The sequence below is a fragment of the Myotis yumanensis genome, unplaced genomic scaffold (assembly GCF_028538775.1).
Source record: "Myotis yumanensis isolate MYYU_CA2020_CCGP unplaced genomic scaffold, mMyoYum1.0.hap1 SCAF_9, whole genome shotgun sequence".
Classification (NCBI taxonomy): Eukaryota; Metazoa; Chordata; class Mammalia; order Chiroptera; family Vespertilionidae; genus Myotis; species Myotis yumanensis.
In genome coordinates, this window is record NW_027223760.1 from 30,826,763 (window position 1) to 30,946,171 (window position 119,409).

The following is a 119,409-nucleotide window of genomic DNA, read 5'->3' on the forward strand; positions in this document are numbered from 1 at the left end:
GGAGACCAAGATGGCGGCGTAGGTAAACACCGGAGACCGCTGCCGAAAACAACCATTTCAAAAATACAACTAAAAGACTGAACGGACATCACCCAGAACCACAGGAAGGCTGGCTGAAGAGAGACTCTACAACTAGAAGGAAAGAGAACAGCAAATCGAGGCTCAGAGGCGGCGCAGTGTGGAAAATACAAAGGTACCAAGGTGCGCGCGCAAAGCGGGCTGGTGGCTGAGGGCGCGGTTGTCGTTTTCTGTCGGGAGTGAGTCTCAGACTCTGGGCTCCAGATCCGGGCGAGTCTCTAGGGACCCAGACTCAAACGGGAGAATCGGGATTATCCGGCATCAGTTGGAACCTGAGGGCAGCTTTCTCTCTGAGGTTTGCAGCGGCTGCCGGGGTTCTGAGAAGCAGAGCCTCTGGGAACGGGACTGAGCGTGGCCATAACTGCTCCCTCCGCCCGCCCTGTTGATCCCGCCCCGCCCAAACCCTGCGCACAGCCATTTGCCGATCGCCTCAGGCAAAGGCTGGATTAGCGCCTCCCCAGAAGGCAGACGTTTTCCATACAGCTGATTCCTATAGCCAGTCGGCCTGGTGGTCAAACCCCTCTAGTGTTAACTACAACAATTAAGGCTTGGCTAGAACAAGACTGCGCACAGAGACCACAAGGGGGTGCACCAAGAAAGCATAAAAGATGCGGAGACAAAAAAACATGACAGAAATGGAGGATATGGAGCTAAGAATCGCAATTTTGAGGGCTTGCCATAAATTTGTGCAGAGCCTCACGAAAACTAATGAGACCCTCGATGCTACGATAAAGAAATTAGAAAGTAAGCATACACGGACTGAAATAAAGAATATTATACCCAATAGCAGACCAGAGGAGCACAATAATCAAACCAAAGATTCGACAAAAAACACCCAATTGGAAAAGCAAAATGAAAAAAGAATCCGAAAGTGTGAAGATAGTGTAAGGAGCCTCTGGGACAGCTTTAAGCGGTCTAATATCAGAATTATTGGAGTGCCAGAAGATGAGAGACAGCAAGATATTGAAAACCTATTTCAAGAAATAATGGCAGAAAACTTCCCCCATCTGGAGAAAGAAATGGACTTACAGGTCCAAGAAGCGCAGAGAACCCCAAACAAAAGGAATCCAAAGAGGACCACACCAAGACACATCATCATTAAAATGCCAAGAGCAAAAGACAAAGAGAAAATCTTAAAAGCAGCAAGAGAAAGAGGCTCAATTACCTACAAGGGAATACCCATACGACTGTCAGCTGATTTCTCAACAGAAACTTTGCAGGCCAGAAGGGAATGGCAAGAAATATTCAAAGTGCTGAATACCAAGAACCTACAACCAAGATTACTTTATCCAGCAAAGCTATCATTCAGAATTGAAGGTCAGATAAAGAGCTTCACAGATAAGGAAAAGCTAAAGGAGTTCATCACCGCCAAACCAGTATTATATGAAATGCTGAAAGGTATCCTTTAAGAAGAGGAAGAAGAAGAAAAAGGTAAAGATACAAATTATGAACAACAAACATGCATCTATCAACAAATGAATCTAAGAATCAAGTGAATAAATAACCTGATGTACAGAATGAACTGGTGATTATAATAGAATCAGGGACATAGAAAGGGAATAGACTGACTATTCTTGGGGGGGAAAGGGGTGTGGGAGATGCGGGAAGTGACTGGACAAAAATCATGCACCTATGGATGAACACAGTGGGTGGGGAGTGAGGGTGGAGGGTGGGGTGGGAGCTGGAAGGAGGGGAGTTATGGGGGGAAAAAAGAGGAACAAATGTAATAATCTGAACAATAAAGATTTAATTTAAAAAAAAAAAAAAAAAAAAAAGAATGTCCAAATCTGCAGAAAGCTCTATAAGAATTTATTTGAGCTAAGATTTGAGGACATTCCCTAAAGCACTGATGGCGAACCTTTTGAGCTCGGTGTGTCAGCATTTTGAAAAACCCTAACTTAACTCTGGTGCCTTGTCACATATAGAAATTTTTTGATATTTGCAACCATAGTAAAACAAAGACTTATATTTTTTATATTTATTTTATATATTTAAATGCCATTTAACAAAGAAAAATCAACCAAAAAAATGAGTTCGCGTGTCACCTCCGACACGCGTGTCATAGGTTCGCCATCACTGCCCTAAAGCAAGATCTCAACAGACAGAAAATGCTGTAGAGGATGGCAGTTTTGCAGTTGATTTTATACATTTAGAATCAGGAGAAAACATAAGGAAGATTGTATGGAATCTGTTGTTGGTACATTAAAAAGGCAGGAGAAAGCAAACCGTGGAAATGCCCAGGATGGAGAAAAAGGAAAATGGAGAGAAACATGCATCCTTTTACATTGGTGGGTACAGGATAGTTAATAATTAACATTTACAGCACATAGGGGTGGTATGCCGGAACAAGATAACAATGAAGTATTATGTTGTCTCCAGAGTAGGTGGTTGTGCCTTGGAGGTGTCTGGAAAAAAAATCACTTGAACATTTCAAAGGTATGTTATCCTAGATGCATAAGAATAATGAACAGGGCTCCCTTAAGGTAAGTGATTGACTTTTGCTAAGGAAGCTGTAGTCCTGGGACGTGACTACCTGTCATAACCTGTCGAGTTAGGAATTTACGATCAGACCATCCTGTGTGGTTACTTTTGGTCACTGGGCTTGCCAGGCCTGCCAAATAGCCCCTAAGTTTGTGGGGTCTACTGTGCAGTCACTTTTTGTTCACAAAGTCCTCTGCCATGTATCAGAAGACTTGTGAGTGTGAATCCTTTGCCTGTTTTCTCTAATGCCTTTAATCCCAAGTGAGCCAGAAAATTCAGTCAGGCATCTTTCCATTGAAAAAGACTGAATCCCAGGTTTGATTGTTTTAGGGGAGAGGATAAAATATATGGATCAACCAGGTTAAGGACTTCTCACACTTGGAATGGCAATATACTGACCTGAGAAGTAGCACATCCCCAAGAAAATAAGTGTCCTTAAAAGGAGAGGAGGAATGACAATAAGACAGGAACAACAATTCAGTGGGCCACCAGATGCCACTTTGACAGTGATTCTGGTTCTCTAATCTGATTGTATTAGGCATTTACTAATGATGGTATATGTTAAAAAAGATCAACAAACAAAAAGTCCAAAATAAAGGTTTTGGCATTCATATTACAGGAGTTTTTGCCAGTATAGACGATGCTTTAAAGAGTTACAGAAATTCCCCTTGATATGTAATTTGATTCAGACAATTCGACCTCTATTGTATTACATAAAATATGCTTGTACAGAGGTTCACTTTTATTGTTTCCAGTACTTCAACGAGTATTGTCTTGGTTTTTTTCATAGGCCATAGAATCAATCCAAAAACATTTACAGGTAATATGAAATTTGTTGACTTTCATTTCTACTAATGACCAATAGTAGAAATATAAACAAAATGAACATTTATCAAGGATTTCTCAAATGTAGTGTTCAGTTTATTAGAGTTTTCTAGTCATTTAGTGTCTTCTAGGAATTCTGGTTGCTGCACAGTGCTGGATAACATCACAAAGTTCCTTAAGCCTGGATAACCTCACAACTACTGAGAGTTCCTGAATTTGGGAAGGTGTTTGAGCATCAGGTTTGTCATTGGTTGACTTTGGTTTTAATTTAAAATGGCTGCTGTCAGCTTTGGAATTTTTAGAAATTCCATTTACCATTTACCAGTTACCATTGATATACCAGAGAGGAAGGGAGAGGAAGAGAAAGATAGAAACATGAATGATGAGAGATAATCATTGATCGGCTGCCTCCTGCATGCCCCCTCCCCTACTGGGGATTGAGCCTGCAACCCGAGCATGTGCCCTTGACTGGAATCAAACTGGGACCTTTCGGTCCACAGGCCAGCCGCTCTATCCGCTGAGCCAAACCAGCTAGGGCGGCAATTTGTATTTCTTAATCCCTTTATCTTTTTTCACCAATCCCACCAATCCTCTTTCTATCTGACACCTATCAGTTTGTTCTCTGTATCTATGAGTTTGTTTTATTTTTTTTTTAGATTTTACATATAAGTGAAACATTTGTTGTTTTCTGTATGACTCATTTCACTTAGCATAATACCTTCTAGGTCCATCCATGTTGTCACAATTGGTAAGATTTTATTGTTTTCTTAATGGCTGAGTGACATTCAATTATACATATGGACCACATCTTCTTTATCCAATTGTCTATCAATAGACACTTAAGTTGCTAACATATCTTGACTATTGTAATAATGCTGCAATGAACATACCTTTTTTTTTAGTACAGTCTTTTTTTATTTATTGTTGCCAGTATTACATATGTCCCCTTTTCCCCCCGGATTAACCCCCTCCAGGCCCTCACCACCCCATATAAGCATGACCTCATCTGTGTCCATGGGTCATGCATGTATACATACAAGGTCCTTGGTTGATTATCTCCCACTCACCCACCCTCCCCTGCCTTCCCTCCAAGATTTCCACACACTTCCCTGCTTCCATTTCTCTGTATCCACTCCATTCATCAGTTTATTTTGTTACTTAGATCCCACAACTGACTTGAGATCATGTGATACTTTCTTTCTCTGACTGACTTATTTCACTTAGCATGATACCTTGTAGGTCCCCCCATGCTATCTCAAAGGGTAAGAGATCCATATATATATATATATATATATTGCTGCATAGTATTTCATGGGGTAAATGTACCACAGCTTTTCTTTTAAATATATTTTATTGATTTTTTTACAGAGAGGAAGGGAGAGAGTTAGAAACATTGATGAGAGGGAAACATCAATCAGCTGCCTCTTGCACAACCCCTACTGGGGATGTGCCCGCAACCAAGGTACATGCCCTTGACCGGAACCGAACCTGGGACCTTTCAGTCCGCAGGCTGATGCTCTATCCACTGAGCCAAACTGGTCAGGGCTGTACCACAGTTTTTTTATCCACTCATCTGATGGGCACTTGGACTGTTTCCAGATCTTAGCTATTGTAAATAGGGCTGCTATGTACATAGGGGTACATACTAGTACATTTTTTAAAATATATTTTATTGAATTTTTACAGAGAGGAAGGGAGAGGCATAGAGAGTTACAAACATTGATGAGAGAGAAGCATCAAACAGCTGCCTCCTGCACACTCCCTACTGGGGATGTGCCTGCAACCAAGGTACATGCCCTTGACCGGAATCGAACCTGGGACCCTTCAGTCCCGGGCCGACGCTCTATCCAGTGAGCCAAACCAGCTAGGGCCATATTTAATTTTTTGAGGAAATTTTTTTTAATACTTTCCATAATGGCTTTATTGGTCTGCATCCCCACCAGCAGAGTATGTACCAGGGTTCCCTTTTCTCCACATCCTCGCCAGCAGTTATTTGTTGATGGTAACCATTCTGACAGATGTGAGGTGATACCTCGTCGTTTTAATTTGCATCTCTCCTGATGATCAGTGACTTTGAGCATTTTTTCATAGGTCTCTGGGCCATCTGTATGTCCAGTTTGGAGAAGTGTCTATTTAGGTCCTTTGCCCATTTTTTATTTGGGTTGTCATTTTGTTGAGTTGTATGAGTTCCTTATATGTTTTGGATATTAACCCTTTATCAGATGTATCATTGCCAAATATGTTCTCCCAAACAGTGGGCTCCGTTTCATTTTGTTGGTTTCTTTTGCTATGCACCTTTTTATTTTTATGTAGTCCCATGTGTTTTTTTTTCCTTAGTTTACATTGCCCTAGGAAATGTACCTGTAAACATATTGCTACAAGAGATGTCTGAGATTTTGCTGCCTATGATTCTAGGATTTTTGTTTCATAGCTTACATTTAAATCTTTTATCCATTGAGTTTATTCTTGTGTATGATATAGGGTGGTCTAGTTTTTGTTTGTTTGTTTGTTTGTTTGTTTGCATGTATCTGTCCAATTTTATAACACCATTTATTGAAGGACTGTCTTGACTCCATTGTATGTTCCTGCCTCCTTTGTGAAATATTGAGTGTAATGGCTTGGGTCAATTTCTGGGGTCTCTGTTCTGTTCCATTGATCTATATGCCTGTTCTTGTTCCAGTATCAGACTGTTTTGAAAACAGTGACTTTGTAGTAAGCTTGGTATCCGGTATTATGATCCCTCCAACTTGTTCTTCTTTCTCAAGATTGTTGAGGCTTTATTTAACAAACTTTTAACAGTAAAGCAGGCAATCTACATTCCCAAGGATTCAGAGAACTGCAACATGGGGCAGAATGTAGAAAGCTTTTATAGAATAAAAAATAAGCAACAAAGAAGAAATTGGAGGCATAGAGTTGGCTTGGCAATTTGGAACTGGCTTGCTGGTTATAGTACATTTCTGGTCAAGTGAAGACTTTCCAGAGACACAACCTTGGGCCTAGAAATTTATTTCAACAGCCCCCACTCCCTTTTGGTCATCCTCTCGACCATTCAAAAGGTTTGTGTTTATTTTTAATGTACTAGTGTGGCTCTAAAACTTTTGAGAGAACACAGTAGCAACCATTATTAATACCCACAGTTTGGAGAGTGCTCCTGAGCCAAGATTCCCATATCCCAAACCAACTAGAATCAAGTCAAGAAATGATCCCAAAGAGGATACTTTTTTAAGGCAGTTGTCCTGTTTGTGTATTTCATGTAACTGTCTGCTTCCCCAGAATTATTCTGCAAGCTTGTTTTAGAGAAACTGAGGCATTAGAAATCAGAGAAGTATGTGTTGGAAGTTGGATTACCCTCCTTTGTAATGGCCTGATGTGTGTGAACAGTGGCATCTTCCTAGGTTAAGGGAAGTAAAAGGTTGACTGAAGAATTATAAATACCTTTATGGTGTAAAAGTTAGGGAATGGATGGTCAAAGAGGGAATGTCTTGATCCTCCTGGGAAGCAGCAGTCTACCTCAATGTTGGCTACTTCTCTTCCTAGTCAATTTGATTTTGAAGTGTATATATTGTTTACAAAGTACCAGAAGTTAGGTAGAGCCTTCTTCAGTTATGAAATATACACTAAGGTTTGACACTTTGAAATTTGGCAGTGATGTCAGTAGTCAAGAGTACGTAGGATCTTTTCCATGAATTTCACTTTAGCAAAAGGATCGGAGTAAAACAATAACTGTCTGTAAATGACAAAGACTATATAATTGACTTGACAAGGAAATGTGGTTATTTCTGTGATGTAACAAAATACCAGGATATACCTGGTTTTTAGGAATTTTATACAATTTCTGGAACCACTTAACTTATACCCATACAAATATAAACTAAGAAGGTTAAATAAACAACATTTCTTGTTTAACATTTCTAAGTTGACCCTTGAACAACATGGGTTTGAACTGTGTGAGTCTACTTATACGGTTTTTTTTCTTTTTTTTTTTATTGCTTAAAGTATTACAAAGAGTAGTACTTTTTTTTTCAATACTGTAAATGTATTTTCCTTACTTTCTTTTCTCTAGCTTACATTTTAAGAAAATACAGTACATAATTCATATACTTTTTATAACATACGAAATCTGTGTTAACTGTTGTTATTGGTAAGGCTTCTGGTCAATAGTAGATTACTAACTTTTGGGGGAGTCAAAAGTTATAAATGGATTTTCAACTGCACAGTGGAGGGGTCGAAAGGGATCAGCCTCCCCCCTAACCCTTTTTGGAACGTCTCCAGTTAGTTCGAGGTCAAAAAGGCTTTAGAATATGATTTGGGGGAGCTCTAAGTTAATTTTGGTAAGATAAAACCTTTGCTTCCCAGGTAGATTCCTTAAAAGCTAGAAAAAAAAACTTTATTTGCAGTTTCTTAGGATCAGACCAATAGACTAAGAAAAGTTTGTCCTTTTAACAGAAAAAATATTCTAATTTTGTACCAGTGTGCTTTGTTAAATTGTTTTTTTAATCCTCAGCTGAGGATATTTTTTCCATTGATTTTTTTTTTTTTTTTTTTCCAGTGGAAATGGGTGAAGGGGAGAGAGAAACATATATGAGAGAGACATTGCTCAGTTGCCTCCTGACCAGGGCCCGGGATCAAACCTGCAAACAAGGTATGTTCCTTTGAGAGGGAATCAGACTAACATTCCAACCACTGAACTACGGCTGGTCAGGGCTGTTTCTTTTTTTTTCTTTTTGCACCAGTGTACTTTTGATATTAAAACTAATTTTTTAACAGCTTAAATCCATTCTAGTCTTAGTCAGCTTGGTCACACAGAAAATTTCTTTTCCACATTCTATAACTTCTTTATATCCATTTGGGTTTTGTCTTATGTTTCCTCTCTTGACCAGGAGAGCTGACTTTGGTAAGAATTCTCACTCTTCACCAGATTCTGCTAATTTTCCCAGCATCCCATTTGCAGGCTCCTTAGTGAGTAGAGTTTAAAGTAGAGGGTATAGCTCTGATATCAACCAGAATTTGGCAAGGTTTTCCTTTTAGTTTCCCCTGGCTGTTTAAGGGAGTCACATCAGTTTGCGGGAGAGCCCATATGGGAGTCCTCCTTTGAGAGTTGATATGAGAGTGTTGATGTTGGTAGAGAAGGATTTGGCAACCTTCAAGGACACTTTCTTCCACTGTCCCAGCTGATTGCAAATGAGACACTGATTTTAGGGCCAGTATCTTGATGGCTTTGGGGGTGTTGCAGGGCCACTAATTTGGTAGACGTTTGTTTATGACCTTGTGGTCCTCTCCAGAGTGAAGAGATGATTCGGTTAGGGTAATAGTGGAATGTGAGGATAGAGGGGAATAGGAGTCACATCAGTCTTGTGTTAGGTACGTCTTGTGTCTTCTTTTTAAATTTTTTAAAAAATGATTACTGGTTTTAGAGAGGGAGGGAGAGGGAACCACCAACCAACCGCCTCCAGCATGCCCCCCCACTGGGGACCGAGCCTGCAACCTGGGAATGTGTCCTTGACCAGAATCGAACCCAAGACTGTTCAGTCCAAAGGTTGACGCTCCATCCACTGAGCCAAACCAGCCAGGGCACGTCTTGTGTCTTTAATTTTTCATTTAGCCTTTTGGAATTTTGAATCCTTTGCGGGGGGTGGGTTCTGCATACCAACTAAAATAGGCATTCCATTCTGGTTGATCTGGAAACCCTTACTTTCATGTGCACTTCGTAAGGAAATGATCTTATCTAATTAGAACATTCGCCATAATGGTCATTGTAATGTTAGGTTGTTGCAGTAAGAGTTGCCAATTTTGTATGGTCCTCAAATGATGTTATAAATATCCATATGTCCCTTAGCAGAAAAATGGCTCCCCGCCTCGAAGCCAAATGAATATCTAAGAGGGAAATGCCACTGGGTTGGGGATTGTGTGGTGTTTTACAGTGTACCTCACTGGAATTTTTCTGCAGTTTAGCAGGTGAACTAATTTCAATCGAATGTATTCCACAACCAACTTATCCTAGCACAGAAGGCTTAGATTTAGTGGTGAGTACTCTAACGTCTTACAAATGTTTGACCTGTGTCCACCATTTTTCAGCTTTGGCTTCCGAGATTCCTATTAGCAATAGATTTATTATTCCTTTCCTGAGAAGCTTTCTTTATAGTGTCAGACGCCCTAATGGCTTTTACTTATCTGGTATATGCCTACTGAGATTTTGTTGTGCCATTGGTTAAAACAATCTTAATTTAGTCCCCCGAGTCTCCCAGTAGTTTAGTTTATGCTGTAGGCTTTGAGTTTCCTAACAGCTACCACTAACCGCAGACTTCCACTATAACTGTCCTGGAACCTTTCCGGGAACAATATTTTTTTTAAATAAAGTGTTTAGATTGGATAGCTACACACAAGGGAGTGGAGCTCAAATCCAAGAGTGACTTACCAACGGCCCTCAGCTTTGACGAGAGGAACAGTGAACTCAAAAGGTTCAGTGGGCTTCTCGCCTGTGTGTCTTGTCCTGCAGGCCATTAGCAGTCAACTTCCATCCTTGTCACCAAAAACTGTTTAAAATGATTAAAGAAGACAATTTAGGTGATTCAAACAAACTTTATTTAACACTTGCTGAAGCAGGCAGTCTACAGTCCCGGGGTCCTAAGCCCTGGGCAGAAGGCAGGAATCTTTTAAAGGATAAAGAATAAGGAACAAGAAAGTAAGTATAGAGCCCAGAGTTGGCTTGGTGTTTGGCTGGCTAGTTACAATATATTTCTGGTCAAGCAGAGCATTTATAGGGACACAAAACTTATTCAAAGTTTGGTTTGCTGATGTGGTACCCCAGGCAGTAGTCTTCATTTGGGCCTAGAAATTTATTTCAACAAAATTCAATCTATGGCCTGTTTTTACACAGCCTCAGAGCCAACAGTGTTTTTCACATTTTTAAAGGCTTATGGAGGAGAAAAAAAGCAACAGATCATATGTAGTTCACCAAGCCTAAAATATTTACTGTCTGCCCCTTTACAGAAAAGCCTTCCTTGCTTAAAGCCATCTGTGCCTGTGATTAAATAGGAATGACTTGCACCCCCACTCCCACTGAAGCAGGGGTATAAACCCTCTCATATATGCAGTTTGCTAGGGCAGGGACACTAATGTGGTTGCAGCAAGTCTTTTTTTAGCGCAGATTGGGGGTGAGTAGGTGAGCCAAGCCTTGGGAGCCCAATTTCTGAGGACTTCACAGTAAATCTGAACAATAATAAAAGACGAAATATAAGTGTGAAAACTTTAGGTGCTTCCTTTCCACAGCATATCTAGCCTAGTAGAGTGTGGCATATATGAGATCAGGCAGCGACTGTTCAACAAAGGGCAGACAGTTGCATGGTGTGGGTAAGCTTGCTGCACTCTTCATTTGTTTTATCACATGGGAATGAGATTCCCCAATAAATTAATTAAATGAAAATTGAAAATGGTGAAAATTGTTCTCAACTTTTTGGTGATTATATACAAGACTCATGCTAACTTAAGCATATTGTTTATGAATAAGCAATTTTCATTAATAAATGAGGCCACAATTTTAATAAATATGCTATTATAAATTTGAGTATTTTGAAAGCTTTAATGATACCATACCAAGTTCTTATTTTAGTATATATGTTTTTTGTCTGAGAAAAATTCACCTAAAAGTTGGAACTTTATGTCAAGGAAGGAAAGCCACCTTCCCCCTACCTATCTCCCACAGACATAGCTTTTAATTTAAGTGTACTTCATACAAGTTCTAGGTGTTTTGGCTCTATCTTATTCTTATGTGCCTTATTTTTAAAAAATAGTTTCTTAATTACCAAGTAGCATACAGAAGTAACACCAGGTTGTTAAAAATGTACCACAACTCTTTGTGAAGATAAAATGCAATTTTCTTCTTTGGTAGACACAGGTTTTCGGATCTTCATTTAATTTGCTAGAAAAAATAAGTTATTTAATAGATCAATACATTTAAAGTCTTCTCCCATTCATACTCAGCTGTCTGGCACTAGAAACTAGTAATAGAAGGCTCTTTTATTAAAATTAAGAGGAACTTACCTTTGTGTACCTGAAAATGGAATGGTTGCTATACCATTCAGAAAAAAAAGTCACATTATAAATATCCTCTTTCAAGGGCTTTTTCCAGCTTACCAGGCTGTTCAAAATGAATAAGTCTAAAGTAGAATTACTATTAACCAGGAGGATTCATCCAGTCAAACTGTTGGAAGTTAAATTTTGTTAACATTAGAAATGTTTAAACATGCTAAATGCTCACAAGACTGAGATACACACACTGTTGAAAATTTTTACAAACTGGAGAACCAAGATGGAGTTGTAGTTAAACTTGGAATTAACTGCCTCCCATAACCACATCAAAATTACAAGTAAAATACAGAATAACTATCATCACCTAAAATCTGGCTGAATGAAAGTCCTACAACTAGAGAAGTAAAAAAAGAAAGCACATCGAGACTGATAGGTGGGGGCATGGGACAGGCTGGCCTTGCACCCACATGTGGCATTTTTTTAATTGGGAGGGATATCTTGGCTGCAAAGGCCTCCCGTGAAGAGAAGTCCCTGGTTTTGGGTGTTATAAAAACCAGCAGGGATTGTGGCTGAGTGATGTGGAGGCTGCTGGAGACCAGGCACTTCCTCTTAAAGGGCTTGCAAATGGTTTTACTTGGATTCACTCCCTCTGAGCTCCAGTGCTGGAGCAGTGGCTTGTGGGGGATCCAGGATCATATGAGGAGAAACTGGACTGACATCGGAGCAATAATTCAGGGGCAACTTTCTCCCAGGCAAGGTTGCTCGCAGGGGTCATTATTCATATGCTGAGATCTCACCCATCACTGAGCCCACTGGCAGATGCCATATCTGAGTCTCCATCATGGCTCACACTGTTCGGACCACCCTGGTGATTCCCTGAAACCCTGCCTAACCCAAGCTATTTGCAGCTGCTTTTCCATATGAATGGCCTGTCCTAGCTCAGGCTTCAGACTCTCCTAAAATCAAATAAGTAGCAGCTGGACTCAGTGTACCCCATACCTCTCAACAAGTGGCCACAGGCCTGGCACTAGCAGCAGCCTGCCTTGGTTCACAATTTGGCCTCCTGGGCACCTTCAAGCCCAATACAAGTAGCAGCCATTGCAGATCACTCTGTAGCTTGTGCCAGGTGGCCCGAGGCAGAGCATAGGCAGTGGCTGACTTTGCATCTCCCAGGAGGCCCCAGAGCCAGTGGACAGCTTCAAACCACACCAGATTACAACTCTACCACATCCACAAGTGACACACTCAAGGGGCAGAGTCAGTGAGCACCAAAGCCCACTAAAGCAAGTCCTGATCCACAGGGGTGTCTCCTGCACAGCAGCTCTTCCACTGTAGTCACAGGTGATCCTCACAGCCAATCAGTCTAGGGATCAATTCCTCCCAGTGATGCCAACAGCAATCAAGGCTCAACTACAAGACAGTGCACCTAGAATGCCCAGATCGGGTAACGGGAGGCTGGGCCCTACAGGACACCTACTGCGAAAGGCAACTTTACCAATTCCAGGAGACATAGCAGCTCTACCTAATATGTACAAACAAACAGAAGCAGCCAAAATGTGGAGACAAACACGTCACAAATGAAAGAATAGAAATCTCCAGAAAAAGAACTAAGTGAAAAGCAAGCAAACTACTAGATCCAGAGTTCAAAACAATAGTTATAAGGATGCTTAAGGATCTTAATGAGAGCTTCAAGGGACTTAGAACATCAAAGACGTGAAAAAGGACCAGTCAGAAATTAAGCATACACTAACTGAAATGAATAATTTACAGGGAATCAATATTAGAGGATACCAAAAATCAAATCAGTGATTTGGAATATCAGGAAGCAAAAATCACCCAATCACAAGAGTAAAAAGAAAATAATCAAAAAAATATGAAGAGAGTGTAAGGAGCCTCTGGGATAACTTCAAGGGTACCAACATTTGCATTATGGGGGTGCCAGAAAGAGAAGAGAAAGAGCAAGGTATTGAAAACCTATTTGAAGAAATGACAGAAAGAAATACACTTACAATTCCAGGAAACACAGAGTCCCAAACAAGACGAACTCAAAGAGGCCCACACCAATACATCATAATTAAAATGCCAAGGGTTAAAGACAGAGAATCCGAAAAGCATTTACCTACAAGGAAGCACCCATACCACTGTCAGCTGATTTCTCAACAGAAACTTTGCAGGCCAGAAGGGAGTGGCAAGAAATATTCTAACTGATGAATAGCAAGGACCTATAACCAAGATTACTTAGCAAAGCTATCATTGAGAATTCAAAGTCACATCAAGAGCTTCACAGACAAGGAAAAGCTAAACAAGTTCATCACCAAATCAGTATTACATGAAATGTTGAAGAACAATAAAAAATATGAACAAAATGGCAATAAATACATATCTACAACAATAGAATCTAAAAATCAAAATAAACAAGGAATCTAATGAACAAAATAAACTGATGAATAAAATAGAATCAGAGGCATAGAACAGACTGATGAATTTTGGGGGGGAATGGGGAGGCAGGAAGAGATTAACATAAGAACTTATATGCACACATGCATTACCTATAGACAGAACTGGGTGGAGTAGGAAAAGGGGGACATCTGTAAAATTCTCAACAAATTTTTTCCCCCAAAGACAAATAGCCACTCAATGGCTTTATGTGCCCACACAATCGTAGTTATTGAACATACATGTTACAGCTGTAAGGAAGTTATATTAAAAAGTCTTCTAAACAGACATGTAAAATGATTCCACCACAATGGTAAAATCATGTCCCAGTCCACAGAAGAGGGAATAATCTTTTTTTCTTTTTTAATCCTTACCCAAGGATATTTTTTCCAATGTGAGAGAGACACATCGGTCAGTTGCCTTCTGCACACAGACCAGGGCCTGGACCTGGGAAGAGCCTGCAACCAAGGTACATGCCCTTGACCAGAATCAAACTTAGGACCCTTTGGTCCACAGGCTGATGCTCTGTCCTCTGAGCCAAACCTGCTAGGGCCTGGTTTCCTTTTATATGTAGTGTTACTACTTAATAATAATGAGTATGGAAAACTAGATTAAAATTTAGCATCACTTGCTCTGGCCTGTGTGCCCAGCTGGAGTGCCGAAAGGTTGCAGGTTCAATTCCCAGTCCCTATCATTACAATCTGTTTTAAATTCCAGTCCTACTAAATACTGGCGTGTTCTTTTATACAAGTTACTCAACTTACCTTTGCCTTAGTTTCCTCATTTGTGTGAAGGATATGATAATCCCTTCATATAAGATTAAAAGGAATCATATGGATCATCGAATGGATTACCTTTCCTAGTATAGAACCTAAACACAGTCTTAAATTTGTAATTATATGACAGGTTATCTAATCTGTGATTAAAATGTATATTACCTTACAGATAATCTAAGGTATTTAAAAATGGAGTAGCATGTCTTGGACCTAGGGGAAAAAATCAAGAGTGGTGTGTGTTTTCTTCCTTTACTCAAAAGTGCCTTCCTTATATCTACTCACAGACAACAAAACACATCAGTACCAATATTAAGGTGTCTGTCGTGTACTATGAATAGGACACAGGAGAGAGCAAATCACATTCAGCCAGAGAAGCATCATGACTGAACAGCCTCATTTAGGGACAGCAGCTCAAGATCAACCCCAACTGCCTTCCCCTCCCCCCCCTCCCCCACCAATGCACATAGGCACACGCACACCCTTGCGTCCAGCAATAAGCTTCATGTTTACAGCAGGAAAACATCAGTGCCACCACCTATCCTATCTAATAATAGACAAACAGGGTAATTGACTGTACCTTCGCTACGCTTCCCATGGGCTAATCAGCAAAATATGCAAATTAACCGCCAACAAAGATGGCAGTTAATTTGCATATGTAGGCGAGAAGCGGTGGAATGAAGACTGAAGGCCCCTCCGGCCGGAGCAGGGAAGGCTTTGAATGTGGCTCCAGCCAGAGCAGCGATCAAAGCACGTCCAGCCAGAGTAGCGAAGGCTTTGAAGGTGGCTCCGGCTGGAGCAGCTATCAAAGCGGGTCCGGCCGGAGCAGCAAAGGCTTTGAAGGCAGCTCCGGCGGAACAGCGAAGGCTTTGAAGGCCTGGGTCCCCGGTGCTGAAGGAAAACCAGTGCCGGCAGCCAGAGGAAGGGAAGGCCTATTGCATGAATCTTTTCGTGCAACAGGCCTCTAGTACTTTTATAAGGGCACAGGGACAGGAGAGACCCTGTCCTCTACAACTTGGCCCATGGAACATACCTTACACTTCGGTACATATTGTTTTATGTACTTTGTGAAATACAGTAGGCAGGCAGTGTCTACTGACTGTGAAGTGCAACTGGCGCAGTTGAAGCTTTTGACTCTTACCACAGTGGCCGAAAGTACTAGGGGAAAGGTAGCTGGACTAGTATGTCAACTCCGTCACTCAAAGGGCAACACAAACCGCTATTTCTGCTCCTTGGGCCGCCTTCAGTTCTGCAGCGGCACTTACGTCCAGGTGGAAAAGTAGGAAGGGTAGAATGCTGAGGCCTCAACAACTATCATTCACCATGGTCCCTGGATCAAGCTATAACTTTTACCAAAAGCAGGTTTGAGGTGGATATAGTTAAACTTTAGTGCTGCTCAATGTTACACGTGGGGAAAATGGATACCCAGTTTTTCTACTAGACACACTAAACAAATATCAGTGTTAGCCCATGAATAATCATGTCTGCTTAAAAGGATTTTCCTACTCCAAGTTCATTTTCTTTGTTCTAAAAGTGGGGATTGAGGGTTTTAGGTCCCTGCATCACTTACCTGTAGGGCCCGACCTTTGGTCTCAATGGGGAGAGTAAATGCTGAAATGGCACACACAACACAGACGGATGAGAAAAGACACAGGGCCCCCAGCAACGATGCGCTCATCAGAACCTGCAACTCACAAAGAATGACTTAATTTATTGTGCCCCAGTCATTTCTAAACTGATCCTTACGGCAAAGGGGATTCACCAAACATATAAATGAAGATCCTTAATAGCCGTTCTCTGTGTTGTGCTTTTGTGGGATTCCTCCATGAACTGGGACGGGTAATATGCATTGGCCAGCTTAGACTTGCCTCTGCACCCACCCTCAGGCAGAGACAAGTCTAAGTTTGCTCAGGCATTTCCAGAGCAAACCAGGATCCCACCCCCTCTCGCATACCAATGCAGCTTGCTTAGCTTCTAACCCTCTGATCCATTCCGTGGACCCCCTCTGCCAAACATCCATTTTCCCTCTCCAATTCTGACAGGATGAACCAGGAGAAAGTTTTTTTGTTTGTTTTAGAAGAAAGATAAGATAATCTCAGGGTCTCTCTGAAAACATAACGTGTCTTGTCCATTATGCTTCACTGCATGTATGACAAAACCATATGGTGACCATTTTCCCACAGAAAGAATGGATTTTTGTCACTCTACATACATCCTTTGGCCTGGATCCTCACCCTAGTAATGGCAAGCAGGTTCATACACTCCATCTCACATGTCAGTTTCTGCAGGACTGTGCCCCCACGTTAGCAAACAGCCAGGCACCTGGCAGTTGTCAACTACTCTCACAAAAATGACCTGAAGCCACGGGAGCAGCAAGGCTCTGGTGTCACAGAAAATTGCAATTTGGAGAGGCCTAGAAACTATCTTTTCTAGTCCAACCTCATTGCATTACAGATGAGCCTAGAGTCAGAGCTAAGTGATCACTTGTCCAAAGTCACATACAGACTCCTGACACATAGCATAATGCTCTTATCACCACTTACGTCCTCCCAAGATACGCAGTTTGAGAGCCTGTCCTTTGCATAGGCCTGTGGTCTTCCAGAACAGTAAATAATTGCATTTGGCATGTGATAGAACCCATGATATTAGCCTCATTATTTTGTAGTTGGCCTAGGTATCATTGCTGATTTTTATTTCCCAAAATAAAGTACATACAATTTTCCCGAAATAGGAGTTGTATAAGTGTGTGTGTGGGTGTGTGTTCCCATCTAAAAGGCAGGGAAACTGGGCTCAGAAAAAGGAAAAGATGCAGAAACCAAGAGACTGGGCAGCCTGAATCATGACCAAACCATATGATAGTTAGGCATGTGTCTAAATTCTACAATTGCTGTCCCTTTTATTATTGGACATCAAAATTCTTACACCCACAAAATGAACTTTAAACTCTCCCACCTCATATCCTTTGCACCAGATTCAGAGTCCTAGGTGGTGTGACACCTGATGGGTCCGTCGAGTTTAGCTCATAAACTGCTCAACCAGCTGGGATCAGGGACAACAACTGCTTTGTCTTCTTGGTTTCCCTTGAGGGCCACAGGGCTCTGCTTCTGGCAGGACTCGAGCAGTCCAGTGGATGCTACTGGATAGTCTCCCAATGAGTTCCTTGCTAAGTTAACCAGAGTCAATTTCTATTGTCTGCAAGTAAGAATTCTGAGTAATACCTGCTTTAAAAAAATCATCTGGGAAGTTTGTTATAATGCAGGTTTCGGCCCGCACTCCAGATTCACTGGATCAAAAAGACCTGCTAATCTCTACTTCTAAAAGTCAGCCCAGACCAGTGACAAAGAGGACATCTACACTAATAAAGGACAAAGATGCTAATTGACCGTACATTCGCTATGCCCTAAGCCACGCCCACCAGCCAATCAGAGCAACTATATGCAAATTAAACCAACCAAGATGGCAGCCAGCAGCCACGGAGCTGGAGCTTGGTTGTCCAGGCAATGGAGGAAGCCAAGCTTCCTGCCTGCCCTGAGCCGGCTGTGGCCTCCACTCATGGCAACAAAGTTTCAATTATAGAAGACAAATCCCAGATACCTGTTTCCGGCCAGCCTGCAAATAGCCATCAGCCCCTCACCCAGACTGGCCAGGCACCCCAGCAGGACCCCCCACCCTGAAGGGGCTGTGGCCAGCCTGCAAACGGCCCTCAGCCACTCACCTAGGATGGCCAGGCACTCCAGTGGGGACCCGCACACTGAAGGGGCTGTGGCCAGCCTGCAAACAGCCATCAGCCCCTCACCCAGGCTGACCAGGTACCCCCACCCTGAAGGGGCTGTGGCCAGCCTTCAAGCAGCCATCAGCCCCTCACCCAGGCTTGCCAGGCACCGCAGGGGGACCCCGCACCCTGAAGGGGTTGTGACCAGCCTGCAAACAGCCATCAACCCCTCACCCAGGCTGGCCAGGCGCTCCTATATAATAAAAGAGTGATATGCAAATTGACCCTAACAGCAGAATGTCTGGGAATGACTGGTCACTATGACACACACTGACCACCAGGGGGCAGATGCTCAATGCAGGAGCTGCCCCCTGGTGGTCAGTGCGCTCCCACAGGGGGAGCTCTGCTCAGCCACTAGCCAGGCTGACGGCTGCCAGCACAGCGGTGGTGGTGGGAGCCTCTCCCGTTTCCTCATCAGCGCTAAGGATGTCCGACTGCAGCTTAGGCCTGCTCCCCACTGGCAAGTGGACATCCCCTGAGGGCTCCCAGGCTGCCAGAGGGGATGTCTGACTGCCAGCTTAGGCCCGTTCCCCCAGGGAGCGGGCCTAAGCCAGCAGGTGGTCATCCCCCAAGGGGTCCCAGACTGCGAGAGGGCACAGGCCGGGCTGAGGGATCCCCACGAGTGCACAAATTTTTGTGCACCAGGTCTCTAGTTACCTAATAAAAGTTTCAGTCCAACAAGACAACAATCCTAAAGATTTATACACCAAACAGCCTCAAAATGCATCCAGTAGCCCAGTAGCCCTAGCTGGTTTGGCTCAGTGGATAGAGCATCGGCCTGTGGACTGACGGGTCTCAGGTTTGATTCTGGTCAAGAGCACATGCCCAATCCTAGCTGCTTTGACTCAGTGGATAGAACAATGGACTCTGGACTGGAAGGTCCTGGGTTCAATTCTGATCAAGGGCACACGCTCGGGTTGTGGTCTCAATCCCTAGTGGGGGGCATGCAGGACGCAGCTGATCCATGATACTCTCTCATCATTGATGTTTCTATCTCTCCCTCTCCCTTCCTCTCTGAAATCAATAAAAAATATATATATTTTTTAAATGCATCTAGTAAAAACTGAAAGGAGAAAAAGATAAATCCACATGCAGTTGGAGACTTCAGTGCCTTTCTCTCAGCATTTGATAGAACTAATACAAAATAAGCAGGGATATAAAAAACAAAAACACAAGATGACGCGTCAGCTACCAGAATTTGATTGGAATAGAACACACAGCAACAGCAGAAGATACATTCTTTTCTAGCCCGTGGAGCACGCACCAAGACAGACCATATGCTGGGCCATAAAATAAACCTCAAGAGATTTTAAAGAATTAAAATTATAGAATGGGTTCTCTGACTAAAATGGTATTAAGCTACAAATAAAGATAACAGCAAAACTTCCAAAAACGTTTAAACTGTGGGCCAAGGAAGTCTCAAAAATAAAAATAAAAAATACACTGAATGTGATGAAAATACAACAATATTAAGTTTGTGGGACACAGCTAAAGGGAACAAAAAATACTTAGGAATAAATTTAAGAAATAGGCCTAACTGGTTAGGCTCAGTGGATAGAGCATCGGCCTGTGGACTGAAAGGTCCCAGGTTCGATTCTGATCAAGGGCATGTACCTTGGTTGCGGGCACATCCCCAGTAAGAGGTGTGCAGGAGGCAGCTGATCGATGTTTCTCTCTCATCGATGTTTCTAACTCTCTCTCTCCCTTCCTCTCTGTAAAAAATCAATAAAATATATTTTTAAAAAAGAAATGTATGACATGAAAATTATAACTATTAAGGGCATGAACATTTGAATAAATCTAATTCTTGGAAAAACAGTATTTTTTTATTTTATAACATAATTCTCACCAAAAGTAATCTAACACTGCCCAGCTGGTATAGCTCAGCAGTTGAGCATCAAGCCAGGAACCAAGAGGCCACTGGTTCAATTCCCAGTCAGGGCACATGCCCAGGTTGCGGGCTTGATCCCCTGTGGAGGGTGTGCAGGAGGCAGCCAATCAATGATGTTCCTCTCTTATCATGGATGTTTCTATCTCTCTATCACTCTCTCTTCCACTGTCTCTAAAAATAAATAAATAAATAAAATATTTTAAAAAAACAAAGTAATTAACGCTAATGGATTTTCAATCAAAATCCCACTAGGATTTTTTAAAAATCAATTTTGGGGGAAAATTGTTTCTGTAATTAATTTGAAAGAAAAAAAATCTGAAAACGTCTGGGATATAGGAGAGTCTGAGGGAGGTTTTTAGCCTAAGAGGCAATAAGCAAGGTTTCAGACATTAGCAGTGCGATTGATGCCAGAATAGATCCAAGAACCTATGGAAATTTGGTTTATTATAATAGGGGCATAGTAAGTCAATTGAGATAAGCCAAAACACAAGGACGATTAATGGCCTGGGAACAACCAGCTAGGCACTGTTTTGTTGCTTTTTAAAGCTGGATCCTAATTTCAGGCCTTAAGCATAAATTGACTTTCAGTGTTTTAGAAATATGGATAAGCAAGTGATGAAGGCCATTAAGCATGACACAAAACATTAACTCAAATGAAAATAGTTGGTAAAAAAAATATTTTAAATTTTGCATGCCAAAAAAATACAAAGATCAAAAAGTAAACTGCAAACAATAAATATCTGTATTATATTAATAAATGGCTAATAGCCTGTGGAAAAATTGCAAATCATATTAAACAATTTACCAAAAAAATATAAATGGATAATAAACAGTGCTCAGCCTTACTAAAAATGAACAAATTATAGATTAAGATGATACAATGTATTTTGTACCATATTAATAAGGCTTAAAAGGAAAGGTTACTATCCCTTTTGGTGATGATGGATGAAACAGGGATGCTTGTTTAAGAATGGTTAAATGAAATACATAAATTTTTAAAAAATGAAATTTGACAAGATCATCGCAATTTAAAATATGTACACCCTTTGACCTAAAAATTACCCAGTAGAGCTTTTCTAAAAATTCTGCTTTTCCTTCAGACATATTCCAGTCATTCTCATGTCTGTGTCCTATTGTAGAGGCCCTCCCCACCACCCTGTATTAGCAGACCACCCTCAACACTGTCTCCTTTCCCTGTATATGTTTGCATAGCACGTAGCATTACTCATATTTGACATATTAATAAGCTATCCCATGTCCATTCACCACTATAGTGTAATTTCAAAGAATCTGGAACCTTCACTTGTACAGTATCTAGAGCATAAAGGAGCTCAATGGCTATGTGTTGAGTGACTAATACAGTTGCACATGTGCAAAAGTGTAGGGTGCATGATGTTCGATGTCCCATTGTAAAACCATAAATACACAGAAGCAACTTACTCATAAACAAGGTAATAACTGACTATGAGACATCCACACAGTGGAGATCTATGCACCTAGTTAAAAGAATGAGGTTGATCTACATGTACTAACATGGAACAATGAGGAAAGGCAGTTGCAATACATCATATATATAGTGAGAGAGTAGATAGATAGATAGAGAGGTAAGAGTTATACACGGGCCTGTCTACATACACACTCACATACATGTAGAAACACAGCATAAAGATGTAAACACATCTATTTGATGGCTACTGACAGCCTTTAAGCTTCACCCTCCTCACTTTCCCTTGTTCTCCAACTTCTGGACAAACTTACAAAAAGCCTGAGTGCTCCTTCCTATGGCACTGGCAGGAGATTTGAATTACACAAGCCCCTGCCCTAGCATGAGAACTCTCCATCTAACCAAAATAGAAACCCCAGGCAACCTGCTCTCCTTGCCCTCAGGCCATTTCAGATCTGTGAGAGGCCTGTCCTGCTCCCTCGGAGACCTGAAACATGTATGTAACTAAGTAAAAAGTATGTTTACACTTATACATACATCTGTGTGTATATAATACATACACCGCAAATATAAAAAATACATATGCACATTTACATGTATACAAATACTACTACTGGTGCACAGGCACACCAAAAGAGAGAAAAATATATGCCTAGAAAAGCATTTGGAAGAATATACCCCAAACTATTAAGAGAGACAGTTATCTTTGGTGATCAAATTACAAGGAATTTTTCCTTTCTTGGTTCTACATTTCTGTATTTGAAGTTTTACAACAAACATTTTTAGATTTAGAAAAAATTCCCAAATGATTGTAAACCTTGTTAATATAAATAAACACTGAACTGTACTTTTGACCCAAGAAGTAAAATAAAAAGCTAATAAACCTATGCAATTGGTGTAAAAGAATTCATAAAAACAAAAGCCTAAATGAATAAATTAAAAACAGAAACAGGCAGACTTGATAAATTAATCCAAGAGCTATTTTAGAAAAAAATAAAGCTAATTATGAAAGTAAAAAATCATAGCCCACCGATGTGGCTCAAGGGTTGAGCAGCAACCTACCCCTGGTATATTGAACCATGAGGTCACAGTTCAATTCCCAGGCAGGACACAGGTCTGGGTTGTGGGCTAGCATCCCCAGTAGGGGGCATGCAGGAGGCAGCTAATCAATGATTCTTTCTCATCATTGATATTTCTATCTCCCTCCCTCTTTGAAATAAAAGCATATTTTTTTAAAAATAACAATTTTTAAAGTGAAAAAATCCTATAAGCATGGAATTAAGAATGTGAAAGAAATAATCACTAATACAGAGGATGAAGAGAGCCATAAAAATACTACCCCCAGTTCTTTGCTTATAAATTTGAATAATTAGATATTCAATAAAAATGTTTCCTGACATTTACTCCCAGATATAAAACCAACAGAAACAACCCCAAAAAAGTGACTAACAAGTACAGCCTCAAAAGTGCCAAATTTCTAAGGAACAGAGTCCAGGGAAAGAAGAAACGTTTATTTCTTTTTAATGAAACCTGGATGACAATGAGAACCTAGGAAAGATAAAACACACACACACACACACACACACACACACACACACACACACAAACCAGCCACCATGTCATCTATGTGCATTGATTCAACATTTATAAATAAAATACGGGCACATAAAACTCAGTGCTTCTCTGAAAGAGGAAAACACTGGCTAAATGAGGTCCTCTGCTGTCATACCTGCAGCATGACCTGTAGGCTCTCCTTGCCCACTCCTGCTCCTTCCCATTCCCCCTTCCAGGTACTTCCCAGTAAATCTCTTGCATATGTAAGTCCATGGTGGCATCTGCTTCTCTGAGGACCCAAACTGATCCCTGATATTTCAATAAAATAGTTGGATACAAAATTAATAGGAAAAATAAATTCATTTTCTTTATACAAAGTGGCCAGTTAGAAACATCACTCACAAAACGTTCGGAGTACCCACTATATATGCCAGGTCCTGGAGAATGAGCTAGGAGTAAAGAAATTAGCAAAATATGCACACATCCCTGTCCCCATTGGGGCCTAAAGTCTATTGGGAGAGAGAGATTTTAGTCTGATAAATAGGCAACTACAATCTGATAAGCAACATGAAGGAAAATCTCAAAGTGCTAAAAGAGCTCTTAACAGGGAGACCAAACTTAGTTTAGGGCAAGAGGGAGGGCTTTCTTAAGCAGGGAATGAATCATAGCTAACTGGGGGGTGGAGATGGAGTAGGAAGGGATAAGGGTTTCCAGTACCAGCAACTGAGAAAACCCCAGGGAGGGGAAGAATTTGTGGTGGTTTTAACACTTGGATTGCGGGAAACGAGTTAAGTCGGCTCGCGTGAATTGCGCGTACTCCGCGGGAGCCGTCTTAACTCGGTTCATATAGATTTGCGGTGGAGTGCGGGAAACGTGTAAACTCGGGCCGATTGTAACTGCGTATTACCAAATATTTGTTTGTTTGCCGTTCACAAAGATACCTACCTGCGTATGCGAACCGTTTCATACCCATTGGGGTAATAGGTATCATAAAAATCCCTTGTAAGTAGAGAACACTTTATGGCGCTGGTCGAGTACAATACCGTTAGGGTACCAATGTATTGTTTTCTCATTTTATAACCGATATCCCTGGATATCTCACCATGCAAAGAGAATAGTTATTGAGAAATACTTCTTGTGTCCGGACGTCTTTAGTTTTGAGTTTTGTGAATATTATTACGTGTTTAAATATTTAAATATATTGTGATAAAGACATTCATATAGAATTTTTTAACCAAATAAAATAAAATCGTTCCGCAAAGTGTTCGCATAATAATTATTTTTTTATATCAGATATCTATCGGAGTACCGCTATTTTCAGTTAGTATTATTTTTATTTGCTTTAACCTAGAATGTCGCAGCATTCAGACTATAGTGATGATGAGTTTTGTGCAGACAAGTTGTCCAATTATTCTTGTGATAGCGATCTTGAAAATGCGAGTACAAGTGATGAAGATTCTAGTGATGATGAAGTAATGGTGCGTCCCAGGACATTGAGGCGACGAAGAATTTCGAGCTCCAGCTCTGACTCAGAGTCAGATATAGAAGGCGGGAGAGAAGAATGGTCGCATGTTGATAATCCACCGGTCTTAGAAGATTTTTTAGGGCATCAAGGATTAAACACAGATGCTGTTATAAATAATATAGAAGATGCCGTGAAATTATTTATCGGAGATGATTTTTTTGAATTTCTTGTAGAGGAGTCAAACAGGTATTATAATCAAAATAGGAATAATTTCAAACTTTCAAAAGAAAGCCTAAAGTGGAAAGATATAACCCCTCAAGAGATGAAGAAGTTTTTAGGGTTAATTGTTCTCATGGGACAGGTGCGCAAAGATAGAAGAGATGACTATTGGACCACGGAGCCATGGACGGAGACGCCATATTTTGGTAAAACGATGACGAGAGACAGGTTCCGACAGATATGGAAAGCTTGGCACTTCAATAATAATGCGGATATCGTAAATGAATCAGATAGACTTTGCAAAGTGAGACCAGTACTAGATTATTTTGTGCCTAAATTTATAAATATTTACAAACCTCATCAGCAATTATCACTAGATGAAGGGATCGTACCTTGGAGGGGAAGATTATTCTTTAGGGTATATAATGCTGGCAAGATCGTTAAATATGGAATATTGGTTCGTTTGTTGTGCAAAAGTGATACAGGATATATCTGTAACATGGAAATTTATTGCGGCGAAGGAAAGCGATTATTGGAAACGATACAAACAGTAGTGTCTCCGTACACTGATTCGTGGTACCATATATATATGGACAATTATTATAATAGCGTCGCAAATTGTGAAGCACTTATGAAAAACAAATTCAGAATATGTGGAACAATCCGGAAAAATCGAGGTATACCTAAAGATTTTCAAACAATTTCTTTGAAAAAAGGTGAAACAAAATTTATAAGGAAAAATGATATATTGTTACAAGTGTGGCAATCAAAAAAGCCTGTATACCTGATTTCTTCGATTCATTCTGCAGAGATGGAAGAAAGTCAGAATATTGACAGAACATCAAAAAAGAAAATTGTCAAACCGAATGCACTCATTGACTACAATAAACATATGAAAGGTGTTGACCGGGCCGACCAATACCTTTCATATTATTCGATATTGCGGAGGACGGTCAAATGGACAAAAAGGTTGGCAATGTATATGATAAATTGCGCATTATTTAATTCTTATGCAGTTTACAAATCAGTGAGGCAAAGAAAAATGGGTTTTAAAATGTTTTTGAAACAAACAGCTATCCACTGGTTGACGGATGATATTCCAGAGGACATGGACATTGTTCCAGACCTTCAACCAGTACCGTCTACTTCTGGAATGCGGGCTAAACCACCTACATCTGATCCACCATGCAGGCTATCGATGGACATGAGAAAGCATACGTTACAGGCAATTGTCGGAAGTGGAAAAAAGAAAAACATTTTGAGAAGGTGTCGCGTATGTTCCGTTCATAAATTGCGCAGTGAGACACGCTACATGTGCAAATTTTGCAATATACCTCTACATAAAGGGGCGTGTTTTGAAAAATATCATACGCTAAAAAACTATTAATTTCTATTTGTTTTGATTTATTATGAAAATTTTATTTTAAACTTTAAAAATATGTGTATATTTTTAGGTAATAAGTATTTTTTGGGTTTTTCGTATTTAGTTTATATATATCGAATTATTTATGTACTGAATAGATAAAAAAATGTCTGTGATTGAATAAATTTTCATTTTTTACACAAGAAACCGAAAATTTCATTTCAATCGAACCCATACTTCAAAAGATATAGGCATTTTAAACTAACTCTGATTTTGCGCGGGAAACCTAAATAATTGCCCGCGCCATCTTATATTTTGGCGGGAAATTCACCCGACACCATAGTGTTAATAAACTACAAGAACCAGATTGTTTATAGCTAAGTAAACAGCAGGGAAGAGTACCAGATGGGGGCCTCAATAGCCTCTCAATGGTAGAGCCCTGTAAATCATGTTGAGGATTTTGGCCTTTGTCTATGAGGAAGAGAAGGAGCAATACGATAAAGGGTTATAAGCACAAGAATAACAGAAGATCTACATGGATGCAGTAAAGAAAATGAGTTGAATGAGAGGAAGAGCACACAGAAGGAGACCAGTCAGGACTCTATTAGCAGTCCAATGACAGGTGATGGTAGTTTCAACCAGAGTGATGCTGGTAGTAGAAAAGTAGATAAGGTGATGATCCAGCATCTATTGGGATGTTAAGCCACATGGTTTGAGGATTGAATATGATGATAAAAGAGAAGGGAATAGAGGACAACTCCAGGTTGGAAACTGGAAGAAGTGTGGGTTTGGGGAGAAATGTCATGATTGAATTTTGGACATGCCGAATTTAAGATGATTTTGAGACATTCAAATGGAAATGTTGAAGAGGTGACTGGATGTATGAAACTGCAGTTCAGAAGAAGGGCCTAGTCTAGAGAGATAAATTTGGGCGTCATGAGCACATAGTTGATAATTAAAATAAAAACAGGTGAAATCATCTAAGTGGAGAGTAAAATATGGAAAGATGAGGGTCTAATGTTGAGTAATAAGAATCCTCAAAAATTAGAATAGAGGATAATATACTACAAAGAGATAGAGAAGGAATAGCCAAAGATGTAGGAAGAAAACCACCAGAGGGCAAGGCGATGGTTGGCAGGGGAAGGGGATAGAGAACAAAGGCATGGCCATCAGTCCCTAAAGTGAGGGAGAGGTCACATGAGATGGGGGATTAAAACAATGTTTGGATTTAGAGATGTGGAGGTCTCTCAGAGACCTTGCCAAGATTCACTGTGGTAGAGTAGGGATGGCTGCAGCCAGGCTGCAGAGGTGGCAGTGCGAGTGGGGAGAAGGAAATGAGAACAGTGAAGAGAAGGAACCCTCTTAAGTAATTTGGCTGGAAAGAGATAGTTAACAGGGTTGAGTTTACATTTTGTAAGCTATGAAACCTGAAGCACATCAAAATGCCAAGTAGAAGGATTCGATATGGAGAAATAAAATCACAGGATACAATTATAAATCTGAAAAACTCAACTCAAATGAAAAACCATCCAGAATGAGCTGGCTTTTTAAAAATCAATAGACAAAAAAAACTCAATAGCCTCTCCAAATACAAATTACTTGTTAGAATGTTAGACTAGAAATTATAATGAAAAAAATCTATTCACAATAACAATGAAAAACCATAAAATGCCTAAGAATAAACAAGACATGCAGGATCTATTTTAAGAAAACAATAAAATCTCAGCAAGGGTTGTAGAAGGAACACCAAACAAATGGAAACACAAACCATAATCTTAGAAAGACAACACTAAAAAGAAGTCCATTTTTACTACATTAACTGATACATTTAACAAGTTAACAATTAAAATCTTAATAGGGCCCAGCTGGTGTGGCTCAGTGGTTGAGCGTCAACCTATGAACCAGGAGATCGCAATCCAAATCCCAGTCAGTGCACATGCCTAGGTTGTGGGTTCGATCCCCAGTGTGGGGTGTGCAGGAGGCAGCCGACCAATGATTCTCTTTCATCATTGATGTTTCTAACTCTCCCTCTCCCTTCCCCTCTGAAATCAATAAAAATATATTTAAAAATATATATACATAAATAAAATCTTAATAGGTTTTGGGCAGACAAGGGAGGCAGAATGTAACAATGATTCTAAGTATATCTGAGAAGAGCAATGAGGTGGTGCTTTTGTAGCCAGTTTTGATATTGTAATATAAATTTCATTCAACAATATCATTTGACAGTGACAATACCAGACAGATCAATGGACTAAAATAGTGAGACTAAATACAGACCAAGGAATGTGGGAATATGAGCAAACAGACATTTCTATTGAAGAGTAAAAACTAGGTTATTCAATAAATAGTGTAGGGACAACTGGCCTGCCATGTGGGAAATCAGAGAGCTGTTTCCTGAACGAGACTTCACCCTTTGATGAATAAATACTTCAATGGCCTAGAAGAAGGCATGTCAAGGATTTCTGAGATTCACTCACTTTGTGAAAATTGATTAAGTTGTTGCTTATGATTATGAAGCATTTTACATGGACATTATGCTTCAATAAGTTTAACCTTAAGTTTAGTCCTCTCCCCACAGTGGTTCTCAACCTTCTGGCCCTTTAAATACAGTTCCTCGTGTTGTGACCCAACCATAAAATTATTTTCGTTGCTACTTCATAACTGTAATGTTGCTACTGTTATGAATTGTAATGTAAATATCTGATATGCAGGGTGGTCTGAGGCAACCCCTGTGAAAGGGTCGTTCGACCGCCAAAGGGGTCGCGACCCACAGATTGAGAACCACTGGACTAGAAGAGACAGATGTGGATTTTCATAATCCTTATCATAGAACCCAGAAATTGTGGAGAAAAATATTGATCAGTCTAAATGTATAAAAACCTAAAGAAAGGAGAACATAGACAAGAATGAAAGAAATTGGAAAGTTGGGAGGGGTTAATATTTGCAACATGACAGAAAAACAGTTAAAATCCTTTATGTATATGAAGGACTCTTACAGGTTAGTGTTTCAAAAACTGAATTGAAAAACAGGCAAGGACCTGAATGGGCAAGCTAAAAAAACGTGAAACACCCAATTAAAATATGAAAAGAACAATTCAGGTTCATTCCTTATCAAAGAAATACTAATTATAATAACAAAGAGATACCATTTATGGACAGTGAGATTGGCAAAGATGAAAAGACTAACAAAACCAGTTGGCAAATATGTGAAATAGTGGGGCTCTTAGGCATTGGTACAGCCTTCCTAAAGGGAATTCTAGCACAATATACCAAAATGGAAAATGAACGGACTCTTTGACCTACCAATCCAATTTCTAGGAATTTATCCAAAGGAGATAACTGCATAGCTAGATAAAAATGTAAGGCCCAAGGCCCAGCCTATGTAGCTCAGTGTTTGAGTGTCAACACATGAACCAGGAGGTCACCAGTTCAATTCCTGGTCAGGACACATGCCTGGATTTCGGGCTTGATTCCCAGGAGAGGATGTTTCTATCTCTCTCTCTTCATCTCTGAAACATAAAAAATGTAAGCACAAGGATGCTCACTACTGTTGTTTATAATAAAAAAAGTATCTGAAATAGTCTAGATATTCAAAATGGAACAGATAAAGGAATTGAAAGGTAACTTTTGAAAGGCATTTTTTAATATTTATTGACATGAAAAAAATGTCTACAATGTATTTTTCAGTGCAAAAAGCAAACTATAGAAAGTATATGAAAGTTCAGAACTCTCCTCCTCCCCTGACACACTGAACCTACAGTCACACATGCAACAGTTTCCTCTGGAAAAAAACCCAAAGCTAGCTGAATACCTCTTATACATCAGGCACAAGAGAAAAAACCACATCAAATTGCATAGGAGAGAAATAGAAACAGACTCAAATACAGAGAACAAACTGAGGGTTACAAGAGGTGCTGGAGGCGGGGAGTTTGGGGAAGGCGGCAAAGTGGGTAAAGGGGGGTGTGAAAAGATACAAACTTCCAGTTATAAAATAAACAAATCCTGGGGATATAACATACAGTATGATGAGTATAGTTAACAATATAGTATTCTATACTTGAAAGTTGCTAAGATAATCTTAAAATTCTCATCACAAGAAAAGAAAAATGAGTGGTGATGGATGTTAACTAGACTTACTGAGGTGATTATTCTGTTAATACATATATATCAAATCATTATGTTGTATACCTGAAACTAATATAATGTCATATAATGTCAATTATATCTCAATTTTAAAAGTATATGAACTAATGAACTATGATCAAATTTGGGTAAATACATATGCAAATATATACATATCTATATATATAAAAGGCTAAGCGACAGTCTGACCAGTAGTTATGATGCACAATGACCATCAGGGGGCAGACACTCTGACCGGTAGCTATGACTCACACTGACCACCAGGGGGCAGATGCTCAACGCAGGAGCTGCTGAGCTGCGGTGACTTGGCAGCAACGGTTCTCGGGTGACGCACCCCAGAACCAGAGAGGAGGGAGCCTGATTCTGGGGTGTGTCACCCGAGAACCTCCCTCTTGCAATCCAAGACCCCTCAGGGGATGTCGGAGAGCCGGTTTCAGCCTGATCCCTGCAGGCCAGGCTGAGGGACCCCACTGGCCAGAGGGACCCCGCTCACACTGCAGACACCCTTCGAGCCCCAGCACTGCTTCAGGAAGGACTGTGGGAGATTGGCTCCAGGGCGTGTCCAGCCTGTCTCACCCAGTCCTGCCCCACTGGCCACCTTCTTATTAATTTCCTTTCAATGTGCACAAATCCGTGCACCGGGGCACTAGTACTTAAATATATTGAAAGAGCTTCATTAAAATATTTGTATTTGTTATCTCTAGTAAAATATTAGGTAGTGAAATTTTCATTTTAGTTTTAATTATTTGTTTTCAGCATGGTAGAAAAAAATTGCCTTTGTAAATCTCTTAAGTCACGGAAAATACAATAAACACAAACATATTTATGAACCACACTTGACATTGACAAAGACTCCTAGCTGTTAGGTTTGATCGAGCAATTGAATCGATACCCCTCCCCCCAGGAACTGACTTTCCAGGGCATTTCACTATGGACATTCCCTTTTGCTGAGACTACACTTTACTTGCTGAGACCACACTTTACTCGCTGAGACCACATTCCATTATCTCTCCCCTTCAGACCTGCACAGAGAATTCCCCGCCCAGAAAAAGCCCTCCAAAAGTCCTTTAAACACTGCTGACTCCCATCACTGGGTGCTGGAGCCATCCAGGCTCAGCCACCTGGCGTGCGTATTATCGAATAAATTCGTGATCCCTCACCATTCTGGCCTCATGCATTCCCCCTTCGGCGACCTAACACTAGCCAGGCTCCTCTGAGCCTCTTCTCACCTATGCCTCAACCCTGGTCTATAAAGACTTGAATAAACACTAACATAGTTCCTAATAGTTCAAGGCCACATCCCTAGGATAACTCTAGCCCCCCTTAAAGTGCCTACTGGAGATGACTCGGGCTGCCACAAGAATTTGCTGTCTGTTCCAGGGACACCTGAACGTACGGCTCCTGTCTGGGTCTCGCATGGACCAAGCTCCCTTCCTGCTTTCTGCAATTTCTCACCTCCCTGACTCAGCATGGGATCAGCGTGATCTCCACACCCCCTGATCCCACCATCCCACCATCAGATCCTGCCATCCTAGTTCCCCATCCTCTCTTTAAAACACCAGTCACCTCTGGACACATCAAAGTTGAATTCAGTTCACACTGGACTCTTTTCCCTATGACAGCAGCACATTTACTGATCAAAAGTTGTCCTAACCACTTTACCTAGTTCCCAAGTTTATCACTGTACAGTTCCTCAATAAGTTTATGTCTATTTATGGAAATAGAAACTGAATGTTATCATTCCTTCCCGTTAACTTGTGAAGCTCTGTGAACCATCTTCTGCATTGACGGACTGGGTTTTCATGCTTTTGGAGAAAAGGTATTTGATAAGAAAATCATAGCTCGTCTGTGACGATTCAGTTAGAGTTTTTTTTGAGACCCTTGAAAGATCAAGGTTTGTCTTTCATCCTTATCTATAAATTTTTTTCTGTGCAGAAATTTAAAATGTTTATATAGTCTTTTCCTATATCTTTACCCTATAAGAGAAAGGGTTTTTCTAGAATTCTGAAACCTCCCTTTTCATGTGAATAGTACATGGCGATGTGAAATTAAGAATCTTATTATAAACTTGTTCCACCCTTGTCTGTTTGCTGCCCATCCCCCAAATCACTATCTATATAAGCAACCAGAGCATTCTTTTAAAATGCAAAACTGATTGTGTCCCTCACCCACTTAAAACCCTTAAATTATTTCCCATTACTCCTGAGGGAAAATATCCAAAGTCCTCAACACATCTGTAAGGGACATTCTCCCCTGCACGTCCCTCCACTTTGCTCACCAAAGCCAGTTCCTATTCCTGGAACAACCAATATCTGTCCCATCTCTGGGTCTTTGTATCAGCTGTCATCCCACTTGAAAGGCTTTTTCCCTTTATAAGTTGTCAGCTCTTCGTACGTCGGTCTCAACTACCACCATGCTAATTTCAAGCTGCAATGTGACAGCAACCAGATTTATTTGTGATACTAACAAATAAATAGAACTAGAATGATGCCAGGCATAGGATAAGTGTGCAGGAAGTGCTGATTGAATGTGGAACTGAGATAAAAGAAATTCAATTCTATTCTATAATTGAGTCCTTTGTGGTGGTCTAACTGGCAAACTGTATGAGGGCATCTAGAAGTTGTAGAGGATTCCTCCAAAAACAGCTTGTCGAATGAGTCACCACAATAGGTTCTGAAGTGAAGAAACCCTGACTCCTAACAAAGAGACTCTGTATCCAGCTTTCTTTGAATCCCGAGAGGCTATATGATTTCAGTGAGGAGCAGCAGAGAGCTGCTCAAGAGACAGCCGAGAGCTCTGGAAGGCTGTAGGAGGGGCCAGAGAAGAGCTATTTCAGGCGGCGGCGTTTGGTAGAGTTTGAACTTTGAGGGGTGATGAAATTGAGGAGATGAGACTGGAGATGGTGCAACTGCCACACCATTGGTGACAACAGGAGTGAGGCAGGCAAAGAGGATTTTGAAAGGTTTTGCTGGGAGTTACGAATGCACTTCCCCATGAACACCCCTTAAGGGGCTTTTGTAAAGATTTAAAATGTTTTCAGTGCTTTGATAGGATGCTGGACTGAGTTTCTTTTGATGTGGCACCATGTTAAGCCTGGCCACGAAAAACAGTCTTACTTGTGTTACCCAGACCCTATAATCCCCACAGCTACATGGCCATGCCTAGAGGGGCCTAGAACGCAAAACTTGGGGTGAGTCCAAGGATACATACATGCAGGAAGGGCCTTAACCATCTATAGCAGGACCCGCAGGCCTGACTCCGCTGAACCTAGGCATGCCCGGCAAGGCACCTGACTTCTTGCCATTTCCCAGAATAAGTGGGAAGGCGGTGCCTGATCTACTGGTAAGGGGCCTGTACTGGTCCCATCTACATTTGTTGAGGCTTTAATCCTTGTAACCAAATCTCCCTTTTTCTATTTTCTTGGACTATATAACCCATAACTCCTATTATTCTATACCATTAAAGTTTTATCTTTTTTTTTTTAAATATATTTTATTGATATTTTTACAGAGAGGAAGGGAGAGGGATAGAGAGTTAGAAACATCGATGAGAGAGAAACATCGACCAGCTGCCTCCTGCACATCTCCTACTGGGGATGTGCCCGCAACCCAGATACATGCCCTTGACCAGAATCGAACCTGGGACCTTTCAGTCCGCAGGCCAACGCTCTATCCACTGAGCCAAACCGGTTTTGGCATCCATTAAAGTTTTAACTACTAAACATCTTGAAACATTCATTTTAAAGAGATTTAAAAATTTATAAATATAGTCACTAAGTATGTAAACATTTTACTAATTAAGATGTAAACACTCTACTTGGTTTAATAGTCTGTTTCAGGGCAAAAGGAGGAGGAGGAAGAAGAGGAGGGAAAAGATAGAGGAGGAGAAAGGAAAGGCGAAGAGGAGAGGGAGGGAAAGGATGAAGAGAAGGAGGCAAAGAATTAAGTGAAATTAGAAGCTAGTCTCCCAGTTGGTATCTTCCCTAATGATGGTGGTGCCTCGTGCCTCTCAAAGGGTGGGCCACAGACCCATTGTCTCAGATTCACTCAGGATACCTGTTAAAAACACAAAATTCTGTACATGGTGCCATATACAGAATGAATCTGTGGGTGGGGTCATGGATGTTCATGTGACCAAGTTGGTTACCCTGGTGATTCTGACACACAGAAGCTGGAGGGAAGTCCAAGGGAAGGCTGACCCATTAGTTCAGGAGCGACACCACGCCCTGCTGTCTGAGGAGCTCCCCCCACCCCAAACCCAGACAACACCTTTTGTCTGAAAACTGCACCCCTATTTTGGGTTCTGCACCCCATTACCATGTGCAGCGGGGGTTTTCTTCCACACCACCAAGCAACTCAGTTCTGACACTATCTCCCTGGAGGGGGCATCAGGTCCCCCAGCGGAGAGCTCCGTCCCACAAGGCTGCCCCCACTTCAGATGCCAGTCACGGTCCTGGTTCTTACCTGCACTTCTGAACAACTGGCTGTGAGTCGGAGGTTCCCATGACCCCTCTTTGGGCTCGATTAATGTGCTAGAGCAAGTCACATGGCTCAGGAAACCTGTCTACTTACTAGATTGTCAGTTTATAGCAAAGGATGTTATTAGAGAGTATAAAGCAAAAGCCAGATGAAGAGAGACAGAGGGCGAGGTCTCAAACAAAGGCACTTCTGTCCTCGTGGAGTGTGGGGACAGCATTCCGGCTCCCCACCTGGAAGCTGCCCACACCCTCCCTTTGGGGTTTTTATGGCGGCTTCAGCACACAGGAGTGACGGACTAAATCCCTGGCCACTGGTCACAGACTCAACCTCCAGCCCCTCTTCCCTCCCCGGAGGTCAGGGTGGTGGGACTGAAACTCCCAACCCTCTAATCACACAGTTGGTTCTCCTGACAACCAGTCCCCACCCTTAGGTACAGTTCAAAGGTCACCTCGTTAACATAGCAAGGCGTCCTTGTGGCTCTCGTCACTTAGGAAATCGCATGGGTCTTAGGAGCTCTGTGGCAGAAATCAGGATGAAGACCAAATACATCTTTCCTGTTATAGAATCACGGTATCACAAACCACCTTCCGTGGCCTTTGTCCATAGCCCAGACTCTTGGCCATAACTGATTTAGCTTAAGGGTGAACAGTTAACCAGACCTGGCCAATGAGAGGCCCTTTCTAGGGATGCAGAGAGGCATCACTGTCTTCTGGAGGCTTTGGATTTGTGGGGCCACACACACAGGCAGCTCAGCACACTGGTCTCCAGGGAGACAGTGTAAAGCCTGAGGAGCCACCACGGGCCCCAGACAGGCCTGAGGAGGCAGGGCCTGGGTTCCTGTTGGCCCCCTGCCTGCAGCAGGCCCTCCAGGGCCCAGCCTCACGCCTGCTTTTTCTGTTGCAGCAGCTCAGGTGGATTCCCATGTCTTGTGGCCAAAAGAGCATGAGCAGAGGGGGCCCAGCCATCTAGCCCTCTGAGGCACCAGGCCCACGCAGGTCACCAGATCTGCCTGTTTTCCTCCCGAAACAATGCCCCATCCACGGGTCCAAGTCAGCCCTGGATTTGCCCCAGCCTGTGTCTGATTTGCCTGCGCACTGGACCTCCCGTGCCCAAGGCCACCTCCCAGCACCTCGGCTCTGTTGTTCAATTACACCCCAGGTAGAGCTCATTGTCATCCATCTGCACAAGCCCCTAGTGTCACCCATTTCTTCGGCATCCTCCCCAACAGCACCAACAAAACCCAAACCCTGCTCGCTATGCAACACCTGCCATGGGACTGATGGGAGCTTGGGCAGTATTTAGCTTCCTTCCCTATCCAAATTCACCAAACAGTGAACAACGGCATCTCAAGAAAAATCCTCGAGTAAACAGAAATCCTGGTTACACCCTTACCCCAAAGGGACCCGGTCCCTCTTTACCCACCTCCCTTAAGCCCACCCTCCTGCAGAGACTCCTGGGCGTACCTGGGATATAAATGGTGCCACCATTGCTCCAATGCGACACAGAGAGCCGCTGGTCCCCATCCCCAAAGCGCGCATGGTGGTGGGGTAGACCTGGAGGGAGGGCACAGAGCACCAGTTAGTCCAGGCCTCTTCCTTCTCGCCTGCCCTTCCCTCCCGGGGTCAGGCTTTGGTGTCTACAGGGGTGGGCAAAAGCAGGGAAATCACCAGCCCTCATTACCTCAAAGATAAATCATAAGTAAGGATACTACTACTACTAATAATAATACAATAATTAGTAACTAATAATACAAGAATAAACTGAGTTTAGCATACGCACAACTGAAAACCTACTTTTGTCTGCACCTGTACATTAAATACCAAATATTCTATATAAGATATAGAAGGCATTCATTTTCTCAGGTACACTACTTTGAATTTTTAAACTTTATAACTATCACAAAAAGAATAAGCACTTAGAAATTATCCTTTAAGTGAGCAAATTCCTAACTCTGTATTTTTTTATGTCTTTTTATTGATTTCGGAGAGGAAGGGAGAGGGAGAAAGAGATAGAAACATCAATGATAAGAGAGAATCATTGATTGGCTGCCTCCTGCACACCCCATACTGGGATCGAGACCGCAACCCAGGCATGTGCCCTTGATCAGAATCAAACCTGGAACCCTTCAGTCTGCAGGCCGACGCTCTATCTACTGAGCCAAACCAGCTAGGGCCAAACTATATGTTTAATTGAATATTCAAAATATAATTTTAAAAAAGCAAGCTCTGGAATCAGACAGATTTCCACTTTAGAGCTAAAATGCATAAGGGTGGTTCTACTGAAGGAAAATATTTCCCAAGTGGTGATTCAATGAAACCTTAAATAAAGAAACAGTGCCATCTGAAAGGTCACTGGTTCGATTCCCAGTCAGGGCACATGCCCAGGTTGTGGGTTCGATCCCCGGTTGGGGTACATGCAGGAGGAGGTCTATCAATGTTTCTCATCATTGTTCTCTCTCTCTCTCTCTCTCTCTCTCTCTCTCTCTCTCTCTCCCCCTCCCTCCCTCTCCTTCCTCTCTCTAAAATCAATAAAAACATATTTAAGAAAGAGACAGTGCTAGATACATGCTACACCCTATGTTCTCACTGCAAAATCTTATGACGTAATCTACTTTCTTTCTGCAACTTTCTTACATTTATAGTAAAGCCTCATTAAACTGTACTTAATTAATTCAGAATTCTTATAGGAAGGGGAAAAGTTGAATAAGAAAGCAAATGTTATGTAACAAATGAGATTATAGGGAGAATATTTAAAAGGGTGGTTTTTAAAAACTGGAGAATTTTCTCTCAATACTATACAACACTCAAAAAACAGTTTTTTTCATTTCATTAAAACAAAGCACGCAGTCCTTTTACTAGGCCATGTCTTGTTAGCCACCACCTGTCAAGTGCAAAAGCGAAATGCGAAATGTGTTCCTGCCTCAGCGGCCACTGCTATGTTTATGGGGGGGGGGGGGGGGGGGGGGGCGCCCGGTCCCAGGGGAGCTTGCTTGCTTTTTCTAGAAAATGAGGCTGCCGACTGGACCTGAAAATAACGGATTTGGATACATGGTGATTTTTTTCTCTATATAATATTAATAAAGTCTTTTGTTCAGATTTTGACAATTCTTGGAGATAGAATAATAGATGATTTTAAAAATAAGTATCAGAAAAAAAAAAATACTTAGAAAGGACCTTTAAATGCAAACATTCCAAAATGTTAAACTGAACATTGCAAATATAGCTTTAGAAGCAGAGCATATTACACACGGATTCTAAATTCACAAAATCATTTTAGAAGAAGTTGTTAATGGAATTAATGAAGTGTCTGTATATGCCAAATATCTCATCATTTCCTATTTTTATCTGGGCGGGGAGAGTATTTCTCTGTGGCTCTCATGTCTTTGACACATCACGTCTGTAATCTGAACAGCCTTCACATTTCCAGTAACGGCGACAAAGGCAGTTTACCAGTCCCGACAGCACTTTTCTCCAGCTCACTGAAGGACAAAACCAGTAAAGTACTAAGTTTCCTCCCCAGAAACTGCTCCTTTCTAGGGATATTAGCTCTTTAAAGTGAGGGTTAATGAGAGGAGCCTCTAGCTCCCTCAGGCAGGGCCTTGCATATACTAGGTGTATCAATTCAGTAAATTCAGAAAGACTATATTACTATTGAATTTCAATGTAAGCTACATGCAGCAAATGACAGATGAAGGGGGTGTGACCTTTCAAAGGAATAAAGGTGAAAAATACATCCCAATTTCAAAAAGAGAGGGAAATCGGGAGTTCTACATTTTAACAGCAACATGCAGCCAGGGCCCTATTCTCTGAAAGCACTGTGCTAGGCCAGGGGGTTGTGTCTTATATGAATGCTGTCTGGGGAGAAGGGAGGAGGTCCTATCTTTCTTCTCAGACACTGGCTTGCACTAGACTCAGGGAGCAGGGGAAACTCCCTATCAAATCAACCTTCTGGCATTGTAATGGGATTTTTAAGAAAATCATCAAAAGTCAACAGAAGCCAGGGATGCGTTATCTATGGATGGACATCCTCTCTCAGTAGCTCAGCTTACACCCCCTGAAGGAACCAGCCCTTCCCCAAACGAACCTCAGCGGTGTAAATGTAGATGGTGTTGAAGTTGGCAGCCACCAAAGCCCTCAGCATAAAGAGGAAGCCGACGAGGCCGGCACTAGGGAACAGGAAGCAAGAGAAAGGTTACCAAAGGCAACGTGCAGTGTCTTCCATGGCCCCGGCCAAGTGTGTTACAGATGCCCTCACCCACCCACAGATGACCAGCTGCCCGGTGAGGGGTCCTAAAGCAGATGCCCAACTTGAACCTTCAATCCTGCTCCCTGACCTCTCCACTCCCTGAAGTGTGCCATTCTAACCTGGCCCCCACTCCCCCAAAATGCTGAAGACAGTTCACAGAGTAAGTGGTTTATATTATAACTAAGGCCACTCTGGGGCAGGCAATTAAAAGTTAAATGAATTTTCACACCACAGGTATGTGTTGTTTTATGTTATGTTATATATGACTAAACTATCTTGACTTATAGTCAGGATAATTTGTTAACAACGAGAGTCCCATTTCTCCAGGAAGCTTGGTATAAAGATCCTAAATATGTTGGTGAGTGAAGTGAGTACAGTGGGGCCTTGACTTATGAGTTTACTTCGTTCCGAGACCGAGCTCGTTAAGGCGCTCGTTAAAGAGCTCATTAACTCAAATTACTCTATCAACTGGATGCAAAAAATCAGCCGAGAGATAGCTGGTATCTCCAAAAACTCGTTAGTTGGGACACTCGTAAGTCAAGGCCCCACTGTAGTCCCATAGTGGCACCCATATCCTGTGATAGCTGAAGAGGGGCGGGGTCAGTGGGAAGAGGGAGGTGCCAGCATAGATGCCAGGTAAGATCATTCAATCTAGACCAGGGGTGGGCAAACTTTTTGACTCGAGGGCCGGAACAAAAGCATGGATGGAGTGTTTGTGTGAACTAATATAAATTCAAAGTAAACATCATTACATAAAAGGGTACTGTCTTTTTTTTTTTTTAGTTTTATTCATTTCAAACGGGCCGTAGTTTGCCCACGGCTGATAGACAAACAAGCAGCCATTCTCTACCCTCCTGGTGAAAGAGACTTGACCCTGACCTCCCAATGAACACTATGGGTTCGACAAACTGCGGCTCGCGAGCCACATGCGGCTCTTTGGCCCCTTCAGTGTGGCTCTTCCACAAAATACCACGTGCGAGCGCGCACATACAGTGCGATTGAAACTTCGTGGCCCATGTGCAGAAGTCGGTATTTTGTGGAAGAGCCACACTGAAGGGGCCAAAGAGCCGCATGTGGCTCGCGAGCCGCGGTTTGCCGAGCCACAGTTTGCCGACCACTGGGTTAGAAGATACCATCTTAAAACCACTGCAAAAACTCGATTATTTTGAAGCAACCAGAGAGAAAATACCTTGAAGTGCAAATATTGAGGAGAAGGAAGAATAAAGCTGTGCAGCCCATGGTGATAGACAGGCTCAGCCGTCTGCCCAGGAAATTAATGCCCAGGATGTTCAGAGGATTCACTAGAAAGCAAACGACAAAGACCATTTCTGGAACCTTGGGCGGGCGGCATGGGTTCCTCCTCCTCATTTCAGGAAGCAGCAGCTTCACAAATTGTGTGTGTGTTCCAGCCGAGACCCTCACACTGTCATCAACCTTCGACATACTTTCCCCCACGTGGGTCCACGAATGACAAGCACTGGTGTGTATCAAGGATTTTTGCATGTCCAGGGTGCTTACCATGTAGGTGTGTTGTAAACTGCCTACTTGCTAGGCCTATATTTTAAATGTACATGGTTTTTCATCAAATTCAAGGTGTCACTGAAATTTAAGTACCGTTACTACCATTATTTTATGTCTACTAAGAAAGAAACAGTACTGCAAATTAAAATCTAACACGCCATTGTAAGATGCATCCCAATTTCAGAGAGGTTAAAATGTGAAGAAAGCCTGGCCGGCATGGCTTAGTGGTCGATCTATGAACCAGGAGGTCACGGTTCGATTCCCAGTCAGGGCACGTGGCCAGGTTTGGGCTCATCTGCCCTGTGTGTGGTGTGCAAGAGGCAACCAATCAGTGATTCTCTCTCATCACTGATGTTTCTCTCTCTCCCTTCTCTGAAATCAATTAAAAAAACATTTTTTAAATGTGAAGAAAAAAATACATCTTAAAATGGACAGGATTTCGTAATTCAAAGCTCGGCTCCTCCAGACTTCTCCCCACCCGAACCACACGGGTGGGCGGCTGTCAGCGGGATCCCACGATCCCGAATCATGCTCAGTTCTGCCAGGCAGGAGCCACGTCTACGGAGGGTCACACTTCTCCCCTCTGGGCTGAGCTGCCTGTCCCCGACCCGAAACAGAGAGAGGCTCGATACATAGAGACACTTACGGGCAATTTCACCAACAGTGCTGATAATCATGGTCCGGTAGTCAGAGGGGGCAAACATGTGGCAGTAGCAGGGGCTCTGGCTCTCCTCTGAGACCCCCACGCTCACCATCGCCTCGGACTCGGACCTCGAACCACAGACCAGGTCCCGCTCCAGCAGCTCGGTGCTGGCCAGGATGACCCCATAGTAGGCGAAAGAGATGCCCAGCCTGGAAGTGAGAAAAGATGAACATGAGAAAAGCGGGTGCCACCAAGAGCTGCAGGGAGACGTGAAGGGCTTCGGGTGGAAGGCTGGGGGGCGAGGGGGAGGAGGGCAGGGAAAAACCCCCGGCTCACATATCTGGGGGACTGGAGGCCACACCGTGGGAAACAGATTTGCAAGAGCAGGAGGAGCTGGGCTAGGAGGACCCACAGGTCCGGTGAAGGAGTTTGAAGCCTAGATTCGTTTTCTGTCGCTGCTGTAACGAGTTAGCATAACTTTGTGGCTTAAAACAACACACGTCCAGTATCTCGCAGTTCTGGAGGTCAGAAGCGCTATGGGTCTGGCTCACGCTCTGCTCCAAGTCTCAGAGGCAAACGTGCAAGTGTAGGCGGGTCCTAGGCCTTTCTCGGGGGAGAATCCATTTTCCAAGCTCACCCAGACGGTTGGCAGAATTCAGCCCCGTGTGGCCGGAGAACTCACACCTGTTTCCTTGCTGGCTGTGGACCAGTTGTTCTCAGCTTCTGCCTGCTTCTCTCACTCCGTCTTCAAAGCCAGCAGCATGGGGCCCAGACCTTCTCATGCTTCGAGTCTCTCTGTCCTCTCCTCCCGCCTCTTCTGTTTTCTCTTCTCCAGCTCTCTGCCCAGCTGGAGAAACTTCTCTACTTTTAAGGACGCAAGTGATTCGATGGGGCCCACCTGCCGAATCCGAATCATCTCCCTGTGTTAAGGCCCGAGATCTTAATTACATCTTCACAGCCCCTTCACATCAGCACCCGAGTTGGTGTTTGATTGCATCAGCAGGAGTTGGGGTCATCGTGGGGTCACTTTAGAATTCTGCCTATCACAAAGGGTCTTTAATAAGCTATGATGAGCCACAGATGGTTTTTGTGTTTGCTTTATATTTTCTCCCCATTCTTTACTAGATGTCTTTGATGAGATATAAAAATAACATACAGAAAAGTTCATCTATCGAAGTCAAGAAAAAAAATATCAGCCTCCCGGTTTTTCAGAAATGGTTGCAAAAGCCAGCTGAAAAAAATTACGTGGGGACAATCAGAGGAAACCATGTATGTTCTGGGTATTGGATGATAGTAACCTGAAGATCATTACTCTTGTCAGTGTGATTATAGGATTGCAGTCATCTAAGAAAATGCCCTCAAGTAGTTGAGCCTTAATGACATATCTGGGGATGAAATGTCAGAAGCCTGGAGCTTGCTTGAAAACACTTCAGCACAGGAGAATGTAGCTGAGGCTAATAAGGGTGAATATCCATGACCGTCAGATCTGGGTGATGAGCGAATCCAAGTTCATCCTGGTATCCTCTCTACTTACACGTGTGTTTGGAAATTTTCATAATTAAATATTTAAAAAGAAAACAGTCAAAATGTCTCCCCTTGTTATTAAAGTCGGTCGCTTTAGTTTGGCTGATTTCCAAATATTAACAGTATTTAAAAAATTTTAAAGTGTCAAGGGGAGACATATCAACCTACTAATAATGATTATATCAGAAGAAGGCAGCTAGACGACCATTTTCCTGAATTCAAATCCTAAGGATTCATTTTGCCTATTTTCTGTCTTTAAATAAGTGGGATCACAGCATATGCATTATGGGCATCTGGCTTCCTTTGCTTGTTATTACTTTGTGAGATTCAGCTGTGTCGAGTGTTGACTCCTGGTTTTCTCATCTTCATTATTGTACAGTATTCCACTTTATGAATCTAACACAATTTACCCATTCTGTCGTTGATGGACATGTGGGTTGTTTGTAGTTTGGGCCTGTGACAAATAAAATAATTCGATGGACATTCATGTAAATGTCTTTTGGTGAATGTATGTATGCATTTCTGTTGGGTATAAGCCCAGGAGGGGAATTGCTGAGCCATAGGATATGCATATTTTCAACTGTCATAGATTTTTCCAAACAGTTTTCCAAAGTGGTTGTACTAACTTGAACTCTAATCAGCAGTTCACCCTAACTCTAATCAACGGTTCCTGTTACCTTACATCCACCCAACACTTGGCACAGTCGGTCTTTAATTTTGGCATGTAGGTGGGTTTGTAGTGGTGAACCAGACTTCAAAGGGTTAGAAAGTGAGGTCCTATGTTGAGATGAAAAAATAAAAAAAAACTGTGGACAATTAGGATTCTTTTCTTTCTCTCTTCCTTTTAAATTGTTTTTTTACTTACTTCTTTGGTTTGTGGTATTAGTAAAAAGATGAGATTGCTGGGGTCTTTCTTGTGTTTTTCTCCCCAGTAGCATTCAGAGTGGATTTACTTTAGTAGGATTTCTATAAAACTCATTTTGATATAATTACCTTTTTAAAATCCTCAACCTATGATAGGTTTTTTAATTGATTTTTTTTTTTTAGAGAGAGACAGAGAGAGGGAGGGGAAAAGAGAGAGAGAGAAACATCAGTTGGTTGTCTTCTATATGTGCCCTGACCAGGAATCGAACCCGCAACCTTTTGGTGCACAAGAAGATACTGCAACCAATGAGCCATCAGCCAGGGCTGAAGTAACTACATTCCTACCATATGACCCAGATCTGTAACGTGGTCCGCAAATATTTAGCATCCAACAGGTCTGCAAACCTTCCTCTTTTATCCTAGGGTAGTGAAAAGAGGGAAACAGAATAGATTCAGTGGGTTAAGGACAAGCAAAGATGCCGCTAATATTTTAGATATTAAATATGAACAAAATATTATAAAACAAGGACAACATGGGATGTGGGGAGGTGAAATAACCACTGAATTCCTATGAGCACAGCCCACCCAAACCCATAATCATTTTTAACACATGCATCCCAGCCAACCAGACTTTGCACACTGTTTTCATTGGCAGGTACCCGAACTCGTGGAATTTACGATTAACACTTTCTCCTCCTCTTCTCACCGGTGCTGGCGAGGGGTGTGGTAGAAAATAGGAGGATACATGAAAACAACCGTAAAACTGATGGGATATTCTTTATTATTAACATTAAAATGAAAAACCTAACATTTGCAAAGTGTCTGGGGCTTTTATAAGGAAAAAAGTCATACATTTTAAAAGAGGGTAGAACACCCGATTTCTTTTTGTGTCTTTAGGGTAATTAGCAAAAGTTCTCATCCACAGTCAGTACCTGTTAAATACTTTTGCATACAAATAAGTGAGGATGAATATTATTGACAGTCATGGATTTTATGTAAAGTTAGGAAAGCTTTGGGGTTCCCAGCTAAAACCAATTACTCTTCTCTCACAAATAGACCTGGGATCACAGGACTCTTGAGAAAGACCAGGAGTGTGGTCTGGGAGTCCAGGATTTTGTTTTCTCTCTCTCTCTCTCTCTCTCTCTCTCTCTCTCTCTCGTTTTGTTTCTCCTCACCCGAGGATATTTTTCCATTGATTTTTAGGGAGAGTGGAAAGGAGAGGGAGAGACAGAGAAAAACATCGATGTGAGAGAGACACATCAATTGGTTGCCTCCTGCACGTACCCCGACCAGGGCCAGGGAACCTGCAACCAAGGTACATGCCCTTTACCGGAATCGAACCCAGGACCCTTCAGTCTGTGGGCCGACACTCTATCCACTGAGCCAAACCAGCTAGGGCTCTCTCTCTCTCTCTCTCTCTCTCTCTCTCTCTCTCATTGATCTCAGAGGGAAGAAGGGAGAGGGAAAGAGAGATAGAAACATGAACGATGAGAGAGAATTATCAATCGGCCGCCCCCCCCCCCCCCCACACACACACACACACACATCCCCACCAGGAATCGAACTGTGACCTCCCGGTTCCTAGGTCGACACTCAACCACTGAGCCACACCTGCCTACAGAAAGAGCATGAAGGAATTCAGAGGTCTTTTGCTCCAGGGACCTGGAGGTTATTGTGGGTGGAGTGAAGTAACTGACACTTCACCTCCATCAGCTTTACATATTGGAGCTCTGGCTACTCATCACTGAAAACCTCTGATCCAGTCCTATCTTCCCTTTGTCCAAGACAGATTATGTAGCCCAGAGAGGTTAAGTGGCTTGCCCAAGATCACACAGCTGTGTGAAGGCAGAGCCAGCCCGGAACCCAGGTCTCCAGAGCACCAGTCCTGAGCACTGGCCATCTAACTATCTGCTATTCCCCTTGGTTTAGATATGACTATGGTCCCCTACCTCCTCAAGTTTGCTGGAGATTCAAAAAGCTGAGTCTTATAGTATCCCAATGAGTCATAAATTTTATCCTAATAAAGTTATTGGGTGAGGAACCCTTGGCTACAATCCAAATGGGTGGACTCATCCAGCGCATCCATGGCGTGGCCCTTCCTCAAACAGACCCAAGGCCTTTCATCTCAGTGTCTGGAGTGAAGCTGCCGAAGCTCCACGGCCCACGGCATCTTACCCAGCCTCCTCCACGTGGCTTCTGACAGCAGCCGCGTAACCAAACCCACCTCACATCCCTGCCTCTGGTCTCCGCTCACACCATTCCTCCTGCCTGTGGTGGCCTCTTCCCTCTTTTCATTGCTCAATTTATGCCCCACCAATGCCTGAAGGTGGCTTGCCGTGCCTCACAGTCTCCTCTCTGCTCGGATCCTACACGCACCCAGTCACCTGCACAGCTCACCTGGTTCTAAGTGTTTGGCTCCGTTGTTACTGATTCTTTCCCATATAAGTCTCCTCTCTCTAACCAGATTGTAAAAGGCAGGCTCTACTGCTTGTATCTCTGCAGCCACAGAGCCTTGCACCGCAGATGAGGAGGACAAGATCATTTGATGGGCGTGATGGATGGGCTGATAGCTGGAGGCACAGAAGGAGTGCGGAAGGAAGGAGTGGGGAGGAGAAAGAAGAGGAATGTAAGAGCGGGTGGAGGATGGAGAGTACTGAGAATATAGAGGGGGTGGAGGAGGACGGTGGTTGTTATGGGACTCGTGTCCCCCAAAGTCTATGTTGAAGTTCTAACTCCTAGAATGTGACTGTATTTGGAAATAAGGCTTTTTTTTAATTGATTTTTTTTTTTTTAGAGAGAGAGAAGAAGGGAGAGGGGGCGAGAGAAACATCGATGGGAGCACAAAATATCGATTGGCTGTAGGTGCATGGGAGGACACCCAACCAACTGAGCCACACCAGCCAGGGCTAGAGATAAGGCCTTAAAAGAAGTAATTAAGTTAAAAGGAAGTCATTAGGGTAGACCGTAATCCAATGTGACTGATGTCCTTATAAAAAGAGATCAGGACACAGACACACAGAGAGAAGATGATGTAAGGATACCAGGAGAAGACAGCCTCCACAAGCTGAGGAAAGGGGTCTCAGAAGAATATATATATACTAGAGGCCCAGTGCACAAAAATTTGTGCACTCAGGGGGCTGGGGGAGGGGGTCCCCCAGCCCAGCCTGTGCCCTCTCACAGTCTGGGACCCCTCGGTAGATAACGACCTGCTGGCTTAGGCCTGCTCCCAGGTGGCAGAGGGCAGGCCCAATCCCTAAGTGCAGCCCCTGGTCATGCACAGAGCAGGGCGGATCGGGAGGTTGGGGCGCTGCCCCCTGTCACTCACAGAGCAGGGCCCATCAGGGGGTTGGGGCGCTGCCCCCTGTCACTCACAGAGCAGGGCCCATCAGGGGGTTGGGGCGCTGCCCCCTGTCACTCACAGAGCAGGGCCCATCAGGGGGTTGGGGCGCTGCCCCCTGTCACTCACAGAGCAGGGCCCATCAGGGGGTTGGGGCGCTGCCCCCTGTCACTCACAGAGCAGGGCCCATCAGGGGGTTGGGGTGCTGCCCCCTGTCACTCACAGAGCAGGGCCGGTCAGGGGGTTGGGGCGCTGCCCCCTGTCACTCACAGAGTAGGGCCGATAGGGAAGTTGGGGCACCGCCCCCTGTCACACACAGAGCAGGGCGGATCAGGGGGTTGGGGCGCTGCACCCTGTCACACTCAGGGCAGGGCCAATGGGGAGGTTATGGTTCTACCCTGTCACACACAGAGCAGGGCCCATGGAGGGGGTTGGGGCGCCACCCTCTATCACCCACAGAGCAGGGCCGATCAGGAGGTCGGGGCGCCACCACTGTCACACTCGGGGCAGGGCCGATGGAGAGGTTATGGCTCTATCGCGTCACACACAGAGCAGGGCTGATCAGGGGGTTGGTGTGCTGCACCCTGTCACACACAGAGCCGCAGGGCGATCAGGGGGTTTGGGCACTGCCCCCTGTCACGCTGATCCCGGTGCTGGGAGGCATATTACCCTTTTACTATATAGGATAGAGGCCTGGTGCATGGGTGGGGGCCGGCTGGTTTGCCCTGAAGGGTGTCCTGAATCAGGGTGGGGGTCCCCACTGGGGTGCCTGGCCAGCCTGGGTGACGGGCTGAGGGCTGTTTTCCGGAAGCGAGTGACTGAAGCTTCCAACCGCTCCTTGTTTTCTTTTTTTCTTTTTTTTTTTGTTCTGGGCCAGCTTTAGCTCTGAGGCCTCGCTGCTGAAAACATGGATACAAAGTTTCGGTCCACTGGCTTTCAGTCCGGCTGGTTTCTGGTGTTTTGTTTAGCTTCTTATTTGCAACATAGTACATAGTTGCTTAGAGTTGCAACTGAGAGGCCGGCAAGTGAGGTGGGAAATGTTGGAGTTCCCAGCAAGCAAGCCTCATGCTCGCTTCAGTGCCTGGCTGCTGGCCGCCATCTTGGATGACAGTTAATTTGCATATACTCACTGATTAGCCAATGAAAAGGGTAGCGGTTGTACGCCAATTACCATGTTTCTCTTTTATTAGTGTAGATGGTCAATGAGAGCACATGTGTGGGTTTTCTCTGTTAGGGACAGGAAAGACATGTGTTTTATTTATTTATATCCCAAGAGCTAGCATAATGTTTGTCACATAATAGGCTTTTATAAATATTTGTAGAATAAGTGGATAAAAGCAGGTCAGCCATATCTTCTCCACATCCTTAGTACACTAAGTCTTGTTTCAATCCAACCCATCCCCATTCCTAAGGTGGGTGTTATCTCTCTGCCTGAGTAACACAGAGATAGTAGATTAATACCTACTAATACCTACTCTTTAAATAGTACCTCAGGATTTTTTTCTTTTTTATTAATTAACTAGTGGCCCAGCCTGCACCCTCTTGCAGTCTGGGACCCCTTGGGGGATGTTCACCTGCCGGCTTAGGCCCACTCCCGCCAGGGATTGGGCCTAAGCCGGCAGTCAGACATCCCTCTCGCAGTCCGGGGCTCCCGCCGTCCAGGACCCCTCGCTCCTTACCACCGCCACTGCGCTCAGCTGCTGTGAATCCGGCTTCTGGCTGAGCAACGCTCTCCCTGTGGGAGCACACTGACCACCAGGGGGCAGCTCCTGCATTGAGCGTCTGCCCCCCTATTGGTCAGTGCGCATCATAGCAACTGGTTGTTCTGCTGTTCAGTTGATTTACATATTAGGGTTTTATTATATAGGATTTAAAAAAACATCCTTTTGAAGTACACACAGAACATTAATAAAAAGTCGCTATGTAGCCCAGCTGGTGTGGCTCAGGGGTTGAGCATTGACCTATGAACCAGAAGGTAATGGTTCGATTCCCAGTCTGGGCACATATCCAGGTTGTGGGCTCGATCCCCAGTGTGGGGTGCAGGAGACAACCTATCAAAGATTCTCTCTCAGCACTGATGTTTCTATCTCCCTCTCCTTTCCTTTGAAATCAATTATATATACACACACACATATACACACTATATAGAGAACAAAAGGAAAGTCTCAATAAATCCCAAATAATTGATAATATCCTCTGACCAAAAAAGCAATTACATTAGAAACAAAGAATTAAAAAAGATTAACAGATAACTCATTGGTTAAAGAGAACTCATAATAGTTACAAAATAAAAATAAAATTACTCTGTAACAAAACTTGCTAAATGTAGCTAAACAGTTGATTAAAATGAAAAATGACTGAAAATAAATAAGCAAAGTACTGAGCTCAAGAAGCTAAAAGTTAGGAAAACATAAAAAGCTGAGGAAGAAAGCAAAATCAAGAGGAGAAACTAATGAGTCCACCAAAAAATCAATAAAGAGAACACAACCAGAAGCAATCTTGCTCTTTGAAGTTTAATAAAACAGACAAACCTCTATGAGACAGACCAAGAAAAAAGAAAGGCACAAACAAATGATATTAAAAAATGAAAAAAATCTCACACAGATTGTTTTTTGGAAACTCACAAGAGAACACTAGGAACAATTTCTATAAATAAATTTGAAAACCTAGATGAAGCGAACAATTTTCTATAATATATGCATTACCCAAATCGACTCAATTAAAAGTATTAAACATAAGTAGACTCTAATCCTTATGCAAATTAAATTAGATTTTAAAACTTCTCCTTCGACTACCCCCTAACTTCCCCCTACCATACACTTCAAAATAAATATTAGGTGTAAGTGCCTTGTAGGCAAGTTTTAGCAATCATTCAATGAGGTTCATTCCTGTCTTGTAGATACTATTGTTGAGGTGGCGGGACAGCTGAAGAAGGCGGGAGAGGTGAGGAAGGGGAAGAAGGTGGGAGAGATGAGGAAGGTGAAGAAGGTGGGAGAGGTGAGGAAGGTGAAGAAGGTGGGGGAGGTGAGGAAGGGGAAGAAGGCGGGAGAAGTGAGGAAGGTGTCGGGTGACCTCCTCCAGGAGCCTGGGCCTGAGCCGCCTGCAGGGGGTGAAGCAGGGGTCTGGGCTGGTGTGTGGAATGAATGCAGATTTCCCTGAGAGCGCTGAACCAGTAGAATTTAAACACCACATTTTGGTGTGTTTTTTAAAATCATTTAATGAAGTTTATAACTTTGATATCAAAATAAGTCGAGGCCAGTACAAGAAAATTAAATGTTAAATCAGTCTCTCACCTATAAACAATGATGCCAATCCTGTGACGACCTCGGCAAGGTAGGTGTTATTATACCCATTGTCGCTGTTCCCTCCAGGGGCAGGACTGGAGAGCTACGGCCCCCTTCCCGCTGGCCTTACACGACTAAGGGGATTTCCGGGTGGTCCCCACGCGGGGAGAAGACCTCCCTCTGGGCACTCACCAGGATGGGCTCCCCCAGCTGCCCCTCGGGCATGGCCGAGCGGTTCATCCTGGCGATGTGTTGCAGCGTAGCCAGGGCAGCCTGCGTGTTCCCGGTGGAGACATTGAACCGAGCAGATTCAGGGATGAACTGGGCACAGATGACAAAGAACAGGAGAGCGCAGCTGCTATGAACCCAGGGACACGACTGTTACCTCCATGTACTAACGACACCGCCCCAGTTTCCAGTGGCGGAGAGGGTGTGGCCAGCGCAAAGGCACACAACACGCACGCTCTTGCATCCCGGGTTGACTTGGAACAAAAAAGGTTGCATTCTCCTTACCATGGTGTCATCTTAGACAACAGCGGGCTGACACCAAACTTCATGCCAACTTGGCTCAGCAGACTTGCTAATACAATGAAATTCTTGTCTAGTTGGTAAATACCCCCTCCCCGAGGCCCCCAGTGCCCCGTCACTGCTCTGCCACCCCAGGCCTCTGCAGGAATCCTAAGACCTCCCCACCATGCAACAGATCCCTGCAGACAGCGCCTCCAGCACCCACAGGGCCTCCTGAATGTCGAGGCCCTTACCCCCTGATGGGTGAGTACTTTGAGCAACAGCACAGGTCTCCACTGAAGCTGGGACCTGGAGAATCAACGCGGCCTGCTCCCTGCCCCTCGTGCCTCACACCTAGTCCAGGCTGTTGGTGCTTCCTCAGGAAAACATCGCCCCAGGCAGCACCTCGCTCCCCATCCCCACAGCCAATGGGCAGCGCGGGTCCTCCTCATCGCCCACCGGGAGTGTCCTGACACTTTCTAACTGCCTTTCTGCCCTCTGCTGCCCGGGCTCCACCCAGCCCTGAGCCAGCTTCCCAGCACAAAACCCCTCTCACACCCCCAGCGCCCCTGGCCTGAGAGGCCCTTCCTAAGCTGGACAGGCCTGTCTCCCCAGCCTCCCCCAGCACCCCTCACCCCAGCCACCCAGCCTACCTGCTCTCCCCCAGACACATTCTGTGCGTTCACACCTTCGGACAGGCCTTGCACAGTAGCCCTGCCACCAAGCTTACTGAGATGGATACTTAAATAAAGGAAGGAGGTGGGCAGGGGACCAGAAGGCCACTGGACCCCTGGAAGGAGGGAGGGAGGGAGGGAGCCCAGTGAGCTTCCTCACCTTGAAGGCCAAGATGAGGACGATGCCAGGAATGGAGGCGATGCGGATGAGCCAGCGCCACCCGATGGTGGGGATGACCACAGAGGCCAGGCCGATGATGAGCAGGGAGCCAGCGAGCCAGAAAACCTGGGGCAAGAATGGAAGATGAGGTCCCTCCTCTCAAACCTGCTCCAGACTTCCTCCTCAGGAGCTGCCCCACCCAGCATTTTACCGATGGAAGAGGGTGAGATGGAGAGAGGGTCTTTGACTGAGGAGCCCACATTCCGGTTCCCCTCAGGGCCTGGCTGACTGGGGGCAGGGACTTCACTGCTTGTGGCTTTGTTTGATAGCCTGGGGCGGGGGGGGGGGGGGGGGGGCCCATAGGCAGAGGGTCAATAACGTCACCAAAGTTTTAAAGATCTGGGACCCCAGACACTGGCTTTTATTTTTTCAAGTAAATAATTCACTGGTTCAGAACTCAGGGTACAAAGGGGAACACTCTAAAAAGGTTTTCTTCTCCTCCTTCCCTGCCACCAATTTCTCTCCTCGGAAAGAACCTGTGTTCGGTTTGTTGCATATTCCTAAAGCTGTTCTAAATATATACAAGCTAATAAGAGTATAGTGTTGTGCTCTTCTCTTTTTTCACAAATGGTCACGTAGTATAACTAATGCTTACACTTTGCTTGTCACACTAAATATATAACTTGGAGATCATTTTATATCAATGAGTAACATGGCCGCCAATTACGACCAGGCCCCATTGGTCGGGAATTAGGATAATTCTGAATGTTCAGCCTGAACATTATTTCCACTCTGGAAGATGGAGAATAAACGATAATTCCATTCCACCTCACAGAGATGGAGAGAGGATAATATCATAAAAGATTCCTTGAGGGACTACTTAGGGGTGACTATTTCATCACCAAGGAATTCTACTACAAACATGCAAACAAGATTATTTCTGAAAGTGACAAGGTTACAAAAATAATAGTAATGGGATGGAGACTTGCGTGATCAGTTAGGGACAACCTTCTGAAGAGACAATGGGTATGAAGGGCTGTAACAAACCATTGCAATGGGCCAGGGGACAGGTGATGTGGCATTGAAAAGGATTCTAACAATGAGATGGCAAAAAAAAAAAATGTTTAACTCATGGATATGACACACATTTTGGAGGTCAAGGGGACAGGACTGATGGGCACTGCGGTTGAGGGCCCGTTACAGGGGACGGACCAGTAGGGCTTGGTAATTCATTGAATGGAAGTGAGGGGAAGGGAGGGGCCAGGGATGGTTCTTGAGTTTGTGGCTCAGATGACTGAAGAGATAGGATTTGCTATTAACTGAAAATAAATAAGAGTCTTCAGAGGAAGAAGAAGAAATTAGTTCTATGACTGTTGTATTTGAGGAGCATGTAGGATATTCAAGTTGCTATCAAGTAACTGGTCACCTGGGTCAGAAATTCAAGGGGGTGCTCCTGGTGGTAGATAAAGATTTTGGGGGGTCATACGCACATCGATAGCTAAAGTCATTGGCGTAAATTAGATGACCCAAGGAGACCTGGAAAATAAGACAAGCAAGGAGAATACATAACCAGGAAGCATGCTAAGCACTGAGTGGCAGGTGCAAGAAGCAACCAATGAAATAATGTTAAATGTAAAACCCAACCCCTGAGTATTAAAAATGTGTGTGTCCACCTCAACAAAGATCAGAGGAAGAAATCTGGCAGGGGGGGGGGGAGGGGGATGTAAAGAATTATTTATCGTTTGTTAGGTTTCTAATTTGTTATTGTTGTTCTTACCTAAATTTAGTATCAGAAAAAATTCAAAGTAATTTAAAAGCAGTATCCTACTACTGTATTGCTGTCTTCTTCCTAGGACCTCTGAAAGGTCAGCGCTTTTGGACAAGGACGGCATCCAAGGCGGGACCAGGGCACCTAGGTTGCCGTGGCCTCTCATCAGTGGCTGGCAGGGCCTGAGGGGCTGGAGAGCATCCCAATCCTCTCCCGGGACAAATGGCTCGTCAGGGAGGTTGCAGCATGGCCTGGTCCCACAGGCAGGGGTCAGTGACAGACTTGCAGACACTAGTATCCTGGCGGGGGTGGCTATGTCCGTCCTTAGAGAAAGTTCATTCCAGATGCGTGCCTGAGCTCCTGTCACTTTAGTGAGATCAGCCATTGCCGTGTTCCCGGCTGGGGAGGACCGGGGTGCTGTGCTCTAAATGCGGGTGACAGAGTCCTGGCTCAGGAAACCTCGGAACGGGGCCTCTGCGCCCCGCATTCCAAGCCACAGACAGAGGACCTCCTCTAAGAGCAGTCAACCAGCCAGAAGGACACCTGGAACCCCGTGTTCTCTAGGTGCAGGAGGCTGGAGAGAGTCCCCATGTACCTTACCTGGGACAAGGGGAGCATGTAGCCTCGGTATTTCGTGGGCAAAAATTCCGTCTTTATGATCAGCCTACACAGGAAGGGGAGAAAACATAATTTTGTTTTTATAAAACCAAATAACTCATTTGAACAGTTACAATTTTTCTTGTCGCAGAGATAAAGACTGAGACAACATGGACATCCATCCTTGGGAAATGGTAAGGCGTGTCTATTGTTCTCAAAGAGTGTGTCTTTGGGGCCCTGACACCGAGGACGCTCCTAAAACCCGGTAACGTCCTGGGTGACAGTGATGCCGGGCAGCACCCGGGAGGCCAAACGGAGGCCTCAACCGGATCCAGGTCCTTGTCACCGAACAAGAAGGAATTCCAGAGCGTGACTGGGAGATTTGGCAAAGCGCAGTGCATTTACTAGAGTGATAGCACTGGCTTGAGAGTGGTGACCTTGGAGAATGAGACACCCCGGAGGCGTCTGGGTGGGAGGTTTTTATTAAACGTGGGCGAGGTGGGGAGAGGGTGGTCCTCTGCTTCTGACGCTGGTGGGGTGACTGTCTCCCAGCTCATCCTTGTCTCTCCTCCCTGGATAGTGATTTCCTTTTGGTTCTTCCAACCAGGACATTGGGGAGGGGAGAGGGAGGAGGGGGAACAGGTGGTCAGTGAAGGTCATGTCGGTGATGTTCCAGCCAAAAGGGAGAAGGGGAGGGAGAGCCTCGGGCCTTTGCTCCCTATTCCACTTTCCTGCCTCAGTAGGTCCGTCGCTTGTTCTGCTGAGGAGCTCTCAGGCTCCGTGAGGAGGGCTGGCCACTGGAAAGACTAAGCCACGATCAGAGAGTTGGAATGCTCGGTGCTGCCCCCCAAGTGGGTCCATCCTCAGTCACGCTGACACAGTGGCGCCTCCATAAAAATCTCTGCAGTGCGGCATTCAGAGATTGTCAGGTTGCTGAGCACAGCTGTGTGTGGGAGGGTGGCGCACCCAGCTCCACAGGGAGGCTCCCGGGCTGGGGCCCTCCAGGACCCTGCCCTGGGTATGTCTTCATCTGGCTGTTCATTTGCATCCTATGAAATAGCCTTTGTAGTAAATAATCCCCTTGCGATAGTAAGTAAACTGCTTTCCTGGGTTCTGCCAGCCACTCGAGCAAATTCTCAAGCCTGAGAAGGGGTTTGCGGGAACCTCCAGTTCGCAGCTGAGTCAGCCAGCAGCTGTGGGTACGCTGGGGACCTGCTATTTGCATGTGGTGTGCGAAGTGGGGGGTCTTATGGAACTGGGCCTTTAATCTGTGGGAACCGCACGAACTCTGGTTAGCGTCAGAATGATTGTAGGGCATCCAGCTGGCGCCAGAGACTTGGTGTGGGAAAAATCCACACAGCTGGGGTCAGAAGTGAAGTATTGTCAGAATAAGTGAGTGCAAGCATTGAAGGAAAACAGAAGAGTTTCCTAGACGATCATACATCAAAATATAATTGTTACAGCTGTAAAAAATAACACAAACGAAGCCACTTCCAAATAGAGTTGGAGTCCTGGCTTCTGCTGCTCAGTGGTTAGAGCACTGGCCCGTGCACCCAAGGGCCGAGAGTTCAATTCCCGGTCAAGAGCACACACCTGATTGTTGGTTGGGGCACATGCGGGAGTCAACCAATCGATGTGTCTCTCTCACATCGATGTTTCTCTCTCTCACATCAATGTTTCTCTCTCTCTCTCTCCCTCCCTCCCTCCTTTCTTCCCACGCTCTCTAAAAATCAATGGAAAAAAAATACCATCTCTGATAACAAACAAAAAAACAAACAAAATGGAGTCGGAGCTGACATCCCAGACAACCACCTTGCATGTCGTACTTCTCAAACCTCTGGAATGTTAAAAATGGGCACAATGACCTTTGGACCGTGCCTGAAGCAGCACTGTGTCCCAAACAACTGCTTGCAAAGATAACAGGAAAGCAGAACATTAAAGTCATTCTTCAGAATTCGTCACCGTGTCAACTTGTCTGCACCTGTGGAAATGCCTTCCTTAGCCTATCTGCAGCCATAGAAATGCCTTCCTTCTAGTCACGTAATAATTCCCCTTCCCCTTCAGCTCCCGATCGGAACCCTGGGTTTTTGCTGGGATCGGTGCTTCCTGAATTCCTATTTTCTTGGCTCAAATGAGCACTTGTTGCCTGTCACTGTGGCTTTTTATTTTTAGATTAATACAGCTAAGATCCACATAAGAAGACAAGAAGTTAAACGTAAAGACTGCTCTTCTCTTTACATTTTTATTCCTGATGCTATATGAACACTTTTATGCCCAACATTATTGGAAGTCAAAGTTATTGAATTTTCAGTTACCTCTTACTATTTAAGAGGCATTAGCCAATCTCTTTTGCTGAGAGAAATGTTGGAAATATGTCTTCCCAAGTCTGATTTGCTTTTCTAAAACATACTTTGGAAACTAAAATATAACCAAGAGCAGGTAGTTCCCTCGACTAATAATGACAGTCAAAGCACAGTTTCTAATTAAGTATGTCTTCATTCTGTGAATAGAAGAATATATGAACTCATATCCCATCAGCTTTCTAATTGTTCTTCTCTATTGCAGTTATTAGCAAGGCTTTAGTTTTTAACGTGTGCATTTATTGGGCGTCCTCTGAGGGATGCTTTAAAATTTTACTAACTTTACTCCTCCAGGCTCTGAAGCACAAGTGGTGTTTAACTCATGCCCCAGGGAAGAGCAATTCCTTCCCTAACACATTAAGGTAACAATTAGGTGCTTTGAAGCCTCCTAATATATTCTAAGGGCACTTGTTCCCAGGCACCCAGGAGAGAATAGCCTGAGAGGCCCTGTTAATTTAAGGGAGGCTCCCAAATTGCTGAAAATTTAGCATTACCCCTTTCACACACACACACACACACACACACACACACACACGATACTGCACACTCATCCAAGGGTATCTTTCAGTACCGCACGCCCAGCTCTGCAAATTCATTTGACAAAGTCTTAAGTGATAGGGCAATGACACTTTTAAATGGTTATTCCTAAATGTCCCAGGTGCTTATGGTCAAACTAAACTCTTCCAACAAATTCAAGAAATGCATAGGCTGTGTTTGGGTGGACATTTTTGTTTCTGAACTCATATGCCACTCTGTTGAGCATTTAGTCTTAACTAAATAGTATTTATCTAAAAAATGAGCAACCTTAGGAACAAAAAAGTTAACACACGCTTAATCCAGCAGTCTGCTAGCCTGACCATCAAACATCGTTTTGAAGAGCCAATAGCAACTAACAAAATAAGATGCCATCACTTAAAAATAAAAAGTTCAAAAATAATTAGCACAAGTGAAGTCGATAAATTTGCAACTTATTGATGGTATTACTCTATTAAGCACAGTGTCTGTGTCAGTGTGGATGGATATGGAATATATATATATATATATATATATATATATATATTCCATATCCATCCCTAGGAGTCCTCTAGGTGAAGTCTTTACCCTTGTGAATGGCCAGACACACCACAGCCCACCATCGTCCGCAGGAAGACAAACCAGATGTACGAGGGAGAGAAAGAGGTCAGCAAGGAGAAGTAGGCTCCCCACAGGAACGAGATGAGCAAAATCTGAAGCAACAAAAAGAAAGTCATTAATGGGACCTGCCTCCATAGAAGATAGGGGGACCCTCACTTGCGAAGGTAATTTTTAATTTCCATCCAGGTGTTTGCTCTTCTGAGGGGCTGGCCTACAGCGAGCTCACTGATCTCCTACAATCATCAGATACCAACCGTGACATTCTATTGTCCGAAAGCCCAGACATTCCGTGGACCCTGCAGATAATTTTTATGAGTTTATTTGAGGCAAACTGATGACAGCTGCTGGGGAGCAAGATCTCAAATGCTCAGAGGAATGACAGCGGTGCGGTTCTTTTTATATGTTTGGAAATAAGGCGGGAACCTAAGGAAGATTCCATGGAGGTCGGAGAAAGCAAGGCGGGAAATCTCTAGGGTTGGATTGCAGGATAGTTCTGTGCTCGTTGAGAGTGCCTATGACTTGCCTCTGTCTCCAAGGGATCTGGAAAAGAGGATGCTCTGGGATTTCCAAGAGGGTGTGCCTGGATGCCCAAGAACAATGGACAGGGCTTGCTTAAGGAAGTTATAGGCTGGGAGCATGACTGCCCACCATAAATAACCTCCAATGAGGTTACTTTTGCTCACTGGACTTGTCACATTTAGTAGAGCCCCTATTTTACTCACAATTCTTTTTGTTTTAAATAATTATTTTCCAAAATTATGTATTGATAATTATTTTCCAAATTTACGTATTGATTTTAGAAAGGGAGGAAGGGGGGAGAGAGAGAGAGAGAGAGAGAGAGAGAGATTTGTTGTTCCATTTATTGATGCATTTATTGGTTGACTCTTATATGTGCCCTGACTGGAGATCGAACCCAAAACCTTGGTGTATCAAGACAATGCTCTAACCAACTGAGCTACCCAGCCAGGGCCCATTCACAATTCTGAGTTTAGGCCACTCTTTGAAATTCCCCAACAGCATTGAGAATGCAGAAATGTGCCCTCCCTGCTCAAAAGGATGTCAGGAGTACAGGAAGCATTGTGTGGGAGTTGGGTATAAGGAGAAAAATTAAGGTATTTTTTTTTTCTCTAATTGTAAGAATAACACAAGTTCATAGTAGAAAATATGGAAGAAAAAGAGCCTGGCCGGCATGGCTCAGTGGTTGAGCATCGACCTATGAACCAGTCAGTCACGGTTCGATTCCTGGCCAGGGCACATGCCTGGGTTGTGGGCTCAATCCCCAGTGTGGGGCATGCAGGCAGCAGCCTATCAATAGTTCTCTCTTATCGTTGATGTTTCTATCTCTCCCTCTGAAATCAATAAAAATATGTTTTAAAAAAACTATTTAAAATAAATCACCCTTAATTCTCCAACCCAGAGAAAATACTCTTAACATGATTTTATCCAATTTTCCCTGTTTCTTAGAAAAATGTTTAATTGATTTTTAGAGAAAGAGAGGAACATTGATTTGCTGTTCCAGTTATTTATGTATTCCTTAGTTGATTCTTGTATGTGCCCTGACCGGAGATTGAACCCACAACCTTGGTTTCTTGAGATGACATTCTAACCAACTGAGCTGTCCAGCCAGAGCCAGAAAACATATTTTTAATGGCTGTAATATATTCCATTGGAAAGATGTACTATAATACATATAATATAATGCATAAACCTTTCCCCTGTTATTGAATATTGAAGTGATTTCACATTTTCTATAAAAATGAGCTGTGATGATGAAAGTGCATAAATCTTTGCAGTTCTATGATGATCTAAACAGGCTAGATTTCTGGAATGACAACTGTCAGATGAGGAGGATGGGTATTCTCAAGGTTCTTGATCTGCCAAACCAAACTGATGGTCAGAAAAACTATACCAATAGTATGTGAGGGCATCCATACACGTGCAGGTTTCTTAGAGAAAAATTCCTTCTGAATTTCATGTTTGAAATAGACTAGATAAGAAAAAAATTATATCTGGCTTTTGAGGATATAGATGAGTGCTTACAATGCACTGTCTAAATCAGTACCCAGGAGAGAACCACGAGCCTCCTTAAATTCCTCGCGAAGGCACACACCATGGGGACCAGCCTCCACACCTTCTGCAGAACTTCAAAAATTAAAGGCCAATAATTACAGAAAATTGTTCTTTCAATATCCACATAAAAATGCATCTCAAACAGTTCCGAGGCAGATTAATTGTTTCCAGACCCAACCTTATCTTTCCTATACATTCTTTCCAGGGGCACCACGATGACCCAACCTTATCTTTCTGATGCATTCCTTCCATTTGATGTAAAACTGTCAAATACTGAGATGCACGCACCCTAACTGGAGCTCCTGAGGTGCCAAATGTACTTTTGCCTACTTTTCTGCCTCTACAAGCGCCACTCACTTCTCCAAATGTGGAGCAGTTTCAGGCTTCTTGAAGCTTTGCTCTTGGCTATAGCCCTCAATAAGGCCCCAATAATACTCTTTCTCAGGTTTATAGAGATTCACTTTTCCTTTCATTGACACTACGTAATTTTGCTTTTGATAACTCCTGTGACTGAATGCTTTTCAATGTTTCTTAACCATTTGTACTTCTTTTGTAAATGCCCTTCTGTGCTCTTTACATTTTTTTTGAGATATTGGTGGGGGGTTTTGTTGTTGTTGTTGTTGTTGTTGTTGTTGTGTGTTTCAAAAACAAAACAAAAATTATTTAGAAAGTCACAGAGGTAGAAGAAGTGAGCCAGCTGGGCTGCATGGGCTCAGGGAACAAGTTACAGAGGCAAAAGGAGGGCCCTTGAGTTTAGGAAAAAGAGGCAAGGAAAATGCGCCTGGGGCCGGGGGTGCGGAAAGGCGCGGGTGTGCTCCTTAGAGAGAGCCCCCGAGACACTTGTGTTTTCATATAAATTGTAAGAGTTGATGATATTTGTTTTGTGTACTTCCAAGCATACAGCCAAGTCTGTTACTGCTTTGCTTTGGGGCATCTCCCGTTGAGTTTATGCTTTGAGAGGCATCCCCCATGAGAAAACCGACAAGAAAAGAAGAGAGACCTGGGTTTGTAATCAGAAGACATAGATTTGTCTTGATGTTCAATCCAGTATGTGTGTGACCATAAGTAAGTGGGTCAGTTTCAAAGTTAACTAACGTGAAGCTGCTATGTTTCTCTGTGCAGATTCCACATTCTAACATGTTCTCCCTATGCACATCCACCAACTCCCTACCTGGTCCATAGGGACCTAGTACAGGGCCAGATGCCTCAGGAAAGATGAGCAAGTGAGAAGATAGGCCTGGAATTCAGGCAAGTGATGTCAGAGGAGGGCATTTCTGCACTTTCTATCTTGGGTATTGATGGAGAAATGTCCGCTAAAGAGAAGCAGTGGTGACATGGCCACAAAACAACACACAGAAGAAATTTGCAAATCACCTTTCAAGGCCAACCTACCTTCCAGCGGCCATATCTGTCAGCCAGGAGGCCAAAGAGGATGCTGAAGACCATGTAGCCAAAAAACACCATCTGGAGAGGGTGGTGGGGGGATGGTGAGAAAAAATTATTCTCGAAGCAGAGTTGTGATGACCTGCTAATTCAATGCATTAAGCGTGCATCCACCTCAATTCCAAGTAGACTAGAACTATGCACGGGGCAGAGTGAAGAACAGGTTTTCACGAAGACCTCCCCTGACTCCTGTTGAACCTGTTCAGGGCTTTGAGGCTGATGCTTCTCCTTGGCTGATCTCACACCTGGAAACACTGCCACCAGGTGGAAACAGGTGGGAAGAACAGGTAACTGCTTTCCCTTCGATCCAAGATGATCTCATTGGCCCTACTCAACTCAGATGTATAATTGTGAATTTCCATAGTAATAACTTAAAAAAAACTCCATTCATGCTCCAATTCTACACAGAGTTGAGACTTCTAGAAGCAGTCTCCTTTATGTATTATAGATACACATAAACTTTTAACAAACACCAAACCAACCACTCATTTAGAAATACTCTTCAAATCGAATACAAACCTACCTCTTTTCCTTACTTGTTCTCACAATGACTTTCCCTAAAGAAAACTCAAGAACCTGGATATAATACCAGCGTTTTAACTCAGCCTGAGTTCTAAACGAATGTCTATGCCTTTGGCAGCTCCAAGCTTCACCTCTTTGCCTTCTAATAAGATTGCTGGCTGGCTGCTTCCAGGGTAACCAAAGGAAAGGTGGGAGCTGGCATTTTTAACACTTTTCCCACGAAGATCTGTGTCTCTCTGCTGCTTGCATTGCTTTCTCTTTCTCTCTCTTCCTTACTCTTCCTAAGGAAGACTCGGATGCTTTTCTTCCACAGAAAACCATTGAAAACAACAACATCGGATCTATTCTTGAATGACAAAAGCCTTGCATTTCCTCTGTGCACTGTCCTTTCTGGGAAGAGATGGGGGTGGGGGGCTGTTTTCTAAGTGCCAGGCCTGGGACACTGCCTCGCCGCAGAGCGATCTAACCAGTCCTCTGCAAAATGGTACAAACAGGACACGGGGATATACTTTGCATAAATCTAGATTCATTCAATATAAAGGGCTCTTTTATCCTGGAATGATTTTATTTCTGATTGTTGGCAATAAATAACGTGCCCTTCTGTTTTTGAAAGATGGTGCTTGTCGATGGCAAGCTTTTCTGCTTCTTTCTCTTCTTCTTCTAATTGAAAGGGCGAGGGCTATGCCCTCCATCTTGCCTGTATCCTCCATGTTGGGGCCACGTGCGGCCTTCTTCCCGGAAGCCCAGGCCTCTGCTGGCCACGCCCGGGATTTTAAACTAACCAATGACAATCAAGGGAAGTGCGCGCCATAGATATGACCACATCCTGTGTAACAGGACCCGGCTTGCGCCTGGCCAATCGGCAGAGCACAGTCCTTTCTCCTCCCCTTACTCCGACCCCCCCCATATAACCGGTCTCTGGGCGGGGTTCGCTCTCTTGGCCACTTGGCTAGCCGATGTGTCGGTGAGTCTGGTGGATGGAGAGCTCAAGCTAGCTTGAAATACAGATTCTTATGCTTTTGCATCGGATTGGATGGCTCCCTGATGTGGTTTCTTGGGAATCTTGAAATCTGGGCATAACACTAATGACCTTACTTGCCCAATACACATATGTTCTAATGTCAGCCACTCCATTTAAGAAATGCATTCTGTCAGCTGGTGAATCCCAAATTTTGGGTTCCCCTGAAATTAAGTTCCTACAGCCATGCACCGCTTAGCGATGAGTATACTCTGAGAAATGCGTTGTCTGGTGATTTCATCATCATGCTGGCATCATAGAGTGCACTCACATAAATCCCGATGGTATGCCTACCACACAGCTGGGCTCTATGGTATAGCCCAGTGGTCAGCAAACCGCGGCTCGCGAGCCACATGCGGTTCTTTGCCCCTTGAGTGTGGCTCTTCCACAAAATACCGACTTCTGCACATGGGCCACGAAGGTTCAATCGCACTGTACGTGCGCACCCGCACGTGGTATTTTGTGGAAGAGCCACACTCAAGGGGCCAAAGAGCTGCATGTGGCTTGCGAGCCGCGGTTTGCCGACCACGGGTATAGCCTATTGTTCCTAGGCAGCAAGCCTCTACAGCAGTGGTTCTCGACCTTGGCTGCACATTAGAACCACCTGGGAATCTTTTTAAAATCCTGATTTCTGGGCCTCATCCTCCGGAAATTCTGTTTCTTTGTTACTAATGTTGTGGCCCCACCCCATAACAAAGAAACAGAATTTCCGGAGGATGAGGCCCAGAAATCGGGATTTTAAAAAGATTCCCAGGTGATTCTAAGGTGCAGCCAAGGTCGAGAACCACTGGATTACAGCCTGTTACTGTACAAACAACACAAGATTAAGTTAACCTTATGGGAATGTGATGCAATCAAGAGACATGGTAAACATGAGATGGATGAAGCTACTGCCAGCGTAATACGTGTACTGTTTTATAGCAAACTTGACTCCACTTTGCAGCAGTATTTGGTGTGAAACTCATAAAGCTATTCATATGGTCTTTGAGAAAAGTTGAGTGTATAACACAAACAATTCAATTTGGTGATTGGTTAAGTCACTATGGTCACACTAAGTAGCCTCTTAGTGTTCTGAACTAATAGTTAAAGCATATCTAACCCATGGCTTAAGAGTTACCTTCTCTGATTTGCATTCATCTCTTTTGGGCTTTTGTTAGGAGCTGGAAAATAAGCAATTCAAAGTTATGCTCCCCAGGGTGGGGAAAAACGGGAAGAAAGGCCTCAAATGCTGGTTGGAGCCTGCAGACTTTGAAAGCCAACAGACTAGGGGTGGGGTACCCTTTGAGTCTCGCCCTGTGGGATGGGGAAGGGGCGTGGAAGCCCTGGTCTCCAGGTGGCTCATTTGCAGCTCAGGAAGCAGGTCACTCACCGTGGTCACTAACGCCACCTGCCAATTCTCCAGCTGCCATTCACAGCGGATGACGGGAGACACAACCGCTATTAACATGATCTCCATGGCCTCGGCAATCTTAAGAAAAAGGAGGAAAAATGCTGTGTCCGAGTGCCAGCCTGTCACCACTTCTCCCCACGCCTGCCTTCCACCACCCTTTAGTCCTCCTCTTCCCTCCCCTCCCCCATTTAGGGAGCACCTATTGGGTACACCCTTAGCACTACTTGAACATTTTGAAGTGTCCCCGGATTTATCGCTCATATTGACTTGTGATGCTGGGGATGCGTGCATTTGCACTGTATCTGAGGGTGTTGTGCGGAGGCCGGTCACGTAGCTAGTGGCTCACCCCGCCATCCACTTCGACCTAGCTTTGTTGTTTTATACTCATCCTCGTGGAGATCTCAGGACATGCCCCTGGCAAATGGATTTTTAAAATAGTCCCTTTCTCAAGAAGTTGGGATGGGGCGACAAGGTCATGAAAGCCAGACAACAATAAAGGAACAAGTACAAACAATACGAGTTCATCATCAGGAAAGAATGTCTTCTTAGCAAACAGTATGTGCTGCTAAATATTCCTTTCTTTCTTTTTTTTTTTTTTTTGTTAACCCTCACTTGAGGATACTTTTCCCAATTGATTTTTAGAGACAGTGGAAGGAAGGGAGAGAGAAAGAAAGAAAAAGAGAGAGAGAGAGAGAGAGAGAGAGAGAGAGAGAGAGAGAGATGTGAGAGAGAAACATTGATGGACTGCCTTCCACACACACCCTGACTGGGGCCAGGGGTGAACTTGCAACCCAGGTACATGCCCTTGACCAGGAATCAAACCCGAGATCCTTCTGTGCGTGGGTCGACACTCTAACCACTGAGCCACCGGCTAAGGCCTAAATACTCCTTTCAACAGAAAGGTTAATTATCATCCTCTGTCCATATCTTGCTATCCATTACGGGGTGAGTGTATCTCCCAGGGAAATGAAGTGGATGCTGGAAAAGAATTGATAGAATAAATAGAAATAGAGCAAAGAAATCCAGCTCAGAATAATGAAGAAGAAAGTCACAGATAGTTCTGAGGTTTTGTACCTGGAGGAAGGGATGAAAATGACATCATTAAAAGGGAAAAGGGTATCAAGTGGGGATCAGGGGGAAATGAATTGTTGGGGACATGTTCGCCTCACAAACTCCCTGCCCCCCTCACATCCGCCCAAGTGGACCGCCCTGCGCTGAGGTCAGTTCAAGACTCTATGTGTCCCACAAGGAAATAGCTCAGGAGACTCAAACGGTCTCCAAGCCGCACTCACCCCAGTGCTGCCCATGATGAGGAACAGGGCAATGTGGAAGCGCCCGAATCCGATGGTCTCCACGGCATCTTCCACGGTGAAGGTCTTGGGCTCTAACGAGGAAAAGCAAAGTGAAAAGAACAGCCTGTGTGGGTAGGAAATGTGTGTGGACTATTGCTCACCCCAGAGATGTTGGGAAACCAATTCCTGTTATAAAAACTAGTAAATCCGGGGGGAGGGGGTGGAATTAAGCAGCAGCTTGAGGTCAGAGACTTCTAGATCACCTGACCTTTCGGCTGTGGCTCTGGGGCTCCCAGGCTCAACCTCCGAAGGCTGAGGACGGTGACCGGCTCCGCCCGCTTGGTTGGCATCTTCTAATGGTTCCAGTTTCCCACACGGCTTCCCTGATGGAACCAGGAGAGGGGACACGGAATGAGCTGTAGCTGAGAACATATTTTTCTTCAATCTTCACAGAAAATCTGTGAAGTGGGTCTTACATATTAATGCATCTGAAACACAGAGAGGTTAAATGGCCACATGAGATCATTGGGCCCCAGAGGCTAGCCATCCGCCCTGCGTGGGGCCAGGTGAGCTCTGGACAATCTGACCAGTAGCCTCTGAGTGGGAGTGGAGTGGGTTTCACTACAGAGAAGTAATCTCCATGCCAGGTCTTTCCATTCCCATGGGGCCTGTCTACACAGTGTAACCATATGTCACAGTGCGCGTTCTTGTGTATTATTCTTACTTGTTACTGACAAAGCCATGGAGCTCTTCTTTTCATTCCCCCTTTCTGTATTTAATCCTGAAAAAGGATTCTTAATCCCCCAAACCAAAAGAAAAATAAACCAAAGAGAGCTGAGGAGCAAGTTAGTAAAATATTTTCCAAATGACTTTAAGATACAGTCGTTTAGCCCTAACTGGTTTGGCTCAGTGGATAGAGCGTCAGCCCGCAGACTGAAGGGTCCCAGGTTCGATTCCGGTCAAGGGCATGTACCTTGGTTGCAGGCACATCCCCAGTAGGGGGTGTGCAGGAGGCAGCTGATTAATGTTTCTCTCTCATCGATGTTTCTAAGTCTCTATCCCTATCCCTTCCTCTCTGTAAAAAATCAATAAAGTATGTATTTTTTTTAAAATGATACAGTTGTTTAACTCTACACCCCTAGTGGGATCCACAGAACTCCTAATCTGGTCTCAGTAATTATATTGTGAGTAATAACACTGGCATCATTATTTTGATGCCAGCACATATAAGAGGCTCATTTTACCATCCTCTGCTTTCCAAGAAGTGTAACAGTTTTTCAAAATAAATTGTTCACAAAAGGAGGTTCTGAGATTCTTCAATCACTCTTCAGACCCCTGGTGAGTAGCAGTCGGGACGCAGGCAGCCCATCAAGTCCTTAATGTTGGCAAGAACCAGCACGGCATGTGTCGCGTGGGCCCCTGTGGGGACTTGGGAGCGTCTGACATGCTCCGCGCCCTGAGGAGTTTTTCTTCCAGCTGGGGACCCCGCAGACACACATAAAAGCAACTATACCGCAAGGTAGACATCCTTTGTTTTCTTAAAACGTTGTCACAGTGACAGATAGATCAATAATGCTCAGAAATAAGTCCTGGAAATCCCCTTCCCAAGAGACACCATGAAAAGCATGAAAAGTTATTATTTCACAGAGCGGGGAAAGTAAACATAATTGGCCTCTCAGCCCATCTGGAAGCCCGAAAGACATGAAGACAGACTGTTCTAGAAACTACCCTTGTTTCCTTCCAGACATTGTCCCAACACCCTTTGGAGGGGTGCGGTTTTTTGGGGGGGGGGGTGTACATTTATTAAAGCGGGAACAGTGCAACAGGAAGGGCTGAGGACAGAGAGCCCAGGAGGGGCTGCTCTGGCTCATGGGGAGTCAGAGAAAAGGGGCCTAGGGGCAGGTTCAGGGGGTGAGCCTGGGACAAGCTGCTGTTGCAAGTCTCTGGGGGTCCCTTAGAGTTTAGAGCAGTGGTTCTCAACCTGTGGGTCGCGACCCCTTTGGCGGTCGAACGACCCTTTCACAGGGGTCGCCTAAGACCATCCTGCATATCAGATATTTACATTACGATTCATAACAGTAGCAAGATTACAGTTATAAAGTAGCAACGAAAATAATTTTATGGTTGGGTCACAACATGAGGAACTGTATTTAAAGGGCCAGAAGGTTGAGACCCACTGGTTTAGAGTTATGTGCCTGAGGGGGAAGGAGGGGGAAGGAGAAGGCATGGGCACGTGCTTCAGGGTGGGAGAGCCCACCTGGAGGGTGTTCTTTATCTGTAACGTTTAAATCCTGTGGACTGAGGGCCTCTTTGGTTATAAAGAGGCCCTTAGTACACATTAAACATCGACTGACTGCATATCACGTTTGCAAAGATGGGAAGATGAACCACAGATTCCTGCAATCAAAATATGAAAACAAGACCATGCGGTGAGATTTAAATAGTGGCGATACCTTGTGGCTGTACTAAATATCATTAAATTATACACTACAAATGGTGAATATTATTGTATACAAATTATATAATTTTTTTTCTCTGAAAATAGTCATTTAAATCATGGCAGCAGACTTAAAAACCAAAAGGGACTCTTGCCATTTATAGTGTTAAAGAATGAAACAATGTAGTTGGGTGGGAAAATATTTTTTTTAAGTTCATCTTAAGTTCAGTGACAACTAAATGCTCAACAGCAAGTTCAGTCTTCACTCAACATATAACTCTTCTACCAGCCAAGTTTTATGCCTTCTCATAGCAATGTAAACACGTTTTACAATTTTAACATTCATAAAGGCTTACGTTTGAGTAATAAGACAATGTGCAGCAAGTCTCCTTGCTCTTTGTATTAAGCGGCAAGAAAAGAAACCCAGGAAATCTGCCACTTACTATTGAGCAGAACAAGCTTTAATTTGAGGTGTGTTTTAACCTGATTAGGTAGCCCCATGGGTCCTAAATATCCTACTTACTTCTCCTATCAGCAAAGAGAAGTGATTTCTCTCAGATGGCCTGGCAAAGGCGTTACATCCAAGATAATGACATTAAGGTTCTCTTAATTAAAGCTGATCCCATAAAAAACAATAAAAATAAAATAAAGCTGATCCCGTAAAGGGAGATTTACAGTTGTGATTTCAGATACACACACACACACACACACACACACACATCCAGAGGCCAAATCACAAAGAGTCATTTATTTTATACTGAGAAGTTTCCAAAAGTAACCAGGTTTGCTACAAATATTAGGAGATGATATTAGGCAATACACAAACAAACTTTTAAAAGTTTTAATAGTTGTCTATGTAAGAAGTATCCAAATCTGGAAAGCATTTTTATGAGTTTATTTGAGCCCAAACTGGCAATTGCCGGGAAGCAAGACCTCAAATGCTGCTGAGAATGACAGGATTTTGTTGTTTGTTTGTTCTCTATTTCAGTTTCATGTTTTATTGAATTTATTGGTCTGACACTGGTTAACAACATTATACAGGTTCCAGTGCATACTGCCACCACACATCATCTGTACACTCATGTTTTTCTTTGTTTGTTTTTTTAATATTTTTCTTTTTTTTGTTCTTATTTGTTTTTCTTTTATTCTTTTCTCCAGTAAATGTTGGTAGTAGCCAGCCAGTGTGGCTCAGTGGTTGAACCAGGAGATCACAGTTGGATTCCCAGTCAGGGCACATACCCGGGTTGTGAGCTCGATCCCCAGTAGGGGGCGTGCAGGAGGCAGCCAATCAATGATTCTCATCATTGATGTTTCTATTTCTCTCTCCCTTTCACTTCCTCTTTGAAATAAATATTTTTTTAAATGTTTGTGGTAGATATAAACCACAAATTACAATAAAAAATAAGATCCTAATAAATTAATGGCCAAATTATATGAACAGGCAATTCACAAGAGGATATATAAATTATAAACAAAACTGGAAGACTGTCCACTTTCTGTAGTAACTGACCATTATAGTAACAAAAACCTTTAGTGACCATTCTATAACTGCTAAGTTAGCAAACACAGAAAAGACAGAGGGAGGGCAGGGGAGGAGGAAGGGAAGAAAGGAAGGAGGGAGGGAGGGAGAGACGGAGAGAAGGATTGCAGGAGGGAGGGAGAGAGGCAGGAAAGCAGCAGCCACGGTGAGACAGATTAAACTGGTTCCATTTCTCTTTCCATTTCTTCACCTGGAAATAAAAGTAGTCCCAGCTTCCTGTGGGAGAAGCAGCCAGCTGCCTTCCAGTAACAAGCCTTCCTTATACCTGGTGGATGGGTGGCCACGGAGCGGCAGGTGGTTGTTGGAGGGGCGGCACTTCTGAGGAAGCCCTATTCGCCCCCCTCTCCCTCCCCCTCCTCCTCCTGCCTTTTTCCAGCCCCTGGAGACCTGATGGCTGATGCCTCAGCAGGCGTCTCGGGTCCTGATATGAACGTGAGGATGGACAGGTGGGGCAGAGCGTAGTGAGAAAGAGCCCGGGACCTGGTGAGGCGGGCTCCCCCACGCCTTGGTCTACTTACCTCCCGACGGCTTCTAGGCTTCTACGTGGGAAAGAAAAGAAAGCTCTCTCTTGCCTAAGACCCCGTTATTTCTGGTCGCTATTACTTGCAGTTGCGTTCAAAAATTTTTTTAGGCTGGTCAAGTGAAGCCGTGGGAGGAACAAGGACAGCTGTGACCAACTGGCTGTGATGAATGATAAACACTGCACTCCAGCAGTCAGTTGTGTGCAATTCTTAACTGACAAACTGCCTCAAGTCTGAAATGAGGATTAAATGAGACGATGTTTGTATAATGTGGCACAGTGCCCACTGCAACATAAGCTCTCACGGCTGTTCGTATCGTTTCTCATCTCGGAATGAAGGTATCAACTAAGCTTCTAAAACTTCCCTATAACTATAAATCAAACACACTCAGCATTAGTTCTTATCCACGTAGTTAGCAAACGTATATTGCTCCGAAGGCATTCATTGCTAATATTCTGCGAACGTGAGAACGCCTTGGGCTCAAATGCAAAACCACCTAAAAGTAACCACCAGTTACTTGTCTTCTGAAATAGGTCGCTCTTATTTCAAGGGTAAACGGAAGTGTATTAAGAAACCCGCCCAGGTGCTATGTGCCTATTGGAAAATACGACCTCGAAACCTCTCCAACTACAATATAACACTGATAGTCGCCCAAACCAGTCGCCTCAGCTTCCTTGTGAAAGGCACTCCTACACAATGGATGACTTCACACTAAAAATACCTCTATTGTTCCATATCGCTTTACATGTATAATTAGCGTATTTTAGAGAAAGAAAAACCTTCCACACCTCCGTTTGGAATGGCCTCCTTGATGTGGGGGTGAGGTGGGGTGCAGAAAAGGGGTGGCAGTGATGTGTGACTCACTCAAACTCTACTCAGAGGAGCAAACCTGGCCCTTGCCCAGCCACCGACAGTGTTCAGTGTCAGCGGTTGTAACATCCATCTTTCTAATGCCCAGCCCTTGAAGATGGTCAAGGTCGATAGGTTCCCAATGTCAGGTGAGGCTGCCAAGGGATGGAAGAAACAAGTTACCAGCCACAGAGAAAGCTCTGTTCCTGCCTATGAGGCTATGCGGGGTCTTCAACAACAGGATTCCTTCGGGGGGGCATGTTGGTGGGGGGTGCAGAGGTGTGGATGGATTGTCAGGATTTGGGCATTTACATCTGTGCATTGTAAAGGGGCTTACATGCCAGATCATTCAGAGGACACTCACACACTAACTTAGCAGGCATGGAAAGTATTCGCTTAGTATTTTCTAAAGGTTCAGCCAAAAGTTTCATAAAGAGATGTTTTCATAAAGAGGAAGATAACATGTTTCAGACAGATGGAGATGAGGCACGTTCCTGAGAGACAGAGTTTATCAGCTCAATTTTGAAATAAAATGTTGGGGAAACTGAGTTGGTATCTTCTATTGTTTGGCTCCCTAAGTCATTCTAAATCCCTTCTAACCTAGGAAGAGCATGGATGGATGGATGAATGGATGGATGATCAAACCAATTCGGGAAAATAGGGAATAACATGGGGAAGGATGCTTCACAGTCCTATCAGTTCCTTAAAAACTACAATGGGAAAATTACCCATGGCCTACCTTCAAAAAAATAAAGAACTGACACCCAGCTGGTGTGGCTCAGTGGTTGAGTGTCGACCTATGAACCAGGAGGTGATGGTTCAATTCTTTGTCAGGGTACATGCCCAGGTTGCAGGCTCAATCCCCAGTGGGGGGTGTGCAGGAGGCAGCCAATCAGTGATTCTCTCTCATCATTGATGTTTTTATCCCTCTCTCCCTCTCCCTTCCTCTCTGAAATCAATTAAAATATATATTTTTAAAAACTTACCTATTGGGGATTTACTCTGAAACTCAAAGTCTTAGATGGAGCTCAAGCTTCATCAAAATAAATTCTAGGTGACCAGCAGGCATTTTATTCTACTCCATTTTAGCCAGAAATAATTGGGCCACTGTAGAATTTTTTAAACTGAACTTGTGTGTGTCTGTGTGTGTGATGAAATTTGTTTTGCAATGTCAATAAGAAGAAAGTCTCAAACTCCATTTGCCTTCAGCCAGCCACTTGCGGTCCAACCCTCCCCCCACCCCAAACCAGGAGAAATCAATCCAGATCCATGTTGCCCATTGGAGTTTCTTACCTCGGTATATTTCTTTCCAGTCTGGGGCTTGTTTGCTTCCCCTTCACAGCAGCCAAATCCCACCTAGAAGTTGCACCACTGGTGGCTTCTGGACTTACTTTCCCAAGAAACCTGGCGCCCAGGTCTTCTCCTTCCCGTTCAGCTCAGTTCTGTGAACAGGATTATTTAAGAAACCACCTTGCATCCTGGACAAGTGAGTGACATCCAGGTCACACCCCCTTCTCAGTCAGCCCTTCACCTGATCCCTTTATAAAGGGGAAATTACATCTCTAATGGAAACAGAAAGAGGCTGCCAGGCTTGGGAGGATACTAATATGTTGTTCTCAGGAAGGCTGGGGGCATTTCTGAAAGAGCAGGGGTCTAGGCCAGGTGCAGAAGGAAGTTCTGCGTTTTCCAACCTTCACTTGCAGCCATCATTGTTTAGGATTAGAGGGCAAAAGGCTGGTTGGTGACCCCTCTAAGCAGAGCATAGTTTTAGACGGTTGTGGAGAAGGGCAGTAAGGAGCTGAGGACCTTGAACCTGTCCAGTGACCTTGACAACATGGGATCGCTACTGAACTTCATGCCTGGTCCATGCCCAGTGCTTTATAACCCTCTTCACAGCCCAGAGGTGGAGATCACTTTGGCCATAAGGGGACAACTCCACATCCTGCCTGAGGGCACACACAAGAAACTACCAGAGATGGAACTCAAGGATACACATCTTTTGATTACAACTGTCATTCTTGGGCTCAGTCTGTTTTCATCATTAAGTGAATATTTGCTGAGCATCTAATTGTGCCTTAAGTTGTGCTGGATGGGTCATGCATGACCTTGATATGGAAGGTGACAGAGAAGCCCCCTGGGGTATGAGCAATGACACTTCCATAAGCACCAGGCAACCCAATACACGGAGGGGCAGGTGGGGTTGAAAAAAAGAGACCTGTCCAAAGGACTCTTACATTTTGTCAGGTCTCCTGGAATCTTATTTAGATCTAGATACTAAGTGGAAGTGCTTCGTAAATTGTAAATAGACTTCATTCTACCAGGATAGTTACCAAAGACATTATAATTAACCTGGATAAAGGTCATTCAAACTAAAGAGTTAATGAAACAATCTTTTTTAAAAATTAAATTTATTAGGGCAACACTGGTTAATAACATTTTTAGGTGTAAAATTCCATAATATATCATCTGTATATTGCATGTATGCTCACCCTGCCCCAAAGTATATTTACATCCCATTACATGTTTACCCCTTCACCCTCTTCATCCTTCCCCACTTCTACCCCCTACCCCGCTGGTACCACCATACTGTTGTCTGTTCCCATAAGTTTGTTCATTCATTGCTGTTTTATATCCCACATGAGTGAAATCATGTGGTTCTCGTCCTTTACCATCTGACTTATTTCACTTAGCATGATACTCTCAAGATCCATTCATGCTGCCACAATAGCAGTACTTCATCATTTTTCACGGCTGAGTAGTATTTCATTGCACATATGTGCCACATCTTTATCCGATCATCCATTGAAGGGCACTTTAGTTGTTTCCATGTCTTGGCCACTGTGAATAATGCTGCAGTGAACACAGGGGTGCATACATCTTTGGGAATAAATGTTTTCAAATTTTGGGGGTAGATACCCAGATGAGGGATTGCTGGGCCATGTGATAGCTCTATTCTTAATTTTTTGAGGAACCTCCATAGTGTGTTCCATAGAGGCTGCATCAACTTAAATTCCCCTTAGCAGTGGACAAGGGTTCCCTTTTCTCCACATTCTCTCCAACATATTTCTCGTCTTATTGATGATAGCCCTTCTAACAGGTATGAGCTCATTGTGGTTTTGATTTGCATTTCCCTTATAACTAGTGAAGGTGAGCATCTTTTCATATATCTGTTGGCCATCTATATGTCTTCTTGGGGAAAGTGTCTATTCAGGTCCTCTGCCCTTTTTTTAATTCGATTGTTTGTTTTTGTTGAGTTGTATGCATTTTTTTGTGTGTTTTTTTCTCATTAAACTTTGTTATTTTAATGGGTCTCAAAATTCCGTGACAGATTTTTGGTCATGTTGTTTCCATTAAAAAGTACTGATTTAAAAAACTAACTTAAAAACTGCCACACACACAAAAGAACCAAATGGTCCACAAAACATTCTCCTTTCCTTCTGAAGGTTTCACGATGCATTGTAATCATTAACCAGTCTTTTACTATTAAACTTAAATGGCCAATTGAGACACACAGTTCTGAGACCATTCTTCCACCACTGATTGAGACTGGGGTGGCAAGTGTTGGAGGTAATATTCACTTAGCTTCTGAGCTTTCTGGTCAGACCTGGTGACTTTGCCAGCTCCAGCTGCCTTTTCGTCCACTGCTTTGATGACACCCACAGCAACTGTCTGTCTTATGTCACAAACAGCCAAACGGCCCAGAGGAGGGTAGTCAGAGTTCTCAACACACATGGGCTTGCCAGGAGTCATATCAACAATGGCAGCCTCACCAGATTTCAAAACTTAGGGCCATCTTCCAGCTTTTTCCCAGAACAATGATCCATCTTCTCCCTCAGCTCAGCAAATTTGCAAGCGATGTGAGCTGTGTGACCATCCAGCACAGATGCATAGCCAGCACTGATCTGGCTTGGGTGGCTCAGGGTAATCACCTGAGCTGTGAAGCCAGCTGCTTCCATTGGTGGGTCATTTTTGCTGTCTCCAGCCACATGGCCACGGTGAACATCTTTGACAGACACGTTCTTGACATTGAAGCCCACGTTGTCCCCAGGAAGAACTTCACTCAAAGCTTCATGGTGCATTTCAACAGGCTTCACTTCAGTGTAACGTTGACTGGAGCAAAGGTGACCACCATGCCAAGCGTGAGAACACCAGTCTCCACTCAGCCCACAGGGGCAGGACCCATACCACCAATTCTGTAGACATCCTGGAGGGACAGACGCAGAGGCTTGTCAGTTGGACGAGTTGGTGGCAGGATGCAATCCAGAGCTTCAAGCAGTGTGGTTCCTCTGGCATTGCCATCCTTACAGGTGACCTTCCATTCCTTGAACCAAGGCATGTTAGCACTTGGCTCCAGCATGTTGTCACCATTCCAACCAGATATTGGCACAAATGCTACTGTGTCAGGGTTGTAGCCAATTTTCTTAATGTAGGTGCTGACTTCTTTAACAATTTCTCCGTATTTTTTCTGGCCGTAGGGTAGCTCAGTGGAATCCATTTTGTTAACACCAACCATCAGCTATTTCACACCCAGTGTGTAGGCCAGAAGGGCACTCACGGGTCTGTCCATTCTTGGAGATGCCTGCTTCAAATTCACCAACATCAGCAGCAACAATGAGGTTGCACGGTCAGCCTGAGATGTGTCTGTAATCATGTTTTTGATGAAGTCTCTGTGCTCTGGGGCATCAATGATGGTCACATAATACTTGCTGGTCTCAAATTTCCACAGAGAGATCTCAATGGTGATATCTTGCTCCTGTTCAGCTTGCAGTTTATCCAAGACCCAGGCATACTTGAAAGAGCCCTTCCCCATCTCAGCAGCCTCCTTCTCAAATTTCTCGATGGTTCTTTTGTCGATGCCACCACATTTGTAGATCAGATGGCCAGTAGTGGTAGACTTGCCAGAATCTACGTGTCCAATGACAACGATGTTAATGTGAGTCTTTCCCTTTCCCATCTTGGGTTTGAGTTAATGGTGGTTTTCACAACACCTGTTTTGGCAGCAAACCTGCTACGAAAAAGCTGTATGCATTTTTTTAATACATTTTAGTCCCTTATTGGAGATATTACAAATATCATTTCCTATTTGGTTGGTTGCCTTTTTGTTTTGTTGATGGTTTCTTTTGCTGTGCAGAAGCTTTTTAGTTTGATGGAACCCCATTCATATATTTTTGCTTTTACTTCTCTGGCCTTTGGGGTCAAGTTCACAAAAAACCCTCTGAGACCAAGGTCCGTACATTTAGTACCTATATGTTCTGAAACAATGCATTCCATTGTTTCAGTTCTTATATTTAAGCCTTTAATTCATGTTGAGTTAATTTTTGTGTATGGTGTCAGCAGTCTAGGTCCATTCTTTTGCATGTGGCTTTCCAGTTTTCCCAGATGATTTCCTTTCTCCATTGCATGTTTTTGGTTCCTTGTCACTTCTGTTCTATTAGTCTGTGTGTCTATTTGGAACAATCTTATTCTACACCTGGCCCTTGAGTTTGTCCAAGCCTACAAATCACTTTCTCCAGTTACTCCAGCATAATGTGCTCTCAGAGCAAACAAAGTTGCTGATGATGTCATGTGGGGTTTAACAAAGCAGAGAGCCACACAGGGCCAGCCCTCCATCAAACACAGAACATTAGCTGTGCTTCCTCACCCAGAGAGAAAAATCTATGAGAAAGTTCCTGATCTTGTGCAGCTTAGCCTCAGACGACGATAAAAGGTGTTTGAGGAAGCAGGAAATGAAGGAATCAAATAATAATCCTTCTTTTGGAGTAGTTTGTATAACTCTATTGTTTAGCTTTGTCCTGAAATTATCGACACTAAATTTTATGAAATAATTTTGAATAAAGACATCTTACGGAAAAAGTGACTGGCCCAGAAGTTTATTTTCTTAAATATAATACTTACAATATGACAAGAAAACATTAATTTAGCAACCCCTCCCCAATTTCTCTATCATTTTAGTATTTGACAATTAAGACCTTACAGGAGGTTGAAATGACTTGCGACGCAGTTCCTCTATAACATGGTGAAGTCGTATCAAATCCCAGGACTTGTAGCTAAATAATACATGGCTTCCTGCCTCTGGTTGGCTAAGAACAATCATTCCATTGGCAGCCTTGCACAGTTGATGTCAAAAACAAGACTGATACAGAAGGTGGTGTCAGCCATCAGCCACGGGACCTGCAGCTACTCCTCGACTGTCCCATCCAGGATGTTTTTAAAGGAGAATGGAGAGAACTTGTACCCAGCCCCGACGTAGAACTTGTTCTGGAACTCCACCCTGTTGTTGGGGGCAAGAAAAGGGGGGGTTAAACACCCACCTCTAGGGGGTAGCTAGATCTAGGAAGCATTTATCAAACCAAGCGCAGAGTCAGGAAGGCGTGGGGGGAGGAACCCAGGCTGGTGTTGCCACAGGGATCCTCTGAGGCTTTTATAACCTTCTCTCTTACACCTCCCCCACCCCCCCCCCCACCCCTCCCAGGCCTCTGCTGGTGGCCTCATAGACCAGCATAGCCATCCCACTCCAGCACCCTCGCTTTGAACCACTGTCCGATGAGCTAGTGAGCAGAGTGCTTAGCAGGTTACACGTGCTTTTTAGTTTTCATCCTGGTCCTAAACTGCAGAACAATCAGAACCTTGGTTTATATTTCCATAACTTACAGAACAGATATCACGCAAGATCATTTATGTTTATAAAGTTGCAGAATTTGCTTCCTAATGATACAGGCAGAAATGATCTTATAACCTTAGGCAGGGGACGCTGTGATTCTCAACTCAGTAGAGAAGCATAAAAACATTTTTTATGAACAGCAGGTAGAGAGGGAGGTGAAAGCTGAAGACAAGCTACATTCCAGACAAACCTGTGAATGTCCAGGGGGCCTTCTCCCTTGCAGGCACCCTCCTTCAATTTCCACTTCCTGAGAATTTGGAAGCTGAACTATGGGTGTTAACTCCTGCACTCGGCAACAAAGGCCAAAGGTCCCAGACTCAGCAGGCCTTCCGTGAGCCCATTTCAGATCTCCCATCGTACCGACATTTGCAGGTATCCCTTATTTTAGAGCCAATTGTAATATAACAAGTGGAAATGTAAAGGAGAAGGAATAAATGAGAACTAGCATTTATCACAAGGTGGCCATGATATATGCATAATATATGATATCATTGAATAGTTCACCAACAGGTGCCTAAACTAAGGTTCCAGAAGGGTATGTCAGTTGCTAATGTTACACAGCAGGTCAGGACTTGGAACCATCTGGCCTGACAGCCCGATTTCCACCCAAGAGCCCACAGAGGTCCTGCAGCCCCGTCGTCCTCACCAGTGCAGCCGCAGGGCGTGCAGGAAAGCAGAGAGCCCCTCCATGATCAGCAGGATGGCTACTGTCAGGACAGCAAACACAGCAAAAATGATAAAGACCCCGATGAGTCCTCCCCAGCCTCGCAGGCGAAGGCCGATGTTCATCACCATGGTCCAGAGCACTTCGGAAAGTTCTGCAAGACGCAAGAGCAACATCACAGGTTTATGTGGCAAATGCAAATTATTCTCAAGAAAGAAGAGCCGGAAAGAACCCAGAGAAGACACTGGTACAAGCGCATGCTCTGAGCTTTGCACCCCTGCTGGTGGCTCACTCACCTGCATGAGCCAGGCTGAGGGCCCAGAGCCGGAGGTAAGAGGCTGTGTTTGAAATGCAGCCCAGGCAGTACTCGATCGTGTGGATGGCCTGATGCACGAATATGTCTCCAAAGTTGAACTGAAAGAGGAAACTCTTTGTTCTATTTCATTAAGTACTTTCCACATACAAAGTAGTATAAATAATATATACATGAATAAGACATGGGCTTTGCTGTTAAGATATTTCCAGGTGAACTAGAGGAAAATAAATATTATTGTACTTGTAGAAAGAGAATTAGCAACACAAAGTAGGATGTGGTGTGTGTGCAGTAACATGTCCCAGAAGTTGTTGAAAAGGTTCATGAGATTTGTGCTGGGCCATGAAGGATGGGGAGGCATCCGGAAGTCAAAGAAAAACAAGACCATTCCTGGTAAAGAAAAGGACTCTAGTAAGGCGGTGGGTGGGAATATCACGGAGGCAAGTTTTGGGGAAAAACAATTGGCTGGAACTGGGAGCCTGTGTAGGTGACCAGTAAGAGCGTGCAGGTGTTGAAGTTGCAGGAAAGACCAATGAAGGACAGAGCTGAGAAAATCACCCGGAATCACTGAGCAACCATAAAAAGGGTTTGAATAGAACATGGCAGGGGAACATAAAGACATATTTGGGGGAAGATTAATCTGGAAGCAAAATGGACCAGTGAAGGGACAGCCTATAAGCAAAAAAGTCGGTTTGTGGAATAGCTTAGTGATCCTGGGTATGAGGGGAGAAGAAACGGGGTGAGACAGCGATGACAGCCCACGGTTTCCTCCATGCACTCTGATGCTGGGGGACACAGAGTGACTGGCACCTTCTCTGCCCTCAAGTAGCTCACTGTCTAATAGGGAGAATATGCTGACAGACAGATCCCACACAGCAGTATGGGAAGTGCCCTCATCGAGAATGCAGCGTATTGTGGGAACAGAGGACCCCTTACCCAGAAGGGGCCCTCACCCAGGGTCACACAGGGCTCTGAGAATCTTGAGGCTGAGTAGTGAAAAGAGTTGCATTGACAAACATGGATAAATTGGAAAAGGAGATGAGCAGTTAATTGTCAGATGTGTCACGTCCCAGGTGACAGCGGCCCATACAAGTAGAATCTCTCAGCACACAATGGCAGAGGCAGAACGCGCTCAGAAGAAAAGTCTAGGCTGGAAATGGACACCTGGGACCTCACTGTGGGAGGAGGGACAGCGGGAGCAAGAAGGACTGAGAAGATCAATAAGAAAAAGATCGTAGGAAGAAGAGCTCTCACTCAGCCTTGGGAAACATCTTCGTTCAGAGATAGGAGGAACCACATGGCTGCAGTCAAGGATGGAGAGGTATCCAGGAAGGAATGGGGGTGTGGTCAACCATGTCAGTTGCTATAGAGAAAAGACAAAAATCAGTGCCTCTCAATTTGGCAATGAAAACCGCTAGGAGGAATTGAAGGGTGGGGATGCGCAGAGATGGACAGGGTGGGTAGAGAGTCAAGGAAAAGGAAGACTGTGTAGTGAAGAATTAACCCCACCCAAAGAGAGGTTCAGCTTCGTCCTGGCCCCTGGAAGGCAACCTCTAAGTCAGCGGTTCTCAACCTGTGGGTCGCGACCCCTTTGGGGGTTGAACAACCCTTACACAGGGGTCGCCTAAGACCATCGGAAAACACATATATAATTACATATTGTTTTTGTGATTAATCACTATGCTTTAATTATGTTCAATTTGTAACAATGAAAAGACATCCTGCATATCAGCTATTTACATTACGATTCATAACAGTAGCAAAATTACAGTTATGAAGTAGCAACGAAAATAATTTTATGGTTGGGGATCACCACCACACGAGGAACTGTATTAAAGGGTCGTGGCATTAGGAAAGTTGAGAACCACTGCTCTAAGTCCTTGTACTTTCACAAGTGAAAGAAATGCTTTTGTTATTTTTGGTGAGTTCTTGGGACCACTTCTGTTCATTTACTTGGGGGTAGGCCACACCAGAAAGACCAACCAAGTGGTTAGAATTGGACTTGGAGACACATGGTAGCAGCCCCATCTCCAGGAAAGGAAGAGTGATGGAGACCACCTGGGTGGCCCTAGGTCAGTGATGGCGAACCTATGACACGCGAACTCATTTTTTTGGTTGATTTTTCTTTGTTAAATAGCATTTAAATATATAAAATAAATATCAAAAATATAAGTCTTTGTTTTACTATGGTTGCAAATATCAAAACATTTCTATATGTGCCCTAACCGGTTTGGCTCAGTGGATAGAGCATCGGCCTGCGGACTCAAGGGTCCCAGGTTCGATTCCAGTCAAGGGCATGTACCTTGGTTGCGGGCACATAGCCAGTGGGGCATGTGCAGGAGGCAGCTGATCGATGTCTCTCTCTCATCGATGTTTCTAACTCTCTATCTCTCTCCCTTCCTCTCTGTAAAAAATCAATAAAATATATTTAAAAAAATTTTCTATATGTGACACGGCACCAGAGTTAAGTTAGGGTTTTTCAAAATGCTGACACGCCGAGCTCAAAAGGTTTGCCATCACTGCCCTAGGTCAACCATGCCTGCGTAATGAGGCCCCAATAAAACATCGGACAGTGAGGCTTAGGTGAGCTTCCTGGGCTGGCCATCTGCACACCTGTTACCACATGTCAGTGCTGGGAGAATAACGAGTCCCTGAGAACACAGAAGCTGCGCTTTGGAGCCCTCCCAGTGGATTCCGCCTGGGTGCCTCTTCCTCTGGCTGGTTCTGATGTGTACGCTTTTGCTACAACAAAACTAAGTATTGCACTTTCCTGAGTTCTATGAGTGGGTTTATAAATGATTGAACCCAACACAGTCTGAGGGGACCCTGAACTTGTAACTGGCTGGTCTGAAGCGGGGGTGGTCCTGGGGAACCCCAAACTTGTGGCTAGTGTCAGAAGTCTTGGGTAGACTTGGCAGTCTGGGCACTGCGTCCTTAACCTTGAGTTCGGTTAACTCTTGGCGAGGAGAGAAGTGGGAGAGGACTTCGAGGGGGAGGCGGAGTCAAGCCTGTATTCACCTTGCAATGGGAGACCCAAGCATGACCATGGGGGAAGGGAGGAGCCTACAAATGGAAGGGGCAGCCGGGTCATGGCAGTGGTGGCCGGTGAACAGGGACTGGATACATGTCAAGGGCATGAGAAGATTATGGAGGCTGCACTGGATAGGCTGGGCCTGGTAAGTCTGATGCTGTGTGGGTTGGATTCTAAAACATTCCAGCAAGTCTAACAAACGTAGTAATATCAATAAGCCACCAATATGGGTTATTCTCCTTACCTGGAGTCTTGTAGGAACACTTGTTCAAAATCCAGATTTTTTTCCTCATTAGGTCTAATTGACCATCCATTCATTCAAATGATTATTTTTTCAGTAATTAACATTAGAATCGGAACTACTCTTAGCATCCATCAGGCCTCACAGGACCCTGTCCCCACTGCAGAATAAGAATAGAGCTCCAGTGATAACCCCCAGCCAGTTCAGGACTCTGGGCCACTCCAGTCCTGGCATAAAAGCAGAGTCTGGGGAAATGTGGCACATTCCTGGGGTGGGGAGTGGCTGCCCTCAGACAGAAAGGGGCAGGGAGGGAGGAGGAAACAAAACAATTCCTGAATTCACAGGAGAGCAGATAGTATTATGAAGATTAATGAAGGAGGTTGTGACAGAGCAGGGCTGAGGCAGGAGGTGATGGAGGCTATGCACACTTGGGTCCAGGAGGGGACTGGGGAAAAAGGATCCACTTTTTGCTTCAATATCTAGGGCTACATTTGGGCTCTGCTCTCACGGCTTGAGGGGCCCTGATGAGAAAGCTGACTTTCGGGGCCCAGTGATGAGCCAAGGAGGCCTTTGTACCATTGATGGCCTCCGATGTCACTAGATCTGAAGGCTGACGTTCACCTCAGGCTCACAGATGCAGCAGCACCTGGGCTAAAAGATTACAATACTCCTAGATGGGTTGGTAAGTAGCAGTTGTTCTGATCCTGTAGGCATCCCCTGCCCTAGGACCTCCCCAGCTTCCTGTGACTCAGCAATCACAGGGCTGCCACCAGCAAGGTCCTCTTGACCCAACCCGCTCTACTGCCCAAGTTCATTCTGATGGGCTGGTGCCCACGCCCAAACGGCTCTTCAATACTTGACCACCGCCCCTGACCAGGTCTGCTTTTAGAATCTGTACAAACTGGGAAGTCTTTGTAGGGTGTTGAGTCCCAAATACCTCTTCTTCGTAGTCCTCTTGGGCCCTGTGGGCATCTGCTCTCCTGGGAGGCCTCGAGTTGTCACCTTCAATGTCTTCAGCGGTGTGTTCTTGAATCATGGATGCCTGCAGCTGTCAGCAAGCAAGGAAATGAAGCGTTCAAGTCATCCTTAGAATTAGAATCACAACAATTCCATGCAAAATACAGGCTCTCATGAAATATTAGCTACGTCCCAGCCACTGTTCTAAACTCTCTCTACGTTATCTCATTTAGCCTTCCTAACAACCTTTTTACATGAGCAGAGTCACCACCCCATTTCACAGAGAGGTAAACTACAGCTCAGAAAAGTTAACAAATGTGCCCGGGATCCCAGCTGGTAAGGCTGGTTAGCAGCAGAGCCAGGATTCAAACCCAGGCGGGGATTCCAGAGCATGTGCTTTTCTCCATGGCGCCAGAGGTGCCAAATGGGTCAGTCTTTACAGTAAACCAACACACACATCAGAGTGCCTCTCTATTTATACATATATACACATCTTCATAAAACCATCAGCGATACCTTTGACATACTTAGCTTTGTGACCGACACATCCAGATTTCTATGGGAAAAATCAGGAATTAATGACTGCTATGATCTGAATGTCTGTGTCTCCCTCCAAAATTCCTATGTTGAAATCCTAACCTCCAAAGATGATAGCTTTAGAAGGTGGGGCCTTTGGAAGGTGATTAGGACACGAGGGTGGAGCCCTCAGGAATGGGATTCGTGCCCTTACAAAAGAGGCCCCAGAGAGCATCCTCACCCCGTCCTCTATGTGAGGACACAATGAGAAGGTGTCTTCTCACCATGAACCAGGAAGGGACCCTACCCAGAAGGTGAATGTGCTGGAGCCTTAATCTTGGGCTTCCCAGCCTCCAGGACTGTAAGCAGTGAATTTCTGCTGTTTATACGCCACCCAGTCTGTGGTACTTGGTTATAGCAGCCCAAACAGACTAAGACAATTACTTTTCCAACACAAATATACTTTTCTAAATAAAAATATCACTTTATAAAAATAGCTAAGAAAAAAATCCAAAGGGCGGGGGGGCGGGGCGGGAAATCAAGGTGTAGTCACCATTCAGTTTGGCCTGGTTTTATCCCTGAGTTTCAATCAACTATTTCTTCCCAGTCACTGTGAAACTTAACATCCCATGCTGAAAGTTGTTCCTAGAATGATTTCACGGGAGGAGTGTTGCAAATTAGGCATGAAAGTATCAGTACCTTTCTTTCTTCAGCGAGTCTGCACCTAATATTTGCAAGCCCCTGGGCAAAGGTCACAATGGAAGTCCATGTGTCATATGTTTAAATATGGAAAAGTTATAAATTAAGCCAACATATTCCTAAGAAAAATATGTTCTAGCCTCCTATCTTGATAAATAAAGCCTCATAAGAACTTGAAAGGCCAGGTTCAAATTCAGAGTCCCAGGAGAGCTGGCCTGCAGGATGACACACCACTTTCTCCTCATCTCTGGTCCCCTCCCACAGCTGGAGGGCCGGTGTGCACATGTGTGGGTACTACCCCCACACTGTCCATGCCCACCTACACTCTCCACAAACTGCTGCCCAGTGGCCACGCCAGGATCTAGCTGTGCCAGCGCTGTGGCTGGACCTTTATAGAGCCCAGAAGTGGGCTTGAGTCTGTCTGGACAGGAATTCCAGGGTACCAGGTACTGACAGGGGGCTCTGGGTTCATGGTTCCCTGCCCTATGATGAGGAATGTAACTTAAGTTAACATTACTTTGTCTTCTTCAGATCCTATTTTCTCTCTCCATCAACTGAAGGGAGAAAATATCACAGAAAAAAATAAAAGATAGTTTCTCCACTTTCATCCCTAACTCTAGCCTTTTCTAGGCCTATGCTGGAATTGGTTAAAATAAACATGAATAACTTGGTAAAAGCATGATACTGGACTTTGTGAATGTTAGTGACTCTTCTCCCCAGTCAAAATAGACTTTGTAGTCAGTCCCTTTAGCTAACATCTCGTGCTGTTTGACCTAGGTGCTGTCTGAAATAAAATAATCAATTTTAAATTAGTTACTTGCAACTCTCTAAAACACATGTGCCAAAGGACATACACAGGAAGTTTATAGAAGCACTATTTGTAATTAACAAAATTGGAAACAAGTCAAATAACTATCAGTATCTGAATGGTAACTAAATTGTGGTATATTCATGCAAAGGAGTATTTTATATCACACACACACACACACACACACACACACACGCAAGCAAAATTTGCAAGACATAAGATTTAAACCTGCTTGGCCTTAATAGGACATTATTCTGGAAAAGTCAAACTCTATAGAAGAGAACATATCTGGTGAAGTCCAGTTACCTACCTCGCCACTATCTTTCAGGCCTGGTCCACCCAGCATGCTCTCTCAACCCCAGACTTCTAGTCCCAAGGAACCCACATGCCTACCCACAGAGACTGAACTGAAAGGAATGACTCTTACCTGGGATTTCCGATGATTGGCTCTAAGAATAAATGGCTTAATCAGAAGCATCCACGGTACAGAAATCAAAGCCATAACAACAAAGAAACTTTGGACTTCTTGCTGCAAGACCAGAATGGTAAGATCCTATCACTTTAAGGTGATCACACAGCATACTTTCATCAGTGGTTCTCAACCTTCTGGCCCTTTAATACAGTTCCTCATGTTGTGACCCCCCAACCATAAAATTATTTTCGTTGCTACTTCATAACTGTAATTTTGCTATTGTTATAATAATGTAAATATCTGATATGCAGGATGGTCTTCGGTGACCCCTGTGAAAGGGTCGTTCGACCGCCAAAGGGGTCGCGACCCACAGGTTGAGAACCGCTGCTTTATATGATAAAAATGCTAAGTGTGAGTCATTTCAGTTGCGTTTTATTTTTTAATATTTTTATTGATTTCAGAGAGGAAAGGAGAGGGAGAGATAGAAACATCAATGATAAGAGAGAATTATCAATCGGCTGCCTCCTGCACGCCTTCTACTGGTGATGGAGTCCATGACCTGGGCATGTGCCCTGACAGGAAAATGAACCCTGACCTCCTGGTTCATAGGTCAACTCAACCACTGAGCCATACCAGCCAGGCCTATTTGTCCATTTTACACCAGGCTTTCCCCCTCGTGTTGTACAAGCAACTGGAGATTTATATTATCTGTTGCTCTTCTTCGATAGTCAAGCACGACAGTAAGACAGCCAGGACGGTGATGGGAAGGGGCTGTATTTATCAACCTACATTGTCTCTCCCAGCTGCTTGACCCAAAAATGAGGTTATGGAAACTTCAAACTGTGTCAAGATAATTCATCTTCATACTAGGGCTTGGGGAAACCAGCCAACCCCAACGATGTTTTTAATGAGAAAAAGCTGGAAAAGCCATGCTCACTGCATATTCCAGACTAAGTGAGGGCTTCTGTCTTCATGAAAAGGGCTATTAGCACGTGAACTGTTTGATGGATTTCAGTCCTTTGCCTAAAAGTGAAGACTTGCTTGGAAAATCCAAGTAAATTTTCATTTAGACTCAATGAGTAAATTAACCTTCCAAATACATTCATTTAATGCTAACAGCTAGGGTGGTTCAAGGTTACCATTGACGTATAACAAAAAGATAGGGTACCATCAGGGAACTTCCAGAGGTGTAAGTCTTCTCTGGTTATTATTGAAAATAGTCTCTTATTTTTTCATTAAAAAAAAAAAAATAGCCCCATCACAGGGCATTTTTTCCTTCTTATTTGCTGCTTCTGAAGGGAAGGAGAATACAAGTAGGAATCAAACTCATGAGGACATGCAGGGCCATGGGAGGAGCCTGACTTTCACCAGGGCACCAGCATGAGCACTCACTGTTGGGATAGGTGCACCGCAGGGTCTCCTGGCATTGGGAAACTCACCCTAGAACTTGACCCAGAGGAATCACGACCTATATACGTGGGCCTTCCTTTATTGAAAACTCGACCTTCAAGCAATATTATCAGGTTAATCGCTGGGAGAGGCCAGAGGAAGAGAACTATTTGTGCTACCAAAGAATGACTCACTGAGTGCTATTTATATCCAGCTCCCATGGAACATTTATACTGTTTAAAAATAAAATATCAAGTTGAGAGTGAAGCTGAAATAAATGGAAGCAATCAGAGTGGCAAAAAGTCTGACTGTTGGACGGTGCTGTCCACAGAGGAAGAGCCCAGAGGAAAACAAGAGATAAAAACTCAACGAGCCAGCGGAAGCCCCCGGAAGAGCCTGGCATGTGAACAGAGGGACTCCTCTTCCTGGTCCCATTTCCATTTTCTTTCTTGTAAACCTTAGCTGGAGTTCATTTTAATTTTATTTTTTAAAATATATTTTTATTAATTTCAGAGAGGAAGGGAGGAAAGAGAGATAGAAACACCAATGATGAGAGAGAATCATTGATCAGCTGCCTCCTGTATGCCCTCCACTGGGGATCGAGCCGGCAATCCGGGCATGTGCCCTTGACCGGAATCAAACCCGGGACCCTTCATTCCGCAGGCCGACGCTCTAGCCACTGAGCCAAACTGGTTAGGGCAAGATAGCTCAGTCTTGCAAATAACTAGTCTCTGTGGTACTCAAGAGTATGAGAGAGATCTACCATAATTAGGTGCATAAAAGAAGAAAAATCCCATAATACCTGATGTTTGTACAGGGGTGCATTCGAGGGGTCGTTATAGTTAAACATAAACATGTTGATGAAGTGGATGAGGATGCTGGGGGCCTTCTGGGACACGTGGACATCGTAGTAGCACCATTTGAAAATGATCATGAAAACCAGGTATCCAAACAGGCACAGCATAAAAATCATCTCCGGAATAAATTGCAGAAGGATGTTGAGCGTTTTTCTGAAGTATCTGGGGGACGGGGGACACACACACACACACACACACACACACACACAAAGACAGAACATTGAGAAAAAGTATCAGTAACTAATTATTCTTCCCAAAGCATAAAATGTTAACTGCATTCACTCCCCTGGGAAGCAGCAATCATGCATGGATGGAAAGGAAAGTGCTTTTGCACAAAAGATTTGGAGAGAACCAAAGTCTAGAGGTCACGTCTGAAGCAAAGACTGAGCCCACATAGTCAGTTGGCGATTTGGCCAAAGCTTCAAATGCAGGCCCAGCTCATACCAACACACTGAAAACACACGGGTATATGGGGGTGACTTGAGAGCTTTCCTCCTAAGAATGCCTTAAGATAGGGGGGCAAAGTAGGGCCCTTGGGTTTTTATAGCCTGCAAGTTAAAAATGGTTTTCATATTTTAAAATGGCGGGGGTGGGGGGAGACTAAAAAGAATATTATTTTATGATAAATGATAATTACACAAAATTCAAATTTCAGCATTCATACATCAAGTTTTATTGGAACGGTCACACTCATCCCTCTACGTATTTGTATTGTCAATGGCAGTTTTCACGTTACCATCTGGCCTCAAAAGTCTAAAAGATTTACTATCTGTCCCTTTGCAGAGAATGCATGCCAACTCCAGCTCTAAGGCCTTGGGTCGCACAGAACAAGTTGGGGGCACCGAAGTGAAAAATATCAGAAAGAGCCCCATACCCTTTGTTAATTGCAAGAGCTAGAAAAGGAGATTCCATGGAAAAAATGGGGTTATCAGAGATAACGTGAGGCCAGCCTGACACTCAATGATGCCAAATAAGGTCTAGGCAGAAAGTGCCGTCTGGGATTCTGTCTCACCGAATCCACATAGAACTCCCAGGCAGGCAGGAGCACCAGGGTGCTCGTCATTGGCTTGCACACTAAGTACTTCCGATTTTTCAGTAGAATTGTATTTCTTCAGTCTTTCAGATCAGGGGTCACTGTGTGACTGGCTCTGGCCAATGAAATGGGAACAGAAGTGGCAGGTGTCACTTTGGGGTGGAAACTTAAGCGTCAACGGTAATTGACCAGTCTCCTTCCCATGGCGACTGGCAGTGCTCCACTGGTAGCTGCCCGTCAGCCCAGGTCCCAGTGTGAAGACAACAGGCACAGAGCCCCCGGTGGTCCTACAGTGGGCATGTCATGGTCTGTAGCTTAGCAACTGAGATTTGGGGGTTATTTGTTACCTCACAATAACCTAACTCATTCTGACTACTATATTCCCATTCTATAAAAGAAAGTAATCTCAGAGACGTTAAGCAACATGTACATGGTCACACAGATATGAAAAATTGGAAGCAGTACTTAAACTTCTGATTCCAAACCCTGTATCATGTGTGTGGCCTCATGCTTTGAGAGTGAGGGACTTTCAAACTACATGGCAGCGACTCCTACCAGCTGCCAGGTCCACACAGGGCACCTCTGAACAGGCGCCGTGGACGCTGGCTTCAAAGATTTACACCTGCAGCGGAAGTAGGTTGGAGAAGCTTTCCAGAGATGGTTCTTGATCGAAGGAAAGGAATAGGCAGGAGAACATTAACAGCCAAAGAAGGGAGAGGGTGCTGCCGATAGGAAGAAATGACACCAAAGGGAATTTAGAATCTGAGGGCGCTTTGGCAAAAGGTACTATGTCCCCACTGGTGGGAGCTGGTGAGAGCTAAGCCTTGATATACAGGAATAAGCCTTTCAGGTTGGGGGACACCAGGTGCTGCGGGCCAGCCTCGTTCTGAACCCGCATGAAAATATTACTCACCTTTGAAAAGTTCAGCTGAGAAACAGAGGGCCCATTTCCAGGCACCAGCTTGTCCTGGCTCTCGCCAAGAGACATGGGGGAAGGAACTTCACACAGAGGGACATGGGGCACAACCGGTGGCTCTGCCACTGCTCATCGTCAATGGGGTCAGACCAACTCACATGTGGTTGAAAAGGCTGAGAATGACGCCAAAAGTCATCTGGACGATTCCCAGGATCACCGACATCTTCATTTTATAGGAGTTCAAGAACGTTAGCTTGTTGGAAGCCAAGTTCCAAATCTGGGTGGGAAACGTGAAGACATGCTTGAGGCCAGAATCTGGACGTCCTACCAGGGTTGGGGACAACGGCACAATTTCCCCTGAGAAGTTGCTCTGGGATCCACAGTCTCTAACTTCAGTCCAGTTCCACTCAGGCATTTTAGGTTTGAAAAGGACCAAGCCCCTTATAAATGCAACTCTGATGACAAAAGTGTCCGAACCATTAGTGCCAGTAAAATATCAAGTGGCTGGAAGGAAACTGCGGGGGGGAAGTGAGGGGGGGCGGATATCCTCCATGATTTTTCCCTGATCTAAATGAAAATAAATCATTAAATATTATGGAGATCCCAAACTTGCCTCGGTTCCCTTAATAAAAGTGTAGATCTCTGGCCCATGAACTTATCCAATCCCTTCTTTAAAAAAAAAATTTTTTTTCAGAGAGGGAGAGGGAGAGGGAGAGAGAGACAGAAACATCAATGATGAGAATCATTAATTAGCTGCCTCCTGCACACCCCACACTGGGGATGGAGCCCGCAACCCAGGCATGTGCCCTGACCGGGAATCAAGTCATGACCTCCTGGTTCATAAGTCGATGCTCAACCACTGAGCCACACCAGCTGGCCTATCCAATCCCTTCTTAATAATAAATAGCATGTCTGACTTTGAAAGTCTGTAGTGCTTCACATTACAAGGCATCTTCCAGGCCCTTCTCAAGAAGTCACTGCTGTAGCCTGTTTATTAGCACTGTGGGTAAGGCATGGTCCCTGCCTTCTCTGAAGTTCCTGTTTGTCAACTTGCAAAGTGATGGGCATGTGTATCTGCCTGCCGCCAGGAGAGCAACTCAGACAGCAAGTACCCGCAGTGGTCAGGGTCTCATGTTGATTAGTGATCCCAGTCACCAACAGAAATCTTAAACTCCCTGTAGTTTCCAATCCCCACCCTCAGGCAAATGATGCAAGTCCTCTCCACTACCTCTGACACCTCTCCAACTTCAGGCACATCCCCAACGGCCTGCTAGACACATCTTGAGGGCTTGTCATGCTGCATCTCAAAGGTAACGAAGCCACAAACTTCTCTTTCCTCCTTCAGTAACTCAGGGTCAGCATCCACCTAGGCATAGTCTCAATGCATAGTCACCTGCCCTCGCCCCCGTGCACACACAGGGGCAGGGACCACATCTCACTGCTTCTTTACAATGTCCTGAGTGGCTCCCAGCTGGACGATCACTAAGGAGGTCGCTGGAAAGGTGAGAGAAGGGACACCAGTGACGGTGCCCACACACCAGAGCCTCCCCCCCTCCCTGTGCGCCTCGACCTCTAAGCTGCACCAGGCTTGCCCTCCACGGTCTGCCCTCCTTTGCCCACCTGGTTAGCCAACCCCACAGGATCCCTCGGCTTGGTGAGGGCAGGGTAACTGGCATGCTGCAGAGCCAGCCAAACCTGATAAACCAACGAAGCTCATCAGTAAGTACCAGGCACACACCAAGCTCCTTAAATGTGTTTACCCTGTTTAACTCTAACAAAAATCCCATGAGATGGAGACATTTGTCCCCCCTTCGCTATGGTTTCACTTTTTGTGGTTTCAGTTGTCCATGGTCAACTGTGGTCTGAAAACATTAAATGGAAAATTCCAGAAATAAACAATTCGTAAGTTTTAAATCGTGTGCCATTCTGAGAAGCATGATGAGATCTCACACTGTCCCTTTCCATCCCACCTGAGTCATGAGCCATTACGTTGTCCAGCGTCTCCGCACTGTACACGCTTCCGGCCCATTAGTTACTGAGTAGCCTTGGTTACCGGATCAATACCAACATCGTATTGATACTAATAGTGCTTGTGTTCAAGTCACCCTTATGTTACTTAATAATGACCCCGAGGTGATGCTGGCAATTCAGATATGCCAAAGAGAATCTATGAGGTGCTTCCTTTAAGTAAAAAAGTAAGCACAGTATAACAAGGTATTTTGAGATAGAGACCATATTCATAGAACTTTTATTACAGTATGTTGTTATAATTGTTCTATTTTATTATTGTTAATCTCTTGCTGTGTCTCATTCGTAAATTAACTTTATCATAGGTATGTATGTACAGGAAAAAACATAGTGTACATGGAGTCAGTACTATCCGCGGACTCAGGCATCCACTGGGGGGTCTTGGGACGTGTTCCCATGAATAAGGGAGGATTCCCATTTTACATGTGAGGGACTTTATCTTAATTTCGGGGAAACTGAGTTACTTAAACACCTAGGAAGAAATAATACAATAGCAAATGGAGCATTTACCCCATTTATGCACTAAACTCTTTCTAGGTGTTTTATGTGTGAAAATCATTTAATCTTCTTGTTACAGGAGAAAAACATGTCTTGTCTTCCCCCATTGTTAGTGGGAGTGGACTTCTTGGGGTTCCACTGGAATAAGCATTTCCAGAGGCCCCCACAGGAGGAGGCGATACAGTAGAAAGCTTCATTTCCATGGGATTACACTCCTGGGTTTCCAAAGTCCCATTTCCCTTAGTCCAGCTATAGAAGTGTAGCTGGGGTGTCAGTAGAGCTCAAATTAGAGCCAATGTCCAGAGTTTCAGGCCAGGAATTAAACACAGGCTGCCTGATTCCATCACCACTGTGATGTTCATTTCTTATAAAATATTCACAGACACTATAGAAAGACCACGCAGCTCTGATAGCCAAGAATTTCGTGATTTGATTCAAAATAGATGATGCATTCCGTCAATAAATGCAGCTGTAGAAGTTTACATTATGCAAACATCAAACCCGTCATTCATATATGTAAGTGCTAACACAGGCACAGAGATGTTCTGTTTAACAGGTTTTCTCTGGGACTAGGACGGCAGGAACCGGAGAGGTGGGAAAGACAAGTCCTTCTTTTCATTTTTACAGTATTTTGTGTTATATGGATTCTGAATCATACATATTATTATTTTATGATAAAAAGACCATAAATTTAAAAATAATCTAAGTGCTACCTGGAGGATTATTTTCAATCTCCACCTGCTCTTTCACCCTCACATTTTCCTTTCTTTTTTGACGGGTGGACAGATGACAGAAACTGCACACAGAGCAGGAACTCTGGAAGCTCAGTTCTGAGATGTGAGTTACACCACCCTCCCTTCGTGGGGAGCAGACCTGGACAAACAGGATTTGCTGCTGCATTAGATGTGGGCTGTGAGGGGAAGAGAGAGGACAGTGGGAGCAACATGATTCAAAGCAAGGCCAATCAGACCCTAGAACCACCCCCTTGGGACTCCCCCATCTGCTTGCTAATGAGGAAACTCCTAGGACCAGAGATAAAGCCTTCCAGTCTATAAAAATAATAACTTGCATATCTTTTTAGCACTTTGCAGCTTGCAAACCAGCTTTCAAGGACTTTACCTCTCTTGATAAAACTTGGAATGCAAGTGCCCCTGGGAAGCAAGCACCAACACATCCTGGGTAATGCTTTCTTTTTAAAAAAATATATTTTTATTGATTTCATAGAGGAGGGGAGGAGTAATAACATCAGTGATGAGAGAGAATCAGTGACTGGCTGTTTCCTGCACGCCCTCTACTGGGGGTCGAGCCCACAACCCAGGTATGTGCCCTTGACCAGAATCAAACCCGGGACCCTTCAGTCCACAGGTCGATGCTCTATCCACTGAGCCAAAACCAGGTACGGTCTGGGTAATGTTTTCTGGGTTGTTTTTTGTTTTGTTTTTTAAATTTTCACCAGAGGATATTTTTTCATTTTAGAGCAGCGGTTCTTAACCTGTGGGTTGCGACCCTTTGGGGGTCAAACGACCCTTTCACAGGGGTCGCCTAAGACCATCGGAAAACACATAATTACATATTGCTTTGTGATTAATCACTATGCTTTAATTATGCTCAATTTGTAACAATGGAAATACATCCTGCATATCAGATATTTACATTACGATTCATAACAGTAGCAAAATTACAGTTATGAAGTAGCAATGAAAATAATTTTATGGTTGGGGGTCACCACAACATGAGGAACTGTATTAAAGGGTCGCGGCATTAGGAAGGTTGAGAACCACTGTTTTAGAGAGAGTATGGGGGGCGGGGGAGAAGAGAGAGAGAAACCTCACTGTGAGAAAGTCACATCAACTGGTTGCCTCCTGCATGTGCCCCAACCAGGGCCAGAGCCTACAACTGAGGCATGTGCCCTTGACCGGAACCAAACTATCCACTGAACCAACAGAAAAGCTAGGGCACTTTCTGTTTTTATAAGGGAGGGGAGGAGGGCAGGCAGGGGGAGGACCCAGGAAAACAAGAGGAGAGAGATGACCCACAAGGTAGGAGAGACCACACAACCAATGTTAGGGCCAGTGCTGTTCCCTCTTAACTGTCAGCAACTAAACCTGAGCTTTTGCGTTCTCTGTCACAAAAAGAGCTTATAAGATACACTTCTGGACTGTGTCTGCCAAGTTCAGGTCTAGACCACCCATGCTCATTTGGAGGACAAGGCTACCATCTAGTGGCGATCTGCGCTGGGCCACTATGTGTGGGTGTCTTCTGGAAAACCCCTTCATATCCAGTGTGAGGAATCACTTTCGCTTTGCTCAGCTCAAATCCAATGGAGATAGATATAACAAACAAAAGCTGACAATCTCTTTTTCCACTCCTATCAATTCTAGGCAGTAAAATTAAACAAAAATAAAAGCAAATCCATATGTTCCTAGGAAAAAAAAAATGTTACCCCATTGCAAGAAAATGCCTAAGTAGGAAACTTGATTAGGATGCTAAATTGATGATCTAATATGTATACTTCCCAGGCACCCAGGGCTTTTTAAAAGAAGCAGTCATTGCCCAGCCGGCGTGGCTCAGTGGTTGAGTGTCGACCTATGAACCAGGAGGTCAGGGTCGATTCCCAGTTAGGGCACATGCCCAAGTTGTGGGCTCAATCCCTAGAAGGGGGTATGCAGGAGGCAACTGATCAGTGATTCTCTCTCATCACTGATATTTCTATCTCTCTCCCTCTCCTTTCCTCTCTGAAATCAATAAAAAAAAATTTTTTTTTAAAGAAGCAGTCATTAACTGCCAAGGCATAAGTGATGGAGAACGAGGCAGATGTTTGGGGAATTGTATGGAAAATGACCCAGGGGCTGGGTAAAGGATGCAGGCAGAACACTTACTTGAAGTCAGCGCAGTGTGTCACAAAAACCTCCCGTCCATGTAATTCTATCTCAACACAAGTTGGTTGATTTGATAGGTTCTGGCATTTCTTCCCCGCCCGCCCCCCCCCCCCCACCCGCCCCCCGATTTCTCCTCAGCCAGTCATTTAACTATTTAATAACTATTTAAGCCCAGAGGACATTGTTACCGGATCAATCCCGAATGGGTATGGGTTCCCAGAGTACACGCCTGGAATGGCGGGGTTCAGCTGTAAAAGTGGATTTGTCTCCATCGTTTCCATGCTACAGAGGGAGAAAGGAAAAACAAAAACAAAGCCAGTGAGTGACCAACGGCAGGAAAAAGTACTAGGGTGTCGTCTGTTGAGCCAATCACAGCTAACTGCTGGTGCAACGCATCAATTCGGCTCATTTGGTTATTCCATGAATGGTACTGAATCCCCACTGTGCGCCAAGTACCATCCTGTGGCCTGAGCGACAGAAATGACCCGCCAGCCCCCAAGGAGTATATAGTCTAAGCTTTCAAAGCACTCCAGCCTGGTGGGGTACATGTAGTAAAAAATATATATACACTGAGTGGCCAGATTATTATGACCACCTGACATTTGTAGGCAAATTAGCCGTACACTGCATCCATCGTATGGGATATGGAAGCCGAAGGCCTGTTCGAACACCTTTGCTGTCTGCAGTTACCAAGATAAAACGTCTCCAATTCGCACAGAAACACAAGGATTGGACAGTCGAGCATTGGAAAACAGTCATGTGATCCGATGAATCACGTTTCCAGTTGCATCATGCAGATGGCAGTGAGAATTTGGCAGAAACAGCATGAAAGCATGCACCCCACATGCATGAGTACAACCCTTCAAGCTGGTGGGGGCAGTGTTATGGTTTGGGGCATGTTTTCCTGGCATGATTTGGGCCCTTTAATTTGTGTGGAGCAATGTCTGAATAGTACAACATACCTAAGTATCATTGCTGATCAAGTTCATCCTATCATGTTGATGGCGTATCCCAATGGAGATGGCTTCTTCCAACAAGACAATGCGCCATGCCACGGTGCTCGTATTGTGCAGGAGTGGTTTCAAGAACATGAGGGAGACTTTACCTTGCTTAGGTGGCCCCCACAATCGCCAGATCTCAATCCAATTGAACATTTGTGGGACAAAGTTAAAAGAGCCATCAGGCAGCTGGTTCCACAACCATTAAATCTCACAGAACTGGACAGTGCTATTCATCAGGCATGGTGTCAGATTCCTCGCATCACCTTTCAACATCTCATGGAGTCAATGCCAAGAAGAATCGCCGCAGTATTGAAGGCAAAAGGTGGCCCAACGAAGTACTGATGGGGTGGTCATAATAATCTGGCCACTCACGTTCAAATATATCCCACGTTCAAAGGCTGTTAAATCACATTGTTTACCCATATCTTCAGAAAAAAATCACTTCTACTGTCGTGGTAAACAACCTGCTTCCCTATTTATAATGGTCTGGCCCTCTAGCAACTTCAGCGCGAAATTATAGCTAACTTGCCTACAAACGTCAGGTGGTCATAATAATCTGGCCACTCAGTGTATATACTACATTAGAAAAAAGGTAGGGGTTGGGATGAAGGAGTCTACAGAAATAGATCCCTGGCCACCCTAGACACACACAGTCCTAACAACACGCCTCAGGGCAAGTGGTTGGATTTCACTAGCAGAGGCGTGTTTGTGTGTCCACAAACCAGAAAGCCACCCCTGACGAGAGAGAACTGGCCGGGTACCCACAGCTAAGCCTGCTGTTGAGCATAAACAATTTCACAGAACACCAACATCAGACAAGGCCATTCTGTGACCGCGATGGATCGAGACAAAAGCAAGACCATTCCACAGCCATATCTGATATCAGAATATGGACATAGCAACAGAAGGACATTGTCCAAATCACAAAAATGACCAGAGATCACCTTTATCCTCTTAGAGGCCAAATCCTGTAAGTCAGTCCTTTCTTCTTTTTTAAAAAAATATATTTTTGTTGATTTCAGAGAGGAAGGGAGAGGTAGAAATATCAATGATGAGAGAGAACCACTGATTGGCTGCCTCATGCTGTGGATTGAGCCCTCAACCCAGACATGTGCCCTGACCGGGAATTGAACCGTGACCTCCTGGTTCATGGGTCGACACTCAACCACTGAGCCACGCCAGCCAGGCAGTTGAGCTAAAGTGTTAAAAACTATTTCCATGTGTTACAGTTACCAGCACAGTTACTGAGGAAGTGGCACAAGGTCTTACGCTCAGTTGAGAAAATGGCATTATTTTTTGAATTTGTGGGTACACCTCTGGGCCGAGCCAGGCGTAGATCTGCTCAGCCATAGATGGCCAGGGAACAACCCATCCCTGTCTGTGAACTTACTTCCATGTGCCATTTCTGAACATGGGTCGGACGCTCCAAGAAGAGCCGAAGATGTTGAAAGCCTTGGAGAAGCAGTCGTTGTAAATGAAGCCCGTGTAAATGGAGAAGATGCCCATGAGGAGGATGAGGTAGCGCCCCTGGAAGAAGGTGTTCCAGATCTGGCCTCGGGGAGACAGAGAGGACTGTCAGTGAGCTCTGAGCCGGCCTGGGGCGTGTGTGATCAGGTCTCTCCACAGCAAGGCACGCAGGCCCTATGCAGAGGGGCCACGCGACCAGGCAGGCACCAAAGCGGCCCAGATAGCAAGAGCACACACATCATGATTTTCCTGAGCTTCTACAGGTGACTCTGAAGAGTCCTAGACTGGTCGTTGCTACTGTGGAAGCTAGCATAGAGGCCTCATATGCTTGAATTCAGCCTTGGTTAGAAAATGTGATTAAAGCAGAAACTGAGGCCTCACCTGTGAAAATGGGAACTTGAAAGTGGGTGGCTGTCTCTCCAGCACTTCCAGGAGGTAAGCACTGAGCTGGCTGCTAAATTTTATGGCAAATCAAATCTATATTCCTTTGCGGGGAGGGGCGGGGAGGAGGGGTCTCCATTAAAATTTGAGTTTCTAAGTACATCCACTAAGAAGAGAAAGTGCTTTCTCCCGATACTGCAGGATGTGCAACAACCATCAGAACCGCTGAGTGGACTTGGAGACTTCAAATATTTATTACAGGAAACTACATCTATTAAAATGCTTGTCATGAGCCCTGGCCAGGTTGCTCAGTTGGTTAGAGCTTCATCCCGAAATAACAAGGTTGTGGGTTCAACCCCAGGTCAGGGCATGGACAAGAATCAACGAAAGAATGCATAAATAAGTGGGACAACAAATCAATGTTTCTTTCACTCTTCCTCTCTCTCCCTTCCTCTCTCTCTAAATAAAATGCTTGTCATGAAAACTGTATTGGTCACAGGTCGATTTGTCACTAACCTTGCTTGTGATTAACTCACTCTGACATCACTGAACTAGCTCTAGTTAAGTCAACCTGTAAAAAATAGATTGCAGATAAAATTCAGAACATAGCTAAAGGCATGTTTGCACTTTGTAAAATGCAATATCAGCGGCCACAAAGTGACGTCAGCTGTTTAACTTTGAAACAATGCAACTCTTGAGTTGTCTCAACCTTCACATCGCTCTGTGAGGGAACTTCATGGAAGGTATAGAACTTCAAGTGTGAAAGTGAAGACATGGTGTTCGGGATGTCTGTGTTTCAGAACACTGAGTGTGGGCTTGTGGGGAAAGGGCTCTGCCATGAAAAATTATTTGTGCTATTTTAAGTGAAAAAAGGAGGCTACAAATTAATATGCACTATTTGATCCCAATTTCTAAAATTATATATTTTTGTATAAGCACAGAAAGGAAACTAGAAAGGTAATACAGAAACACTCATTGTAATTTTTTTCTAAGTAGATGGCTGTATTTTCCCAATGAACATATATTGCTTTTATAATCAAAGAAAAAAAATCAATATTAGCAAAAAAAAAAAAAAGGAAAAATCAATGCCTTGCCGAGCAATGTACAAAAAAACAAAAATGCTAAAAGGAACTGTACCAAACCATCCAAGGACTGTGGATGAAAAGGGACCACATGCTAACCTGACAAGCTCAGGGAAGGCCTAGTGTTTATGGTGAGTTTTGACTCTTTTTCACTTTCCATTCTTCCCCTTCTCATAAGAACATGCTATTCCTATGGCAAAAACAACAATCACACTTTAAGAACATTTGAGGAAATGAGGGGAGACATTTGCCCACCTCATTGTCCGTCTTCTGGGCGAGGAAACGTCTCTCATTACGGACCATCCAAAGGGCAGCCAGGAGCATCACAGTTCCGTGACCACAGTCTCCAAACATCACGGCAAACAGGAAGGGGAAAGTGATGATGGTATAGGGAGCTGCAGAGGTGAGAACCACAACAGCCTGAGTCTTCCCAACAGTCCTGTGGGCTCCCCGACTATTGGTCTATTACGCTCCTTGTGATAGGCTGGCTCCCTTGTGCCTTTCTGATTCTGTCAGCTCTCAGTATTCGCACCCCTGACACTTGCTGGCTCCCACATACATGAGCTCATCAGTGGATAAACACTATTATTCTCCACTTTACAGATGAGCTGAGTTTGGGAGCGGTTAAGTGACTTGCCCAAGATCATAAAGTTTAATGGGATTTAAAATCCGTTTTCTACGTGCTTTCTATGCTCTTTCCACTACCATCTCCTGCTTGTTTCTCCACCATTCACATGTACCACAGCCCTCCAGCAGTTGCTCACCTATGGGGCCCTGCATTATGGGTCACATATTAGATTGGGACACAGGCTGGACAAAAACAGCATCATGCACTGCTTGCCTAAGGGACAGCTAGTCTACCCCTTTATTTTATAAACCAGGTCACCAACATCACAGTTTATATCACTAGGAATCCAGGCTTCTGACTCCACATTCTGTGTGTTCCCATCTCTCCCACACAACTATGAGATTGTGGAGATGCCTAGAGATGCCCCTCATTGAATTGTTAAACAAACAAGAACCGAATTTGGCTGCCTGATAAGGCTACAGTTGCAGAGGTACTCAAACTACGGCCCGCGGGCCACATGCAAATACAAATATTGTATTTGTTCCCATTTTGTTTTTTTACTTCAAAATAAGATATGTGCAGTGTGCATAGGAATTTGTTCATAGTTTTTTTTTAAACTACAGTCCGGCCCTCCAACGGTCTGAGGGACAGTGAACTGGCCCCCTGTTTAAAAAGTTTGAGGACCCCTGGTTTAAGGGAGAAGAGGTGAAATCTTGACAAGGAACAAATCTTTCACTCATCACCTTTACAGAAGACAATGCAGAGCATTCAAAAAAACAAATGTGATTTTAGGAAAGTCACAGTTTTAAGTAATTCACCTGCTAGGTCGCCACCTTGGGGGTGAATCTTACCCAATTTTCATTTTCAAGCTGCTCCGGCATGTAACGTATCAGACAGCTTACCTGGGTTTATCTCCCGGTAATTGCCTACACCATACGCATCTACAATATTCTGGAAGCCGGCAGTGAATTTATTGGTCCTGTTAAACGTGGGAGGAGCTGTTTTAGATTGCACTGCTGTCAAGATAGGGGCCATGGAGGAGCCGCTTAGTTCCTGCAAGAAAGAACATGTGACAAACATGTAAGGAGGAGAGCCCTGGGCTGGGTACCAGCACATGGAGCACAGGGCAACTCTTGCCATCACTTCCTGGGTGAACGTGGGATAATCTCTTGACGTCTCTGAGACTCACGATCTCTCCCAGGAAAGTGAAAACCTTCCTCATACTCATCTAACCTATCTGACAGGAGAGCTGTCAGAGAGTAGAATTCCTCCTGCGTCCCTGGCGATCTGCAGTCTCCTGCTCCTGAATGCATATTTACGCCTCCGTTCTGGGGCTGGTTCTCCTCTCCCTTTCTCTCTACTTACTCCCCCCAAGAGCTCATCCACTTTCCGAATTTTGTTTCAACCTTTCAAATGGCCTTGACCCTCTTGAAAATTTCGATTCTTTTTTCATTGCCTGCCTAGGCTTTCAAACTCTCCTGTCTCAGCAACCCCACATAATCCAGGAGCCTAGAACTGGACTCATCAGCTTGCCCTAAAGCCAGGCTGTTCCTTCAACAGTCTCCATTCTCCAAATTCTTGAAACTTTGAAATCCACAGACTTTTCCCTTCTCCTGATTTAATCATCAATCTCCAGATCTTGCTAATTGTCCCTTTCCAATCCCTCTCCCTCCCATTCCCACAGCCACCAGCCAAGCCCCAGCCTCCCCAACCTCCTCCATCTCCTTCCCTCCCATTTATCTTACACTCCAGACTGCATAATCCTTCTTTTAATAAAACAAAACAAACAAAACGCACTACTTTAGTCATGTTACCTTCCTGCTCAAAAATCCTCAAAGGCTTCCTCTTACCTAAAGAATGAAGCCAGAACTCTTTAGCCTTGTAATCAAGACTTCTTTACATAGCTGACTAATCCTCCATTCACACACACACACACCCCCCCCCCCCCACTGCTTCTCTGTGGAAATCACCCAACTCCACAGTAGCCACCTCCCTTGTTCACTTTCCCAAGTAGGGACCACTCTCCAAGCTCACCCCCCAGGAACCTTCTGGTCACTCCTAACCCAACAGCACTTCCCACCTGCACACCCAGTGAGGCTTAGCACCAGCTAAGTGAGTGCTCGTCAGTCCTCCTAACAACGCCCCACTTTAGAGATGAGGACACGAAGGTAGAGCGAGGTTAAGTAACTTTCCCAAGCTTACATGCAAGTAGAGGAGTTCCTTACTCTATGATGATATATGTTTTCATCTGTGTGATTATGACCTCCTTGAGGTCAAGGACTGTGGCTTCCTCCTTTTTTTCTAACATGTCCTCCAGCAGCGGACATAACATTAGCGTAGCCTACGTATTTTTTGCTCATTGGTGATAATAATAGCTATCCTCCTACACTTGTCTCCTCACCTCCTACCAGCATAGAGCCTTCTCCTCCTATCTGGGGAAATACTTTGATTATTTCAGAGGATGGAGAAACTGTAGAAATAGCCGTAAGGAGCCTTGTAGAAGTCTGACCCCTTTGTGATTACAGAGCAACATTGTTCATTGAAATCCTTGCATTCGGACAACTCCTCCCCGAAGGCTTGATGGTCTTCTCCACACTACAGCCACGTGTTTCTAAAATGCAACCTGGATCATGTCACCCAGCACGGGAATAGGATCAGCTCCCTTCCACCGCCATGAGGTCCTTCAGGAACTGCCCTGCAGCCTCTCCCTGACCTTCTTCCCATTCCTTCAGCTGCTGCACCCTCTCCCCAGCCACTGGTCTGCAGGTGGGCCTGCACCACACACTCCTCCCACCTCTCTTCTGACCACGCTTCCACAGTCCAGCTCATGCATCACTTCCTCCAGGGAGCCCCCTGCCCTTCCCAGCCTGGGTGAAACCCTCCTTGTAGGTGCCCCATGTGGGGAACTATTAGACCATCATGTGAGGACATTCAAATCCTGCCTCCTGGCTACAGGGTCACAGCCAAGTTACTTCTACTCTCTATGCCTCAGTTTACTCATCTGTATAAAGGAGATAAAGACAGCCCTAACCGGTTTGGCTCAGTGGATAGAGCATCAGCCTGCGGACTGAAGGGTCCCAGGTTCGATTCTGGTCAAGGGCATGTACCTTGGTTGCGGGCACATCCCCAGTAGGGAGTGTGCAGGAGGCAGCTGATCGATGTTTCTCTCTCATCGATGTTTCTAACTCTCTATCCCTCTCCCTTCCTCTCTGTAAAAAATCAATAAAATATATTTTTTAAAAAAAAGGAGATAAAGACAGTTCCTATCTCTTAGTCCCATCCCACCTCAAGGCCTTTACCTTCAGATCCCTCAGCCTGAACACTCTTTCTCCCACCCACTCCAGGCTTCCCATGGCATTTAGGGAAGTCTGCTCCGACGCCGGCTTTCAGAGGGGCCCTGTCCAGCAGCCCTGTCACAGCACTGTAAGACCTAAGAGCTCAAGCGCTGCCTTGACATCGTTGCGTCTCACAGGGCCCCAAAGGTCAAGCCATGAGTTCCTCTGGTCTCACCGGATATGCCACCCACTTAGCAGGCAAGGCCCAGCACTGTCCCTCAGCCAGACCAGACCACTGCCTCGTAGTCAACCTAATGGGTTCCACTTCCCAGAAAATTATTCAAACGAGCTAATCACACCCTCCCATGGAAACCAGGGCTCACCTGACCCTGTTGTCACTACACAGCCTGCCTCCCACTGCCCTTGCTGGTTCACTCTGCTTCCAAGTACCGGCCCCAAGTGCAGCCTCCACGTGGCCCTGTGTGGCATGCGGTGTCCTCCCCGGGGCTACGAGCATATGTGACTAGTAAACTGCTGCCAATCTCATCTGTCCAGTGCCAGGTGTCCTGTGTTTGGCCACCTGGTACTCTTTAGGGCAGAGAATCTGTTCTTCACCAATAGGGTTGACTAGGTGTAAGAACAAGCCTCCACCCCACCCCTCACCACCCCCTGCCTCACTTCTGCCCACCATGGATCACAGCCTGAAATCACACTAATGATGGACATGCTGACTGTCCATCTCCCTTTCTCAGATGTCCACCAGAGCAGGCCCTTGTGACAGCACAGCCCTACATCTGCTCCTGGTGCACTGTGAACGTTAGAGAGATGAATGGCGAGCGCTGTGAGACCCAGCATGTAGGGAGCCTTCTACTCCCATCGGCTGTCATTACAGAAGCCTGGTTATTGTCTGTCCGGGTAGACTGTGACCGTTATGAGGTAGAGGATGGTATCCACAGTCACACTGAATGTGAGGTCCACAGTCATAATGAGCATGGTGACTGGCACAGTAATGCTCGCTGTGTACTTGCTGAAGATGAAAGAAAAGGTGACTAATTGTCAAACGCTGAGAGAAAAGGAGTTTCTGCCATGTGCCCTACCACCGGTGACAACTGAAGATACAAAGACGAAGGTGACATCCTACCAGCAAGTCACTTGTGAAGTTCACGTGACTCAGGAGCCTGACCACCTCTCAGTGCCCGGAGGGGGGCTGCCGAGGCTGGACGTGACTCATCTTCCCCCTTCCCTGCTCCGCCTGCCACTCACCATGCCTTGCTCCAACGCCTTCTTGATGCGCCCGGTGTCTGCCACCGGGAACCAGATCTCAGCGATGATGCACTGCTGGGTGACGTCAATGTTGCACATGTTCAGGATGTGGTAAATGGCCTTCATCTTCTGCACCTTGACCACCCAGGAGTGCCAGTTGGCAGCCGCTTCCTGCAGGAGGCTCTGACGGTGAGACTCCGTTTGTGTTATAACCTGGGCAAAAAGCAACACACAGAAAACAAGGGACACTCATGAAATGTCTGGCGATGTGGCCGGAATGGGGGTTCACCAGCTGCAGTGGCTTCCTCTGCTCTGGACTCCCTCCTCTGGCCTGTGGCTCTCACCTGGCCTTGAACTCTCAGGAGCAGTGTATCTCCCCTCCTAGAGGTTAAAAATCTTAGGCAGAATTCTTCCTTTTCTTCTAAATTCCTCCTAGTACTATTGTTATGTGTTAAATCCTGTCTCCCAAAAACATGTTAATGTCCTAATCCCTGGTAACTGTGAAAGTTGATCTTATTTGGAAATGGGGTCTTCGCAGATGCAATTAAGATGAGGTCATACCTGAGGAGGGTGGGCCTACTGAATATGACTGGTGTCCTCATAAGAAATTTGGACAATGGGGTACACAGAGAACACTTGTATGATGGAGGCAGAGACTGGAGTGACGCATCTACACACCAAGGAATGCCAACAGATTTTTCTAGGAGGGTGAAGATGCCTGTTAGCCTAAGAATTTGGAAACACACACACACACAATGTCTAAGGATAGCATTGAGGATCTAGAACCGTGCTGACCAATACATCAGCCACATGGAGCTACAAGAATTTAAATCACAAGCCATGTTCCAAGAGCTCCAAGGTCACATGGGTGCTTGGCTCCTGCGGGTTATATATGTAACATTTCCACCACCACAGAAGTCTTGTTGGGCAGCACCGATGTAGAGTTTACAATACGATGTGGGATCAGCTGCTCTTAGAGATAACTTTCAAAGCGTCTTAAAGAAAGTATTCTAATCATGAAAGCGCTGAGTGCCTCCGTGGGTGACGACAGACTTTACAAAACTGGGCAATTCAGTAGCAAAAGAATTGGTCAGGCTGGCTGTTCGACTTCATTGGCTAGTTGGTTGTATCATAGATGAGGCCAGGCTGTGGTCAGTTCTAACTCCAGGTAAAATACTACTGACCTGAAGAGTCATCACCTCTAGCCTATGAAACAGCCTCTTAATTATGAAATCTTCTGCACCAGGAGCTACAAGGGCACAGCAAGCCTCCCAGCCAGCTTCCAGCAAAGGCCCCAGAGGACAGGACTGATTCGGCAATGGCCCTGCCGCAGTGCCCCTCAGAGCACACGCCTGAAGCCATCACTCACGGTGACTAAATCTTCCAGCCTCGTGTTGATACCAGCCAGCATCTCCTTGCGCTCCGCCGCAGGCTCTGGGCAGGGGTAAATGGTGGCTCGAAACCTGTGTGTAATGCATTCCAATGGACACGTGGTTATCGCTCCGAAGCACTCTGCACACCCTCTTCGGCTAAGTCACTATTTGCTGGCTTTGGTGAGGCAACACCTTTTCCCAGACTAACCTTCTCCGTGGACGTCTATAAATGAACCCCCTTTAGAAGGCTTCCCAACACACGGCTCACACTATAGGAATGAGCTTCTTTCAAACCATAAAGCCTGTGAGCTGTTATATAAACAAAACTATAAGCTTAACTTGTCCCCTTTTTGCCCCCCAGAATCTATTAATGCATTAATGCCCTTCTTTACTGAGTAATTTCTGCTTCTAAGGGGCTGGATATGAGATGATTCTGTAACATTAGAAACAGCTTAGCATGTGGTTTGCCTGTGAGCAGGGATAAACTGCAATGGTTCAAAGGATCCACTTTTAGTTACCTTTAAATTTTGCCCCTTTAAGTCCTCTCTGTTCCTATTTCCACAGCTATTAAGGGTCAGTTACATTCTTCACACTCTCTTATCAAATGTGGGAAAGTTATTCTAAAGTTATTCTAGCCCTAACTGGTTTGGCTCAGTGGATAGAGCGTCAGCCTGCAGACTGAAAGGTCCCAGGTTCAATTCCAGTCAAGGGCATGTACCTTGGTTGTGGGCACTTCCCCAGTGGGAGGTGTGCAGGAGGCAGCTGATCAATGTTTCTCTCTCATCGATGTTTCTAGCTCTCTGTCCCTCTCCCTTCCTCTCTGTAAAAAATCAATAAAATATATTTTTTTAAAAATAAAGTTATTCTAAATCTCTAAACGGACCTCAAAGAGGTACCTTTTGCATCGCACACCTCTGGCCTCACCCCACCCCACGTCGCTGGTGACGGAGCCACTGCCCACCTCCCTTACCCCTCACAGATCTTCCTGATCTTCTGCCTGAGCTGCTCTCCTTGATAAAATATGATGAACATGTTCTTTTTCATTTCTTCTTTCTGGAAAATCAGAACGAGGAGAAAAAAAATGAGCTTTTCTTTCTGGTTACATTATAATAAAACTGTAAAGTTCTGTTTTTAGGTTTTAAAATATGTATAAATTTAAAATTGAAAAACCTCCATTTCTCCCAGTTGGTCCAAGTTTGTAATTCATTAGGGTTGAGGGCAAGGCCACCGAGGCAGGCTGTACGGGGCCAGCAGGGAAGCCAGTGCAGTCTTAAGGGGACAGAGAGTCCCACTATCGGCTACACTAGTTGGATCACAGCTGGGCCTTGTACTCAGCTCTAAGCCCTCTGCTTAAAGAGATGTATTAATAAAGAAGGAAGCATCCAGAAGAGGGTCACCAGGATATTGCAAGGCTTAACATGAAAAGAGCTGACCTAGCTCCCCAGGGTTAACTCACACACAGGCATTTCAGGGGCGAGTGAGTGCTTGATATTTAACAAAGGTAAAGCCGTGTCTAATGTTGGACTCACAGTTACTCACTGTACATCCATAAGAACACTGATTAAAATGCATCTTTTCTTTTGCCTGTCTGCTTATTTCTATTTGCAGATCAAAGTCTGGGACTGCAACACAGGCAAGTGCATTGAAACCCTGCAGGTAAGGCCCGTGGCGTTAGCATCCCAGGGCGCAGTGGAAGGCGTACCAGGAAGCCGGGCTAAGGCAGATCTTGCATCCTCATAGCCCAACGACGTGTTTTTGGCAGGGAGCCCGGATATGGCCCAGGCTTGCACTTTCACCCCAGATGGGCAACTTTAGAGTGTCTGGAGCTGCTGACTAGGCAAGACTCCAAATCCACTGCATGATCAAGCCACCCAGGGCCTCTCTGATATAACATCACCGCACATGGCTCTCAGAACTCAACTCCAGCCTCTCCCTGCCCAGCACGCATGGCCCTGGCAGAAAAGATCGTCAAGGCAGCTCCACGCTCCAGGCCCCAAGTCACCACTCCAGAGCACCCAACAGATCCTTGCAGCCAGCACTGCTGGGGCCCCACACCAGGTTGAAACAGCGACTGGAAGGCCTGCCTAAATCCATCAGACACCTCCCAGCCTGTCTTTCCAGCACGGTTAGCAGAAACAACTGCAAACACAAAGCAACATCAGCCAATTTGTGCTTTACTGATGCCTCGATGCTCAGGCCTGGACCTTGGACTTGCGCAGAGGGTACGGCCGCCCCTTCTGCGGCTGCTTCTTGGTCTTCAGGTTCCCTTCATGCTGCTGAGCCGCGGCACATGGTTTGTGTATTCTTGGGCCACAGACCCAGGGGCTTGCACTTCTTGCCCTTGTAGAATTTCCTGAGGGTCCCTTTCTGAGTCCGGTTAATGACGATAAGAACGTGGGCGACAGATTTGCGAACAACTGGGATCTTAGGAAGCGTGGAAGCAGCGCCGCCCGTCCCTTTGGCTCCGGCAGCTGGGACAGCTTCACCTTCAGGCCGGCCAGCTGTTTGAGCAACTTGTCCATCTTGCCATGAAGGTCTCGAGCCCTAATTTTGGCCATGGCTAAACAAGCTGCAACCGCCTGCCTAAAATGCATCTTAAAAGTCCAAGTTTGACAATTCACAAGAAAGGGAGAATATATATTTCATAAGCATATGTGAAAATGTTACTTTAAGCAAAGAAATGCGCTCTTTTGCTCTTATTTCATTCGGGGTGGAGGGTAGTCAAGGCAAAATTATGGAGCCCATTGTTGGAAAAGTTGCAATAAATCCAACAAACTCGTCACATACCACTTGGGGCACTGGAATCAGGTACGACCCCCTCCTGAGAAACCATCTGTCAGGTCCCAGCCAGTGTCACAAAAAATGCCCACAACCCTTTAAGCCAGCAACCCTTTTTCCTTGAATTCCTATCCTGGAAGCAATTCAAAAGAAAATAAAAATCTACATGCATGACAATGTTGGGGGATTGAACCCGCACCCCAAGTACTCACCCTTGACAAGTAATTGAACCTACAACACTTCCATCTGTGGGCTGTCACTCTAACCACTTAACAATACCAGCTAGGCCCCCAAGTCATTCTTTTTTTAATATATTTTATTGATTTTTTATAGAGAGGAAGGGAGAGGGATAGAGAGTTAGAAACATCAATCAGCTGCCTCCTACACACCTCCTACTGGGGATGTGCAGGCAACCAAGGTACATGCCCTTGACCGGAATCGAACCTGGGACCTTTCAGTCTGCAGGCCGATGCTCTATTCACTGAGCCAAACCGGTTAGGGCCCCCAAGTCATTCTTATGCTCATGTGCACACTGACCTAAATCAGTTTAGTTCTTTGTGATTAAGAGACAGCCTGGCTGGGTAGCTCAGTTGGTTAGAGCATCATCCCGATACCACGGTTGCAGGTTCTATCTCTGGTCAGGGCACATACAGGAAGCAACCAATGTATGCATAAATAAGTGGAACAACAAGTGATATCTTTCTCTCTCTCTCTCTCTCTCTCTCCCCCCCCCCTTTCTGTCTCTCTCTCTCTTTCCCTTCTGCTCTCTCTAAAACCAATTTTTTTTTTAAATCATGACAACAACAACAAGACACAGCTGCCTAATGTGGAAGGAGTATAGCTAAGTTTCTAGAAACTAGTATAGCTAAGTTTCTTGAAGGAATGCGGTGTTAGGAAGAATCAGTTCTTGACCTTTCAAAGGTAGAAAAAAAGAAAAGAGAAAGCAAGGGAATAGATACTGGCTTCACAGAACTAAAGACTCGGTGCCTGCAGGAACACAAGCCCTCTGGTGAGGGCTATAGGGAATTTAGGAGGAAGTTATCTGCAGCCTGAGATACCCACTGTGACGGGATCCTCCAGAACTGTGTCCATCTCACTGAACTTCAAGTAGATGTTTCCTCGGCAAACTCGCCACAGCAGCCTCTCAAAGGAAGCCATCCTCTCCCTGTTTATCACACCAGCCGTGAACCTGGTGTCAACAGTCAGAAGAGGACACGTTACTGCGGAACAGGGAGGGGGGTGCAGGGAGAAGACTCCTGGAGACGTGAAGATGTGAAACCACTGAAGGTCCACCTCCCTCCACGCAGGACGTGATGGCACAGCCCTGCCTGGCACTCAGAATCCCAGCCCTAATTTACCTCAAGTCCCTTGTGACCTCCTGTTTTCTTGGACATGGTAAGGTTTCCTTAACCATCCCAATAGTATGTATTCAATTATTTGCAATTAAAAATATGATAGACCATTCATTATAGCATTGTAGATGTTCAAAATGCTCAACAATGGTCTCTGCATTCTTACAAATAATGTACTAAGAGGGAAGCATACACATGGATTTGTATACATCTTTATTTTTACCATCATCCAGGCATCTAGATCATTTCTGACCCAAACTTTATACTTTAACCTTAAGATGGTTACTTCCCTTGGTCTATTATTTTTAACTAGAGGCCTGGTGCACGAAATTCGTGCACTGGAGATGGGTGGGGGGTCCCTTAGCCCAGCATGTGCCCTCTTGCAGTCCAGGACCCCTCCCTTGTTACTGCCCACTGCTTGCTGCTTCCTACTGCTTGGCTTGCTGCTCCTTAGTGCTGCCACGAAGGCCTTGGGTCTGCTGGGTGCCAGGCCTGCGGGTTTGTGTCTCTGATACCCCCAGCAGCCCCAGCACCAAGGTGGTGGGCCTTGGGGCTGCTGGGTACAGGCCCCCCGTTGCGTGTTTGTGTCTTCTATCAGGCCCCCAGCAGCCCCAGCACCACCTAAAGAACTTAAGGGAAACTTTATTTAGTCTTCTTTTTTCTCCAGCACTGAGGTCAGAGGAGCCGCCTTCCAGCCCCCAGGCTGCTTCTCAGAGCCGGAAATTTCGCCATAGGCCTCTGCCTAGGACAGGACCTCTGCACCCCCAGGGTGCATAAATACACAGGGCTTCCATCAGGCTCCGCTGATCCCGGGGCCGGGAGGCCTCTCGGCTCCGCTGATCCCGGGGCCGGGGGGCCTCTCGGCTCCACTGATCCCGGGGCCGGGAGGCCTCTCGGCTCCGCTGATCCCCGGGCAGTGAGGCCTCTCTACTCTGTGGCTTCAGGGCTGTTTAGCTTCGCTCTACTGCTTGGAGCCTGAGTATGCAGATTAACCGCCATCTTTTAGCTTCTATAATTGAAACATTGTATCTTTTGGAGCTGTTGCTTCAGGAGCTCAGAGCCCCGCAGCTTCAGGCGGGAACCTTGGTTTCCTCTATCGCTGGGGCAACCAAGCATCCTGTTCTCAGCTGTCTGGCTGCCTGCTGCCATCTTGGCTGACAGTTAATTTGCATATACTCACTGATTAGCCAATGAAAAGGGTAGCGGTCGTACGCTAATTACCATGTTTCTCTTTTATTAGTGTAGATGTACATTGGTCTATATTACTTTCAGATCAAACATTTTCAATAAATATCTTTTCTTTCTATTTCTAATTCAATACTTACTACCTCAAATAGCAGGCCCTCAGGTATCTATTGAATAAAAAAGTAGAACTGCAAAACCCAGCACTTTGATCAGTTCATCAATTTTACTTTCCACTGTGTGAAATCCCACCATTTTGATGGGCATAACCACATTGTAGCACCACTATTTGTGAATGACTTGATTGTATAACTATTCCATTTCTAATTACACTTCAAACTTCGAAGTCCAAATCTATTTTACTATCAAATCAATATTTCAAAGTTAAAGAAAAAAACATGTATCCTATAAGCCTTGTCCCAAAGCCAGGGAACAGTTAAGAAAACCCATCAAAATTATTATCCCCATCCTAGCCGGGTAGCTCAGTTGGTTAGAGCATCATCCTGATATGCCAAGGTTACAGTTTCAATCCCTGGTCAGGGCACATACAGGAATCAACCAATGAGACACTGGAGCGGTGGGGGCTTGCCCTCAGGGGTGGGAGTGGGGGGGGAGGGGGTCAATCAGGAAAAAGGAGACATATGTAAAACTTTAAACAATAATAAATAAATAAATAAATAAATAAATAAATAAATTTGTTCTCTAGGGGGAAAAAAAGAATCAACCAATGAATGCATAAATATGTAGTACAAAAAATAGATATTTCTTTTTCTTTCTCTCTCTCTCTCAAAATCGATGAAAAAATAAATAAAATGTTAAAAATTATTATCCCCACATCTTTTCTATGTGGGGACAATACAAACATTGCATTCTTTGGGCTCATTCCAGCGGCTATTTGTTCATTCATTCATTCATCTATTCATTCATTCAAACACTCAGGGAACTCCATCACACGCTGGGCATTGAGGACCAACGGAGGACCCATTTCCACATAACTTCCAGAACAGAGTTACACTAACCCCAGCTTTCCGGCCATGTATGCAGGCATAGCTCTTAACTCCAGGAGACCAGACGTGTCTTCAGTAAAGAAATCATCAGGTAAGTTGGTTTCCGTCTGAAAGTTAAATGATCAATATTTTCATTTAAACGTATTTAAATAACCTTAAAAACACCCCACGCCTCCAAGTTTATTCTATTTCTAAGGAAGCTTTAATTTTCTACAAACAGTTAACAGAATTCAAAAAGTAGAGCGCTCCATGCCACATCAAAAACCTTCCCCAATCTCTTCCTACCCAAATCCCAAATCTGCTCAAACGAACTGTTCTGCTTTGTTCTGACTGACACTTCTGTCCTGGCCATTTAGGGCACATACTTTTTAATGAGCATCATAGTATGTTGCCATTTAATTCAACCAGCACCACAGCCATTGCACCCAGAACACTCCCCGCTCACCAGTGGCCTAGCCTTGGGACAGAAATGGTGCTTTGTTCATATTCCAAACCAGCCAGCTTTCAAAATAGAAATTTGAGGTTGGGAGGAGGGGTGGCAAGGAGGGCTTTAAATAGTCCCCAAATAATGACCTCAAAAAAGTCCTGGGTTTTCTTCAGGAGATACTTGAGTTCAGTCAGTTCTAGGAAGCTTTTCTTCAACGCCTGATGGTTCTGGTTGGCTTCCTGTAACTCTCCTTCGAGCTTTTCCAGAACGGTCTATAAGGAATGAGAAAAACGGTAGTCCAGGCAGAAAGTACTATGACATTGACTGTACATTAACCACACAGATAAGTAAATAGAAAACAAATATTCAGGGCATCATAGTGGAGCCTGAAGGGGCCCGTGCAGTCGTTAACTCTGTGTGATGGTAAAGCTGTAAGCCAGAGCCACAGTCACACACTCTTGCGTTCCGTCATCGTGGGGAGGATTAAAAAACACTCCGGGGAGTGAAAAGGCAGCTTCATGGAGAAGTCAAGGCATTCTGGCAAGTTACATGTCTCTTCCCCATTTAAAACACTGAAGAGAGGTCCTAGCCAGTTTGGCTCAGTGGATAGAGCGTTGGTCCGGGGACTGAAGGGTCCTGGGTTCGATTCCCGTCAAGGGCACATACCTCAGCTGCAGGCTCAATTCCCCAACCTTGCTCGGGGCGCACGTGGGAGGCAACCAATTGATGTGTCTCTCTCACATAGATGTTTCTCTCTCTCTGTCTCTCCCTCTCCCTTCCACTCTCTCCAAAAATCATTGGAAAAGTATCCTCGAGTGAGGATTAACCAAAAATAAGAATAATAATTTAAAAAACACTAAAAAGGGAAGCTGAAGTGAATTTACATGTTGAGAATTCCTTCTGCCCAAACACACTGTAATAATAACAAAATATAAACAGAGAAACCTAGTGTCGCCCCACCACCACCACCAATCAACAAATACCAGGTATGGGCTGGAGCCTAGAAAGCCAGGGATAAGCAGGCGTAATAAGGGGACAGAGAAGCATAGGCACCAAAGATGAAAAGACAAAAAACAAAGAAAAGAACCATCTCCCTTCCAAAATGAGCATTCAAAGAGAACACGGCTCAGGAAGACGTCTAGGTCCTGTCCGGTCTCGGGGGCTGTCTGCAGGCAGATCAGGCTGTAGGACGACACAGCTCGCACCAAAGGACAAACTTCTGCCAAAACTCAGACACAAGATCGGGGCGAAAGCATCAGCCAGGATGCCATCTCACAGTTCCCAGGAACAGGTATAGGTGATAGAGAAGGTGAAGGGGATGGTGGTGGCGGGGGAGCTGTTAATGAACAGGGCTGGTCTTAGGAGACTAGTGATAACACTGAAATTGGGGATGATTTCACAGAGACCCTATTCATAGCTTTTTGGTTAAAAGCTATTTCCCCCCAAATATCCAGATTTTAAAATGACAACATCTAAAATATTTTCTAGGGGAGTTGCCAGTCTCATATCTCTGTTAGAGTATATAGATATATACTACTGGGGATTACAAAAATGTCACGGCTTTTAAATTATCTTCAAAGAAAATAAAGATAAACTGAGCCAGAAATAAGCTCATGAAACCTCACCTACCTGCCCGCCTCCCTTAGTGAGTCCTTCCTCTGAGGATTCAAAACTGAATTTTTTATTTTTTATTTTCTCAACAGGGTCTTCCATGATCTGGCTCTGCCATCCTTTGACATCTACCCACCACCTTACCCCTGCTTCCCCCTCCACCATCTGCACTAGAAGCTCCTAGAGGGCTTATTTTTTAAAATATATATCTTTATTAATTTGAGAGAGGAAAAGAGAGGGAGAGAGATAGAAACATCTGTGATGAGAGAATACAGCATATGCCCTGACCCGGAATTGAACCATGACCTCCTGGTTCGTAAGTCAATGCTCAACCACTGAGCCACGGAGGCCAGGTGATTATAAAGGAAGCAGACAGAGAGGAGGGAGAAAGAGGGAGAAGGGAAAAGTAGGGGAGACCCTACCTCCAGAGAAATAACATCCCAGACTAAAGAAAACTGCCATCCTCTCCCACAATCTCACAAGCCAGTCTGAGAGGCCTCAGCCCAGACTGAACTCAATGCTTCCCACCAGATAATGAGGAAATATCCCCCTGGATTGAGGAGTTCCACTTCTGAGTATTGGTTGAAAGCAAATGAAGTCATTATCTCAAAAACATATCTGCATCCCCACGTAAACTGCAGGATTGCTTTCAATGGCCAAGACATGGAAGCAGCAGAAGGCCTGTTCCGCGGGACCCTATAGATAAGACTTCGCTGCCTAGAAGAATCGTTTGCCCACGAAGGAAACCGTTCTCCAAAGTGGGGTGAGATTCCGTGGGGCTGCTCTGGGAGAGGGAAAAAGCTCTCTCCTGGATCGGGAACAGTGACTCTAAAAATGGCACAATGGCATTTTCCTGGGGAAGTAACACTGACACGTGGGAAACCACATATACCCACCCCACGCCTTCAGCAACTGGGTAATGGATCCACGAGTGGCTCCCGACTCCCGACTGTCCTCAGCCAAGTAGGGGAGAACCTACCTCCAGAGTAATCATTTCCCGAGGGAGCGGGGTGGGTGGGGACTTCTCCAGCCACTGAACCTCAATCTCATTCTTTATCTCATCTTCCAGAAAACCTGAGTGAACAGAAACCCCAACAGAGAGCCTAAGGTGATTATATATTCACATATCTAAGAAATGGAATCAAGCAGGACAGTGGCCTTAGGCTAGCTCAGTCACCTGAACTGCCCCGGGGACCTGCCCGAAGCACCTGGATCCGATCTCTAACCTCCCCCACCCTGCCTCCAGATCACCTGGAAAAGTACTACAAATAGGGACACCTTTGTTAATCAAGACCTGCATGCCATTTACCTCCCCGCCAGTTCAGCTAGATCAGGGATCCTCAAACTTTTTAAACAGGGGGCCAATTCACTGTCCCTCAGACGGTTGGAGGGCTGGACTATAGTTTTAAAAAAAAACAACTATGAACAAATTCCTATGCACACTGCACATATCTTATTTTGAAGTAAACAAACGGGAACAAATACAATATTTATATTTGCACGTGGCCCGCGGGCCGTAGTTTGAGGACCCCTGAGCTAGATAGTAGGCAGAAAATTGGCTTACGGAGGATCCTCTCCATTGACTCACACCTTCTGACTTCATTCACAAATTTCCTTTGGAAGCTGTTCACATCCACATTTAACTAGAAAAGGGAAAACACCACATGGCACACATTAGTAGCAACAGATGCCTTCATACTCCCTTTGGCTATTTTATTATATTTTTTAAATGCTGGAGAATGTCACTAAAATTGTCTTAGAAATAGGTATTTCCACACACAAGACAGATATTATAGGCAAAACACACCCTGATGTTCCTACACTCAGTCCCCACATGCCTCAGCTCTGGCCTTCTTACCCTTCTAAGAGAAGCGAAGTCCTCCCACAGTTAAGGTTTCCTTACTTTAGAAACAATTATCCAAATGAGCCTTCAAACCCTCAATGGAGTCATGAATATGATTGGACCTTGAAAACTGCATAGCCCCAGACGATGCATCGTGGGCATCAAAAAAATTCCAAGTCCTCGGGCTGGTGACCCTCAGCTTGGCCACACAAAAAAAACGTTAGTGAGGAAGTGGCTCATGTGCTAGGGACTAGGGACGCAAACAAGCCAATCCTTCCATGCAGGAGCTTAGTATTGATCTTGACCTTGGTGAGGAAGTAAAGAAGAGTAGAGACCAGTGTTTTAAATTGGATTCAAAATGGCTTGAGGAGGATCTAAACTGCCTCTTGGAATTGATACCCAACATCTCACTCCAGGCCGTAGTCCTGGAATGTCACTTTAGGAGACTGTAGACTCCAGGATACTTTGTCCTGGGACAGACAAGTCAGGAAGAATTCTCCTCGGAACAAGGTTTGGAATCCACATGCAATTGGATATATCCAGTGCTCTGAAGTTGCTACACATAAAATAGAATATGATGCATCTACGATGTAGTGATTGCATTAGAGCTCCAAAACACTCCTGCATCCCCACGTTAACTGCAGGACAGAAAAATAAGAATAATCATAATAAAACACTAAAGAGGGAAGCTGAAGTGAATTTACACGTTGAGAATTCCTTCTGCCCAAACACACTGTAATAATAAAAAATATAAAAAGAGGGAGAGAGAGGTATGGTCTATTATTTTTAATGTACATTGGTCTATATTACTTTCAGATCAAACAACACACGTGGAAGAAGAGAGGTCATGTTAGGAAGTCATCTGCCCAATGTTATCGCAAATCCTAGACAGAGGACTAAAACCATGGAATGCCATCTATTCCAGCTCAGGGCTTTGCTTCCTACAATTTGTTCAGTACCAAGAAGTGGCATGAAAGAGTTGTCAACACCCACTCCACCTTCCTCTGGCCTCCAAAGAATGCAGTACTTACATCTTTTTTAAAAAATATATATTTTATTAATTTTTTACAGAGAGGAAGGGAGAGGGATAGAGAGTTAGAAACACCGATGAGAGAGAAACATCGATCAGCTGCCTCCTGCACATCTCCTACTGGGGATATGCCCGCAACCAAGGTACATGCCCCTGACTGGAATCGAACCTGGGACCCTTCAGTTCACAGGACGACGCTCTATCCACTGAGCCAAACCGGTTTCGAATGCAGTACTTACATCTTTTGTTTGTTTGTTTATATTGTTATTGTTGTTTTAATTTTTATTGATTTCAGAGAGGGAGCGAGAGAAAGAGATAGAAACATCAACGATGAGAGAAAATCATTGATCTGCTGCCTGCTGCACTGGGATCGAGCCTGCAACCTGGGCATGTGCCCTTGACCAGACTCGAACCCGGGACCCTTCAGTCTGCAGGCCAACACTCTATCCACTGAGCCAAACCAGCTAGGGCAGTACTTACATCTTTAAACTGAACCAACCCAAGCTCTCCAAGCTCTGCAACACAGCAATATGCCGCCTCTACCTGGAGAAACAGTTGTGACAAACACATCTCCTCACTTCGAAACACAGACGCCATCTCGACCCAGCCTTGTCTGCAGGAGACAGAGATACTGGAGGTAGCAAATGTGTGAAGACCTCATGATGAAAACTTTTCTGTTGAGCTAAATGAAACCCACAGGGGAAAAAATCCAACAGGAACGACTCCTGATTTAAAAACTAGGAACTGGGGTGATGCACACACAGTACAATATATAGATAATGTATTATAAAATTGTAATTTTAAAACTGGACACCTGAAACCAATACAATTTTATTAACCAATGTCACCCCAATAAATTCAATTAAAAATTTTATATTCCCCACATTCATGACCCAAGATTTCCACAAGGAAGTTTTAATAACATTGTATATAATAATTATAATCAATGGATCTAACCTAGATATCCATCAACAGGGAGATGATTACACTGATAGAGCAGAACCCTGTACAGTCAGTAGAAATGAAATAAATCTGTATGTTCTCTCTATGGAATAAGGATATTTATCTAGACTGTATTTCCATCAAAGACCCTCTAGACTGCCCTACTGCTGCCAAGCCACATTGTTTTCCCCAAAGTCCAACCTTCTGGAAGAACTGTCTCACGGCCAGAGTCAGCCCCTTTTCCTCGCGTCATTTCGTAACATGTGGAGTATCTACTGTTTGGAGACACTGAGTCTATCCTTCCTGCTCGAATCCTTCCATTGTTCCATTTTCCCGCAGGAGAAAGTCTAATTCCCTTGACCTGGCCTACAAAGGGAGCATAACCTGGCCTCTGCCTCCCCTCTGGCTTCATTGCTCCTCACACTGCTCTGCAGACACATGGACTTTCTCCCCCGAGCCCCCTCCTACCCCGGGACCTTTGTCTATGCTTCCCCCTGGATTTAGAAACCCAACCCTTTCCTCCCATCCCATATCCCCTGCATCCCAGCGCACCCTGTCACTCCTCTGGACTCAGTGTAAGGAACTGCTTCTTCCATACGCCTTTCCTGACCACCACCAACACCCCCTGTGAGCTAAGCCCCCTCCTATATGCCCCCAGAATACCAATCCTCTACAGTTACTTGTACTGTCTGTGTTGTCCAATTGCCAGAAAGATCCATGAGGGTAGAAATTTGTATGTTTTTCACTCTCACCAGTCTAGCTCAACCATAAAGCTGCTGCTCAAGACATGTTTCCCGATTTATTGACTAGAAGCTAAATATCTCCCCTCCCTCCAGAAGGCATAGTCTGCTCCCCTATTTTTGCCTTTGGACATCAAAATGAGTCAACTTTTCATACTGCCCTTTCTGATAAATACAGCAATGTTTTTATAGAAAGAGAAGACACTGGCTTCGTGCAGACCAAAAAGCACAGCTCTTACCCCAGCTTCTTCCGAGCGGGTCCTGGACCGGGGCTGGAGCTGGCGGGGGTATAGCTCTCCAGTACTTCTTTCCTTCACCGACCCCTGAGCAGGAGCTTCAGCTGCAGGGCCGCTGGGCCGTGCTGGCTGGGGAATCCACAGGTGGCCTCCCTGCAGAGGCACAGGGAGTGACTTGGTGATTCTCCTTCCCAGACTCCCGCAGCGCCCTGAGGCAGCTCTTGTTATATCAACACCGCCCTGGGTGAGGACAAACCTGCCCCGCAGGCCTGCTCACACCGCCCCCCCCTGGGCTCCCTCCCCCCACCTGTGTCCTCTGTTGACCCGGAAGAAGTGACTGTCTTCTCTACAGAAAGTGATGCACCCTTTCCCCCACCCTGAGTACAGGGTTTGGGAAGAGGGTTGAGGCCTCAGGAGGGCCCTGGGACAGTCCAATGTGTGGACCAAGCACACCAAGCACTCCTTTTCATGGTAACAATGAAATAACAAAAAGTAGTTTGGGGGAAAAGGGGGACCTATGTAGTACTTTCAACAATAAAAATGTATTTAAAAAAAATAATTTGGAAAAGAAAAAAAATCACACTCATCATCCTATCGTCAATTATTTTCCAAAACACTTTACTTTGAAAGGAGCATAGACAGACAAACCTTTACAAATACCCCATGGCTGCAATTCTGTGTCCACGTGACCCAGGTGAAAAGAGCAGGGTCACGCGGGAAGGTCATGTCTTTCTCTTTTGTTGGGTGGACGGGTAAAGAGCAGGCGAGTGAGCCAATCTGATGCACTTCTCCTGGTCCAGGGATGGGACCACCTGAGTTCACATTACCCAGCTTTGCAGAGCCGTTTCTCCAGGTGGGGTGGACAGATCCCCACATGCACCCACCTGGGGTACCTGCAAAGCGTAGTCCAGGCTGAGGGGTGCTTTTTAGTTTGGGGGCATTTTTTTTTTACGTTTTATTATGGAGAAATTAAAGCATCTGCAAAAGTACAGGGAACGGTATGAGGAACCCCATGTACAGACCAATTAGCATCAATAATTGTTCAATTTTATATCCTCTATATGCTTCTACCTGTCTCAGATTATTTTAAGGCAAGTCCCATACATCATATTATTTCTTTCAAAATATTTTAGTATGTATCTCTAAAAGATAAGGATTGATTCACTTATGTATGTGCTTAGACACATACAACTCAGGGGTTAGGGTGCTAACCCCTCTGTTCTTCCCCTCCCCCTACCCTGCAATTGACAATTGGCATATAATTTTAGACTCCCCCAGAATTACTGACCTGAAGCC

At 44.5% G+C, this 119,409-nt stretch overlaps 2 protein-coding genes and 2 pseudogenes across 10 annotated transcripts; all 4 read right to left on the reverse strand.

Annotated features, from left to right (window-relative positions):
- Positions 1-9,617: 9,617 nt before the first annotated feature.
- On the reverse strand, positions 9,618-71,996 carry SVOPL (SVOP like). Of its 7 annotated transcripts, XR_011472652.1 has the most exons (17): positions 69,802-69,969; positions 65,575-65,689; positions 65,307-65,398; positions 63,994-64,092; positions 61,034-61,105; positions 57,539-57,663; positions 54,081-54,144; positions 51,713-51,838; positions 50,564-50,692; positions 44,096-44,169; positions 41,366-41,571; positions 40,388-40,499; positions 39,037-39,118; positions 36,417-36,506; positions 16,192-16,305; positions 11,187-11,302; positions 9,618-9,917 (listed from the first exon to the last, which is right to left on the reverse strand). XR_011472652.1 is itself a non-coding variant. In XM_070423993.1 (16 exons), the coding sequence occupies exons 2-16, from the start codon at positions 65,654-65,656 to the stop codon at positions 11,291-11,293; spliced, it is 1,479 nt and encodes a 492-aa protein (XP_070280094.1). In that variant the 5' UTR covers positions 65,657-65,689; positions 69,802-69,969; the 3' UTR covers positions 9,981-11,290. The 7 variants fall into 7 exon arrangements, 6 of the variants coding, with proteins under 6 accessions (XP_070280094.1, XP_070280095.1, XP_070280096.1 ...); XM_070423993.1 differs by lacking the exon at positions 9,618-9,917 and having other exon boundaries at positions 9,981-11,302; XM_070423994.1 differs by lacking the exons at positions 9,618-9,917; positions 69,802-69,969 and having other exon boundaries at positions 9,981-11,302; positions 65,570-65,649.
- A 1,069-nt stretch (positions 71,997-73,065) lies between these two features.
- LOC139016236 (elongation factor 1-alpha 1 pseudogene) lies at positions 73,066-76,408 on the reverse strand (annotated as a pseudogene).
- Positions 76,409-76,507: 99 nt separating this feature from the next.
- Positions 76,508-118,876, reverse strand: ATP6V0A4 (ATPase H+ transporting V0 subunit a4). Of its 3 annotated transcripts, none has more exons than XM_070423986.1 (21): positions 118,762-118,876; positions 118,117-118,266; positions 114,887-114,965; positions 114,302-114,396; positions 111,858-111,983; positions 111,297-111,391; positions 108,806-108,932; positions 105,936-106,018; positions 104,962-105,055; positions 103,593-103,805; positions 99,957-100,107; positions 98,742-98,881; positions 96,947-97,104; positions 94,744-94,837; positions 89,309-89,427; positions 87,147-87,363; positions 84,971-85,072; positions 82,501-82,611; positions 78,275-78,392; positions 77,961-78,132; positions 76,508-76,924 (listed from the first exon to the last, which is right to left on the reverse strand). In XM_070423986.1, the coding sequence occupies exons 1-21, from the start codon at positions 118,837-118,839 to the stop codon at positions 76,831-76,833; spliced, it is 2,616 nt and encodes an 871-aa protein (XP_070280087.1). In that variant the 5' UTR covers positions 118,840-118,876; the 3' UTR covers positions 76,508-76,830. The 3 variants fall into 3 exon arrangements, with proteins under 3 accessions (XP_070280087.1, XP_070280089.1, XP_070280090.1); XM_070423988.1 differs by lacking the exon at positions 118,762-118,876 and adding an exon at positions 116,676-116,808 and having other exon boundaries at positions 118,117-118,297; XM_070423989.1 differs by lacking the exons at positions 114,302-114,396; positions 114,887-114,965; positions 118,762-118,876 and adding an exon at positions 116,676-116,808 and having other exon boundaries at positions 118,117-118,297.
- LOC139016237 (large ribosomal subunit protein uL29 pseudogene) lies at positions 107,158-107,677 on the reverse strand (annotated as a pseudogene).
- Positions 118,877-119,409: the final 533 nt, after the last annotated feature.

Coding starts and splice junctions, on each gene's coding strand:
- SVOPL (XM_070423992.1), bottom strand. CDS start 65,656: ATGCCAACCAAGCGGGCGGAGCCGGTCACCGTCCTCAGCCTTCGGAGG. Junction 61,106..63,993: donor AGGTGGCGTTAGTGACCACG/GTGAGTGACCTG, acceptor CACCCTCTCCAG/ATGGTGTTTTTTGGCTACAT. Junction 39,119..40,387: donor CTCAATATTTGCACTTCAAG/GTATTTTCTCTC, acceptor CCTGTTCCCTAG/TGCCGGCCTCGTCGGCTTCC.
- ATP6V0A4 (XM_070423986.1), bottom strand. CDS start 118,839: ATGACCTTCCCGCGTGACCCTGCTCTTTTCACCTGGGTCACGTGGACA. Junction 114,397..114,886: donor GTCAATGGAGAGGATCCTCC/GTAAGCCAATTT, acceptor CTGTTCACTCAG/GTTTTCTGGAAGATGAGATA. Junction 106,019..108,805: donor TTCTGGAGGATCCCGTCACA/GTGGGTATCTCA, acceptor CTGATTTTCCAG/AAAGAAGAAATGAAAAAGAA.